Raw genomic sequence first — 143,119 nt, forward strand, 5'->3', positions numbered from 1 at the left:
TCGCTTTAAAATTACCAGATATTGTTCGAACATGCAACTCTGCTCACTGCTAACTTCATTAGGTACACCTGTTTAGCTGCTTGTTGATGCAAATACCTACACAGCCACTCGTGCGAACATGGTCCAGATGATCCTCTGTTCAAACAGATCATCAGAGTGAGGGAAAAAGGTCATTTAAATAACTTTCAATGTAGAATGCTTGTGATGCCAGGGTGGTCTGATGACCTGGGATAACTATTTCTACAGTCTGCAGAGAATGGTTAGAAAAAGAGGAAAGCAGCAGCTATCTGGGTTACAATTTCTTGTTGATTCTAGAGGTCGTAGGAGAATAGTCAGACTTGTTTGAACCGATAGGAAGGCAACAGTACCTCTAGTAATCACTTGTTACAACCAAGGTATGCAGAAGAACATCTCTGAAAGCACAACACATCAAATTTTGAACCTTGGGCTACAGACCACAATGGGTGCGTGGCCACGCCTGTCAGCTAAGAACAGGAAACTGAGGAAGTTATTACATGTAATGTAACTGTAGTGTAGTTTGCTTAAAGGCTACTGCTAGCGTTTTGATTCTTAAACGATTGAATATTTTATTTCCTTATTGCATTTACACTTCAAAAATTCTAAAAGTTGGAATAACTTCTGACACATTTTCAGCTGGAATCCAAAAACCTAGTTGCTGGCTTTTTGTCACATGAAGCAGAGTGATCATTTACTTCTGGGTTTACATGGGGCGATCGTGGCTCAAGAGTTGGGAGTTCGCCTTGTAATCGGAAGGTTGCTGGTTCGAGCCCCGGCTCGGACAGTCTCGGTCGTTGTGTCCTTGGGCAAGACACTTCACCCGTTGCCTACTGGTGGTGGTCAGAGGGCCTGGTGGCGCCAGTGTCCGGCAGCCTTGCCTCTGTCAGTGAGCCCCAGGGTGGCTGTGGCTACAATGTAGCTGCCATCACCAGTATGTGAATGTGTGTGTGAATGGGTGGATGACTGGATGTGTAAAGCGCTTTGGGGTCTTTAGGGACTAGTAAAGCGCTATATAAATACAGACCATTTGTCCTAAAAAAAAAAAATCTCCATGGGACAAAACAACAGATCCCCCAAAAACTTCCTGTAACGTATGATCTTTTTATCAAAGATCAACTTTTAATGCTTCACAGAGCATGCACACCCTTTGATATAAAAAAAACTCTTTATTTTGTTCCAAATAGCTTCAGGAGATTAAAGTTCTGCAGAATTTTAAAATAATAAATAGAAAATTTTCTTGTTAAACTTTTTGAACTTGTTGATTTTTTGTTTATTTCCTTGTTTTTGCTCACATGTTTATTGAATAGGCGACCATATTTAACTAATCTAGAATACAATCATGCACATGTGACTGAGATTTCATACCATATTGATACTTTGGTATTGTTATAGATTTTCTGTGCATTGGGTAAACTAGATGAATTGCATGATGTTAGTGTTCTTTTTCATTTATTTATGCAACGTATACCTTAACTTATAACCTACACCTGTTTTGCATCAGTTAAAAGTATGAATAATTCATTTAAGTGTCATCATAAATCAGATTAAGAAGCACTCTGAGAACACAAACCTCCACCATGGCAGCTCACTCTCTGCACACTATTTGCTTTTATGCAAATAGTTTTGTATTTTCTGTATATTCATTTTGCCTTCTTTGTTCTTTTTAAAAGTAACTTAATAAGTTTAAGACGTGAAACAAATGCATTTGAGCATAAATGTTTATTATTATTTTTTATTTATGTGTTTAGACAAATTTAAATGTTTAGCAATAGATACATAGTAGGGAAAATGGATTTGCTAAGTAAATAGTATACGTTTATTTTGTTTTCCAAAAGAAATTAGTACTTTGTACATGTCTTCAAATTTTTATGCATTTAAATCGTGATGAAACCTGTTTCTGTAATGTACACAAAAAGTATCCAATACCAACATGTTTGCGTCAGTCTGAAAGCCTGTTTTCATTTTAAATAGTTCTCTATCCCTTTGACCTTGAGGTAAGTTTATTGACCTTGAAGGAGAGGTCAGAGGTTAAATCTAAGATGAATCATAGTTCCTAAGTTTCTAAAAGGTTTTCTGTCCATTTTCAACCAATAAGTCATCAAGCTGGCCGTGACGACCTTAGTGGATGTAAGGCAAGTTGTAATGGATTATTACAGTAACATGACCCCACTCTACACAATAAACTTTTATCAGAATCAATTCAAAACTTTTTTAGCTATTGTGTTCATGGGACAAAATGACATACATGCAAATGTGGCCAAAAACATGGTGGTGGTAAGAAATTAGCTGTGGAGTTGTGAGATGTGATACATGTTTGTGTCACCTTATTCATAAAGGAATTAAAAGAAAATTAAAAGAATTTAACTAAAAAGACAACTTCAAGCATAATTACACTCTTTTCCACTTTTGGTGCTTTGTCATTACTCACCCAACAAGCAGTTGTTTTCCTAAATTTTCTCACACAGAAAGTCGACTAATGTGAGGTCATCACAGTTTACCAAGTAAAAGTGATCACCTCACGTTAGCCTCTAGAGAAACAAGGATTTCTTCTTAGCTTGAAAAAGGAGATGTATATATTTAAGAAAAAGAAGAATATCTCTAAAGTGTCAAATTATATGTAGACATATGAAGAAGAGAAAATAATTAAAATGAAAAAAATCAAGACACTGATGCAGAAAATTTAAATTGAATTCCTGTATAGTCAATATTTGAGAAGGTATAAAAACTAGATAGGTGTTATTAGTGGTCCGTATAATGAATGCAGGCCTATTTAAAACTGTAAAATGAACCAATAAACTCTCAGAGACTCAATGATGAAATGCAGAAAGAGTACAGGCAAACATTTACTTCCTATCATCATCTCCTCTCCTCCTCTTTAAATTGTGTCTGTATGTGTGGCTGTGTGTGAACTGCATATTGGTGTGTATCCATTTTGGAGTGTTTTGGATGCATCACACCTCTGCTATCTCTTAGCTAATGGGAACAACGATAACATACCTTCCATTAAAAGAACACACGCACACAGAAAAATGATGTTAACACTCTGGCTGACTGCTCCTAACTATTTTTAAGAAGCACTCCAGTGGTGTGGCAGCGCACACCGGGAGGTTGGGTTTATCTGAACCTCAGCACCTCCTCTGACAAACAGCTGACTGTCACACCCGAGAGAGAGAGGAAGCTCCAAGAGGGATGACAAAGTCGAGCAAAATGTTAACACAGTGCTGGAGCTACAGAGTTTTGTTATTGGAAAGGTCACACTGTGAACAGAAGCCTACAACAATCATTTCCAGAATCAAATATTTAAAAAAACTAAGTGCAATTCAACTAAAAATAGTTTTTTTTCTAATATGGCCAAACTTTTCAGATGAATTAATATTTATTTTCAAACGCTTATCCACTAAAACAGCTGCTGCCTACTGTCTAACCTTGTGTCCTTATCTTAGTCTAGAAACACATGTGACTGTTAAGCTGCTTGCTGCTGTTATATGGGCTGATCAGACCAAGATGATCCAAGTTTGTTCCAGTGTTGTTCACATGATACTGTTCTTAGCTAAAAGCACACACTAAATATCTTATCTTTATCTTGAAGATTGTTTATGACATGATTGATATTTTGTGATTAACATTTGGAACTAATGATGACACCTACTACATAAAGAAGAATGGATCCATCTATGGTCTCATGACTCTCCCCCAGTTACAGTTCTGGCCCCTGGGCACAGTTTTTCTGCATGTAGACAGTTTGTGTTTATGTTTAAGATTAAATATTAGCACATCTACCTCCCGAATCCCATTCATTATTGTTCAGTGTGCTGGTAAGAGTATAAATTTAGTCGTAGGGTTTACACTTATCTATGAGGGCAGGTTGGTAGAAATAGTCTGTGTGGGACTGTTTGTTTCATTCACCATCCTGTTTTTTATGTAATATGTGGATGCCTAGTGTACTGCTTCACACATTTGCCTGACAAGTGAAAGACACACAGCCTGCCCTCTGCTGGTCACAATGTGGTACTACCTCATCACGCACAAGCTACATTTTATGTGTTCCTGTTGTGTTATAAACATTTTTGTCTGTTGTAAAAGTGAGGGCAGAGGTGTTACTAATGTAACTACTGATAGTGGTTTGAAAAGCTAAGCCAGCATGCAGTACCTGTGTTGTTATTGATGGCATTTAGATATAGAAGCACTAAAAAATGCAAATGCTTTACTTCACTTGGTGGTCTCAGTGCTACAGCACTGAGAAACTGAAGGGTACAGAGGCCAAACAGGGCAGAAAAGTCAGTGATAGTAAAAACTAACAGCTGGAGAATTTTTTCTTTATTAATTAGGATAATTAGAATCGAGATTGTACACAAAGACCTTGTATCTTAAGTCCAGAGAAATTGTTTAATTATCTAATAATAAATAACTAAATAAAATATAATAAAGAATATAAATACATAAAAATATAATAAATATAAATAAACATTTAAAAATAGATTATATAAAACAAATCTATATTCATAAATACATATAAATATAATTTGTGAAAAAAACAGTGGCACTTTTTTTTTACTGAAATTTGTCAGCAGTGACTCTTTTTTTCCTGCATCTGTCAGTCACTGTTTAAAGTTGTCTGAACATGTTGCGTGCCTTTAACTCATCATTCCTACCACAGAAGACAAGTGGGTTTTTATGTGTTTCTGAGGCTTGGGGGGGTAGAAGGGTGGGGGTGACTCTGGACAGCTGGTCTTCTTTCTGTTCCTGCATCACTCCTCCTCCTCTTCTCTCCCTCTCTCTCTCTCTCCTCATACCATGCTGTCATTTTTCAGCAGAACAAAGCAGGAGTCTTCACCGATCACTGCTGGATATAAACTCATCATCTATGCAGGTACATGAGGACATTTTGGAAGTTTGGGTGTTTAGCTTTGAACAGACTCGCTATAAAGTGAAATTTGGGTACAGGCAAGTTGGTTCTTACAGGCTGATTGCAGCAATTACTGAACAAAGTATGATCAGACTCAGTCTTCACTGCTATTTTATTTTTCACAGTAGCATTACTGATGGTATCATGCATTAGAGTGCCGCTTTACCTCTGTTATTGTTGGACAGCATCATGATTGTTCCACTCCTGTCCACTTCAGATGTTGACCATCTCTGTGCTCCTGCTGCAGTTCCTCCTCTTCCTTCATCTTGTGTCCTCCTCTCCCCTTTCCAAGGTAAACTCACTGCTGAAGATATGTCGTTTTGTTTTTATTTTGATAAAATGGAAATTGAGAGGTGTGCGGAATAATTATAGTGCTCTATTATGTTTAAGTACTAATGAGAATATGTTTAATATTACACTAAAAAAAGCTTTTGTTGTTACTGTTGTTGTTGCTAATACTCACTAGTTAGTAGCTGATGTTTACGGGCAGGTGTGTGCTTGCATATGTTGAGGTAATCATGATTTAGGAAATCACACTCTGCTATGAGTAAGCTTGTTTCAAAACAAGTTTCAATGGAAACTTTTTTTAAGTTACCTTTGAAAGAAGATTAAAAACATATGGTGACACACATTAAAATTTACTTTACTTCAAAGGTTTCAACAATCATGAGATAAAAACACTTTTTGAAAAATGTGAATAGAGTAACTCCAACATGTCTTTTTAAATGTATATGTCGTACACAACAGCCAATTAATAAAAATACATCGGGATAAAAAATGAAAAAATACAATAAATCAGAAATGTTACAAAAAAGACAGAACAGAATCCAAAAGGACTTTTAAGGGAAAAGTGGATTACTGCAGAATTGAAAATCTACACAATGTTCATGCAGAAGAAGCACAGGATTGTTAGAGAAGAGAATAATGAGGTTGACTAAGGGAAGGAAAGAGAAGAGAAAATATAAAAGAGAGAACGAGAGAACAAATCCAGAAACTTGGTTTGCAGCCAAACAAAGTAAATAAGACATATACTCATAATTACACCGAAAACATTACTGCGGTGTGTGTGTGTGTGTGTGTGTGTGTGTGTGTGTGTGTGTGTGTTCCGTACCGTCAGCTGGTTGCTAACAGCAGGTTTTCAGTGCAGCAGGTGTCAGCTGGACAGCCACAGGCGACAGATGTACCTATTGTGTGTGTGTGTGTGTGTGTGTGTGTGTGTGTGTGTGTGTGTGTGTGTGTGTGTGTGTGTGTGCACCCTTCTGTGTCTTTGTGTAGAACAATCTGGGAGTGAAGACATTTCACTAAAGTGAGAACATTTCTTTAAAGTGACGAGTTTGTGCAGTCCTCTGTCATTTAAAAAACTGTCCTGAGATCAAAGTGAAGATTACTGCTGGAGCCTGAGTTAAGATGTCCTTATGGTAGAGCTTTGGGAATACATGATTTCAAAAATGTTTTTCATTTTCAGGTTTTCCATCCTGTTAATAAAGAGGAATGTCAGGAATCAGAGTGTAATTTTGTTCTTCTGTGTATTGAGTATTTATTGCTGCTTCATATAATTCACTGTCTCTTTAAGAACACTTTGAAAAGGAAATCTTGGCTTGTCATATCATAAACATGATGAACTTACTGAGAATTATCATCTGAATCTCGTCTGTTTTTCAGCTGTTTTAGTGAGTTTATGTTGCACTGATTACCTGCTGTCAGGTAATCAGTACAGGGATGGAAATAAATACAACACAAGACTCTGAATATAATAAAGAAAACAAAATATTTCACAGGTAATCATTATTATTTTTATTTTTTTTATCATTATAATCATTTTTGTTCAGCATTTCTCATTTGCCTCCAAAATGTTGGCTTTTGAATAAGTTTATTAAAATTGCCTAAAATAATATTTATATAATATTTATATAAATATTTAATAATATTACAATATATTATAACAGTGCTTTGCCCATATTTACATTGGTTATAACAACATTTTACTTATCAACTGCATCTTAATTTGGTGTTTAATATATTATTTTCTATACATTCACATTTAATTCTTTCAGTTCCTTTAATATGTAACTGGGTTTAAATGGACATTTGTTGATAAATCAGTTTTTGTCTCAGTCAGAAATGGAGGTGGTGAAATTAAATTTTAAATTATAAACAATGAAAAAGTCCTGAAGAAGACAGAATTTAAAATGAGATGCATCGCTTCGCAGCTGCTCCAATACATTTTGTCTGTGTGTGTTTGTGTGTGCGAGAGAGGGAGAAAGTCATGGTCATTCAACGTGGCCTTTCAGACGAAGGTCAAAGGTCACCATCTGGAATGTGGAGCACACCCATCCCAAATTATTCCTCCACTCTTCCCAATTCTCTTCACTGTGATGACAATGTCTTTGTCCCTGCGTGTTCTTCTGTGTTAGGATGAGTCGGTGTGTGCCAGGACTTTCTGCGGTGCAGGTAGAGCGTGTGTATCGACTGACCGAGGAGAACCAGTCTGTCGCTGTTTACAGGTAAAGGTACTGATAACTAGCAAACATGTGTACTTGTAAATGTGTACGTCTGTATTAGTTTAGGGAAAGGCTGCAGGTAATATTTCTGCAGCTACCATTTTTTGGTAATCTTCTATTGACGAGCCTGTTTCCTTTGCAGCAGTGTGACATGTCAGAGCACTGGGTGTGTGGCAGCAACGGAAAATCCTACAGGAATCACTGTGAACTGCACAGAGACGCCTGCATCACCCAGACCAAGATACACGTGGAGCACAGAGGACACTGTCTGGGTCAGTTTCCACAAACACAAACTCTTTAAGCTTTGAGTGAAGCTTGTGCAGTCATGAAGGATTTGTGTGTGTTTCTATTTGCAGAGAAACCAACAAAGGCCAATGTGAGCCCCAGTAAGTCACGAAATATTTCACATTTTTACACAATTCAGCAAATTTGAGTGGCTGTCTAAAGCCGGTCTCTTTTTCATGCTTCACGCTTGCAGTCGTGTGTTTCCTATCTGATCGTGACTGGATGAGAGAGAGAGTGATCCAGTGGATTCAGAAAGAAGCTGAAGATCTGGCCTCAAACACATCAGCCGGTGACATCCTTCAGACATATTTTCAGGTGTGAATACTTCATACACTGTATAATAATTACAAATGTATCTGTTAGTCACTTGTAGGAAGAAATGATACATTTTAGCTTATTATCTTGCATAGCTTCAGCCTTATGATATACCATTATTGTAACCATTTATTAACTTACATGGATTCTGACACTGACTGCTTGCATAGTCATTCTTAATATATTCACTTCCTAGTTAGAGAAGGAGTAATATATGAGAATATCTGTGAATAAGAGGTAAAAGATTTTGAATGCAGTTGTTGATGGTGTTTTTGTGTCACAGGCGTATGATGATGGGGATTCACAGCTTGATTCGAATGAATTTCTGCGATTCCTGAAGCACAATGAGACGGCACTCAACATCACATACTCAGACACTCTGCAGACTAACCTGCTGCTGAGGTATTCGTTTTTTCATCGCTGAGAGTTTGTTCTTCTAATTGTTTCGCGTTTTGTTTTGTTGTTTTGTTTGTATATTGCAGCACACATTTTGCACATCATTTTAGAAATTAAATGGCTGTTAAAACTCCATATCCAGACTTCTCCAGTCATTTGTCTCTTACTTCTTTCTTTTTCTTAGATCTCTGTGTGTCGATGCTTTGATAGAGCTGTCGGATGAAAATGCTGACTGGAAGCTGAGTTTGACTGAGTTTATCAACTGTCTTACGCCCACCTACCACCCAACTGAGAGAAGTAAACATGCATACACACAAGCAGCAAAATAAGAGTATGAAACTGAACAAACACTTTTTGTGTTTGTGTGATTGACATTTTTATAAGATTTCTATTTGCTTTTCTCCATTGTATTCAGCTTTGGATTTATCCTAACACTGTTTATCATTTGAAGACTATTATTTACTGCACTTTACAATCAAGAACAAAGAGTTTACTACTTGGGGATGTATGTATAAACAAACAAAAAAGGAACATATAATTACACAAACACATACTTAGTGGCAAAGTATGTTTAACTCAATGTATGATCTACATCAGGAGTGTCGAACACAAGACTCACGGGCTAGAATCAGCCAAGCAAAGTTTTGGATAATGTGAAGAAGAGCACATATTTTGGACTATTTCAATGTATTTTCACACATTTTACAGCATCTGTTCCTTTTACAAGAATTTTTATTAAAAACTGAAAACTGAAACTTTTTATATTTTTAAGGACAAGAAAGTTAGCTGTTCTTGTGTTTATTACATTGTGTTTTATGTGTGTAGAGTGTGCTCTGGAAGACGAGGTCTTTGAGGATGGAGCTGAAACTCAGATGGAGTGCAACAAGTGTGTGTGCGCCTGTGGAAACTGGGTGTGCACCACTCTGACCTGCAATGGTGCGAGTTCACTTAAAAACAGTAGTCGTATTGTATGACTGCTGCATTTGTTCTGTTTCTGCCCGCTGCTGTGTTTATCTTTGCAACATGTGTTTCAGGAGAGCATCAGGTTGATGAAGATACTGATGAAGGAGGAGAAGATGAAGAAATGACCGAAGAAGAGTGGAGCAGGAGGGTGGCTGAACTCAATGCTTTACAGGTCGACAGTCTCTCCTGAAACAATATTATTAACCTTTAAATTGTTATTCACAGAGACGTTTAATCTCAACATAAAAGTTACTCAAATTTAGACCAGAGTGGCAAAAATACATTTATTTCTTCTGAATAAATAAATGCATTAAACTGCAGAGTAAGGGAGTTTAACAGAAAGGCACAACCAGAAAGAGTTCCACTTCCAGGTTTTCAATAATTTTTGATTGAATATTTTTTATTAATTAAAACTATTCACTTAAATAAGTCATTTAAATGTACAACTACAAAATTCTTCTGTAGCAATGTGATGCACACATGATTGGTATAAGTTTAAACACTACCTACAGGTCAATGAACGTCTCTTTTACCTGTTTCAGGCATCTGTCACCATGGAGAACTGAGGTCGCAACAGCCAGTTATCAACTGAGTGGCCTTCCGCTCCAAACATGAGGAACAGGTTTAGTTTAAATAGCTGTTGTTATTATTCTTATAAATGATTCAACACATTTTATTTGTGTGAACTGTTAAATCACTTCTAAACATTATTCTACCTCTTATTTTACTTCCTGAATTTAATGCACTGAAGTTGGTTGCTAATTCACAACCAGTTTTTAAAAAATGTTTTTAATTTGTTATTGACTGCTTTATACTTTTAAAGAATGGAATTATATTTTCTGGCTTTTGAAGAACACATGAGCACGTTTTTGTTTTTTTCAATTTTTGATTGATAACTCTGTCTAAACTTTGATTTCCCTCTGTATTAATGAACAAGTATTTATGACATCTAATTTCTTATGATCAGTGAAACAAACAAACAGCCCCCAATGCTGTTTGTTTTCTTGAGGTTTGTAATGAGATACTACTTAAACTGTTTTGATAGTGAAAGCTATTTTTGTATCATTTTTTATCTAATAAAAATGAGCGTGAGAAGCAACTATCGAATTCTTTTTTTTATTATTCATTGTTCAACACAATATATACAAATGTTGTTTTAATAAATAACAGTTTACAAAATATCAAGAATGTAGGTTTAAGGATTTATTCTGAGAAAAAAAGAAAGAAAAAAGATAGAAAAACATTAAAATGGGTTAAATGCTTACATTATGCTAAAATAATAAATCCAATCATCAATAAGGTCTCCAAACAGGCTCCTCCCCTCTCATGGAAAGACATGCCCCTTCAATGTAATTGGTCAGTGCTGTGACAACATTGCGGTCCTCCCCTGTGGTTTGGAATGGTTGGTTGGGCCCGTAGTGGAAGCTGCCGGCCTGGAATGGACCACTGTGGCTGAGCGGAGCGGGGGGAGGAGGAGGAGAAGACAGATAGGAACTGTATGGAGGAGGTTGGGTAGAGTAAGGGAGAGCAGGCAGGTGGTGCATTCTGGGAGTAGGAGCGAATGAAGATGCCAAAGAGGTCATTGGGCCCAGAAAGGACTCATTCATCCACAGAGAGGTGGAAGGAAAGGATCTGCATTCTGAAGCGAGACAAGAAGCATCAACATCAGTGTTTCTCCAGAACTCGTTGTCTTCTTTTGTTGTTTGCTCAGCTGTCATGTGACATGAGCATGACCACGCCCCACTACTGTTTCATAAGAGAAAGTTTTCTTTCTAAAAACTAAAATTACAAATGAACAACATAGTTTTTAATTTTCAGTGGCCTTGCTGTGTCATTCTTGCTGTGACATTTTATGTCTTACCTGATGAAGCTGTGCTGCTACTGATGCTGCTGGTGGGCCTAAAAACTCCAGCCTTCATCTCCTTCTGCCTCTGACCTGAGATCAGAAGAAATAATGTTAAAACCTCATCACCTCAGAATTGATCCAATCATACTGTTTTCACTCGTATTTACTAACGTCTGGGCAGCCGTGGTCCGTCCACGGTAATCTTGATGGCCCTGTGTAGGGTGGCGATCTGAGGAGGTGATGTCAGCACGTTTATCGTCAAGGTGAAGCTCTTACCTTTAAAACGATAATAAAACATATGTACACATGAAACTAGTTGAGTATACTTTATATACATTTGCCTACTTTGTTTTTATTTACTTAACTGAATCAAATTTTTTGTCTTATTCACTGTTTTGCTTTGACTGCTCAAAACTTTTCACTTGTTAATGTACTTTATCCAGCGTTATTTCTATTATATTTAAATGTATTTTTAATACTCTTAATTGTATTTAGTGTGTTCTTTATTTCTTTTAAATCTTATGGCTTTTTAATTTATTTAAATGTGCTCATGATTACACATGATTTGCTTTCTTTTACTCAGTTTTGCTCTGATGTTATTGATTAAGAAACTAATTAATTAACTAGAGTTAATTAATTCTGGCTCCATAGCTTGATTATTGATCTAACTTTACAGGTATTCAAATATTTAAAAGAAACATATAACAACAACTAAATGTTTTAACTGTGTGATTGCAGGGCACTGCAATTGCAAATAGTGTAAGCAGTGTAGACAGAGGTGGTAAAGATGGCAGGCTGCAGTCTTTCCTCTTGTTTATTGACAAACAAGTATGAATAACTTGTAACAGTGCTGCATGTATCTGTTTGTATACCTCTGCCGCTGCGGCCGATGAAGCGGAGGTCGTTGAAGTGGGCACAGCCTTGCTTCATGGTGGCTGTGGCATTACGTAGCTCGGCGCTAACATTTTCATCATTGCCAGCCATCACTGTCACAACCACGCCATCAGGCACATCGTTCCCCAGGGCAACAACCTGAGAAATGAAAAAACATTGTAACAGGTCTTTTATCTTTGTGAACAGAGGATTTTTACTCTTTCAGTATGAATAAACTGTATTTTGGTTTAAAAAGACCACCAGTGTATATGTAGATTACTCACAGTAAAGGCTCTTGGTAGTGTCTTATTACACCTCCAGTGCTGAGGCAGGCTGCTGCAGAGGAAATTTGGGCTGTCGGTCGGGACCAGTCCTCTGGGTGGAGCTGTACTGCACTGGTGGAGACACCTCAGCTCCTGTTCATCCAGTTGACGAGTGCTGGCTGATGGTGACAGGCGGCACTTCACCACAGGATCTTAACGATAGGAATAAAGAAGTCCATTTTTATCCCATTTTGTCTTTCATTTTTTGTTCTTTTCTCTGAGATTACATGCATTTTAGACTTGAATATATTTTTATTTCCTGAAGTCAGTCTTAGATTCAGACTTTATTAAGAGTCATATTAGATGGCAATTTAAATAAAGGGTTAGCTATTGTAGCTACTGCCTCAATCTAAAGCACTCCAACACCAGTTATATTTGTATACATAAATGTGTATTGTAAAATCATTACTAATTATATACATTTATTTTCTTTTTAATTTTGGACCGTTTGGTCCTCCATACAGGTGAGATTGCCGCAGGAGAGCGCTCAAAGATATACAGCATATTTTGTTAAAGCTGTGTCGCTATGGTGGATATGTTAAAATTCTGAGTACTGATTAGAGTATAAACACTTCCCCCTTAAGCTGTGTATCTTCTTCAACTGTAATCTCAGCTGCTAACCTTGTATTTAACAGCTCATAGCTGGAGTGTAGCGCCTTTCGACCAGGACATGTAGAAAACTACAACTACCACACCCTCGCGGTCCCTTGCGTCATCAAATCGCGCCGAAAACAGAAGAAAACCAGAACATTAACAGTAATAGCGTCTCTCTGACAGACTCTGGTGAGAGTTTTTACTTGTTTTATGCTTTTCTATGTGTCTTTGGTTCTCCTCTTCGCCTCCCCTCCTCTTTCCCTCCTTTGTTTCTTTTCTGCATTGTGTTTCAGCCGCCGCAGTGTTTGAATATGAGGGAACTGCGCTGTATTATTATTCATATTTTACTGCCGGAGGGGAAGTTACTGCGGTCACACCACCTGTCCAACTGTAGGAGTGTGTATGTGTGTTTTTATATTTATGTATGTGTGTGAACGTGTGTTAGGACGTTGTGTTTATTCTCCCGAGCTCTGTTCTGCTATTTTGTTGTTTTAGGCTCTTGGCTCGGCTTCTGTTGTGCTCTGATTTGTTTAGATGAAGTGATCCCAAAATACTAAAACCACATGAAAGTGAACTACAAGTGCAGCATTGTGATTTATTTCATTTGAAACACACACACACACACACACACACACACACACACACACACACACACACACACACACACTGTATAAAGAAGACACACATACACATCTGTCAAAGTAGAGACTAAGTGCAACAAAGCCGTAACATGAACCAGCAGGTTCCTTCACATAGATAAAAACATGATGCAGGAGGATCAATCTCAGATGCAGCAACGATCAGGATAAAAAAAGAAGCTAAAAAAGCTGCAGTATTTCTAATTGGAGCTGCTTTAGCTGTTCTATACTGAGGGTACCTGAGTTTCTGTCTCTATTCAGACAGTGAAAAGGACGGCACATAACATCCACATGCGTGAATGAAGTTATGGTCGTTGCCACTAAACTTGAAGATGAAACTTTTCAGAAGTTTCAAGCAGATGAGATGAATGTTACTTTGTTCAGCTTGGGACTTTATTGGCATTAACTTGGCCGATGTTCCAGATCTACTGGCGTTTAGATCAACTGGCGTTGGTCGAACAGATGTGTGTCAGTCTTGCGTTTCAGGAGCTGCTACCGACAAACCAGCAAAAAAACGCCAAATGTGTCATCTGTGACATTTGTGAGGTTGTCTCAAACACACTCCGTCAGTCTTGATGCTGTTGAACAACAAAATGCTTAAAAATGTGGCGAGTTTACCTGGTGATATCCTCATGCGCGACGCGATCGCGAAAACAGCAAACAAGTAACACCACGCCGTTGTTGTTCACAGGACACAAAGAGTAAACGATCGGGAGACTCTTGTCGTCGTTATCGTTCCCCTCGCACGGTTTATTTCTCCGAATTCAGCGTTTTTGCTTCACAACGTGCTGTTTACTTTGTGCACTAACATGGAGTCGAGTCAACCAGCGCCACCTCTGGCCAAGTGCCACAGCCTACAGCCAGATCAACCTGTGACACACATCTGCACCACGTTTGAATTCGTGTCATGCACATTTGTACCTTTCAATTGTGTCTGTTTGTGCGTCATGCAAATAAACCTTTGAAATGAATGAAATGATATCATATATTTATTATCAGCCTACATTTGTACAAAATTCCAAATTATATACACAAAGTCATAGAAATCACCACTCCAATTGGTCATCATGATTTTAATATTCTCTTTTTCCATAACAATGAAATACGCCTTGGACAAATATGACACATCAATATTTCATTAGTGTTGTAACATCACATGTCGCTAGCATAGTCTGTCTGTGTCTTTTCCCTGAAAATGAATATTTCCAGCCAATATAGGCAATTCATCAACATGGCTGGAGTTATATACAGTCTGTATAAGTGTGGTTAATCTAATGAACATTTGTAAGGAGACGGCAGTTACTGTGAATTCACAGCAGTTACACAGTGATTAGTAATAAACAGCCAGTGAGAGTGAGTGGATATGACTGTTCCCACCACTAACACATGACCATAGCCCACTACTAGATTAACTTGTGACACATCTGCACCTGCTGCTATGATCACAGTGAGTAGAGGCTGAGTGGCTGCACTTACCCCTGGTACATCCAAATCTGCCCACAAACATGTTGAAAGATGCAATGCCAGCAATGTGGATTGTCAACACTAAAAACAATCAGTAAGCAAAGACAACAGGGATCACTTTTGTCTGTTTATTTAGCACCCACAACATTTGTAGTCGCCTTCTGCACAAGGGAAGTCCACACACACCGTGTGGTACCACTTTCCACAGAAGGTGCAATCTGCAAGATTGAATGAGATTGTCAGAGTCATTGTCTGGCTGTTTATTACTAATCACCTGCTGTACATTCACAGTAACTGCCATCTCCTTACAAATGTTCATTAGATTGACCACACTTATGCAGACTGTATATCACAACCAACTCTAACATGTTTGTTTGCAGAGGGCAGACACAGACAGACTACGCTAACGACATGTGATGTTACAACACTGGTGAAATATTAGTGTGTTCACGACATTTTTCGTATGGGCAAAAGTATTGATATCAGGATGGTGATTCTTATGTGTATGTCATTTGGCATTTTGTACAAATGTAGGCTGATAATAAATATATGATATCATTTCATTCATTTCAAAGGTTTATTTGCATGACGCACAAACAGACACAAAGGTACAAATGTGCATGACACGAATTCAAACGTGGTGCAGATGTGTGTCACAGGTTGATCTGGCTGTAGGCTGTGGCACTTGGCCAGAGGTGGCGCTGGTTGACTCGACTCCATGTTAGTGCACAAAGTAAACAGCACGCTGTAGTTGTGAAGCAAAAACGCTGAATTCGGAGGAATAAACCGTGCGAGGGGAACGATAACGACGACAAGAGTCTCCCGATCGTTTACTCTTTGTGTCCTGTGAACAACAACGGCGTGGTGTTACTTGTTTGCTGTTTTCGCGATCGCGTCGCGCATGAGGATATCACCAGGTAAACTCGCCACATTTTTAAACATTTTGTTGTTCAACAGCATCAAGACTGACGGAGTGTGTTTGAGACAACCTCACAAGTGTCACAGGTGACACATTTGGCGTTTTTTTGCTGGTTTGTCGGTAGCAGCTCCTGAAACGCAAGTCTGCCACACATCTGTTCGACCAACGCCAGTTGATCTAAACGCCAGTAGATCTGGAACATCGGCATTAACAGACAGAGTGTTTGGAGCTGCATGAATGTTAGCATGCCTGTGGATACACCAGAACACTAGCTTACAGAATGACTTTTCAGTCTGCAGTAATGACCCAAAGCAGGCTTTCAGAATTAACCGAGATTCCTTATTTCATTCCTTATTAAGGAGGGGGGAAAAGAAGAAAACTATAACACGCTCTGATTTTAGTAGAATATTCAACACTGCTATCAGAAATCATTCAGGAGGCTGAGAGGCGAAACTGCTTTTAAATCCTAAAGAGGTCCAGCTGCCTTTTATGATGACATTGATGACTGAGAACCTACACAGACATTTATATTGGGGGTGTTCTCTTCTTGTACAGTCAATAGATGATATAAGAAGATATAGTATATTTTGACTATATATAGTCAAAGTATACCTTATAGTCAATAAAGTATATTTAAAGAGAGAACAAAAGTTAAAATATTGTTAGATCTTTTCTTCACTCAAAAGATTGTAAATTAATTTTGCTCTCTAGTTTAATGTGGTTCTGTCTTGGTTTTCTCATCAGGTGGGTGTGGTTATGAGCAGTCCCATGGCTGGCTCCGCCCCCTCCAGCTCTAAAGACCGTCCAGCTTCCAGGATCAATTTTATCCCAGAGCTACAGAGCATGATGTAAGACACACACACACGCACACACACACACGCAAACAAACAAAGAGAAGGAGTCTCACCCCAGTACAGCATTGGGCTGGGGCTGCTGAACAGACTGTTTGAAGCCATGGAAACCTGTTTTTTAAAGGAGAGAGCCACAATATTAGCATTGTGGTTAATGACACTTTGCAAATCCAAAACAGATGCCTGAAAACAGCACATAGCCCTTCATTTCAATATTTTATATAACACATTTGTACAAAGAGTTCAGAAGAATTTCAAGAAATTAATTTTTTAAATTGCTAAAGTATAACTTTAAGTAACATTTGGTTTTATGTCAAGCAAAACAAACGAAAAACAAAAACATAAAAGTATGAAATTAAATGGCTCATATCCAGAGACATGAGCCACGAGTGATAATCAGTTCAGACTTGAAGTCTCTAGACATTTAGTTAACCTTTACATTCACAACCAGTCAATATGACTGATGGAAAAAAGTACTGCTCTGCACAAAAGAAAAAAAAAAAGAAATCTAATTAACATTCCTACAAATTCACAGTAAGTGACAGTAGGTCAGTATATACAGAATGTAATGTTTTATCAGTTTTTATTAGCAACTCTTTCATTATTAGTTTATTTTTAGGTTAAAATAATCACATTTTCTTGTATTAAGTGACAAGAAACTCCATATATTTAGATTTTGGACCTTTTAGTTAGAAAAGAAGAAATAATCAGGAAGGTTCAGCATTAATAAATAATCGGCATTTTTCACCATTTTCTGAAATCATCCTGTCGAGGAAATAATTAGTGGATAAATCAGTGAAAGTGGAAAAAGATCTTTAAAAATAAAAATGTAGTTAAAAACAACTGTTAAAAGCAACTGTTAGTTAAAACTGTTAGTTAAAGTTAAAAACAACTGGACAACTCCGGTACCATAACAAATTACTTTTTGACTTAGTTTCTAATATGAAGTCACTTTTTCTGCTTAGGTTTTTTAGAAGTACTACACGTAAAACTGTCATATTTAAATTCTTACTGAAGGATTTTTTTTCTAAAGAAGCCACATGCCTGCTGCAGCCTCCTTTGTGTTGTGTGTCTTTTGCTGTACTCACCTTGTGTGGGCTGCAGAGAGGTGATGCTGGTGGTCAGAGAGGCTAAAACCAGACTAAACCCCAAAACCTAAAATCAACCTAAAGTCTGAAGCCAACCTCCGAACCTGAGGCCAACCTGCCCACAACCCCAAACCAAAACCTCTCTCACCTGTATGACAGAGCAACAAACAACCAATCAGGGAGCAGGTTAAAGGGCCGGGGGGCAGAGATTAAGCAAGGGGAATGGTGGGGGTGGCGATCAGGTGTTTGTATTTCATAGAGAAATAAAAGGAGAGAGTGGGAAAGAGAAGAAATGAGAGAAGGAAAGCGCTCCAGGATGTGGGTTTACGTTAGTCTGCCATCATGGAAGTGGCTTTCTGGATGCAAATTGAGGTTTTGACCAAATTGTGGTCAAGGTGTATGTGTGGCCTGTTGACCTTAGTGTGTGTGTGTGTGTGTGTGTGTGTGTGTGTGTGAGAGAGAGAGAAACAGAGACATACACAGACACATTTACTGGCTGCATGTTTATTTGGAAAGTAACCAAAACTTCAGCTCTGCCTTGTTTTTAGACAATAAATCATGTTTTTGTTTAGTTTAGTAACAGTTAATAGTTAAAAATTTTAAAACTTTAATACCGTACAGATTAAGAACTGCTTTTCATCTTATGAAGATTCCTTTACTTATGTAAAATGTTTATAAACAAGCAGTCACACCAGATTTTTAACAAATCTGAGCTGAACTGAATCTCACTACCAACTTAAAGTATCTGCTAATTTTTCTCCTGCTATGTTTCAGTTAGTACCAAAACAAGTTTTAATATCCAGCTACATTTAATTTGGATGCAATTAAAGGTATTTAAAGTAATGTGTGAGACGCATCCTTTAAAGGACTAAAGTCATCTGAGACAGCGCGTTTTACAGTACCTGTAAAAAAGTAAGTACGCCCCACTTTTAGCAGCAATAACTTGATTTAATTGATTTCTGTATGACTTCCTCCGTCTGTCATATTCTTCACAGCATTTCACTTGAGTTGAGGTCTGATCCATTACAGCAGTTTGATTCTCGTCTCTTTCAGCCATTGTGCTGTAGTTTTGCTGCTGTGCTTGGAATCATTGTCCTGTTGCATGACCCAGTTTCAGTCGGGTTTTAGCCATCTGACATGACCTTACACTTAACCCCAGAATACTTTGAAATAGTTCACAGTCAACTCAATGGCTGCAAGGTGCCCAGGTACCCCCGTACTTGATTTGTTTGGCTTTCTCCAAACGTGGTGCTGTGCGTCATTGCCAAACATCTTCACTTTGGTCTTGTCTGTCCAAACGGGATTGTTCCAGTCTTGTGGTTTGACTGCCATGTTCTCTTTTTTGAGAAGGGGCTTTCTCCTGGTAACCCTTCCAAACAAGCCAGTCTGTTTCTAATTATTTGCAAGTGTTAGTGGTTTATGGTGAGAATAAAAATGAAGGTAATGTCCTGTAATGACAGTGTTGAATGTGAGCATCTTTGTATGCCTCTTTAAATTACTAATAAAATATCTCACCATTCACAGGTTTTAGCTGTTGTATAGTTAGTAACGATGTGTTATTCATAATTTATTTATTTTGGGTAAATTTCTGTGTTTTTATAAGGCATTTCTTTCTTGTTTGGTAAATAAAGTACTTTGCTTCTTGTCCAACTGGAAGAGGCTTCAGCCTCCCTGAAACCTTTGGTGAATAAATGGTTTTTAAAAAGGGATGGATGATAGAATAAATATAACTGCTGTAAAACTATTCTTATAGCTGTTATAATGTACAAAATATATACTTAGAATATATAAGTATGTTTCTCTGCAGGAAATCCACTCTTTAAAAAAATCCATACCATATATTTAGCTTTTTTGTTACTTATTATGATTAATTATGTAATATATTTACCTTTTAAATAACAGTGTATAAATACAGTAATTTTAATTTTGTGAAGGTGGTAAGAGGCAGGCTTCATTAATGGAAAATGATAGAAGTAACCCGTTAGAAGTGATCTTTCAGAGCAGCAGTTTAAAATGAGTGCTGTTAGCACAACCGGCGCTATGTTTAAGAAACGTTAATGAGTTATGACTTTAGACTTTAACAATTAGCAGCTCTTTAGCACGTGGCAGTGTAATTAGATTCGACTGACGCACTGGAAGCTCTGCAAGGCTCTGCACAACTATGATTATAGTTGTGTTTGATTTTCAGGTTTGCTCTGGGAGACGCTCGCAGGCCTTTGCAAGAGACTGCAGCGCTGGTGGAGGATATTGTACACACACAACTCATTACTATGGTAACATACAACATAACAAATATAACGCTGTAACAGTTATCTGTTCAAACTTCAAGATCAAAGCCTAAACCACCTGAAGAGGTAATTACAGGCTGAACAATAGTAAAGCACATCAGACAAATAAAACCCTTACATGTATAACTGATGTGGCTGTAAAAATCCACGATTCTGTCTCATTTCGGAGCCTCTGAATAGCAAAAAAACCTAAATGTAATTATATTAAAGCATAAGTGCAATTCATTTCTGACTTTACTGAAGCAATTGGTTTATTTCTCAGCTGCATCAGGCCTGCGAGGGAGCGGCTCTGCGTGGCTCGAGGGTTATTTCACCTGAGGACATTTTATTCCTGATGAGGCGAGACAAGGTACAAAATGCACACGTGAACAAAAAAACATTAAATATTCAAAACTGTATGTCCATGAATCTTTTCTTCCTTTATTGTTTTTTAAGGTTTGAAATAACTAATTCCTCTCCCCTTTTTCTGTTCTTTATCTTCATGCCTCAAAATCTACTGACCAGAGGAAGTTGGCGAGATTATTAAAATATCTCCAGTTTAGAGATTATAAATCCAAAATACTCAAGACTCTTGAGGATGAAGACACACAGGCAGAATCAGGTATACACAGAGCCTCACACACACACAGTGACCTTTTAAATGTTATTATAAAACCCCTGTGACCCTGTTTTGGAGTGGAAATCAATGCGTGGGCTCAAGAGCACTTCTGAGTCATTCAGCTTGTTGTTGCATCCACAAATAGAATTTAAAACTCTTGAAAAGAGCATTTAAATAGTTTAAATAAGAAAAAACTTGTTTGTTTTTTTTCCTTGGCTCACACTTCTTTCACATGGACTGATGCAGAATTGTGCTGTGGCCTGATTGGTTAAAATTTAAAGCTCATTATGAATGTGGTCGCTCTCCTCTTACACAGGCTGAGTGATATATGTGATGGTTTGGCTTCACATCTGTAATGGCACCATTGATGCTTAACATTTGCTACTACTAACATTTGCAAGGCGATGTCAAATCGTATCAGCATTGTACTATAGTTAAAAAGTCCGGGTGTTAAGCTTGTGTACACTTGTGTCACATTATGGAACAAAAAAAAAAAGCCAATTTTAAGTTGAAGAACTTCAATTATGTGTCAGACATAAGGGTCTCGTCAGCTCCCAAACGTTTCTGTTTAAAAAAGTGATGCAACACACTGGAAAACATGGTCTTGTCCCGTCTTGTTGGCTTAAATGGTAAATGGTCTGTATTTATATAGCGCTTTTACTAGTCCCTAAGGACCCCAAAGCGCTTTACACAACCAGTCATCCACCCATTCACACACACATTCACACACTGGTGATGGCAAGCTACATTGTAGCCACAGCCGCCCTGGGGCGCACTGACAGAGGCGAAATTTAACATTATCATATTGCACATTGCACAATACAAAATTCACCTTAGTTCCCACATTTGATATGTTGTTTTTGCAATACCTTAAATTAGATATAGGTTTTAAATAATTTGCAGATCTTTAAAAATATATATTTTTACAGCATCCAAACGTTTTCAGAAACCACTGTACAAAAAAAAGCTTCAAATGCTACAGTCAAAACCCAAGTGAATACTGAGCTCTGGTTTTCATCTTAAGTGTTTCTTTCTTTTTTTGTCTTTTGTGAACAAATGGGGTGCTGTAGGTCCTGCTGGTGCTAACCAGCGGAGGCAGCGACTGGCCCAGGACTTCCTGGTGTGGATGGATCAGACCGGTGAACTCCTGTCATTAGCAGAACGTCAGGAAATAGACCCCATCAAACAGGAGAGGATGGAGGTCAGAGCCCATCGATGTCTGCATGAAAATGATTGATTAGTAGGGCTGTTTTGAAAGTAAATGACACATATATGAACTTATAGATTTAAAACGCCTTGACGCATGCTCAATCATCCGGATAAAGATTTCCCAAAAAGTTGATTCTGCTCATCTGGATGTTTTCAGTGGGAGAAACTTTTTGGGATTATAGATTTAACTTTAAGTGTTTTTATGTGTATTTGAATCTTCAGCGTTTGGAGCGTCAGACTCGGAATATGGACCCGGCTCAGTACGCCGAGTTCTGTGAGAGTCGACAGCTCAGCTTTGGTAAGATTTTAAACGGCCCACTTAGTATCTGTCTCAGGAAGTTGATTCTGTCATAGGTACAAAAGGAGTAAAGGATTACATTTTATTGCTAATGTTTGCTTTCATGTCGGTTTGATGTTGCGTATATTTTTTTAATGCGGACTCTACCTGTGCTCTAAATCATGGTTTATGGGCATCTTATAAATAAGCAAATAAAGCTGTGGACTGTGTTTTTATCCTGTTAGTTCACCAATTGAATAATCAGCTGATTATTTCACTTCTAAATTTAAAAACGTAAGGTACGTACGGTAAAAACCTGATTCAGGATCAGTTTCAGCATTTTAAGCCCGTCTGACCTCTTGTCGTGTGTGCTTACTTGTGCTCACTCCAAGCTAAGAAAGCTTCAAAGTTTCGGGACTGGCTCGACTGCAGCAGCCTGGAGCTGAAACCCAACAGCATGGCCATGGAGATCCTGTCATACCTCGCTTATGAGACTGTTGCCCAGGTAACTAACTCATTACTTCACATATGTGCGTGTAATTTAAAAGCTTTCCCCTGTTTTAAAATGCTTTTCCTTCATTCAGATCGTGGATTTGTCGCTCTTGGTGAAGCAGGAAATGACAGCAAAGACTAATCCAGTCAGTCATGTGATCTCTGCCAGCTACATCCACTACAACACACATGCTGAGGTGCATACACACACTTCATCACACATTGAGACCTATCAATCGCTAAAGCTACCGTCATAATATTACTGAGTAAATATCATCTGTCTTTCGTCTTCCTCCCCAGCAGGTGAAGAAGGATCCAGACTCACCTGAAGCCACCCCTCCCTCCACCCCAGGGTCCTCACACTCGTCAAAGCCCGTCCTACAAGGTAACGGCAGTGTGGATGGCAGGGCGAGGCAGAGGAAACGTAAAAAGGTGAGTCCCAGCTGCAGTTTCCTATGAGTTTAATGTCTGTGTGTATCATGAAGGCACAGGAGAAATTACAAAGGCAGTTTAATTATGGCGGCAGGTTTCAGCAAAGGCGTTTGTCTGCCTCTGGATAGGTTTTGTCAACAGAATGGAATCACAACCTTACATGAGATCTATATAAAGTGTGCTTAACAAAAGATCGTCATCGACACGACCGTGGAATAAAGGATGCCGCAGAGTAGGGGGATTAAGGGGCTTTTGGCTGCACAAATACACCCTGTAAAACATCCTTTTTAACTTGTAAATTATTATTAAGTATCTGGTGCATAAATGTTTGTTTTGTATGATGAATGTTGTCAGAGAAGTCACTGCAGGTATGATTCCAAACCAGTGGTTTTCATTTTAAATGAAACGCACTGAGATTCAGTATAACTCTAGAGATCAAAACACATGTTAATAGTCCTGAATCTAAGCAGGAGTGTCTGGGTTAAATGGGTCTAAAGTTTGGACCCCAGGTACAACTAAAGTAGCCAATAATTGTTGTGATTTATTGTACATTTATTTGCTTGATCATATTTTTAGAAGGACTTATGATAAATAATGAATAAATGCTCTGACAATAACAAACATTTTGCTGTATTAATCTCTTGATTGTACTAATTTTTGACGAGTCAGACTTTAATGTGTCTTTTTAGGAGAAAGTCTTCTGTGCAGATGTAGAGTATGAACTCCTCTGTTAATTTTCTTAATGTACATAATAACTGATGTTATTGCTAATTGCTAAATGTAAGTCTCTGACCACACAAGACAAGGTGACCATTTTCAGCTCATGGAAAACTCCACGTTCCTAAAGGAAACATCCAAAACATTCCATTGCGTCCTCTGTTGTATTTGTGTTAATACTTATTACTCATGATTGTGCTTCAGAGCTGTCCGGCTACAGTGGAGCCTCCCAGCGGAGCGATCCAGCCCTGTCACATCCGAGAGGCTATTAGAAGATACAACTACAGACACACAGTATGTACACAAAGAGAAACTTACACAACTTTTCCACAGCTGATTATTTTCTTTTTCTTTTTTTTAAATTCATGGGTTAAAAGTCGTATAACTAATGCATAAAATACTCTTAATTTAAAGTGTTGGTTTAGATGTTTTACTTTTTCTGTACATGTCTTAACCTGTAAGATTAAAGTTAGTGATTGCTGAATCAATAACTTTAATTTGTCCTTCATGCTCACCGATCCAGATCGGAGTCAAAACGAGCATTCCTTGCTTTTTGTGAAATAGGATTCAAAGTTCAGTTGAATGCAAATGTGACATTTAAAAAAAAGTTAACAAAGGTAGGATTTTCCCACAGCCGTCGTTTTTTTGTGCACAAATGTGGGTTGTGGGGAGGTATTTTTATATTATTTTAAACAAACCATTAGGTCTTTTTTGGTACTGAGTAACTAGTCATGTTTGTGATTTTGGTTGTCACAAGAAAGCGTCTGTGAATCGCTGTTTTGTTGCAGGAAAAGAACAATTACTCTGCTACCAAACCAGTTATTACCAGACCCCCCCAGAAAAAAAAAAAGTTATTTGAAGCAAATCTCTCTGTACCTTGTGTCAGAAATACACTCTGGACAGGAATTTAAATGTGTTTTTTCCTACTGAACAACATGCCGTCCATCTTCTCTCTCTGGCAGAGTGCCTATTCCAGGAGTGGGATGACCTTCCTCACCTGCTGAGGACGCATCAATTATTTTAGGCACATTCTTGGATTTTGTTCTATACATTTTTTTTTCAATTTCTATTGTAATAAAAACTTTTCAGTAAGCCGGTGTCAGATTCATGGTTTATTGATTTTTACAGACCCAAGGTAGTTTTCTTAAAATACATTAAACTTTACTGTTTGCTGCACTTGATAAAAATCTACCCCAGTGATACTAAGTTATGTTGAAAAGAAACTTTATTGGTCACGAATACAGAAACACAAAGGACCACTGAGCATGTTGAAAACTCAGCCTGTGACATCTTAACAACATGAGCACATGGAGGGCTTATCTGTAGGATTTGCTGCGGGAAATTAAAAGGTTCAACACTCGCGGCAGCGGTCAGTTCGACGTCGATGTCTCTGTGATGAGTTTGCTCAGTATTTCTGAGCACTGTTGAGCAGCGACTCCCTCTCCATCAGCAGCTCTCCATATCTCTGCTGAAGTTCTTTCTCTCTCTCCATCTGCCTCTCCACGTCCTCCCGCAGAGCCTGAAACACAAGTTGAACACTTGTAAACACCAGCGAGATGTGTTAACTAGCTTTTTTTAATAACCTCAGTTACACCGCTGCTTTTAAACTGGATAATTTTAACCCCACTTTTTATTTGGGTGGGCGTGTAGTGCTGTAAGTGGTCTGTGATTGAATTTCTAACATTCAAAGTGTTAAAGTTACTAACTTTGTGTGACCAATGGAACAAAAGCAAGGAGACACCTTGCAATGTGATACACAGGTTTGTGTGTGTAATGTCTTACCTCTTGGCGCCTGGGAATGGCTGTGTCTTCTTGTTTCTTCAGTTGAGTGAAGGTCTGGAGCTCTGTGGCTGCCTGCTCCACCTGGTGGACACATTATGAATAACATGATTGTTATAGAAACTATGACACTGACTTGCACACTGTTTCAGGCGCCATAATAATTTACAGCCTGTGACAACACAACCTGTCAGTCCAATGAAAATGTGTTCAGTACCTGTTCCCAGAGTTCGCTGTGCTGCTTCAGGAGACCCAGCGCTCTGGACTGAAATCCTCCAAGCAGGATTTTCAGTTTCTTCTCCAGTTTAGCTGCTCTCCTGGCCTCTGCTGTCATGTGACCACGGTTCACCTATAGGGTCCACAAATACAGAGATGTCAGTGTTTAGACCAGAGCTCAAAAAGATGAAAGAGTCAAGTTTGAGAGCTTTTTTTTGTGTGCATTCTCACATCTAGCTTTTTCTCCAGGCTTTCAATACGGTCTTTCTTTGATGCCAGGTTTGCTCTGGTGTACCTGTTCTGAGTAGGCAGATACAGCACCTGTGCAGACGCAGATAATATGAACAGTTTCAACAACAGACAAAAATTTAATTGGTACCAATATCGTGAGATCACGAGTACAACAGTTTCCCCACATACCGTAAAGAAGTGTATGTAATGCATATTGTTAAAGGTGGCACACAGCAAGCCTACTCTGCTTTAGATGCATCCTCACTAGAGCAGGGCGATATGGCCAAAAATATTTATCACGATATATATTTGAAAATTTGCGATAACGATATAACCGACGATATAATTGATGCGAGACAAAATACAACTCCACAACATTACTAGCGCAAAAAGACAACCTTCCATTTATTTTCACTTAAACAAGAAGCTGGTTTTTATGTACATTAAAGCTTTATAAAAATGTAACAGTGCAAATGCAAATTCCTTGCTGAAAGTTTAACCAAAAGGCATTTCCAGTAGAAATGGGCTGACATATCCTGAGCATAACCATGTATAATATCCACTGAAGTTAAAAAGAGGTGCTTTGCAACATTAAACTGCAGTGTGCAGTACGCATTTTTCGGACCATAAGGTGCACGGGATTATAAGGCACATTAAGCGAAACAAAGCAGTCAGATAAATCAAACTTTATTAAACTCATTCTTCTTGCTTCCTCCACTTCTGTACCATTGATTCATTAATGTTGAATTCTCTGGCAGCTGCTCTATTCCCATGTTGTTGCAGTATATTAATGACTAACTTCGTATTGTGGATGGATTATCTCAGTTGTTCTCCTGACTGAAGTTTGGTCCGTTTACAGCATCCTGCCATGCGATTGCATTTGTTTCTAACCATGAAGAACCTTCACGTTAACTTTTATAAGTGGAAAAGTGTTAGTGTTCGTCCTCCAGCTTCACTGTTTATGTTATGCTAACATAGCTGTGTCGCTAGCGATCACGTAGCACATCATTATATACCAGCTAGCCCAACTTCAGTAACCCTACAAACGTCACTGCTGTTTAGTTTCCTGTCTTCATTTATGTTGGAAGTGATAGCAGAGCTGTACGTTTGATTTTTTTCAGAAATCTCTCCGTCAGAACATGCTATATCATGCTTAGGTAACTAGCGAAACTAGCGAGCTAACTTCCGCTAGCTTCCTGCTAACTTCTAACTCCGTTAAATGTAATAACTTTTGTTTTCATGGATGCCTGGAAGTTAAACTTTATAGTTACACCTGGTAAAGCAGCAATGCTGATCGTTTTATTAAAGATGAAAGAATTTAGACAGTTTTTAACTCTAAGTGATGCTGCAGTGTTGTTTGACCTGAAGTATACGGAGTTTAGGACCCAGATTACTCCCAGATTTAAGAGCATCTTAGTCCGACAAATACGACAATAACGGCCGCTTGCATGTTCTGCAAAAAAATGTGCTTTGTTGTGTATCTGACGGACAAACACCAAACCAGTTCCACATCACGGAAGTTGCACCATTTTTACAAACCAATTCTGGTTCATCTGTTTCACTCAACAATCGGCCATGTGCGTATGAAAACAAAGGCACTGCGCATGCGCGTTTTACTCCCATTCTATCGCGATATTTCATTTTCCTATCGTTGCCTAACATTATACCGGTATTACCGTGAACGGTATAATATGGCCCAGCCCTAATCCTCACTGCTGTATATTCTTCCTTTGGTTTAGGTGAGGTTGTTACTTTAGTAGAGCTTGGACTGCTCAAGTATAGCATGAAAACAAATTGTTATTACCCCAATTTGCTGAAACGCAAATTCCAGTGGGGAGGTGGGGGGGTGAAAAACAGAAGATACAGAATCACACAAGGCCCAGACTAGTGTTTTAGATCACAGTGAACTTGCACACCTCAGGAAACTCACTTCAAAACACTTAAGCTTCGGGGAGAATGATCGAGAGTCAACACCTCAGCTGTGTGCCATCAAAGGCAGACTGGGTGTGTAATAACTAGTTGGGTTAGACTGCACTACACTCCATCCATGTGTATTTCTACACACTAGAAGCTTCTAATTTAGAAATATGACAAATATACTGACCAAAAGGTGGTAACAAATCTCTACACCTGTTTATGCTTCTCTGACTTCTCATTTTTGGTCCATGGGTGCTCACCTGTCCGTAGCATTCCTCCCACACCTGGCTGTAAGCCTCCATGCTGAGGTCACCGTGACCCATACCTCCCTTCACCACCTCCATTTCTGCTGCCAGGACTAACTTTGCCTGTTTGTTGACACACAGGTAAACAGAATTACTGAGTGTAAACAGTGTAAGGGACTTCTTTTTTTAAAGCAGAGACATCAGTGCTGCCGGGTTACCTGTTCCATCTCCTCTGTGCTAATTGGCTTGTAGGAGGTTTTTTCCAGGTAAGCAATATGTGACGCGTTGTTAGACGTAGACGTGGGGCCTCGGATTTTGCCGCGCTGCAGCTGATTGGCAGCATTGGCTGAAGGGTGATGCAAGCAGTCAAAATGCAGCATGGTGATCATTTCCTGTTTGATGAGCTCTTCGGCCTGCTGGAGGTCAGAGAGTGGCTCCATGGAGGCGGGACGGAGAACAGACTCGTTTACCTGCAGACACGGAGGATCATAAGCACAACTGGATCCTTTTAATGCCAGCTAAAGTAGACGAAATTAGTTTTTTCTTTGCTCGCTTTGATTTCTGAAAGATTTGGTGATTACATTCAAATACACATTTTCCTGCATTTTATTTAAATTATTTTAATGTTGTAATTTTACCTCAGTAGGTCTGGGGAGACTCCTCTGAACAGGAGTGTGCCGCAATTTCAACTCCTTCTCTCTTTCAGCGTCTCGTTGAGCCTGGAAAATGGCATAATGTAAACCTGTTGGATATATCTTATTCAAACTACGTGTGTGTGTGTGTGTGTGTGTGTGTGTGTGTGTGTGTGTGTGTACACGCACCTGCTTGCGTGCTTCTACATCTGCAGAGTCTTCTATGAATCCCGTCTCAGCCTCGGTTTCTTCGAGTTCTTTCTCAGCGTTTTCAGGAAGAACGATCTCAAAGTCGTTCTTAGGAACAGGAAGTGACATCAGACCTTGTCGCAGGTGCTGCAAGCTTTCCCTTTGCTGTGAAGAGAAGAACAGCAGGTAATTCATTCTGTGGTGTGTTGTTTGTTTCTTAACACACAAACTGTGCATCTGCTGCCAAAACATAAAACTAATTGTTTAAAGTTGTGATTTTTTTCATTGTATTTCATTTTTATTCAAGACACAAAAACAGAAAACTTGGAACTTTTCTGCAACATTCAGGATTTGTGGCACGTTACACAGATTCTTAACCGATCATTACAAATCTGTTTGTTGTGCATTCACATATGTATTAGTGTTTTTTATTTTACCGTGTGTTTAGCATATGCAGGGTCAGCCAGTTGTTCCTCTGTGTTAATATTCAGTTTGTCTCTCAGTGGTGTACGGCCGGGAGTTAAACCTGGAGTCCCTCCCACACGTGGAGTCATCGCACCTCCGACTTGAGGTGTCATGCCATCTGACCCCTGACCTGGACCAGGAGTTCTGTTGTAGTTGAAATACACAAAATTATTGGAATTAGTAAACTGTATAGGAACAAGTATAGAAACAAGTCTAGGAAATCCTTTCTCTTTGGTGAAAATGGTTGAGTTGTGACATGGAATAGTGCACCACACATTCAACAAATGCAGCTCAACAAATCTGACACAGCATTTGAGGCTTGAGTACTAAATGGTAACACATGTCTCTTTAAGATTCTTTGTTCACACTGTTTACAAAATGTAAAAGGATAATAGCATCTGGTTTTTTGTTAGAGCCTTGACAAAGACCACTTTTGTGTTTATTACATCTTAACTTGATGCAGAGAGTAAATTTAAAAAAAGAATTCAGAACTCTATTTACGTGACAGAGAGTAAACCTTATGCTATGTGACGGATTAAAGGTTTCTTACCTGAATGGTGTACTGAGAACAGTGTTGGGCGTTTGTATCTGTTGGCGCTGAGGCGTCACTCCACTGAAATCGCTCTCATGCAGCGGGGTGTTGAGGCCTCCCTTCAGAGGGGTGTCGATGTTAGTCAGAGCCATCAGGTTCTGAGCTTCCTGAAAATACAGACACACACACACAGATGGTAAAAATTAATTTACAGATAAATACTAAAAACAAAAAGAAAGGAATTTAGTATAATTTCAATTTAATTTAATTTTACATTAGTATAGGAGAAACATGCTCTCTCTTTCTAGTCAGTACTTTTGCTGCAGCATTTGGGATTAACTGAAGGCTTTTCAGGGAGTTTTTAGGACATCCTGATAATAATGAATCACAGCAGTCCAGCCTGGAAGTAATAAATGCATTACCTAGTTATTCAGCGTCACTCTGAGACAGGATATTTCTAAATACATTAAGACATTAGGCAAGTGGACGAAAGGAGTCCTACATATTTGTGTTATATGTGCATTGAAGGACATTTCCTGGTCAAAAATGACTTCAAGGTTCCTCACAGTGTTGCTGGAGGACAAAGTTATGCCATCCAGAGTAAGAATCTAGTTACCCACCATATTTCTAGATTTTTAGAGCCAAGTACAATTTCCTCTTTCATCTGAATTTAGAAGCAGGAAATTGGTATCAACTTTGTAAAGTTACATTTTTACTGACAACGATATTCCTTAATGTATACATAAATGCAAATACATAAATGATGCAAAAAGATTGGTGGCCAAGTGATCAACACATAATATGTAGATGCATTTTTAAGCACTATCCTGTCTCTACTAACTTAAGTTTATTATTATCTGGATTGGCAATAACTGATCAAACAGCAGACTATAAGGTATTTTTCTGATGTAACTTGTATGACATTCAAATGTGCAGACAGGACTGTGATTTCACATTGGCCCTCTAATTTTGATTGACTTTATTCTTTATTCATGAGGGACAATTTAGCTTAGCATCGCTGTAATTACATGGATCAATTAATATAAAATATCACAGATATGCAGAAATCACACATATGAGATTAAACAAAACATATGTGAGACATTTTGCTTTTGAGTGTCTTTATTACCTGCATGATTCTGTCCTGAGCAGCAGGGGTTCGTGGGGTCCGTAGCCCTGTTGCCATGGTATTGGTGACACTGTATTCTGAGAGGAGGGTGGAGGAGGCGGAGTTAGCGCTTTCACTCTCCTCGGCAGCTTGACGGGCGACCTCACTGGCGACACCCAATTTGACAACTTCCTCCAACTCAGCATCACTGATCTGTGAAGAAAGGCAAATTAAAAAAATGAATGTACTACCTGTTATCAATATAACAAGTACATTATATTGATATATAAAATCAAGAAGTAATAACAAAAGAAACAAAACAAAGTGGTTACCTGTGGTGCGGGTAACACTAGTTTGGAACGTTTTTTGGTAAACTCAGCTACTCCGCTGGTCTGCAGGATGGCAGATGGCAAGTCACTCTCCTTCTTCTTCTTTATCTTCTGTTTATCTTTCTTCCTCTCCCTCTCTTCAGTCTCACTATAAAAAAAAAAAAAAAAAAAAAAAAAAAAAAAAAAAAAAAACACAATAGGGCTTATGAATGGATGAAGACAAAAAAAAAATGTCGAACACATTTTGATCCTTATTATTTATATTATATAACATTAGCGTGACAATCTCACGCCTTCGCTGGGAGAAGCCAAGAACCAAGGAAAATATTCAAGTGACATAAACAAGGAGCTTGTTAGCATACAGAAAAGCACCAGAAGTTTAAAGTTATACTAACTTGCGTAATTCTCCATCCAAATGCTGCTGTCTGAGCCTCTTGAAATTAGGCTCCTGAGCATCATACTGCTCCATGCTGGTGTCATAGAAACCCTTAAAGTAAACAAAAGACAACAATTAGTACTGTAAGATTAAGTTAATCTCACTGCTGATGTTGTGGGTTATTTTTAAGGATACAACACATAAAGCTGTGGTTACCGGTGCAGGTTTCTTTTCAAAAGGGATTTCAGCATTATAGTCTACTCCTCTCTTCTTCTTTCTCTTCTTCTGAACATCGATTCCTGCTGCTCTCAGCTCTCTGCGTTTCTGCAGAGCAGCCAGCCGTCTACAGTATGACATCAGGAAAAAAATAGTCAAATATGATCATTTTATTATTACATGTCAACTGCTCTGTAAGAGGTCCAGTTATGGACCTCTAAGATAGCTTGTCTTAGAGCAATTGTAAAAACATTATTAGCTGAACCTGGCTTCCTCCAGCTGTTTCTCTCTGGCCTTCCTCTTGGCTTTCTTGCCCTGAGTGTTGGCCAAACGAGCCCTGGCCTCTGAAAGCATCTCCAACTCATCTAGAGACCGATGAAGAGAGACAGACACACACATACAACACATTGGTTAGTTACCACATGTGACTGTGTTATGATTAAACTTATTTTTAAACTCTCACATGACTCGACTGAAAGTACAAAGTAGAAAGGAAATTTTTTAAATAATTAAATATAAAAATGTACAAGACAACTAGGAAGCAAATCCATTCTTAATATCAGGATACATTCTTTTGTTGGCTCAAATAAATCTGACAGCATCTGACAGTGTGTTTTTGTACCTTCATCCATATCCACAGGGTCAGGTCTGGCAGGTTTTGTTTCAGGATTGGGATCAATTTCTCCTGGTTTCAACTTTCTGGGGTCATCTCCCACTTCCTCCTCATTGTCTCTTTGAGCTGCTTTGTCCCTGAATAAAACACAAAATACATCTCAATTACAAATCGACAGTGATTAGCAACAATGAATGCTCCTGAACATACAAGGTGAAAAGCCACAGAATTACAAATCATAGTGAATAAATGTGTCCTTAGAGATAAACATACAGCAGGTATTCGTAGTGTTCCAGACACTGAGCAGCAGTCCTTCCTATGATAGGAGCAATGGTCCTCCACTGGGTGGGCATCAGCTTGGCCAAGTGAAGCAGCTTCTCCTCCTCTTCTCTGGACCATTCTGTTTTCTTGATACTGGGGTCCAACCACTCGTACCTACAGACAGAAACAAAGCCAGAGGAGAAGGTCTTTATTTCACTCTTCATAAAGAGAGATTTGAAAGCTAAAAAAAAAAAAAATCACAGACAGAAGAAACAACCATCAATGTATATAGACGTTTAATTAATCTCATGTTTTTGACACATCACACATCTCTGACTCAAAACTCACCATCGGGCTTTACACTGTTTGGCAGACTTTCGGTGCAGCAGGGAGGCGATACGGGACCACTGGTTTTTCCCATATTTCATTACAGCTGCCTTGAGGATCTCATCCTGAATAAAAATTTTTTAAAAAGGAACAGACGTCCATAAATTAAATGGATGTACTGAATGACAAATGATTTATAAAGACTAAACATGTCAAAATCTTTTATCCTCAATCCGCAGCGGGCTGATTAATTTTCATCCCAGTGCTGAACTACAATTATATTATCCCCTATCTTTTGCTCACTTATAAACTTTTATGAAGTCTTGTGGTTTATTATTTTGGCCATCTAGACTGCCAAATATTCGCTAACTGTAAACATATATGTTTAAGTGCAAATTAAAAAGCTGCGTTCATGCAACTCAACACAAGCACGAAATAAAGTATTAAACACAGCTGGTGATAATTTAAATGAACTTAAAATGTCACACGGGATAAATTTGTTAAGTGAGTAGCTAGCTTTATGCTAACTCGAGACCACAGGTTTGCTTTCGGAGGTTAGCATCATGCTAACCAAGCTAGCCATGTAAACACGTACCTCAGTGTTGCGCCAGACGCCTCCTTTAATCATAATTCGCGGCATCTTGGCGGCTTCGTTGTATCTCCTCCTTCAGTGAAATGCTATAAGTGATTCTTATCCAGTTGTGGTGTTTTGTAGCTTAAGATTCAAACAAAACAAAAATCCAACTACAGAACAAGCGCTGCGAGGGAAAAGGCGACATGCACCATACCGGAAACTCAGAACGGGTCCACCAACTGAATTGTGGGTAATGTCGTCGACGAGTAATGACGAAAATCGATGACAGTTTCCTTTACCCCTCCTACCCCGTCCCCCTCTTTCGGAACTTGATTAAACAGACAAAGTCTATGAAAAGCACACACCATAGCATTAATACATGTTAAAAAATAACATGAGATACATCTGAACATTTAAACATAAATAACTTGTCGGAAAAAATAATTCATTTTAAAAAACACCGTTGGAAAACACATCCTCTGTGTATACACATTTTCATTTAACGAGAGCATATCTATTATTCCATATTGGCGTTACATGTAGCGTGAAAATATGTTTCTCAACCAGTTTCGAATAGATAGGAACCATCCATCCATCCATCCATCCATTTGCTTCCGCTTATCCTTTTCAGGGTCGCGGGGGGCGCTGGAGCCCATCCCAGCTGTCATAGGGCGAGAGGCGGGGTACACCCTGGACAGGTCGCTAGTCTGTCGCAGGGCTAGATAGGAACCATTGATATGTAAGTTCCTGAATTAAATCAGAATAAAAAGTCTATTCCTCCTAAATTTTGAAATAAAAAAACAAATAAAGTTTGTTAAACCAAAAATAATGATCTACTATTAAGGAAGGGTTTTAACCATTTTAACTTTAAAACACCAACACTAGATGACATCTGTCATTATGTCATTCAAGGTTATCAGGCAATCAAAAGAAATGTGCAGGATGGTCAGCAGAGTACAGCTGAGACACAAGGTCTGATGCAGTGTCCTGCTGACTAGGTGAGTGGATGAATAAATACAGAGCTGCTTGCTGTCTGGAACTCAAAGTCCCACAGGACTTTACCTCTGTTGTTGTCAGTCACCTGTGGTGGTGTCTCCCATAGTCACAAAGGCACAGATGTTCCTCACCACTTGGTTGTGCCTCTCAGTGCATGCGGTCTCAGTTTGCATCTTACAGTCTGGCAACATGTGTTTGATAGTCTGCAGGGCACACTTTGCACAGTTTGCAACTTGGGTCCTGTCATGTATGGTAGACTCATGCCTCTTTGGAAGCAGTACTTATGGCCTCTTCTTCTGCTGCCATGATCAGAATTTCTGTGCTGTGCTTTAAGCAGGCCTTTTCAAGCCACTTCTTGGCTTCAGGCATTTCCTCTATCAGTCAACAGCACATCACATGTAAAAGCTTGGTCTTCTATGGCAGTTCCTTTTCCTGTTCTGTATATATACATGAAACAAATATTCTCTGAACACAAAAGCTAAATATGAACCTCCTCACCATTCCTTGCTGAGCTGTGTTGAGTGTTGCAGAATTCATCTTGGTGTATCCACCTGCCTTTGGGAAAAACCTGATTGACTCACTCTCACCTATGACTAAAATCCATTTCAGATCCTAGCTTCCAAAATCTGTAACTGCAGCAATAACTACCACAGAGACACCAGTTCTATTTAGGAATGCGTCTACGTTATGTTATTAAAGTGAATGTAGTGTATTTATTTTCCTTTATTTATATTTCTTTTCATGAGATATTCTACTTTCTCAGTGTTCTCATCTTCTGGCCTGTGGTCTGTTTCCATATTCTAAATAAACACCCAGATACTTGGAGCGCTGATGTTTTTATTCAACTCGGTCTCTGAAGTACATATTTACCGATTTCACACAAATGATACGAGGCTACATGTATGTTCTTCACACATTAGCACAACACGGAAAACACTTACAACAACATGACAGTAGACATGCACAAAACAAGGCAGTGACAGGAGTCACCACTGGTGGCTTACTGTGCCGAACCACCACTGGCCTGAACACAAAGAGCCAACCAATCACAATGGGTGATTTCTCTGATTTGACAGGGTGTGGGGATGCGGAGAGGACAGTGAGAAAGAGGAGGAGGAAGAGAAGAAGTAAAGGAGAAAGGAGAAGGAGAGAGAGCTGAGGGGCTAATACCTAAAATAGTAAGACAAATCATAACACTGAGCACCTTAATAAACAATACATATGTTCAGTATTGACAATAAATATCAGAAATCTCATAAATAATATTTCTCAATATTTTTTTTTAATAACATATTTCCTTAAATCTCATGTAAGCTGCAAACTTTCCCATCAGACAGTTTCATTTACCTTTCTGGTGTGGACACACACTCTTTCTCACACACACTCTCACTCTTTCACACACACACTCTCACTCTTTCACACACACACTCTCACTCTTTCACACACACACTCTCACTCTTTCACACTCACACTCTCACTCTTTCACACTCACACACACGTTTTCTTTCCACTCTTACTTTTTAAGTACAATTCTGTCCAGTGTTACGAGAGCAATACTGCAGGACCGGGAGACACAGGGTGATCTTAAGGTGATTTAAAGGTGATGCTTAGCTCATTGGGGGGCAGGTCACATGCAGACTGATATGTACAACTGTAAACTCCTTCACCTCCCACCCTCTTTCATCTTTCTGCCTTTACTTTATTCTACTTTTGCACATCCATTAAGATACATGCCTGTCTCTTGTCCCATCATTTAATCCCCTCCACTCTCATCTTCCTTCTCTCTTCAATGGCCCCTTTCCCTATTCCCCCCCTTTGTTCTCTCCCCCTTCTAAGTGTGTCTATTTCAGGTCCCCAGCGTCCCCCTGGATGGTTTTCTTGATGCGTAGCAACATCGTGGTCAGCCACTGGTCCAGGCGAGACACAGAATCAAACTCCTTCACGGCCTCCGTGAACGCCTCGCTGTTCTGCTCCTCGTGGGCTTCTAGCAGTTTCTGTTGCACAGAGGAGTGGCGAATAGGCAAAAATGTTCATGGGAAAAAACACACAAATGGCACAATTAAGCTCTGATTAGTAGCAGCAGTGTTTTAATGATCATATTCTGTGGGCTTTCCTTTACATCATAATGTTCTTATGACTATTTACATTAAATACTATTGAAAGAAATCTACATGTTTGATTTCAGTATCTAAACTTAACTAAAGGTGCAATATCTGAAGACATATCAACTGAAGTTGGGGTAAGGCTGGGCTGTACCTTTGTGTAATGCCAGTTTGAACCACAAGATGGTGCACTAAGTCAATGCAATTGTTATTTAATCACGTAAGTCAAAGATGGAGAGCTACAAAAATATACAACAAACATTTGAAAACATTTCAATGCATCCACTAATAAACAGCTCCTCACTTTCGGTGAAAAGTTTAGTCTAAACCTTTGCAGAGGTTAAAAACACAAATTACATTTAAATTTTCCAGGAATTTCTTTCATAAATCACTGCCTGCTTGTTGTAAAGAGTGTTTATATTATTTTTCATAAAATTATTGTTTCAGCGTAACAGATTTTATAAACCGTTAAAACCTTTAATAAAATATTTATGCAAACTTAGAAAGTTACGTTGAAAAAAAACAAGAAAAGGTAATTTACCTTTAACAGTTTGAGCTCTCTGGAGTCTGAGAAGGCTGGAAACATCTCTTCATACTTCTCGATGGCCAACTGAAACACACAGGCGTTAGTGTTAACGGTACGTGTAAACTGATTTCTGCAATGAACAATTAAGCATGAAACCCGACCCACAAATACATCAGATTCAGTGTGCATGTGTCTGTGCGGACTCAGTGGCTGGCTATAGTTGTTGTTTGTTGTGTTACCTTGGCATTGAGCTCATCCACAATGAAATGACAGAGCGATGCCTTAAAGAAATACTCTTTTGCGTTGTACTTGAGTAGGGGATTGTCCATGGTGCTCATTGCAACCTAAAACACACATGGAGGCACAAACATTAACCGAAGTGGGCAAATGTCATAAACGACCAGTTTTTAAAACCCTCTCTTTAACTTGATACATTTTTACATTTTTGGTCACTTATAAACCAATAAATTTTGAAATGGGATGAAACATTATAAAAAAGGGTTCTTTTCAAATACAATAAAAACTTAACATTATTGCATTTATAAAAGCAAAATGGGTATAACAATCAGTTGTTACCTGCTCATAGATTTCAATCGCTTTCTGGTACTGTTCCAGCTGAGCGCTGTAGTGTCCGACCTTCAGAAGACATTTGTTAGCTGAGCTGAAAAGACGCAAACAAGAAATTTTACTTTAACATCTGCTGTTTCTTTCATACTGAATCTTCCTACAGATGACTGACAGTTTTTTTACCCACAGACTGTATACAAAGCGTATTATCCAGCTGTAAAGACCATCAGGCTTGGCTGAGTGAGCATCACTCAATGACCACTTCATCATATTGTACGAGTGGCAGCTTTATCATGAAACACTCCACCAGTGTCAATATCACAGTCACATTTATACATGTATAGTTATACATTTTCCCCTACAAGGGCTAGAACCACTGCTTATATTTTAATTACAGATCAGGTTCTCAGTTTTTTCTCACTAATCAGACTAAAGAGTGATCCATCAAACTCCAAGAAACACAACTTTCCCCAAATCAAAAGAAATAAGAGAGTCCATAACACAAAAATACCAAATAAGCAATAAAATCAGCAACCCCACTTCCAGATTAACCCTCTGTGTAAACTCTTATGTTTTCCTTTGTTCAGTTGTCTGTAATCATAATCTGGTTGGTTCCTTCCAAGTTTTCACAAAATGATATACTGTCACGGCTGCTGAGACGAGCCGTGTGGTATCGAAGGGGAAAAAGGACCCAAAACGCAGGCAGTAGATGATAACGCTGGTGATGATTTATTTACACAGTGGTGAGAAGGCAAAACAGGCAAGAGGGAAGACAAAACTAAAGACCTGAACTGGGAAAGCTAAATGACAAACCTGAGAAGATACAAAAAGGGATGAGAGGCAGCGAGACGAGCAGGACACCGAGTAACACAGACAAACCAGCAACAGGCAGGAAAACACACAGGGCTTAAATACACACACCAGTAATCAGGGGATGACAGACAGGAGGGCAACACAGCTGGGAGGAATCTGGGCTGACGGGACAGGGGAAACGTAAACTGATCACACTCACATACGACACGGACCTTCACAATAAAACAGGAAACTCAGACACATGGAACCAGACAAGACATTGAACTAAACAGACAGATTCACAAACAGATGGGGTGACACCATAGACAGACAGATACAGACGCAGACACAGAGGCAGACCGAATATAACACAGAACCTAAACAATCAGCATCTAGAAAATGATAACAAACTAAAAGCGCTGGGTCACCGACCCAGGACCATGACATATACTAGTCTCATAAGTATGCTGATGAATATGGGGTAAATTTAGTAGTTGAACACAATAGGTCTGCAAAAAAATGTATAAAGATAGCATTAACATCCACAGTTAGTTTAAGAGAGAGCACCTCCAGGAGACAACAAACAGGGGTAGAGAAGACAGAAACTGTCATGGTCCCCGTGTCTCCCTGGCTGGCTCTGTGTTAGGCAACATGTTTTTTTGTTGTTTTATGCGCTCTGTCTTTCGCTCTCTCTCCTCTATCTGCGGTGAGCTCATCACAGGCTCCTGCCTCTGGCCCACGCACCTGTCTCCAATCACAACACCTGCTGCTCATCTCCTGCAATCCTACGCACTATTTAAGGTTGTCACTGGGTTGTTGAGTATTCTATGTTAGTCTGGCTGGCAATTTCTGATCTGAACCTGTGTATTTATCTTAGTCTGTTTCTAACCGAGTCCTTTGTGTGAATAGATCTTCCTGGACCCGTCCCTGTAAACCCAAGGGACCTGAGAGCGTTTGAGTGGCAAAGTGCTTAGAAGCGCGAGTGCCTACAGAAGAGAGTGGAGTGGAATTCCGAACAGTGTGGCGTGTGTGTGGATCTCTCCCTTTCCCACGGACCCTGGAGCCCTGGTCCCCGCGCCCCCCCCAACCCCTGCAAGTTGTACATATTTGCAGTTGGTGTTTACTGTAAATAAAATCACTGCTTTGCAAAGGATTCCTGGTCTGCGCCTGAGTCCATTTGAGTAACCTGAAAAAAATGGTCTTTCTACTTTTAGTAATAGAAATAATTGTTTATTAGAACAGTTTTTTTTATTAATATTCTAATTTATCAACCTGCAAATGGTAATGTGTTGTTTTTAACCCATTATTATGTCAAAAATTCCAGTAATTGTGATCTACCAAGTCAGAAGATTTGTGTAATCCCACACAGAGACTTTCTGCTGTTTCTGTGTACTCCCTCGATCATTTACTGTGATCACATCAGCTTTAAATCACATCTTGATTTTACTTAAAACAAAAAAAATATTTTGTGCATTGTTTAGTTTCTCAAATATGTTTAAAATTGACTTGAGTTCATGAAAAATGTGTCTAAGATTGAAAGATGTGAGACAAATCTGTAGTGGCCATTTTCAATGCTGAGTCACAGCTCAGCAACATCCAATAATCGTAAATGTTTTGCTCTTATATCTGTTTTTTAAATTGCCCCACTGCTTGATTGCAAAAATAATAAACAAACCTGACTCTATAAATAAATGTCGGTTTTAGCATTATGTATGTACTATATAGTTATTTAGCTTTTAGCTAAACAGCTCATTTACCTGTTAGATTCTTCTCCCTTGTAGTAGTCTGCTGCCTGCTCGTAGTGGGCAATGGCCTGAAAACACACACACAGACGAGGACATTCAGAGCGTCGCACATAGATCCAAAATCTTTTCATCCCAAAGAAAGGGAGGAAGTCCTTTTACTCCCCACTTTACCTTCTCAATGTCCACCAGCTCTGACTCATAAATCTCTGCTATAGTGATGTGATGTTTGGCTGCAATGGTAAACCGACCCTGTAGTCAGCACACACACACACATAGATAGAAGAGGCAGTACAGGACATTAATCAAAGGAAAGACTGAGATCATTGTCAGAGAGTGAGATCTAATGGCTGGCAGAGGTCTTACCATGTCAGTGTAGATGTCAATGGCCTGATTTAAACAGTTGATAGCCTCTGGAAAGAGACAGATGAGAGGGTAAGGAGGGCTTTTATAAATACAAAGAAAATGGAAAGTGTGCTGAAGCCCCGAAGTCAAATTAATAATCTCCAATTTCAGTTTCCTCCCTATGTGACTGTTAACCTGATAACCCGCTGTATTTTATTAAGCTCATCACCAGGAAGCAGGAAGTCTGTCACAACACAACCCAGATATTAATTTTCCTAGAGCAAACCAGGGACCCATTTTAATCTTCCAACAATCCCACCCCTGGGCCCGAACCAGTCGGAGAAATGCAGTGATGCAGAGGCTTCCCCTTTCACCGTGTAGCTTTACACTTTTTTGTAGTTGTTCTGAGGAAACTGAGGAAGTGTAAACACAGCACATTCATTTAGCACATCTGTGGAGTCAGCTTTAACCTCTTTAATATCTCAGTTAAAACTGTTGCAATTTGATAAAACTGTTACTGCATTTTGGGGGGAATGGGAAGCAGCAACCACCAGAAACAGGATTTTCCTGCTTTGAACATCTTACATAGAGGCAAAGAAATGAACCAGTGCTGTCAAATAGTAACTGTTTAACCAGTTTTTACATGTATTTTTCTTTACCTAAACACAGCAAACACTATTCTTTTGGTTAAATTGTCAAGACATTTTATGCATCCTGCCTCATTGAGCTCCATTGTAGAGCCCTTTCAGCTACAGTGTTCAGAGGCTCCTGTTTTTCCTGTTTCTTTAAATTCTTTAAAATCTTCTTTTTACTACTTTAAAAAGTGTTGAATGAATGTTTTTATGGAGCCAGGCTGGTTTAAATGGACCCTGTGCTATGTTTAAACAGCAGAATTTGCTGCCCAATGTTCAGAGAAGCTTTAAACATGTAAACCCACAAACAAGTAAGAAAAAATGGATAAAGAAGGACAGTAAACAGTTAGGGCAGCTCAGCTAATCCAATCTTAATCTAATTACCATTATGGCTTCCACTGATTATAAAAACAAGCATATCTTGTTGTAATGTCACTGCAATGTCTTTCCATTACAATGATGCACTTTCAACCTTCTCTAAAACTCCAAACTCACTCCTCTGACGGGATGTGGAAAGTTTTTTCTGCATGGGCCACAACAACAGAGCACCGGCATTCATATAATGCTTTTCTAATCTAATCAAATGTTGGTTTCCAGCACAAACGCTACGAAGACTGATTACCACATATTCTACAACCAGCTTAAGAAAATCAGCATAATGAACGTAGATTAAAGTTCTGACACACCCATATTCAGTCCTGTCTGCCTAAGCCTGCTTCTACTGGAACTTTCTTCCATCTAAAAGGGAGTTTTTCCTCCCCACTGTCACCAAGTGTTTGCTCATAGGGGGTCATGTGATTGTTAGGGTTTTCTCTGTATTACTGTAGGGCAGGGCTGCCCAATCCCAGTCCTCGAGAGCTACTATCCTGCAGCTTTTAGATGCATCCCTACTCCAACACAGCTGAATCAAATGGTTTGATTACCTCTTCAGCATGCCATCATGTTTGGCAAAGGCCTGATAACAAGCCATTCATTTGATTCGGGTGTGTGGGAACAAGGATGCATCTAAAAGCTGCAGGACTGTAGCTCTCGAGGACCGGGATTGGGCACCCCTACTGTAGGGTCTTTACCTCACAAACATAAAGCACCTTGAGGCACATTTGGATACTTCTCATTAAACATTTTACTTATGTTGCACTTTGTGAATAAAGGGTGAAGAAATCCAAGAAAATTGACAAATTTGGGTATAATTGTGGCTAGAGGGGGACAGTTTAGATGGTCAGTTTAATTCTAGTGCCTTTTCTGTTGCTCCTCCCTTCTCCACTTGTTAAAGCGACAGGTTTGAAGTACAGAAATCTGAATAAAGCCAGATCTGGGCCCTGTTTCAGGAAGCCGGTTTGGAAAACTCAGAGTGAAAAACGACACTCACGGTTGAGTAACCCCGAACTGTCCAACTCGGAATATTCGGTTTCAGAAAGGCTGATAACAATTAGTTCAGTCAACGCGGAGTTGCTTTAACCCCAAGTGAAGCGCGCGGACGAGGATACATAAAGCCCTGATAAGCGGAGCACAGATTAAGCGAGTCACCATGGAGACGGAGGGAAAGAAGGCGCGGTCAATGTATTTCACAGCGCTTGAGGCCGAAATTCTGATGGCAGTATATGCCGATAACATGCAAATTCCGCGTAAAAAAGTAACACAGCCACAGCTGCAAAAGAAAGGGAGCATGCATGGCAAAACATAGCCGACAGAGTCAATGCGTGAGTGTTAATATAAACATTGATCGAGGGATTTCCACCCATTTAACACGTTATTTTATCATATGTTATTTTATTTGTTATTTTATACATTTTATTTTGTGATGTGATGTGAGCGCAGGTGCAACCCAACAGGCCCCAAACGTGCCTGGCAGCAAGTAAAAATGAAATATAAAAATATAGTCCAAACAGGTAAGGTGTAATTGTATTATGAGCCATAGTGCTTGGTCTGTTTGTCCTATGTAAATCAATTGCAGTTAGAGGCTACATTAATTTTCTTTCTGTAAGCACTTATTGAAATTATCTGAGCACATTACAAGTACATATTTGCTTACTCTGTATGCTCAAATGTGACCCGTTATAGCCAACAGAAAAAAAGCGGAGGCCCGAAAAACAGGTGGGGGTCCTCCACCACCACTCACAGAGGCTGAGCAGTTGGCCCTCAGCCAAAACAGTGGGCGCCCTGTGGCCGAAGGCATCTCTGCGGGGACATCCTCTGAGTCAATAACCCCGCAAGACACAAGTGCCTACATAGGGGGTAAATTCAAAATAATACATGATGTGCGTACATCCTTTCTTCACAGTCACCTTTGCAGTGCTACTCATTCATCTGATAAACTCTTTACCATAATGGATTATTTTGTAGTGAAGTTATTTTCCTACTGATTTTGCCTTGCCTCAGTCTTGGTTGTCTTTGAGAGCATAATGACAATGAAGTGTAAGGTGCTTGGTATGTTTGTTAATTGCCATTTGGTCCCTTGTAAGTTATAAGTGACCTGTATAAACCTCATATTCTATCAGTTGATGGTGATGGTGTACTGCATCTGGTGCAGCCTCCTGTTGAGCCAGACCAACATGCAGTTGTGAGTAATACTCCACAGATTATATGAGTTTACAGTAGAACAGCAATGTTGTTTATTTCTTTACTACAGGAAAATAATGAAGAAACATTGACAGCTGTTACAGAGGAGGAAGCAACAGAGACACTTTATGAGGTTTACATCTTTTAATACTTTGTGTACAGGAAACACAGGCGACCAATAAAGCCAGTTGAACAAAAAATCTGTTTATTCTTCTTTCAACATGTTGAGGTGATGGGTCAAAAGAAATGATTGTGACATATGGTGTCTCTGACTGCGCTTCCATCTTGTATGTCCGTGGGAGGGTCAGGATGTTCATGGTTTGGATCACTGCTGATGTTTGGTTCAGAAGGACAGTGTTCTCCTCTAATTGTGGCAATGTTGTGAAGAATCACACATGCCACAATAATGTCACATGCCCTTTCTGGGGTGACCCTGAGTCTTTGCAGGCACTGGAACCGGGCCTTAAGCATTCCGATAGTCATTTCAATTCTGTCTCTTGTCCTGCAATTAGCCAGATTATATCGCTGCTGTGGGCCCGGTTCAGGGTCAGGGTAAGGGGTAAGCAAATAGGGTAAACATGGATACCCCCTATCACCAAGCAAGTAGCCAGTGAACTCTCCTAAGACAGAAGGGTACACTTCAGTTCAAATGTCCCTGAAGCAATTGGTCTTTATATATTTTAAAGTATTCTCAACTCACCATGTCCAAATTTTGTGCTCAGTGTACATTCACGGAATATTTGTGAGTCATGGACAGAGCCTGGCCACTTGGCTTCCACATTTGTGATAATGTTGGCAGCATCACATATGATCTTCACAGTGCAGAGAACACAAATTAGCATCCATTACTATAATGAAATAATTTGTTAGTTTGAAATGCTACAGGGAACTATGTACCTGCACATTAATGCTGTGGAAAGACTTCCTGTTCACATAGTCTCCTTCATTTACTGAAGGAGCAATGATTGGAATGTGAGTGCCATCTATACAGCCAATCACGCCTGGGAACCCTGAAAATAAATGTGCAATTTAAGTAGTAGTCCAAGTATCACCACATCATACATTAAGTTTTGGTCATCCTGATACCTGCAATTTTGTGGCATCCCTCTTTGATAAATCTTGTGGGTCTGTGACCGGGGAACACAAACGAGTACAGGAGACGTTTCAGTGCAACTGTAACATTCCTGACTGCCCGACAGACGGTAGCCTTGGAAACGTGCTCAGCGTCACCAATATTATACAGAAAGCTCCCGTTTGCAAAAAACCGAAGTGCAATACAAATAATATGTACAGAACTGAGAGAATGTCCGCGATGTGTCACATGCGTAATATATGGCCTGAGGATGTTATCCAAATAAATTATAGATTGTGCTGAGAAACGGTAACGTTCGCACAGAAAATCATCAGGAAATGATAAAATGTCCAAACGCGCTCTGATCACTCTCTCCCGGCGGAGAGCTCTGCGGAGAATTTGGGCTTCACGATCTACTGGCTCTTCAAGGAAGTGGCACGCCATGTCCGACACTTCCTACTGTCAGGTTTCCGACAAAGGGGCGGAGACAGTCAGGGTTAGTTGTAGTAAACCTGCTAGGGGGCAGGTTAGCTTCACGGAGTGTGTCGTCATAGTGACTCACTCAGGCTGCAGCTGAACTCGCTTTGTGAAACCGAAAACCCAGAGTTTTCGTTAACTCAGGGTATACTTACTCAGTTTTTCCACTAAACCGGCTTCCTGAAACAGGGCCCAGGAGGTAAATGATAAGAGTCCTTGAACAAAAAAAACAACAACACACCGATTTTATCTCCGGGCTGACATAAATGGATGGTTTTATCTCCTGAACGTCAACAGCACCTATTAAAATTGGATCTCACTCGGCTCATCTCAGAGGAGTGAGTTTGGTCTGATTAAAATCAAGGCAATTATCTGCGTATCAACCAAGCAGCTTCTAGCCAAACATCGGTGCACCACAATGTTGTTCTTACATAACAAAAGTCATGTTTTATGTCAGCAGACCTTTCCGACACAGCCCCAAACAGACCTGTGTCTCCTCTCAGCAACCAACCATCGTCCTGTTATTAGGCAAATGTGTAAATCTGTGGTGCAACACTTAAAGGAGACATAATGCACGGCCTAAATGTAAGTTTGTAGTGGTCACTCAGCCAGATGTGTGTGTCTGTGTGACAGAAGCACTCACCCTGTGGGTCGGCCTTCTTGTAGGCGTTTCCTGCATCGACGAAGCTGGTGGCAGAATCCAGTTTGTTCTGAAGCTGCATGTGGAGCCGAGCGGCCTGACAGAACGCGTTCCCAGCAGCTAAAAACACACACACACGCACACAAACCACACGCACACAAACCACACACACGCACACAAACCACACACACACACACACACACACACACACACACACACACACACACAGTGTCACATCTTGAATGAGAAAAACTTCATCCAGGTTTCATTTTTTTACTCCTGCTGCATTACACGACCATGCTCACGACTGACTGTGTGGACGGACACACATCAGGCTGCATCAAAACACACATCCAAACAGCTAAATTCTGCACAGCGTGAGCTATTATTGGCACATCTGGCATATGTAGAGCACAGGGTGGCTCCTGCAGACAAAATCTCACTGATCAGTCCATGTTTAAAGATCTCATTGCTGTATGTGGTAACATGATGTTTTCTACAGGCTGTTGAATCATTCATATGTTACTAAAATGCAGAGGGTAAAAGCATTCAGATACATGTGCGTGTCTGCATGTGGGTGTTTGTGTGGGAGTTTATCTTTTTTTTGTAAAGCATTTTTTTTTTTACTGTCTAATGAATGTGACGCATGTACTTGTGTGTAGATAGTGTGTTTGTGTGTGTGTAGATAAGTGTGTGTCACCCACCACTCCAGTTCTTTGCCATCTTAAACATATTGGCTGCTCTGGCGTACATTTCGCAGGCGTCCTCCACCTTATGGTTCCCCCTAAAACACACAACAAGGATGCACATAAAAAGCAAAGTCAAACAAAATGTATAATTTCTTTTGTCTGTTTTCATCAACCTCATTTTTGAACCTGACATAAATGTTATTTTTTAATGTAAATTTACTTCAACACTACAAGTTATTACTACAGCTCTTCCAGTTTAAGGACATACGTGCTGAGAGGACAGAAACCCCTCCAGCTGACACACTCTCAAGTCTCAAATCAAATCCTTTTTCTCTTGCATATTGTATTGCTGTGCACACAGATACTTGCTGCACAACTCAAACTATATTTTTCGTTCCTGTTCGATAACCGTGCTCATCTGTGCATCATATTTCTTTCTGGTTTACTACATGAAGCCTGAACTAGATCACAAAGTATTTACGTCACACTCCACAGGACAGAGGACTGGTTTGCATCTAGAAAAAAAGGAGGACAATAAACCAAGCAACCATAAAAACGAGAGAGGCAGGCTGCTAATTTGCTGATTAGATATGGATAAAAGATGCGTATTTCTCTTGCAATGAGAAATGTAATCTGTTAAATGTGATTTAAATAAGGACCATTTCCTCAATTTTGCAAACATTTTTATCTTAAAAAACAACTCAATGATTTATTTTCTGTAAAAAAATGCAAAAACAAATGTGGAAAACAGTGTTAGGGAGCAAAAATGAAAGCGATATCGCACGGTGTTCTTTGCGTGCAAACCACAACAAACAGACAAAGTTAAAACCCAACAAGGATCCTTCTCAAGCTCAATGATAAATAAAAACTGTAGATTTTGTTCAGCATTTGACATTTCGTGGCTTTGCTACTTCCCTCAATATTTATACAAGAGTCTTGAAGAAAATCTTTCACAAAAGATTTCAAATAAAAGGCAAGTAGCTCTAAATCATGAAAAAAAAGAAGGGGCTTTGTTCAGCAACAACATCTGCACCTTTCTGTAGGAAAATAAATGCGGCTTTTAAATTATACATCAACACTAATTAGATGTATGATATGATATGGCATCACAAATCTACAACCTACCTCTGGTCACAAAACAGCCACAGCTTAACTCGTCTCATCTTTCAACGCAGGGGAGAAACTCATCAAATAATCATGGTATAGCTTATTGAGTGACCTAGCTCTCAATTTTAGCACACCAAATAAGTAGCTCTGTGTCAAGTCCTCAGTTTTTTGTCAGCAATGTAATTTTTGACATTTTGTCACTGTACAATACCAAAATGAATTTGAAATGAAGCAATCTGTATGTGTCTGAAGTGTTAGTGCATTAACTATCTAGAAATTGCTCAAATTTTTATATGGTTTCTTCATTTTAATGACTCAAAAACTATTAGGTTCAAAAAGGACTGATGGGTTTAACTGTTACTACATGACAAATCAAACTCAATCAGAGACACTATTCGAGAGGTACATGACACTCAAAGTATCCTGAAGCAGAAACTATGGGAAACTTTTTTAAAAGTAAAGATGGTGCCAGAAAAAAACACACATTTTAAAAACCTTATTTTGGGAGAGATGAGAAAACTTTGATCTCTGACATGCAGTTTTTAATGTCCTAGTGGTCAATAAAATGAAAGTTAATTAGGATAATGCTTCAAAATATTTGCCAGAAAAAGTGTTTTTATGCATTATCAGGATGATTTGCTTTTAGAAGAGCTTTGTCTCAGTTTATAGTCCAATGAGGTGTGGACACAACTGTTGTAGAGTTAGAAGGAAAATTATTAACACTGTGTCACAATCACTATCTATCTATCTATCTATCTATCTATCTATCTATCTATCTATCTATCTATCTATCTATCTATCTATCTATCTATCTATCTATCTATCTATCTATCTATCCATTCTTTTATAAATATGCATATATAAACAAAGATTTAGGACCTATAATATAACTGTATTTTCTGATACTGTATGCCAGACTTGGTACTCTGGTATTAACCATAAAAGACTATATGGGATTTAGTGTCTGATCGTGGCTACTCCTCCTTATTCTTTCATGGTTATTTAATAATAACCAGTTCTGCTTTGTTGGACAGCCCACTTATTGTTCTGTGTGATCTATTTTATTGGCTTCTAGGTTCATATTACTTGCTTAATCTTATGTTTGATTTTAGTTAATTAGATGTTCCTTAAAAAATGGCTGATCATAAATCATAAAATCCTAAAACCCCATGTTATATCTCTAAATATGCAAGCTGTCAGTTGAATGGACCAAAAATTGAAATATTCAGAGTAGTCCATTAGTTGAAAAAACAAAAAAACCCAAACAAATAAAATTATTATCCGTCTCCGTTGTGTAGTAAGAAAGGTTTTTCATTGATCCTGTTCAAAACAACTCAGATGATTTCTCTTTTAAGTTAGTTATATTAAGTTATATTAGCCAGCATTATTTTTCTTTTCTTATTTCTTAAATAACGATAAATTCCTAAAAATCACTTGAAAATACACTTTATGTATAACTTTATAAAACCGACATGACTCTAACAGATACTCAGGACATGCAGATTAATTGATTTTAGAATCTAAACCTTAAAGATAATTAGGGTAAATGCACATGTTCACAGTGTTTCCTTATACCAACCTCAAACATATCTGTTTGAGTTGAAGCTGGCTGCAATCATCTGACCCAAATTTATCAGATTCAGATAGTAAACAGTCAGATTTGGAGAGACTAATCTCAGAGGCCATCGGGTCAGTTTGAATTTGGAGAGGCCTGCTTTGCACAGAATACATGTTTTTCTATTTTTTTTTTCTTTATTACACAAAGAGCCCTCAGTTAATAAGTTGCCTCAAGCAAACCGGCTGTTTGTTATCAATGGTTACATCATATCAAAAATGATGGCTAAACATCCGCCCCTCCCACACGCGTGAAATAAGCTAACTCACTCCCATTCCCACACACACACACACACACACACACACACACACACACACACACACACACACACACACACACACAGAGCAAATAAAAAACCAAAAAGAAAACCATCCCCCGCAAACACCGCATCACCACCGGCCTGCCTGCGCTGCTCTCCCCGCCTCCCTGCATCTTTGCCTCGGTCTCACGCTTCATCCAAACTCGCTCACCTCCAGCATCCTCAGCATCAGCACCATCCAGAGATGTGCCACATTTACATTTGCCAAGATGCACAATCTGCGGTGCCAGCCAGTGTTTCTGGCATGAAGCCGACTCCATGATTCGTTTATAAACGTTTAAAAAAGGACACAATGTCATAGTGAAAGTTAGGCGCACCCGGTGGGATTTATAAGGAATAAATTAAAGGGTGATGATAAAATACAAAAGCGTGCAATGCAGGCTCATGTGCCGCTCGCTTCTGAGCGTCAGGCGCGTTATTTGTATATCACAGGCTTAATATAGACATAATAAAGCGGCCTGTCCGTGGAGAAGATGGGCCCTGTGTGCAGAGAGCCCCCTCCCCTCCCCACCACCACCACGACGAGCTGGTAAACAGAGGCAGAGAATCAGAGCATCCTTTACCCGAACATCCCTCCGAGGAAGGATCCGGACGCTTTGACCTTCTTGTCGGCTTCAGCCATCAGCTGCATGGCCTCCTTCTCTTTCCCGGAGTTGTCCATGACGAGCTGGGTGTCTGCCGCTGGAGGAGGGACGGGAGGAAAACAGGCCGATGTTCCGCAGTGGATGGAGAAGAGGAGAGCTGAGCAGAGGAGAGGAGAGAGGAGAGAGAGACGTCTCTGCTGGTTGCTGAGAGGCTGCAGCTCTTCTTCGACGTCGAGAGTGGAGCGTTAGTTGTGAGTCAATGGCACCATCTGCTGGAAGGAAGCGGAAGTGCAACTAACTGGCGCAAGGTTGAAACTAAACTAAAAACTAAAAAGTTAGGAGAAGTGTGGGTTGACCCCTAGTAATCTAATGGTGCCCAACACCTTTGATGAGCATGAATAGCACCTGTTGAGCAATTAATTATTAGAGTTAATCAAGTAATTACTGAAGGTGTTTATCTGCCTCTAACCTGTTATTTCTTTATGCCAGCATTGTACTTTGTACTCCATACTGTTTTATTTGAAAACTTTACTCTTTATTTTGTGGACTTTAAAACATAAACCTTCTTATACTGCCACTTCATTGGAAAACTGCTCATCAATGCAAATATCTAATTATCCAGTAAATGGCAGAACCTTGGTGTATTTAGATTTGAAAGATTGTAAAGACAACCTGCTGGTGACCTTCAAAGTGAAAATCAGAATAGTGTTAGTTTAGAGACTGATGATTTGCTGGGATTTTCCTGCACAACTACCTCAGGTTTGTAGAGAGTGGTACAAAAAGACAAAATATCCAGCGAGCTTTGCGTGAAAAGGTCTTGTTCATGCCAGCGCAGAATAGCCAGACTGCATGGAGCTGAAGGCAACAGTAACTCAAATAAACACAACTGAGTTATGTAGAACAGCACCACTCAGTGCACAACATGTTGGACCTTGAAGCAGAAGAATCAGAAGAAAACCACACGGTGTGCTACGTTCCTCAGCTAAGAATACAAACGGAGGATACAGTTACTGCTTATCAAAACTGGAAAAGACAAGATTGTAAAACTGATTCTGATGCAACATTCAGATAGTCACAATGTGGTATAAACAACATTATTCAGGCCGGCGGTAGTGTCATGGTGTGGGGATATTTTCTTGGCACTCGTTGGACACCTTAGTATCAATTTAGCATCATGTAAGCTTCGCAGCTGACTTGACTACTGTTGCTGACCATGTCCATCCTTTTGTGACCAGAGTACCCATCTTCTGATGGCTGCTTCCTACAGGGAAATGTGTCATATCATCTTATACTGTTTTCTTGAACGTGACAATGAGTTAACTGTGCTCAGATGGCCTCCACAGTTACCAGATTTCAATGATAGAGCACTTCTGGGATCTGGTAGAGCAGGAGTGTCTCATCATGAATGTGCAGCTGACAAATCTCCAGCAAGTATGTCATGCCATCCTGTTAACATGGACCAAAAATATCTGAAGTATGCTCGCAGAACCTTTTTTAATCTGCGACATGAAGAATTAAGGCAGTTCTTAAGGCAAAAAGGGGTCCAACACAGTATTAGCAAGATGTACACAATAAAATGGCCATATACTATACTTTATCACTACTGACAAAGCTTAATTAAGCTAAATAATAAATTCATATCGAGCTGTGAGATTAAAAAATTCAGCAATTATGATCCAATAATAAAATATGTTCACAAATGTTCCATTCTGCATATTGAGTATTTCAACTTAAATACTTTAAGGATGATTTTAGGATACAACTGTTGCTCGATTGCTACAGGGAGATTATGACTTTTACTTAAGACAGTAATGTAAAATAAAACAAGTTAAGGGCACCAGTTAAGAGACTATTGTAAATATTTGTGTTCGGTATAGCATTTCAAAAGTTGCAAATTTGGTTAACTGATAAATTTGGCGATAAATGTCTTATTACAGATCTCACAAAATTCAGTGCAACAACAAATATAAAGACACAAACAGCAACAACAACAAAAAAAAAAGATTTGAATTCTGGTCTGAGTTTAAATTTTATCATTACACCTGCGTTATTGTTCTTGCTCACTAGAGGGCAGCAAAGTCATGCAGAAAACATCTGTCAGAAAATCATCTTATACGGTTAAAAAACAACGCAAATGACATCAGGGCAAATGAAAACATACAAGAGGAAAGTTCTATTGACAAATATGTTGCGTATATTAAGGAAACATAATTAAAAATATTTTCGGAATATATGTTGTGTTTAATTAACAGTTCATGTACGGCTTGATTCAGTTCACTACATGTTTTGTTATTTAGGAAGCAGAAAGGTCATCATAGTCACATTAATCTCCTGTGACAGACTGCCGCTCAGCTCCTCCACTTTCCTCCCCCACACCTTCAGTACGGCGCCCGAAAGCTCACGTTATCCCGGCTGTGCACGCAATTACAGCAACAGCAAAGTTTTGTGAACAGGCACGATTCAGTGGGCTTGCCTTTGACGAGGCTGACAACAGCAATTACCTCCTCTCACACAGTGCCTGAACAGTGCATCTTCTCGCAACACTGTAAGTCTTCAACTGTAATGGTAGAAAAAACATTCCAAGAACACTTTGTTTTTTAGATCAAATATTTAATAGTCTGGTCTTAAAATAGCATTCAATTAACCCAAGAAACAATTCAACTGGTGGAGAAATCTAATACGATAAAGCATGCTCAGTATATGTGCTAAAGCATGAGGCATGTTCAACAACACATTTTTGCAGTAGAACCTCAGCCACTTTGCAAACATGAACATCCTTAATAGACAATTTAGTGAATGATGAGGCACTCTGATGTTAGTGTGAAAAGTTAATGACTGAGTCTCTATATTGCCATGAAGACTGCAAGTGTAAGCTACCTTTATGAGGTCAGGAACAGACAGTGACCCCAGATTGTTCAGCTCAATTATGTGTGGCTTAAATTTGAAGTAAAGGTTCACGGCAAAAAAAAAGTTGTTGAAAGCAGCTGAGGCCTTAGAGGAAAAAAAAAAACATCATGGAAAATGTTCCAACAAATATTGTTCTGGAAGATCACTATACAAAGAGGAACAAGCTCCAATCATTTTACATTTTTACAGCAAAGTAAAACTTTACAAATTATGCTGTTAAGTATCAGGAAAATAGCAACCGATAAATCCATACGTCATCAGAATGAGGACTACGTTATGTACATCTTTCACATTAGAACAAATAAATCATGCAGTGGCAGCAGACTTTCACATTTAACAAAGACGCCTGGCCACCAAATCAGCTCTGCAGCAGCATCTGGGGCAAGTCGAGGGGGTGATTGCTGCAACTACAGTAGTCAGAAAAAATCCAAAATAGGCCGATAATAAAACCTTTGTACTTTATCTTTCAGTGCAAATCCTTCTCACTCGTATAAACATGTCTTCTACTAACAGTCTTTAAAAAAAAACAAACAATGAAAAAACATATCAGTTTTACATTTCCTTCCAAAATCTCATGAATAAATACACAAAGCAGATAATGATACACACTTACTGGGAACTAGCATAATTTCTTCTAAAATAAAACACAGAGTTCTGCCATTAAAAAATCCTTAAAACAGTTGTGTCAAAATCCTTATTAATGTTCAGATAATGCAGTATATGGATGAGTGATACACACCCACACACATACAAAGAGCTGGATATTAACTTCTTGAAATATAACACATAACAATATGTTTATATAACAGAATCCTGAAACCACAAATATGAAATTAGATGTTTATGCAACTGCATGAGGCAAAGGTTTAGGATAAGAATTACTGACAGAGGACCTACTATGCTCATATTTTTGTTCTTGGGCAAAGCTAAAGTAGCTTTGCACAACTCACAGGTGAAAATAAGCCTTATTTATCTTATACTGGGCACTGTTGAAGCACTGTTGATTCATTCATCATCCTTTAAGACTTCTCTTGCTTTAAGCCTTCTGATTGTCTGGCCTTCCTAACCAAAGGATGGAAAAGCAGTTGGGACTTGCCTGAAACGGAGCGAAGAGTACAAAAAAATTATCTGAAGTCCCATTGTGACCCCTTGCACCTTTGGTCTGTGATTTCCCTACTCACTCCAAGCTTGTACAGAGAGAAAACATCAACCTCTGCTTCAAACTGACCTGAGTTTTGTGTGGATGGTCATTAATTGTAATGTGAGCAGGGTCTCTTTCCAGTTGAAGACTTCACCGTTTCCACTTGTAAAGGCATCTCTTCAGACGAGAAGTGGCAGTGAGAGAATGCTTGTCATTTTCTTTCAAACTACATATGGCTTTAAATTATAAATTCACCTCTCAGTGAGAGACTGTCAAGACTGAATATAATTGTAGCAACTTGAGTCAGTGGAAGGATATTTAAAGGAGAACATTCAGAACAGAACTGAAAATGCAGGACTTAAGCCACTAAAACAACCTTTGCATACTGCTTTAGACCAGTCACCAGATTTGTCTCCCTGCAACAATTATAGAAATGAAAATCAAATTGAAAGATCGCAGTTGTGACACATAAGAGGAGATCCAGCATCTGTCACAGAGGCACAAGTGCAAGAGGACAAAGAGGGACTTCCACTGGGAGATCTAAAAAAAAAAAAGCATCTCTATTAAAAATTGTCCAGATGTGCACCAGAAGATGACTTTTTAAGGGAGATCAGACAAACTTACAGCAGGTAAAGGTTTTTTATATTATGGAGTTATTGTCAGCTCCTTTAAAAAAAATCACACCTCATCTGTATGACAGTAAACAGGAGAAAAAAATCCTATTTAAAATCAAAAAAAGAAACGGAATGCATTATTATCAGGATGTAGGCAGAAAAAAGAAAACATTTGCCTCTCTTGCATTTCCACCACTGAGGTGTCCCTGACAAAATCACCAACATCCCAGCTGCAAAGCTGCTCGGAAGTCAGGCATGTAGCCTGTGGCTATATCAGTGATGCTAGCCAAAAAAAAAGAAAGAAAAGAAAGCATTTATAATAACAGTGATAAATAAATGTATAAAAAAATACAGCATTAACTGTTGTCATGTATTAACCCCTTAAATTCTAATCTTTCTGTCTTTCTGAATAAAAGAGTTTCATCCAGATTTAGTGAGCAACAGCTTCCAACTGTGAGTTCAGCCAGCCTTGGAGTGGAGATACTTGGGAGAATTGTGAATTGCAAAATGTCTTTTTCTGTCCTTGAGAGATTTAACAAAACCCAGACATTAGTGGTTCTGTTTTAAAAACTCTCAGCTCAAACAAATGCTACAGTGCATTTTATTCTTGGCAGCACCAGACCAAGTGTGCTGATTGTGTTTGTAAAAGCATGGCGCCGAGTGCTCCAGGATGGAATTGTTCTAGCTTTGTAGTTTTTTTAATTTTTTGACATTGTTATAGCAGACTGGACAAGTAAAAAGGGCAAACAGCTGCTTAGAATTTGTTGAAACTCTGTTGAAAACTCTATATTTGTAAAGATTTCTCTCCAATAAGACAGAGCCTGATGTATGTTCAGTGATCTTCAAATGATCGATCGATCGATAGATAGATAGATAGATAGATAGATAGATAGATAGATAGATAGATAGATAGATAGATAGATAGATAGATAGATAGATAGATAGATAGATAGATATGCAGTCATGCAGTACAAACTGTTGAGGTCTAAAATAACAGATGACAGAATAGAAGACTTAATGCAAGACTAAACGGGGTCTGATTAAACACTTGTATTAAACACACAAAGTTCATGCTAGAATGGAATAAAAAATAAATTGTTAAAGCATTCTTCCATTAAAAAGAAGTAACAGTCTATATAAACTTGATTATTTACTCTTTCGCGCCCTCTTCATCAATACTTCTTGTTATCTTTTATTCTCATGCTTTGCATTTCATTGATCTACTCCACGCTGCTTCCATTGATCCAATTGTTCTCGTTCCTCATTCCCCCTTGGTCCTTCATCCTTTTTTCCCCTCTTCAGTCCTCCTCTGAAAGAGCTTCGTGTGGGGTGGAAGGTCGTGACTTGCTGTGGCCTCGAACCTCCAACTTCCTGTCCTGCAGGAAGTCGTGAATCTCTCCAGGCAAACGCTGGAACTTCTCTTGAAACTCTGCCTCCACAGAGCCCTGCAGCTGGAAAACACCACACACATTCGCTTGCTCACTGAGGATAGATTGCTTTTAAAGATTTTTTGTGGCTAAGGTGGGATTACATAACGGCAGATGTAGCGAAATATAACCATGATGAGTCAGGTCCCAGTCAGAAACACCACACAAATTTGTTTAGTTATCTCCTACAGTTGAGACAGATGGGTTGTACATTCAGAAACGCAACCAGCTGTTGTCAGCCGTTTCTGCCAACACTCGAACAGCTCCAATATGGCTGCCAGAGGCCACATTGCATCCTTTAAATGCCCCACGTTGACGTCAGCGCTGCCTCTAAAGTGCGTGGGTGTGGGCAGACAGCAGCACCAGTTTGGAGCCTCGTGTACAAGAAATGTTCTTGCCAAGCAGTGCATTTGAGCATGAAGCTTGCAAAGTGGTCGGTGGCAGATTTCACTGACTTTGGCTAAAAATAAATGAACTTAATTGTGGACAGAAAGAGAAACTTGTATTTACCTTTGGCTTCTGGTCTTGTATCTCCTGCAGGAGATCATTGTGTTGCTCCACCAGCTGCTCGTGGCGCTTTGCCTGAGTCTCCTCAAGCTGAGGATAAACAAACAGACATACAGACAGAGTTGCACTAAATGGAGAGAGTGTTACAGCCATAACATTTTCATAATTGTCTCTTTGGAATTCACTTTATGGAAAGGCCCATAAAAATTCCTTTAACCTCATCTGCTGCTCACCCTTTTAATGTTCTGGACGACTTCATTGACGTAGGACTTATTGATCTCAATCTTCTCCCTGGGAACATAGAGACAAATGGATTGACATTGATTGGATCTGAGATAAATATTTTTCTCTTCTAATGAGACTAGATCAGTGGATCAGTGCATGAAGCAGATGAGCAAGCTACAGCAGCTAGATAAATAGTGAAATGTGTGTGCGTGTGCTTATAGATCATACTCCTCAGCCAGATGTTTCTCTTTGGTCTTTGCTTGGTTGATCTTCTCTGTTCTCCTTCGATCCATCTGCTTCTTCAGCTCTTTTTTCTCCCTATAGAAGCAGAAAGAAAGATTAGGGCAAATGCTTGGTGAAAAACATGGTATCAAGTTTTTAGAAGTGCACTGGGTAAAAGTCTGGCTCATAGTATCTTTTGAAGAACAGCTGAAATAAGATAGGGTACATATAAAGTATCACGTACTTTAAAAAGACATCTTTAGCAAGGCTAAAAATCCAGAGCCATCTTGGTAACTCTTCCTGGCAATTATTTGGGCCGGTATTTGAAGAATTGCCCAGATGATGCCCTCTAATCTGTCCCTTTCTATTGTTAACCTTATTTTAATTGTTACTACAATGTAAAAACTGAAAGCATAGAATTACCACTTGAATCTGATTCAAACTAAAAGCTTTTTTTAATTTATATTTTTTATATAACAGAAGCCATGGTTTTACCATCATGGCTTCTGTTGTGGAATTCACATCTAATTTTTGCTTCCAGTGGAGTTGCTCCCTCTGGGGCCAATAGAAAATATGGAGGTCAAAACGAGCTTTCATGCCTCACACTGCAGGCTTACTTGTTGCTCCCAGAGTATTCAAAAGTAGAATGGGAGGGAGAGCCTTCATTTTCCCTCCTCAGTGGAACCAGCTTCTAATTTGGATTTGGGAGACAGACACTATCTCTACTTTTAAGATTAGGCTTAATCTTAACTAGATAAATACCTAAGATTAAGCCTTAGCTAATCTTAGCTAGGTTTTCTTTTTTGATAAAGCACGTAGTTAGGGCTGGATCAGGAGACCCTGAATCCCCCCTTTGTAATGCTGCAATAGGTGTAGGCTGCTGAGGGATTCCTATGCTGTATTGTGTTTCTTCTTCAGTCACCTTTCTCACTCACTGTGTGTTAATAGACCTCTCTGCATTGAATCATACTTCTTATAAATCTCTGGCTCTCTTCCACAGCATGTCTTTATCCTGTCTTCCTTCTCTCACCCCAACCGGTCGCAGCAGATGGCCCCGCCCCTCCCTGAGCCTGGTTTCTTCCTGTTAAAAGGGAGTTTTTCCTTCCCACTTATAATCTAAAGTGCCTTGAGGCGACTGTTGTTGTAATTGGTGCTGTATAAATAAAACTCAATTGAACTGAATTATTAAATCACCTTCAATTAGCTCTAGGAGCCATTTAAGCATTTCAAGGTAACTGCCTATAATTTTAAGCTGTTAAATGCATGCTTTGTCTGTTTTTCCTTCCACCATTTAATATGATAATACTAGGAGAATCTCTACATTACTTTCAATATAAAAAATTAATAATATTGCAGATCATTAGTTTCATGTTCTACAATATAAATATTTCTCAAAATGCTGGCAGTAGATATATTATGTTGTCATAATTAGGTGTCAAAACAGTGATTATGATTTCATTTGAAAAAGAAAATATGCTTATGTGAAAATGTGTCTGATAAATAAATAAATGACATGTTTTATTTACTAGAATATGCAAATACATCCAAACAGGAACACTTCCAGAAATCAGTGTCTGTGAACACTGTGGATTTGCTGTGCCATTCACAAATGCAGGTTAAAGCTCTATCACACAACGGAGAATCCATATGTGAACATAATCCAGAAATGTTGCTGCCAAAACTCAAACTGGAAACCTGTTTGAGAACAATTTGATATTTTCTTTTGGAAAACATGGAAACTACATCCTTTGGACTAAAGAGGAGTGGAACCATCTGGCTTGTTATCAGCACTCATTTAGAAGTCTGGACTTGGCAGTTTGCACATCTGGAAGGGCACCATCAGTATCAATATACATTCACATTCAGATGATGCTGTTTTTCAGGGAAAGCCTTGCTGATTTCAGCAAGATAATTCAAATGCAACTATTGTGACAGCCTGGCTTTGTACTGGAAGAATCCGAAGCTGAACTGCAGTCCAGACCTTGCTTTAAAAAATAAGAAAACAGACCATTGTTAAAAAATGAGGGGATGCTACACAGTAGTAAACACACCCTGTTTTTTTTAGTTGTATTGCTAGGATCAAATTCAAAATTAACTCTTAGCCCCCTGAAAGCCTACTAGTAGTTATCCATGCAGCTCTTTTCTGAGCCAAGTTGTTTGCATCAGAAGTAGGGAGGACGGTTTCTAGTGGTTGTCAAACCACATCTTTATTCGTATATACTGTTACGACCCGGCTCAAAAGCCGCAACATAAAAAAGGAGACGAATACCAGAGTGTAGGTAAAAAGAGGTTTATCTTAAAATGGACTATCAGGTTGGCTAAAATTGCTGGTGCCACCAAGGCAAAGACTAGTGAGCTCCCTGGGAAGCTTGCCTCAGGTATGCTTTTATCCACACCTGATTAGGTGTGGCCAATTAGCACCAGCTGAACACACTGAGCAGATTCGAGGCTGCAGAGGGACGTAACAATACCGACACATCCAAACTTGTCATTAAGTGTAAAGGGGAGGTTGTCAAATTTTGTCTTTATGGTATAAAGACCATAAAGAATGGCACCATGCCCTGCAAATATCCAACCTGCTGTTGCCTGAAGCAGCTCAGAGGGAATGCTCTGCAAGCTACTGCTGTTATGAAAATAACTCTAACACCATGTGGAATTCCTCTGAGCTTAAAGACCCGTGAGACTTCAGTCACAGATTTTTATCTCACTTGTCACAGATGTCTTTGAGCTTCTTTATCTGGGTGTTGTGACTCTCCTCAGCCAGACTGGTCAGCCGCTCCGTCAGCTGGAGGGAACAAAGACAATGTTTCACACAAATACATTTTACAGACATGCTCAAAACTGAAGGCGCTAACTTAACACAGAGCCTGTCAAACATCATTCTTATTGCTATACCTGGCGGGGAGAGACTTTCTGTCATGCCAATCATAGCGTGATACTTATTAGCAATTTGTCTTTTGGGGAAGATGTTATTATGAGTTTCCCTTGTCAATAATACTTCAATCAAAAGTGAAGAAACTATTTTTTTTGTTTTAAAAGTTCGTTTTGTTAGATTTTACCGTTTTAATGTGTTCTCTCTGCAGATATTTCTGACTATAGTACTGTTCCTGCCTCAGAGCCAGAAGCTGCTGATGCTGCTCTTCTCTCAGCTGCTGCAGACGGTCGTCCTTCTCACTGTCCGAGTTCGAACTCCTGACAAGGGCAAATTGAAGATTTTAAAATGAAACACTTTCCCCTCTCTTTCACAGTAAAATAACAGGTGTTATTTCAATATGATAAGAGAAAAAAATGTTATAATTAAAAAAACACAAACATAACGTGTCTGTGTGCGTCAGAGTTATTACAGCTTTAAAAAGTATAATTATTTTTCTCTTTTTTTTCATTTTGACTTTGTAATTTTCAATTCAGTTTAGTTTTAGTTAGTTTTATTTCATTCACTATAATAACGTTGGTGTGCGTACCTGTTCTTGCTGCATTGTCTTGCTGTCTTCTTGTACTTATTGTTGAACTCTCGGAGGAGTTCTGACGTTTTCTTCTGGTGTCTCCTCACTAACTCCTTCAGCTCTTTAAACTGGCGTCTCTGCTCCTTCTGGTAAACTTTGGACTGCTGCAGATTCTCCAAAGTGCACACTGGGACATCTGTTACCATATGTGATCACAGATCATACAGTGTATTAGTTTGTGTTAAAACTCCGGAATCACCTTAAAGTACACCACACTTTATAAATAAAATGAATAAATAAATAAACAAAATAAAAAATGATGCCATTCATGTTAATGACTGTGATCATATACTTAGTAGGAATGTATTTCCTGAGATCATAAATCAATAAAGTTAATTTTCCCTGCTTCTATGAAAACAGACTTCTTCTGCAAGCCTTTAGAAAAATCACAGGTTTAAGACATGCATGGATTGGCTTCACTTTTCAGACCTAGTCCTAGACTCACCTTTATATAAACATATATAATACACGATATATTTAAGATACACTCAGTGCTAATTTTGCTCTTAATTATTTTTTAAATTTGCTATCATTGAATCACACTTTCAGACCAATCCAGAGAATTAAAATAAGAAATCTTAATGTGTAATTATGTAAATACTGACCTATCAAAACACTTAAAACCAGGTCTTCAGTCTTGGCTGCTGGTTTGGCTGCATCTAAAATGTAGAAAAGAGAAAATCCATACCAAAAAAGTAAATTTAGTATTTGTACATATTACCATTAGAATATCTGCAGTTCACTTTTATCAGTCATTTAATATTTGTATTAGTGTGTGCATCTTCACTTGCAGTTGCTAACTACCTGTCGTGGCTGCCTGTTGATTGGCTGCAGAAGCTTTGGGTGTGGTGGCGATGGGGGTGTGGCCCGGTGGGCCAGAGACCGGGCTAAGCCCGTTTTCTAGTGGAGCTGATTTCAGATCAGTCTTACGCTCTGCACAGCTTTCAGTCTCCTCCTGGAAATCAATACCAAGACCTTTTACAGCCAAACTTTTAGCTCACGAGACAAAGAATGAATAGAATCGAAGCAGGTCTGACCTCAGTCTGCGTGTCCTCCTCGCCATCCTCCAGAGTCAGGGCTGCCAGCTGTTTAGATCTTTGCTCCAGAAGGTTGACATAGCGAATAGGGTTCGATAGAGCCTCGATTACATCTAGAAGAAATATGAACAAACACATACAGAGCTGATGGCATTGCATTGAGGACTATGTGGACATCATGAATATGGTTATGTGTATGTGACCATATCAGTTTGACTAACATGTAGCAATTATTTAAAACAGGAAGAAGTCATAGTTTTTGTGTACACATATGAAGATAAAAATTGAAATGCTAAAACCAAAATCAAGACCAAAATCAAGACCAAAATAAATAAATACATTTTCCACTGAATGCACCAGAAATATTAAAAATACACGCAAACATTTTTAATTTTAATTGGAGGGACATCGGTTGACTGGTTACAGTGGCGTAAGGCAGGCATCCTTTATGTATCAGATTTATTTGACTGTGGGACTAAATGTTTTTTAAGCTTTGATAAAATTGTGGAATTATATAAGTTGCAGCGTAATCAATTCTGGAGATATGTCCAAATACATAGTTCATTATCGAAGTGGCTGGGAACCCCTTTGAGTTGTCCTGTGGACAGCCCTGTGGAAGTCCTGCTCTCAAGATCATCCTTGGGTAAAGGCATCACCGCAAAGATTTATCACTTATTGCAAGAACGGTCAGCTGACCCTCTCCTTAAAATTAAGGGCTACTTGGCCCAGGACATGGCATTGGACATATCTTCAGTTGAATGGGATTCATGTTTTCAAAATGTTAATACTATGTATAAAGAAACAGGCAGTAGATTTATTCAACTTAAGATAATCCATAAGTGGCATCGAACACTGCAACAATTGTATAAATGGAACGTGGTCTCTATGGACAAATGTTGGAGATGTGATGGTCAAAATGCTTTGATTTTACATATCTTATGGAGCTGTTCGGCACTTTGGGATTGGTAGGAAAACATAATGGAGGTCATTTTCAGTGTTTTGAAAAGGAGATTTGGTATCTCACCAAAACTGTCCATACTTGGTATAACCACACAACTTTCTGATGGAGATTTTTCCAGTTATACAAAAAGATGGATGATTCTGGCTCTTACTACGGCCAAATGGGTCCTGCTAAGACATTGGCGGAAAAAGAACCCCCCCCTCCCTATGAAGAGTGGCAAAATGGCAATGGCTAAGTTGGCATCTTACAAAAAAGTGACTTATGGCTTATTAGACAAATTGCATCAATATGATTGTATTTGGTCCCCTTTACAAAATGGTTTTCTGTAACTTGAAGAACAGAGGAGTAATGACAGAGTGGTGGTGTGGGGATTGGTGTGTTTTTTGGGGTTATTTTTTTGTTTGTTTTGTTTTGTTTTTTAAATTATTTATTTATGTATTTATCTTTAAGTTCTGTTATTGAAGTTTAAATGAAATAAATAAAAATTGTTTATGATAAAAAAATACACGCAAACATGAATTAATTTATAAAAATATTTAACTTTGTATTAATTCCCCTATTTATTTACATCCTTATGTAATTTTCATTTTTTTCACCATTTTTATTTAATAATTTTAGCAATTTACATGGATTTATGTTGATTTTTTGTTACTGTATTTCTTTCCATTTGCCGAATTATGCAAATTATGAGTAAGTGGATGAAGAGCATATGTAATGGGGTCCTTTCTTTCTTTACTGTATCAGAAGAATAGCAGTACTGATGTTTATTTATGTGATTTGTATTTATGTGATGTGATTTGTGATTTTGTCAGTTTTGGTCATTCATTAAACAAACAAACAAACAAAGGCGCCCCACTGCACTCTGGACTTTAAATGCATAAACAATGTTCTGAAAGCTCTTCGGCTGATGATCAAATAAAATATTTTAGCCGTTTAAGACACTTGTGCTCAATCATGTGGGTGAGACATTAAAATGATAAAACCTTTATTCTATTGAGCCAATGAATATGTTCAAGAGATTTACTGCAAGGAGTGGGTTTCTGCTAATGGATGAGCCAAATAGACGCAAAAACAGGAGCCCACTTCGGCCATGATTGGTCACAATATGTCCTGTAGGTGGCACTACAGAGCTTGGGATCCTACATGTGTTGAAAAACTGTCACAACAGTGGATACCTTTCGCTGTAAGCCACCTTGCATAAATAAAGACACTGCCCTTTCCCCCATGTTCTTTTATGTGATGCTTGGTTTTGTTATGAAAACAAAAAACATGAAATAAATCAGTCAGTGTAGATATTTGGTTCTGTGATGCCATTAAACAGTCCAAAAGTTTGTACCAGCAAATGTATCTGGGACATAGTCTTTGACTTCAATGTAGACGAACACAGCTGGCAGAATCAGAGACTGGTTTTTCTCATTCCTCAAGCCGATGTAACGATAACCTGCAGAGTAACAGATGCAACAGTCATCTGGTTCATGTAGACAGATAAATATTTAATGCAATGCACAAAACCCCGGCAATAAAGTTAGTTGGCAGTAAGAAATGCTAAGTGTTTTCAGACCAAGCATGAGTGAAGTCAAACTACACAGAAAAAAACTTATTTAGTTCACATTGTTTGTGCCTCTGCAACCTGATCACACGACATAAAGTCTGAACATAAAAGTCAGGATGCTTCCCGGGAGGTAAGGTAAGTAGAAAAATCAAGAGCCCCAAAATATGGTCAATGACACAAATATCAACGTCTGTACAGTCTCCACAAGCATGAAAAGCCAAAGAAATATTTATGTATGAATCTTTCATGATAGGTGCCATAAAACATCTACACATATAAAAAATGCTGATTTTTATTCTCTGTGACTTTTTATTTTATTATTTTATCATCAGTTCATTTCCTGGGAGTTTGGACAGTTATTGTCTGCTAAGCTTTATGACATATTGCTGTCTTTGTACAAGGAAAACACAATAAACTCCATAAGAAACATGGAGAAGAAAAACTGCAATACAAACTAGTGAACCCATAGAAACTCAAGCACACTCAAAGAAATCTCTAAGAGGTGTAGTTAGTAATAGCAGTCAGCACTAAAGATACAAAAAGGTCAGTATCTGATAGATAAATACTTTAACATTTAACACCAGGGTGAGAATCAAAGGTTGAAATGAATGAATACCTGGCCTAATGGCAGACACCGGAATAATTCGATGACCAATAAACTTCCCTCCTTCTTCAAAGGCAGCAATTCTTAGTGAGGCCAGGGTAGGAAGAATCACCTGTGAAAAGATTTGTCACAGTCACACTGTTAATAGGCTAATTAGTATGCACAGGTAAGACATCTGACTCCCTGTAACGCACCTTTTTGAACACAATCGGCTCTTCGTCCCACACTGGATTGATGGCATTGTTGTTCTGAGACGTTTTGGTCTTCAGAGCTTTCCGCCGAGTGTCTGCAGGGAGTCCGAACATCTCCACCTCCACATACACCCCCACTCTCCGCTCAGTCAGGAACTGGCCTGAAATAACCTGAAACACAGAGGATTCACTTGCATTTGTTTAAACACATACAGGAAGATACTACAAGAGTTATACCAATAGAGACTGTTTAAAAAAAAAAAAAGCACTGTGAATATACCTTCACAGAGAGGGTGTTAGCTACAATGCCATCTACTGTGTTTTCCGTAAAAGGGTCAAAGTGTTTGTCCGGGCGCCTCATGAACTCAGGCTTCAACCTGTAGCCGCTCCGACCGTTGTACTCAAACATAAAGAGATTCAGCTGCATGGACAAATCTGCAACAGAAAATTGAAGTTTAGCATCACAAAGGCTTAAAGCACCAGTTTGAGTTTGAGCTGTACAGCTGCACTCTGGTTGTTGCACAAAAGAGCAGCAAAGTGGAATGTGTTATTTTGGGGAATCAGTGGCTTCTGAAGTACATTTTCAGCTGATCTGACTCTAAACAAGGGTAAGTGGTTAACAAATGAGTACATGCAAAGCCTAGATAGCCTTGGAAAGACTATCTCCCTTAATTTAAAATGCACTTAAAAGGGGGGGAAATCTTGAATGCTTTCTTTTACCGAGGCAAAAGCATTATAAGGCAGAGACATGGCACTCAAAAGAAACCTAAATGGGAGAATTCTGCAATTCCAAAAATGGCATTCCCTTTAAAATGTCAATAAGGATATTTCTTCATGACAGTCAACGGTGGCACATAAAAGTCGCAATCTTCCAGTTGAGGTCCAGAACAGTTTCAACTGTGTCAAATGTTTTTCTTGGTTTAATGTGGATTAGCACAGCAATTGTTCAAGATCTCTGTAGGGATGAGTCAGAGATGAACTGTTATGTTCGTGGCTCCATTAATTCAGATTAGTCTTTTAACCTGGAATTGGCCAATGGGCTTTCCATGATAGGATACTTGCTTGTGGGAGGACTTTTATTAAAGGTCCTTGAAGGCACCTTTTACAAAAAAAAAAAGAAAAAGAAAAAATAGTTTACCAATAGTTTGGTAGTTTAGAGCCACCAGTTGACATCCTGCGTTCCAGAAGAGTTGAGGCATAAAATTTGATGAATCCACTCTGGTTCCTTTTGGGTAGATTCGACTCAGCTGAGATTTATTATATCTGGTTAACAGAAGGTTAAGAACCATTATTTCATTAGTGCTAACATATAGATTCATGTAAAATGTATTGTACTGAAACTGCTGGTATAGAAACTGATGAAATGAAAACTTAATCAGAACTTACTGAGTTACAAAGATTTCTGAAGGTTAACAGAAAAAAAGCAAGCAAAAGTGAGAAGTCAATGAAAAATAAAGTGATGGTGCCTTGGTGTGATGTAACTGTGGTAACTGTTGCCAAGGATACTCTACAAACTCCACTGGTGACTTTGTGAGATGCTCCAACGCTTTGGTCTCCACAAAAGACGACATGTGGTAACAGCGGGCTGCCTCTACACAAACACACACAAAAATGAGAACACACGCATTTCTGAGCAATTAGTTTGGTTTCAAACTTCCTGCATCTACAGAAAGTTAACAAATTGAAGGAATTGGATGAACCCATTGGTCTCTATGTGGGGTGGCTCAGTTATTTTGTGGGGGCCACTTTACTGACACGTTTTTGCTCTTTTAGAGGGACATGTCAGTGTAAGTGTCTGAGTAATTACCTTTATCCTACAATTAAAGGTGCCTCTTCCAAGAGGACAAAGTGTTCACTGAATGGTTTGATGAGAATTAATATGATGTAAATCCTGTGCTATGATCTTCACAGTCACCAGATCTTAACCAAACTGATAAATTATGGGAGGACTGAGGTGTTAAGTGTTCAACATGACTGTGTATAGATGCGATTGCAGAGCTTTGCAGATATGAGCTGCAGGTCTGTAGCAACCACAGGGCAGTGTCAAAATATGTGGTACAACCATAAAAATTGCCTACTTTTGCTTATGACTGGCTGGCTATAGTTCACTGAGAGAAAGAAGTCTTGTTTGATTTTTTAAAAAGTTTTTATATTATATTATGGCAATGTTTTTCTCCCTTTGAGGGACTGTTTTCAACAGATTCATCCATGTGTTTTATTACTGGCATCAAGCTACGCACTGGTAGCTCAGTTTTATTCACACAGCAGTTACATTTTATATTGTAAAGAAAAACATCAGTATCTAAAAGAAAAGCCTACAATTAGATGGTCCCCTGTGAGCAAGCACCTGGCAACAGTGGGGGGGGAAAAGTCCTTTTTAACAGGAAGAAACCTGTGGCAGAACCCAGCTCAGGGAGGCGAGAAAAGAGAATAGATAAAATAGAAAGAATGAAAAGAGGAGACAGACAAAGAGAAGAGAAGGAAGAATTCCCACAATCACTCTCTCTGCACAGCCACAGACCCACACGCATAAACAACAACATGGGACAGTGAATCCTGATTTACACAACTCTCTCCACCACCATCGCCTAAACACCAAATGAAGATCTATCTTCTGGGAATTATGTTGTTCCATTCTTCCAGTAGAGTTTCAGAGACTTGAAAGATTCATCCCAACCCTGAAATTTTCTAGACATGTCTTTTGAACGTAAAAACACAGATCTACAACCCAGTTGGATCAGATATTTAGGGGTTTTCAATTTACTAGCTCCCTATGCCAAACTCACAACATGAGCATAGTGCAGGTAACTATGGGCTGGGATCATGTGACCTGCCTATTGAAAGCTCTACTTAGGTTGAATTCCAGCAGTCAAAACACATTTGGCCCTGAATAGCTCCTGCTGTGTGTAAAACATTGACCTGATCCCCTCTTCACACATTATCATCTATTAAAACTGATTAAGTCACTTTGTGTTGAGTTATCCTTTCATTTGTCACCTGACTTTACTTTAGATAACAATTTTAATAAAAAAAAAATCTCTCTTAGTTAATTTCACACCCTATTTCGTGAACACAGTGAAGGCCAAACTTATGCATTATATCATTTATATTGAGTTACAGTGGATATCACTACAAAATAACATATCTATAGTGAGCTTTTCTTACTCTTGGAGGCTTCGAAGGAGTTGAACTTGGTAGGCTGGACGTAGTTAACCAGAGTTGACATTTCCTCTGTTGCCACTGCTTCCCGCTCAGCTGAGCCCTGCAATAAACGACAGAAGGAATAAAGTATAAGCGTCACACATCCAAAGCATAGTTTCAATGAGATGAGACACATCTTTTTCCATAACATCTGGAGGGAACAGCAGCTGTCATTTGAAGCAGACATTTTCATTGTTTGCAGTCCTGCATTTCTCTGCACAGCACTTAGTAACAAAAAGAATGGCAGCAGCAACAGAATCTGACAGCAAACACTAATACCAAGACAACAATAAAAATATACAGCAAAATGAAATCCATCGACTTTTTAAACACAAATACACAAACACTTGTGCACACACTCTATGTCCGACCTGCTTTTCATTTCATTTTTTGTTTATTATCCTGCTACTTTTTGTTGTGCTTATTTATTTTTTTCAACCTTTCACTTTCGTCGGTGTAATGAATTCTGTCTTTCTGTCTCAACACCTAACACACTTGTCTGGTCTGTTTGATATCTCTTGCCACATTATGTCTCTTCTACTTTTATTCATTTACAGTCAGCATCATCTGAAACTTAAAGGGGAACTCTGACATCAAATGCATATCAAAGACTGTTTACAGCTCCTGGGGAGTGCTTTAAAACAAAGTGAAAAAACACGCACGTTATATAAAACCTCTGGTGGCTCTAAACAGAGTTGCATAAAATCTGATAAATGGCCTTAGGTGATTTCACTCAAGACAGCGAGTTTAAAAGTTAGAAAGAAGGGAGCTTACCAGACCTTTGAAGCCAGCTGATCACTTTTGCTCAAGGCTACATTAGCTTTTGATACATGCAGTGCAATAAATTCCCCAGTAGCAAAGATAGAGGTAGAACAAAGTATATTTAGATGCATATATTTAGATATATGTTATAATCTATAACATATATAGAGGTGTCAAAGCTCCTCATTAATGGTACTAAAGGGTACATTAGGCGTACTAAAACAATATCAAACAGGTGATTTTGTATTTTCTTTTGCAGTGAGGTGCTGTGTGTGCACAGCACGATCTCATCTTCTATAAAAATTAATAATTACTGCAACAAAACTTTTTTGTGATGCCAAAGCTTGGAAGAAAGCACAATTAAAAAGGCTTTTAAATACATATTTAATGCCGTTAAATGGTTTATTTTACTGGAAAGCAGGATGTTTTCCTAAATCTATTTCCTCTGTGCTGTACTTTGTTATAATTTAATGCAGATACACAGAAAGAATAAAGGCTGAGAGAGCAGCACTAAGAACTCATCACAGAGTGGGCATTAACAGCAACAGATATGAATCTGTCTGGGATGAAAGTGGGTTGCAAAGGGGCTTGCAGATATGCAGAAATTGTCGACAGGCTGAAGCAACTTCAGTTGCACTATGATATCGCAATACAATGGCTGGTCAACTGCAGTGATTTTGTGGGAACAACATTAGTATGATGCTCTAGCAAAACCAACATCCTGGTTTCAGACACACTGTATAACCCCCAGTCAGATAAAATGATAGTAAAGTAATGCTACATAAGTGCAGTCACCTTATTAACAAAAACTGTGAAAACAGAGGAAAATGCACAAATGGTACAGATACGGAATAAACCACAAGAACCACTGGAGAGACAACAGAAAAAATAAAGCACAAGCAACAGCAAAAAAAAAAAAGAAAAAAAAAAAAAGCAAGTGTTCACAACAACCCACAACAACAACAATATTCAGGGTTCAGAACAAGATTAACAATGACAATGGCTTAAAGAATAAACAGCAAAACCATGAAAATAAACAGCACTTGTAAACATTAACGAATGGTGACAGCAGTGAGGGTGACCCTCTGTCAGCTCTGTTCGATGTCACCACTGACCTTTTTACCATCATCATCTTCATCATCATCATCTTCCTCACTCTCAGCTTCCATCTCTGTTAAAATTAAACAAGTCTTCATCATCTCTTCATCTCTTTGTCTTTTTTTTTTCAGATATAAACGGCCAGAATAACACAGTTATTCAGCTGACACAAGAACAGGATTTGCATTCTGCTTTTCAAGCAGAATGCAAATAAAATACCCTCACATAAATACTTCAGTTTAATGAGATGTGTCCTAAAGCTGGTGAAAAGAGCTAGAGACTGATAAAAGTATTCACTGGAGGAAACTTAGCCTGTGAACTGCTAATCAGGTGTGATTGATATAATCATCCAGGAATTATCCATTAACATGACTGTTTGGTAACAATTTAGCATATGCCTGAGAGCAAGGACAACAGATTTTCTCCTGAGCTGTACAATAAAATCTGTGCACAAATAAACTAATAATAGATAATCATGCACAGCATCTGAGAAACACATGACAATGGCAAATTTGTGCACCAAAGAGCAGAATATAAATCAAGCAGATAGTGGAAGGAGTTTAAACAGCCCTGTGCTTTAACTTCTCTGGTGCTGATTATTCAGCCCACTCAGGCAGTCGTTGTCTAAAGGGTCACGGCCACTGTATGAGCATGGACTTCAGTAAAGATGCTGGTCTGATCTTCATTCACGGTTGTGCTCTCAATTACTGTCCTGTTTTCAGAATCTGCATGTCAAACATGTCAATAAGGCTCCCTCATTTCCCTCTGCTCTGCTATTTAATTGCTGAAAAGAGCTTCAGACCTCATCTGGGATGTCCTGCTCATTAAGCATCCCTGATGAGGTGGAGTAGATAATACTTTGGGCCAAAGGATTTTACAAAAAGTCATGATGGAAATTGTGGTTTAAAGAAATGTGCTGTCCTCTGATAGTGACCTTTCAGAAAACTAAACACTACAAAATGATTTGGGGCAGTAATCACATTATTTTTCCTGGGTCTTTAAAACAAATTTCTCAGGGACAGTGCTGAAGCTCCAGCCACTGCGCCTTTTCCCAATGATGCTGATTACCCGATGACTCATGTTTGTGAGGACATACGCCTGCTGAATGTGAAAACACTTTGAAAGACACACAGTGAAAGCGTTTTTTGGACATCTGATGCCCTTAAGTTACAGCCAAAATATGCCTGTGTTTTTAACATTTCTCCAGCCCCGTGCAGCTGTTGAAACCACAGAAGAATTTACTGTCTGTCGTATTTTTTTATACAAAGGCTGTCGCAGTTGAATACATTTCACTTGGATTTCTGGGCTGAAAAAAAGTCCTTTTGTCTTTGTGTCTTACCTCCTGTGTTGTTGCTAGGAGACACTGGTTCATTGCTCTGATTGGCAGGTTGGTCCGTCAGTCTCTTTGTGTCTGTGTTATTGGAAGGTTTGTGGGATTTCTTGTTCTTGATGAGAATTTTGCCCATCAGCTCCTGAGGACTGGGCAGAGGGACACCTGGCTCCAGCTGCAAATACACACAATAGAAGAGAAAAAAAAGACAGAAAAGAGAGAAATTAATTTAAACTGCAGTCTGATCACAAAATAGACACTTTGAACACTTTCACGTGTCAGTATTTCTTACAGGGTATTTGTCCAGAGGGTCAATCAGAAGAGCTTCTCCAAAAATGGATCGACAGTATTCAGCCATTTTAGCCTGCTGCTTCAACCTGATAGATGGGTAAATGGAAAATTACAGATATAAACAAAAAGATCTTATGATTCAATCAGGATATTAAAAAACATAAATAATGAGATTCTCACGAGTCCACGTGGTTTTCAAAAGACAGGATCACAGGGAAGGGTGAGGTCTTGAAGGCGCATTCTGCAATAGCTTCAATCACCTCCTAGAAAATGAAAGACAAAAACACATTGCAAAGTGGCTTGCAGATATTCAGAAACTCAAGGCAGGTTTTTTAGGGAAGACCTTACATATTTAAGTAAGATAGTGTGATGAATCTATTACAACAGCATGGCTTCGTAGTAGAAGAGCCCTGTTAAACTGGCCATCCCACAGTCCAGACCGTGAACGGCTGAAATCATTTGGCACATCATGAAACAAAAATTACAGAGTCAGGACTGTTGAACATCTAGAATCCTATGTGAGACAAAAGTCCAGCAACGGTCTGGACGTGCAGATTACCACTTTATTGAGACATGATTCTGCCTCTTCTTACAATAGTACATTTTGTCAGTTTCATTTGACAAGTTTTCTATGTAGTATTGTGAATAAAATATGGGGTGTCTGCAATGCTATAGTTATTGTGAATTCTTAGGGCCATGATAATCATGCACACCAATAGTACAACAATCCCTCAGAGAAAATGAATGTTTTTAGCCTGCTTTTAAAAGTTAATGGTTGACACATTTGATGTATTCTAGCAAACAGGACCATTCAAAACAAACACAAGTTGGCCTCTTTAACAAGCAGAAGATCTAAGCCAGATGACTAAGAGGTTGCAATTAGCTCTTAAACAGTCCAGAATCATTGCAGATGGCTTGGCATTTTCATTCAGCCACAAAAACAATGTGAGCAATCAAATTCAGAAGGTTTAATCCAAATCTATTTATATTTATATTTCAACAGCACCGAGACAATTATTGTACACGTTACAACATTATACACAAAAAACCCCAATAACTGCCCTATGAGCAAATGCTTGGCGAGAGTGTGGAGAAAAAAAAATCCTTTAAACAGGAAGATGTCCAGCAGAAACTGCTTGAGGGAGGGGCAGCCATCTGCTATGACCGCTTTGGGTGACTGGGAAGCAAAGAGAGAAAAGAAGAGCATATAGACCAAACAACCAAGAGGATTAAGACGAACCTTCTGGAGAGAAAACACAAAATTGTACCAAACATTTGCTTAAATGGCTTCCTAAATGTGCACTCTTAACTTGCATGATTTAATTCCCACTTAGACACACCTTAAAGGAGATTTCTGAAGTCATGGTGAATCCATGAGTGATGACAGGTTCCTCCTCAGCAGTCCGTCCTTTCCACACATCCAATTCCACACAGCGGCACCCGGCCAACAGAACTTGCCTGTACATTTCTACTGAGGAGCTCCCGGCCAGCTGGCCCGCTGAAACACAAGGACAAGAACAAATGATGCAAAACAAGGCTATAGATTTAAATACAAAGCTACTTCCTGGAAGTAAGTCTGTGTAGGCTCTCAGTCACTGAGGTCATGGTAGACTTGAGGACTTGAAAAGAAGGAAATTACTTCTTTTTGCTTTGTTAGAATGTTTCATCTCTCATCCAAGAGTCTTCTTTGGTTCTAAAACAACTCATGAAGAGTCCCAGGTATTTAAAACATAGCAGGATTGCCCCTTAGGATGTGATCCCGAAGGTTGTTCGTCCATTTATCGTATGAATAGTCACATAAGCCAAGATGTGAAAGAATGCATGGATTATTAGTGTCACACCTTGTCTCCTTGTGTAATAGATAACCAGTTCCGTCAAATATTTTTTCTAACTGTTGGACAAGCAGGGAGTTTGCATGCTTATAGAAGCAGAAGAAGCAGGAGACACTTGAATCCCACCAGGCCACGATTCCAAGCTCTCTTTTTAGGCCATCTCGTTTTAGACTCAGGTGCAACAGGCCTCAGGTCTGTGCATAATTTTGATGAAACTGAAAAATGTTATGTGCGTGTTAAGTCGTTTTGTGTCCCATATCCTTTATGTCTTCATTAATGCTCAGCCTATTTGGAAAAATCTGGATGAGATCTGCATTTGGCTCGTTTACATGCCATTAAAGTGCTTTTGTTGCTGCAAATGCATACTTTTTGTTTAGCAGAGGTATTTTTGTGGGATGTTGTTTAGCTCAGTGTCACTCTGAAAAACCATAATGGCTCTCTTAGTAGAGCTGTGTGTTCCCCCGATACACTGCTTTGTTGGCAGAATTAAACTGTCAACTTGAAGAAGACTTTGGACGTATTTGAGTCGCAACTAATAAAAAAGTTTGGTAATTCACCTTTTCTCCTGTTTGCATCAGTTGTTAATTGAACAGACAAATATTTTATTTTCTTCACGCTCACACATTTAAATCAACTCATTTGTTCTCTCCCAAGAAGTTGCCAATGCCTATCAAAGAGAATGTATTTGGATCAGACCGGTGATGGAAAGTAATGGATTTATTGCTGAGCTTTTAGGACTTGTGCATGCGTACCTGTCAGGTAGGTATTATGCGATGAGTTGATGAAATAGTGAGATATCGGGAAGCTCATGTCTTCAGACTGATCCAGCTTTTCTGGTGGAATGACTCCATTCTCATCACTAGACAGATAACTGGAGAACGCCTGGAGGGAGATCTTGCCTAAAAATATTGTTCACACAAACACAAAAGACAAAAAGTGAGAACCCTATTCCAACAAAAATCAGTTCAGGACAATAAAAACTGGTCACTTTGACTCTTACTTCATTTAGGCGTGATCAAGACAATCTAATGAAGTTGCGAAAGTGAATTTGAAAGTGCCGTAGAGTTTGGTGGCACACAGGCTGGTATTTCAGAAGCTGCTACTCTTTTTTCCCACACAACCATCTCTAGTATTTACAGACAGAAAAGGAGAAAATAGCCAGTGAGCGTCAGCCCTCTATGAAAAAAAAAAATGCTTTGTACATGCCAGAGGTCAAAGGAGAATGACCAGACTGCTTTGAGCTGAAAGGAAAACAGCAGAACTCAAATAACAGCTCGATACAACTACGGTACATCTCTGAATGCACAACATGTTGAACCTTGAAGCACATTGGCTACTGCAACAGAAAACCACACCACATCAAAAAAACAGGAAAGGATGCTACAGTTCATACAGGCTCACCAAAAGTGGACAACAGAATATTGGAAAAACTTTGCCAGGTCTGGGAAGTCTCAATTTCTACTGTAATATTCCGATGATTGGGTTTGGAAAAAAAAAACATTAAAAGATGGAATCATCCTGCTTTGTATCAACAGCTGCTGTCGGTGGTGTAATTGCGTGTGGGATATTTTCTTGGCACACTTTAATCCCGTTACTACTAAGTTATCAACATTTAAATGCCAGACGAGTTTTGTTGCTGAACATGTCCATCCCTTTATGACCACAATGTGTCCATCTTCTGATAGCTCACAAAGCTCTAATCATCTCAAACTGGTTTCGCCAACAAGACAATGAGTTTACTGTAATCAAGTGGCCTCACATCTGACCTCCCTTGCTGCCTTTTTATTGAGAGACAGTTCACACAAAAAACATCAGAACAAAGCCACGCCCACATGGTTCTAAGACAAGGCATTGTATGTATATGTGTGAACTTCTGTAAGAATGTGTGTGTGTGTGTGTGTGTGTGTGTGTGTGTGTGCTAAATGTTAGCGTCATAGCATCATTGTCATACTCATTAAACCCCTTTAGTGACTTGTCACCATCCTAGAATAAAGCTTCAGGTTTTTCCTTTTTAATTTCTCAACCCTCCTCTATAATGAATTTTTAATTTCTGATAAGGAAATATAATATAATACGAACATAATCATTTTATTTCTTAGATAGCAGCACTGTTATCTTATGGGTGAAAAACAATCTGTAGTTTATGTTTGATGCAAAGTAGACACCTAAATTTCTTCTAGTAGGATCTACACAAATTACAGAGTAAGTATATAGGTGGGTTAGAAAGGTATTTTTGGATCAACTTGTGTGGGTTTTTATTTTTAACCTCCTAAGACCCGAACTCTTCCATAGCATGCATTTTTAATTTCTCTTTGATATTTGAGCATATTGGGGCCCGATGAATGTAAAAAGAAAGAATTACCAGATTTTTTTTTTTACCTTATTTTCGTTTTTATGAAAAATAAGAGCCACATATGAGGATATTTGTTTAAAATTTTGATAGAACAGTAGCAGTATAATGTCCTCGTAAGTGGATATCAGGCTCTTGTAGAGCAAAATTGAGTATTTTGGTCTAAATAACCCAAAATGTGATGTCCACATATGTGGACGCCAGGTCCTAGGAGGTTAAAGTAAAAAAAAACAACAACAACAAACAAACACATAAAACCTCCAGCAAAATCTGCTTGTCTAAGTGTGTACCTTGCTTTAGTTGTGTCTGGTCATGTTGATACCTCTCCATCGCAGTGTGCGTCTGTGCAGGACGAAGAGGTGGGTAGAGGATTTCATTGAGCCTTGGGTCTCTCTGCTTATTGTTGATGAACTCTGTCATCTGATCGACTGACAGCATCCTATCATTGGCTCCTCTGCAGAGCAGAGAAGAGTCAGGTTGAAAGTCAGAGCATTAGAGGATAAACCTTCTCAGAAATTTGTATGCTGTTTGGGTATTTTTGTGGAACCACTGCTGGAGTGCTGCTTAACCTCATACTCTTGAAAAACAGTTTTTAAAATGGGAAGAGTGCTATTGTATTGGTTTTATCAATTGATTAAATCAATTAAGTTAAATCAATTTGCAAGGGTTTAGAACGTTTGTAGAAACTGGAATACGTCAACATGTTTTTATGTGTGATGAGAAACCACTAGAACAAATGTACAAGTGGTATGCTGCATAAATCTGCCAGTTTTCACATTGTACAGATTTATCTACTGCTTTCCAATGCTAGAAAAAAAAAAACAGATACAGAGAATTACTACTACAAGTACAAGTGTAGTACAAGTACTACAAAAATTATAGCTAAACATTTAAATTATTTTATTATTATCATCCTTTATTGATTCCAGTTTCTTCGATGCAGAAATGCCCTGTGATAATATTTGAGAACAACTAGATGATACGCTTCTTTTTTTTAAAATATCAAGTTGTCATTCTAAGTGTGAAGATACGATGTGAAATTTCAGATTGGGCCCATCTCACAGTGGTTCAGGTCTCAGTCACACAGACCTAGAGACCTGTTGGCACTTATCTAGCTACCACCAGTCATGCGGGAAAAGTGTGTATTCTGTGACTAGTAAGCGAGTGGTTGCTGGAGGTTCCTGACAGTCTCGTGCATAACAAACTGGTAGTAAAGAGGTATATGATGAAGCACTGAAAAGCTCCTTGTGATTGCTGTGGTCATTACTAGGCTACAAGTAGTTTGCATAGTTTACATTAAAAAAAACTCCAGGATCAGGATTTAGATCGGCTTCAGAAAGCTAATTACTTCTAACAAACTGGTCCAGTTGCATAACATCGTTGGAAGAGGGGATAGATTAGTTTTAAGAATATGATTACTGCTGCAAAGCTAAAGATCAACCAGTTTGTTCAATCCCTGTCTGTCTGTACAAGTGGGACAGGCGATGAATCACGATTTTTCTGATATCAAAAAAATTGGCCTGAAGCAAATAACAACTTTTCATTTTGTAGAGTAGCTTCTTCATCTTTAATACATCTTTTAGCAGAGTAGAGGTCAGTAGCTGCAGCAAGAGCTCCAGCTCAAGTTATTTTCTGTTTACTTACTGCAGTTTGAAGATGTTCCCAAGCTCAGGACGAGGGCACAGACTATCCAAGAAGTTCCGGTAAACTTCAAGTGTTAAGTCTTCCAGTTTGATGCTGTCACCCTGTCAAATACAAAGAACATGGGCATTAATTATTGATAATGCCAACTGCAAAATATAGTTCAAAACCCTTTTTAAAATGCAACTTTTCCTCCAACATGTCTTCTTCAAAAACAATCTTTCTGTGCTCACAGGAATATTCAATGTGTGATTCATGTAAAATCAACACCACTTTGTTTTGAATTGGAAGTGGCTGCTTGAAAACTTGATGACCCAGATATCTGAGCTTATTTCACCCATCCATGCACTATGAGTCATTCTGGACAAAACCAACAGACAAAAGCTTCAACAGAAAACAGAAAACTGAGAAGAAAGAATAAAGAGAAAAAGAGAGAAAAAAACTAAATACTTTGTGAGTCTAATATGTAGTTATCCATGAAAAGAGAACAGCTTTTCATGTGTGTCTTTCATTCCCTGCCACCTATAATAATCCAAACTAACTGAAGTATTTACCCGTCCATAGGGCAGTTTGCAGCTCTCCAGGGCATTCTCGACTCTTTTTCTGTCCGATGAAAACAGCCGAACAATACTGAAACAGACAGTGGTGCAACAATATTATGATCATTCCACCAACCCAAAACTCACTTTTTTACTTTCCGTAAGAACCTCTACATATTCTTCTCTCCAACTAATGGGCCGACATTTACGGTGCTAATCCTCCATAACGGTTCTTGAAATGCAACTATTCCCCGTGTACGCAATTTCACTTTGGCAAATCTCACCCTCTTCACTTGAGCCCAAAGCTTCGACTGTGCAAACTGTCAAACCGTGCGGGCTTTCTTAAAACTCTACTCCCTCGGCTTCTTAGATATCAGCTGACCTTAATTCGGCTCTCAGTTTGCTTCTAAAATACAGCTTCCTGTCATAACTGTATTATCCATCTCATGCTCTGGCAGTGGTTGATTACCAGGTCAGTGCTGAATTAAGCACCTTCATGAATCCTGTCCCTGTTTTTGCTTCCCCAAGTGCACATGGAATTAAGTTTATTTTTGGAAGCAAGGGACAGGAAAGAGCAAAGTTAAAGTTTGTGCGTGTCTCTGAAGATTTCTTCAGGCTAATTCCTCACGTTCCCAACCATATACTGTAACATGTGCCTCAAAGCAAATGCTTGGGTAAAACCACTGAGTGAGGCTTGGGGACCTAATAATCATCGGGAACTCACTTCTTGACAGGAATTCTCCCCTCTGCATTCGGCTGAAGAGTTAACTTGATGTACCTGAAGCAGAAAAATTAGAGGGTGTCAGTTTCAAAGGGTGAAGTAGCAAAAGTGGTCGGGCAAATGGGTCAATGGTGTGTGTGAATGAAGCATTTTGTAAAACCATTAAGATTAAAAGATGTGCAGAAAATAGGTTTCAAAAAGGTGTCAGGAAGCAGCAGGGATGATTAAGTTTATCACAAAAGACTCAGTATTTTTTTTATTAACCTCCAAACTCCACAAATCCACATCTGTGCTTCCCTTTAAGCCATATACTGTTTAATAAAACAAACAAGTGCGTGCAGTGATGAATGTGTGCGTACTCACGCTTTCAGCAGACTCTGGTCTCGGTTGAGATTGTGGCTCAGCAGGTTGGAAGACAGAGAAAACAGTTCCTCACACCACACCTACAAAAAAACGAAACACAAAAACAGTCACACACTGCATCATCATTATCATCACAATTAGTCATGGTCACGGTCGCTTTAATGAGCTCAGCACCTTGGCTTCGTCCTCCTGCGAAGCGATGAAGTTAAGCTGGTTGACGTTTACAAGGTCTGAAGCCGTAACCACGGTAACCATGCGGTTCTCCAGCCTACCAACCAGGTTTCCCACATCGAGCAGCTCCCGCAGCTTAGCCTCCTATTGGATGACACAGAGTGAAAGCTGTCAGTGGAATCAGAGCCACGAGGGAGGCATGCACTGTAGAGAGGAGACGGATGAAAGTGAGGGGACCTGGAGGGATGCGGGGACGGCTGAGACCATTTGAGGCAGTTTATTTGCATCTATTTTTACCCAGTGTGACATGTTGTTTGCAACATACAGTGTGTTATATGTGTAAAGAGAGTGCAGGCTGAACTTGATAGTAAATCAGGCGATCAAACAGAGAAAGATGTTTTTGTGGAAAGTAAGGAAATAAAAATTATTTAATGTTTGTCACCTTCCTCAAGAGGGGCTCCACATTTTCTCCAGTTTTTCTGACTGAAGAGGGTCTCATCATCGCTCATGCAAGTCTTGAGTTTCCACTTATTTTTTTATTTTCTAGTAAAATGGGAAATAGGCACAGCGACTCATTGAAACTTGTGCAAATATACAGGGAGTGCAGAATTATTAGGCAAATGAGTATTTTGTCCACATCATCCTCTTCATGCATGTTGTCTTACTCCAAGCTTTATAGGCTCGAAAGCCTACTACCAATTAAGCATATTAGGTGATGTGCATCTCTGTAATGAGAAGGGGTGTGGTCTAATGACATCAACACCCTATATCAGGTGTGCATAATTATTAGGCAACGTCCTTTCCTTTGGCAAAACGGGTCAAAAGAAGGACTTGACAGGCTCAGAAAAGTCAAAAATAGTGAGATATCTTGCAGAGGGATGCAGCAGTCTCAAAATTGCAAAGCTTCTGAAGCGTGATCAGCGAACAATCAAGCGTTTCATTCAAAATAGTCAACAGGGTCGCAAGAAGCGTGTGGAAAAACCAAGGCGCAAAATAACTGCCCATGAACTGAGAAAAGTCGAGCGTGCAGCTGCCAAGATGCCACTTGCCACCAGTTTGGCCATATTTCAGAGCTGCAACATCACTGGAGTGCCCAAAAGCACAAGGTGTGCAATACTCAGAGACATGGCCAAGGTAAGAAAGGCTGAAAGACGACCACCACTGAACAAGACACACAAGCTGAAACGTCAAGACTGGGCCAAGAAATATCTCAAGACTGGTTTTTCTAAGGTTTTATGGACTGATGAAATGAGAGTGAGTCTTGATGGGCCAGATGGATGGGCCCGTGGCTGGATTGGTAAAGGGCAGAGAGCTCCAGTCCGACTCAGACGCCAGCAAGGTGGAGGTGGAGTACTGGTTTGGGCTGGTATCATCAAAGATGAGCTTGTGGGGCCTTTTCGGGTTGAGGATGGAGTCAAGCTCAACTCCCAGTCCTACTGCCAGTTTCTGGATGACACCTTCTTCAAGCAGTGGTACAGGAAGAAGTCTGCATCCTTCAAGAAAAACATGATTTTCATGCAGGACAATGCTCCATCACACGCGTCCAAGTACTCCACAGCGTGGCTGGCAAGAAAGGGTATAAAAGAAGAAAAACTAATGACATGGCCTCCTTGTTCACCTGATCTGAACCCCATTGAGAACCTGTGGTCCATCATCAAATGTGAGATTTACAAGGAGGGAAAACAGTACACCTCTCTGAACAGTGTCTGGGAGGCTGTGGTTGCTGCTGCAGGCAATGTTGATGGTGAACAGATCAAAACACTGACAGAATCCATGGATGGCAGGCTTTTGAGTGTCCTTGCAAAGAAAGGTGGCTATATTGGTCGCTGATTTGTTGTTGTTTTGTTTTTGAATGTCAGAAATGTATATTTGTGAATGTGGAGATGTTATATTGGTGTTACTGGTAAAAATAAAGAATTGAAATGGGTATATATTTGTTTTTTGTTGCCTAATAATTATGCACAGTAATAGTCACCTGCACACACAGATATCCCCCTAAAATAGCTAAAACTAAAAACAAACTAAAAACTACTTCCAAAAACATTCAGCTTTGATATTAATGAGTTTTTTGGGTTCATTGAGAACATGGTTGTTGTTCAATAATAAAATTATTCCTGAAAAATACAACTTGCCTAATAATTCTGCACTCTCTGTATATGGAAATACAGTATATAAGGGAAAATCAGAGTCTGTACAATTCTAACAAGGCTGAAAGCCAACACTGGGTATACACAGCAACCTCTATTCTTCAGCGCAGCCTGAATTCTCCTAGGCAAGCTTTCAAGTAGTCTTCAGGAATAGTTCTCCGGGCTTCTTGAGGGAGATTCCTCTTGTTCCAGTCAAGATGATACACGGTGTTTCAATGATGTTGAGGTGCGGGCTCTGGAGAGGCCATTCCTACTATATGCCATCTTACTGATAGTGTTATGTTGTATGTTTTTCTGTCTAAGACTGAAAGTGTGTTTGTGAACACTGCTGCCAGATGCTTTTTAGATGCTACTGTCTGGTTTGTGACTGAAATGCAGTCCCAGGACATGATGGATTCTCCACTGGTTCCATGATCCTCTTGGGGAAACTCCCATAGGGCTTAAAATCTGGGACTCTCCACCAGTTACTCTTAGAACTGAAGAAGCTTCTCTGATGAGAGGTGAAACATCTTCAAGGAAACTTAAAGAAGTCCAGACACTTTTCTTTCCAAGCTCCTTAGACTACCATGACCTGGGTGACTGAGAACCTTCACAGACATTTCAAATTTGGTTTGTGTAATTTGGCACATCTCAGACTTTTCTCCTGGTTCCTTTCTTTGGTTTTTTCTTGACAGCCACCCTTCAATTAATACTATTTCTATGAGACTTTGGGGAACCAATCAACTGTCAGGTGTCAAGTCTTCTACATTTTTATTTTAATTTCTTAAGGACAATACTTTCAGATACTGTTTATCTGTTGTAAATAGTTTTTTGACCTGACGTTTTTTCTTTTGCCCTCCATTTGTTCACTTTCCTCAAATATTTTACGGATACACTATGTACACCAGTCAATAGCTGGAGAATTATTGCTCAAGACCATTTTAAAAAGTACTAAAAAGTCTGGTGCCTTGGAAGCAAAATGTAAGAAATGAGAGGCCAGTTTGGGAGATCAGTATAGTCTTGCATTCTGTTAGTACCATGGTCTGGTGGGTTAAACGTTATGCTTAAATAGTGCTGCCGCATGTGTAGATTTCAGGAAAGTTGAGTTTACATGTCTACCAGTGATTTAAAGCACATCATTCACATTTCCTTAAAGAAGTTTGTTGCCTGATGGCAAAGAGGTCCTGGGTTCAAATCCATCAACCAGACTGGTGCTTTTCTGTGTGCCTGTGTGGGTTCTCTCTGGGTATTCTGGCACCCCACTACATGCATTTTAGGTTAACTGAATCAACATTGCTTGTAGGCTTCAAAGTAATTGTGAATGGCTGTCTGTCTCTTAGCCCTGATGGCAGGTGATCTGCCCAGTGTGTGTATGCCACGAGGTGATGGCACACCAGCCATGTCTCCTTTTGCGTACTTATTGAGGAAAGATGTGAAATCACTGATTTTTAAAAAAAGGTTTTCCAGGGGTTCGGTTTGTTAAATGTTTTTGCGTTTTCCTTTTGTTGCTTCGGTTTAATGTTCAATCTTGTGATTATTCCGTTAAATTCCCTCCTCACATGGTGGCACATCATTTTCAGGATGACAAAGTAAAAGCAGGGGTAGAGGAGGACCAGAGGGAGGAGATTATTAGAGACTTATGAGGCAGTCACAGTAACAATCAAGGATTAAAATCATTAAGAAACCCAGTCAGGCAAATATTATGGCTGCCCTCGAACAAAATACATCAGATGCTTTGCTATTTATGAAAGCAAAGCACAAGTCTTCTATTGAAGTAGGAAGCAAAGCAATAAATATAACATAAACGATAGTAGGTAACAGAAATAAAATCTAAAGTACTTCATGGTAGTACAGAAAGAAAAAAGAGGCAATAAAAAACATCAACTTATTATTAAAGCACGAATGCCGTAATGTCAGCTACAAAAAGTAATGCAAACGTTAAGTCAAATATTAAAAATTTCATGAATAAAACATCACATTCTGCTGCATAAGAGGAGCAACTGTTAGGTGAGAGGTCACTGGCTACAGAGATGCAGTAGGAGGATTGAAAATTGCAATGCAGGAAGGACACAGCATACATTTCACACGTGCAGAGTCAAGTAGAGGTGAATATAAGCAGAGAGATGACAGTACCTTGGGTGTTTTCGTGCTTCTGCCTGTTCTGACATCTTTTACCAGGGTCAGGTCCAACAGCTCTGTGTCCTAATGAAAACACACCCACACATAGAGCACACACACACTCACGCAGTCAGCTGTTATCTGGGAGCTAAAGGCCTCCTGCTGTTTCCTGTTAAGGATTTAAGCCGACCTGGAAAGAAAGTGTGCATGTATGTATGTGTGTGCAATGGTATGCTGTCTTATATGCTTGCTTTTTTCATACCTTTTAAAGGTATCCACCCAGCCTTTGACTATACATTGTATCTCTACAGTTCTTGTGTATGAATACATAACCTTAACATTGGCAAGCCTCTTGATTAACAAAGCTAAAAAAAAAAAAAAAAATTTCAACATTCTTGGAATTGTGTGTAAAAAAATAAAAACAGCTAATTCCTGAATAGCACACAGTTTGTGCTTCTCATGTATTTTCATACTTTCAGGTGACAAAGCTAACCCCTGGGTTTTTGAACGTCTGGGTGGCCACTTATGATCGCAAGGCGATTGCACAAGTCACCTGATGGGAAGCAATCTGTCTCCAAATAATCACGGTCCAACTCAGACTGACTCACTCTCAAACAGGTTGGGGAGGCTTTGCAAGTAATTGATGTCTAATTTATGAACACTGACAGTTTGCCAATGTGTTGCAACCAATCTGAATCAGTCTGTGCTGCTGAGTGCAACTTGTCTGCTGTTCATGTCTTTGCAGCAGCTGACTCGACTCAGCTGGTTGACAAACTAGCTGTATTTTGGTTATATCCTGAAATAAAAGCTGGAATGCTGAGTGTTTATGCCATTCTGCAGTTAAATCACCATCTTGCAGCAACTACCTCATTATTTGTGGAGGCCTTTATTAATATTTGTTTCAAATCTATGTGGTTCTGATTTGACTGACTTTGAATGTAAGTATTTACTGTACTTTTCTGTTTAATGCAAATTTCTCTGTATGTAGATGGCAACAGAGTTGCTATTTTCACTGCTTTATCACAATAAATCATCATATTATCACAAAAAGTTTGCATGTAATTACCAACCTGTTGCTATTTAACTGTAAGCTAACTCAGACTGATATCTGACCAAGTCAGTGTAACTATCATTTGAAGACAGGAACTGGCTGTGAGTGGTCACAAACTTCAAAGCAACAATTTCAAAGGTAAGAAAACTGTAAAATCATTACACATGGTGGGAATCATTTTGGCTCTGCTATGATCTCCAACTGCAGCATTTAGTATATCTTTTTCTCTGCATTCCAAAAACATAACTGGTTATTGTTAGCACAGTGAACCTGAATGTTGTAAATATGTATGCAGTTTCTGTAGTAGATAAAGGTCACAGACAAGATTATGTGGAAGCAAGATATTTAGCATCTTATAGCAAAACATAACATAGCATAGCAAAAACAGATCAGACTAACAGCTAGACTGTATTGGTTATATTTTTGTGTATAAAAAAATAATAAAATTGCTTCACAGGTGCACAAAAAATGATTCAGACAACATTTAATCAAACTTAAAATGGAAAATTAATTTAAAAAACCAATCTTCATTAGCAAATTAATTTAGTCAAATGTGCATAAAATAAGAAGGTAATGAAACATTTAATGATTCATCTTTGATTCAGAATCTAGTCTGAAAAAAGTTCCAGTTTTAATGACTGAAATACTGAATATTGATGAGTCACCAAATCAATTAATGTCACTTTTTGAGGTTTCAAGCTTAATTTGTTCCTCATCATTTAATATCTACAGCCAGTCTAAGAGAATTATATCTAAGACAGCTGATTTTTGTGCTTAACCTTGTTTTGGTCGGTCCAGTAGAGGTAAAATCCATGTGGATCCACATGCAGAGTCACTGGAGTGACAGTGGACAAATCCTAGGGAGACAGGTGGAGAGAATGAAAATAACCGTAAAACATCATAAAAACTCAAGCGAAAAATCATTTACGTAGCTAATGCACTCATAAAAATGTTCTACTTTCTACTTGGTAGGGCGAGAAAATTATGTAAGAATACACTTGTCTGTGGTGGCATGAAGTGATAGTGATTCATACTGTAAGTGTCCAGAATCTTATTTTACTACTCACTACAGCGTGACCTCTTTTAACCAGGGAACACTAAGCGATTTCATTTTCATGTTACAGAAGTTCTTTTCAGCTGTCATAACACTAACTATCTATCCATATTAACCCACCATGATAGTTCCTAATTGGCTCCAGGTGGATTCAGACAGAGCAGCTCTTCTGATGTTTTGCTGTTTGAAAAGTCATAGCATTTTATACACAGCAGGTGTCTCAGAGGACCGGTTTCTGTGGCTAATTACTGGTTAAAAATAAAAGCACCTTGAAGCCTGGTGTAAATATCTGGTATTGAATGGACAAAAATAATACTTACTAAGTATTTTTTATATGGGGTTAAGCAGTTTGAATCCCCCAAATTATTTGATAAACTGATGTTTTGAAGCTTGCAGCCAAATTGAATATGCTTCAAGGGAGTGCAAAGATTTGTGACTATGTAAAGCTTTGAATCTATACAGTTTAGTAAAAGTTTAATCAGAGTGGTTTCAGTTGCTTTTCTGCAAAACAGAGATAGGGTTGGAGTGACTTTATTACAGGTACTGATGGAATCTTTTAACAGTTTCAGTTGCCATGAATCAAACAAAAAGGTTCAAAAGATTTAATGTGACAGATCAAAAATAAGTTAATAATCAAAAATAAAGCAACTTAAGCTGTACAAAATCAATAATAACAGCAAAAAAGTCTAAATATCGAACAACACAAATTTGCCAGTGACGCCAGAAGAAGACAGCATAGCATCAAAAATTAAAGCTGAAATTTGTCATTTTTGCAAAGTTGGTGAAGCAAACTTAAGACTTCTTTATAAAGTTGATTAACCTGCAGCTTTTGTAACCGGGGAGCTGTGACTTATAGTTATAGTTACAACAAGACAATTCAACCAAAAGGTTTTAGACATCATATCATATTGACAGTATATGTTAAATTGAATCCAATATTTTTGCTGGTTCAGTAATAGGAGATTCAATGAAATAATGAAGGCTACTAAAGGATTATTGTATAATAAAATAATAATAATATTGTTAAGTTGACTAATGCTGTTAAAGATTATAGTTGTAACATTGGTTGCTTTCGACCTCTCGAGTTATAAATATCAACATGTCAGAAATGAGAGAGATGGGAAACTTTGCTGCTTAAATAAACCACCAAACTGCATGTCATTAATGTATGATCTGAGCAGAGTGAAGCATGATACCATGCAGCTCAACTCATCTGCTTAAACTAGCTCACCGGCTTTGCTTCTTCCTATTCCATACCAGCACGGATTGGACTGATTTCTCTCCACTTTCAAATCTTTTGTTCTCATTGTCCTAGAACACTGAATCTTCCTAAAAGGGCACACACTAACAAAGACTATGGCATGCCAGTGCCTTCTCATCCCGGGGCTTGTAATGCTACATTTTACTGGATGCCTCCATGCTATGCGTAATGTGTCCTTTGTTGTTGGTACCTTGACACGGACTTGAAAACAATCTTGTCTGAGGCACAGGAATAAGATGTTCCAATACAATTTAATGTTACATCTAATTAATATAGTGCTGTCCACCTTCTTATAAGCTAAACCTTAATTGATTTGATGCTCAAACCCAACAGCTGTATTATCTGTGTGCAGAACAAGAGCAGGGAGGTGTGAAACAGTGACAGTTTCCCACTTCCAACATGAATCTTTTGCATCTTTCACAGCTGCACACAGTAGTGAAGGCTTTAGCCTAACAAGGTTCTGGACTCAGTTACTGTGAATGGATATCAGTTTTGTACTTCTACAAAACTGCTCAAACTGTTTTGTTAATATGTAAAAATTATTAACAGGAACAGAGATCTATTTAGGTATTAGTTAAATGAAAACCATAAAAAATGCCTGGCACATAGGTTAATTGGGCTGCTGCTTTATACTATACACTGCCAGAAAACCAGTACATGGTTAGGGTTAGGAAAAGAGTATAGGTAAAACACACCCACTTGAAAAAAGTAGCTCATACTATTGACATGTGGGCTAACTTGCGTATAATCGACCCATACACCCGCATGAAATGATGCCCCAGGGACAACTGGAAAGGTTAATGTAGTTTGGCAGCTTGTAGCCATGACAGGCAAAATATCCGTTAGCAAAGTAAAAGGGTATAGGCTACTGAAATAAACTAATCCCCTCTTTGAGGAAAGCAGCTGAAATCAATACCAACAGAAGCTAAGGGCACTGATGACCAATTCAGATTCCTTTATTGTCATTCAGTCAATACATCACAAGTGCATTGCTGAACAAACTTACAAGCACAGAAAAATCACAATAAAACAGAACCAGGTTTAAAAAATCTGTCTATTAACCACTGAATAATGGACAAAAAAAATTAAATAATATGAAAAGGTATGAAATATATTTTAGGGATACAAATGCAAAAAAGAGCCTGGAATATCCACTAGTGGCCAAAAGTCCACCACAAGGAAGGAATACCACCTAATAAACCAACTATTATCACCTATCACAGTAACTAAATACAGTAACTGAACAACACTAAATTAGTCACTGAATTCTAAAATTTCCCATATTTCTTCAGAATCTTTAGAAAAGAACATATGTTCTCCTCATACGTAAAAAGCTGTGAATTGTGAGTGAGAATAATGGAATTTATTGATTTAAGATTTAAGCTGGACTATTCCAGATGTCACAGGGAGAAAAGAAAGGTATCCTCGTCAGTTCTATCATTATAACTTGTCTTTAGTCCCAGCTCAGAATGTTGCACCTTAATTTAATGGTGCAAAATTATATACAGGGGTACACAATAATTTAAATAATTAATTGTTTGCATGCATGGAAAATGACTAGCATTAAAACTCTTACTAAGGCTCTTACTAAGACGGTTTGTCTGTCACACATCAGCATCTGCTTTTCATGTGGCACAATTGCTAACCTCGGCAACACTATATTTCTATGGTACTTCTTTTTCTCTTTGTTTTCCTGATCGTACACAAACTGTTTCATAATGCTAGTCAATAAAATCTGGCAAAGCTATACCTCTTACCTGCTGTGCTATAATTAATATAGCTATTCAAAAGGGCATATATTTAACCCTTGGAGGGACTTTTTACTCCATCCCTATTTCTCAGAAGGCACAGGAACCAGCTTGAGCTCAGTCCTCTAAACATTAGATGTCCATACTTATAAAGTTCTTCACATTCTTTTGCAGGATTTTTGTTTTCTTGAAAGTGTTAACACAGCCTACATTTGGAAGAAGAAAAACCAGAAGAAGAAGAAGCTCAGAAGCTGGTTAACTAGCTCCCTGGTTGTCACCTGTTGCCATAGCAACTGATTCTATTTTTCATAAAACCCGGCTCTACATGTTTGAGAGATTCAAATATCAAAACACACACACACACACGCACGCACGCACGCACGCACGCACGCACGCACGCACGCACACACACACACAAGTTTAAGCTATTGTGAATGGATTCAGCTCTGCATTGGATTAGTTCTTAAGTACTTCTCCATAAGTATGATCCATGACATTATAAAGCTCAAGGCAGTGATAATAAACACACACACACACACACCTGATCTGTTTAGGTGCTGGTAACCATGTCAGTTACCATGGCAACCGGACAGCATTTTTTTTTCCTCCTCATTGTCAGCGCTCTGTACTTCAGCATACCAACACACACACATGCACACAGAGGAACACACACAGCTCTGCAAATACCTTGTGTTTGACTGTGCTCATGAAGGGCACAGGAGTAAGTATGTGTGGGCTTTATACACACACAGTACATGAATACTGGTGGATAGAAGACTGATCAGAAACACATTTCAGACACACACCTACATACACACACACACTATCTGCCTCACTGGTAAGATCCACAGGTACTTACTGCCAAAGCTCAATCAGCAAATGAATAGTAAACACATCTGACAACATGGCACATTTCCTCCTCTTCCTCCTCAATTTCTCACGCTCCACATTAATTCAGCTAGTTTCAATTCTTTGACTGTTTCCTCAGCCTCCTTATTTTTTTCAAGTAGTAGAATTAAATAAAACTATTTGCTTGTGCTTGAGGAAAATCAGTCCTTACCTCATCCCATTTAATGAAGTTGCTTCCGTTCCTCAGCGTGTGAGAGACGGAAGGAGGTTGGAGTTTCAACGCGTGGACCCCCGGCTGAGCACTCGCCATGGCTTCACACACACATTAACCCTCACTTTCTCTCTCTCACACACATGCACGGACTAGAGATGCTCAGATGCAGGAATGCTGCATGTCAGTCATGTCCGAGCTGAGAACTCCTCAGAAGTCAGGCATAGATGCTCAGCTGCAGCAGCATCCTCTCCTCTTCTGAAGAAGAGTCTTGTATTTTGTATTTTGTCTTTGCTTTATCTTTGTTCACTCTTAATTTTTTTTTATTTGAGCCCTTCTTCTCTTTCTCCTTTCTTTCTGCTCTGTGCCTCTGTTCTCACACCTCTTTTTTCTTATTCTTCCCTCCTCTCTTCTTTCTCCCTCCCTCTTCTTGTCTCCCCCTCTCTCTGTTGGTGCTGCATCTCACAGAGAGACAGACTGAAACAGATGCCTTCGTGGGAGACAGGATATGTGTGTGTGTGTATGTGTGTGTGCATGCACTGCCTCCACAATTTGACTCATCGGCGACATGCGCACAACGGCAGCTTCCCACAGATGGGGGAGGGGTAAGAGAGGGAGAGCCGGAGCGACAGGGAGAGCGAGGGAGATAGAAAGAAAGAAAGAGAGTGGGAGAGATGGAGAGAAATGAGGAGAGAAGAAGAGGAAGGAGGGAGAAAGAAGAGGAGAGAGAGAATAAAGAGCTAGAGGGAGAAAAGAAAAAGAGAGTGGGCGTTTTAGTGGAGGGTGAATCAAACCAAACCAGGATTATAGTCAAATGAGGCCAGTTTTGAATACACACTATATTAACAGCTATATTATGTGCTTCCTATACCAAAGGCATTAAATCTATTATAACAGCCTCTGCTCGTATGGGTAGGTTCGTCATCATGCTGTGAAGCTACGGTGCAGGGATTTGAACATCAGTCAGGTTTGGTGCTGATACTGTGTCATGAGGCTTTTACTTAGACTTTTTACTTAGGTTTGGTTGAAGATTTGGCGACGTGCTGGTAACGAGTCAGCTTGTTTACAGCCAGCTTTAAATTTTTGGTTTCTTTTGTTAGTTTGATTACTCAACTGCTTAAATTTTATTCAGGCTTACACAACAGAAAAGAGTAGGAGTAGGATCAGCCCTCCCGAGCTATGATCCCCCCCCCCCCTCCCCCCAAGCGCCACCCCACCAAAGACATTGAAGTACAGTACTGTTCATCTTACAGTCCACATTGGATGAGAGCACAGATCAGTACCAATGGGAATGTAACTGAGTACATTTACTTCAGTGCTTGTACTAGTATTGTGCTTAATATACTTATTGCACTTGCTACTAATTGCACATACTTATTAGTATTGCTGTAGTTACTTGGGTATTTTTCAGATTCATTGGATCATTTTAGATAAAGCTATAGTGCTATACATAGCTAATTAAAAACATCAACAGCTGTAACATTAAATATATACACACATCAATAAACTGCTAATTTTAATCCAATAATATCATAAATAGGATTCTGAAAAGTGTAATTTTGAGTGAACTATTAGCTACTTAAGTAGAATTATAATTTGTACATAACTGAAAAAGTAAAAAGTCTAAATACTTTTTTCCACTTTGCTTTAATAAATCTAATAAAAACAGGGTTGCAGATGAGCTTTATAATTTTAGTGTGTACACCAGTTTTCTACACATACACCCACCCCCTCTGCATTCTGGGTTCAAGCATATCACCCCATTTAAAAATTGCATATCTTTTAAATGTAGTCTTCGGTATAAACAAACATTTCCAATGTGATTTATAGAATTTTAAAAATTACATTTTACACATTTAATACATTTAATACAAGCCAGCTTTGTGCTCAGGGGAACGGTGAAGGTAAAAGCAGAAACAGAAATCCCCAAGCTGTTGTCACGAAGCTGGGAAAAGCTATATTATATCACTGTGTGCTGTAGAATTTAGGTTTTCCTTAACAGAGACCATAGGATTGTGGCCAAAACAGTTAAGCAGCAAAAGTATCTAGAATGTAGGAGTTTCCACAGACACAAAATACACAGCATTACTTTCTTTGTATTTTTATGGCTGTGATTTTTATGTTTACAAACACAGCTAATTATAACAGAGGAAGAAAGAGAGTGGGCGAGATGGTGAATGTTGAATAACTGAATATTGGATGATATGAAGGAAAAAACAGAACAATTGAAGACAAACAAGCACAAATCACCGACAATGCGTTCCTTCCTCTAAATGCAAAATCTGAAATTGGCAGGTTTGATGCAGTCAAAAAATAATTACCAAAGTGTTAGTGGGAGTGTAATCATTCAGTGGAACAAGAAGCCTATAAGGACATTTAAGGACATAACCTTGTGAATGTCTGCAATATCTGCTCCTGCGTGCTGTGTTTAACAATAAGCGGTAGATCTAAATCCAGTTCTGTTTTCTGAAAAGCAATCTCAGTAAAACATGTCACTAAGTGCTTACAGAGAGGGACACAAAAGAGATACATAAATACAATAAAATGCTCATAAAAATGCATCTCCGGTGATTTCACTGGGAAAGCGGTGGCACAAAAAGGTGAGCTCACACATTTATGTGTCTTTGGAGGGATGAAAAAAATAATTATTCACACAGTGCCATTTTACAATAAGTAGCTGCGTACAGTGCTTACTCTGAGGATTGATTTCCCATTTCAGTAAGAAACAAACAAAAATAATAAAAAGGAGAAGAATGTTATCCCTGATGCTCTATAACTTACAATTCTTATTTTAGGCAGAGCGATTTGGCTGTCGTTTTTATTGCAGAATTAACAAATAAATTAACTTCCACCATATTAATATGGATCCAAGAATCTCCCAGATGGAAACTGGGTAAATAAAACCAAAACTAAACAACACAGTACGTATGGTTAAATATCATGTATCTAAATACGTTTTTGATGAATTGATCACATAGACTGTATGTAAAAGATGGCTATGGCTTTATTAGTTTTGAAATGTGAATCAGTCATATGTAACTACAAAACAGCTATAGAGCAACAAAACTAAAAGCATTCAGAATAGTTTGTGTGTTGTATCTGTAAGCTGTATATAAAAGAGTTAAGGCTTTGGCTTTGCTTTTCTCTTCTCCAAGGAAAGAGAAAAGTGACCCCAATAAAGTGACTTAAACCTGCATTATTTGTAATTGCCAGCAGGGGGCAACAACTCTGGTGGCAAGAAGGAGACTGAATGTATGCAAGTCTGTGGGAAAATGACTCTATTTCTCCCTTACTTTATAACCTTGATAAACACTTCTTAATGGGTTTATAATCTCAGTCCCTAGCTTCAGGTATTTTTCAGATCATTTTAAGGTATTTTAAGGTATTTTTCAGATCAAATAGAGAAAAGAAAGGAGTATAAAATAAGGTGGACCTTCTGATCTGAGTAAATCACTTCCACTTAAACGTTTTTTGTGCCCTAGATTGTCAGTCAGATCTACCCCTCACTTGCAATAGCCATGTTCAAAGCAACAAGATGCTGACGACATCATATTTTAATGACATTCATATTTTGAGATTGTTGTAGTATTTTCAAGTGTCATTAATGACGTGGATTTAAGATAGCAAGACAGGGAACACTGCCCACCCATTGCTGTTTACCTTAACACATGTACCTCCTATGCACACTTATATATGAAAATATTTATTTCCATATGCCATTACATAAGTCACAAAAACACAGAGCTTGTTGCAATGCAGCAGTGTGACCCCATAACCTCCACAGGGTCTTACACACTCATGATATGCACTATTTCAGGGCCCACTTTACCAGCTATGCAGCCTCCTACACACTCACACTTCAGTGCATGAAAAGACACGTGCAGAGACTCATGTTGCCATGATACTGTGTGATACTGTTCGTCAGCGCCAGAGCCAAAATTATCTGTAAATATACAAAATTAACATTTTGTTGACAAGCTTGGCTGAAAAAACAAAAACATGACTGTATTGAAACGATGAGCTACATAAATTTAACATGAATTTAACTTTTACCAAAAATGCCATTTAGTCTTGTTTAGTGAAAAGAAAAGATGTGAGAGAACACATCTGAAGTCTGTGCTCGCTCATCAAATATCTAAGCAAGGCATTTTTGAACACACAGACACCGAGCTCTAAGAGCCGACAGATTTTTAGATGAAATCAAAACCAACACTGATGAAAATGAGGATTAAAGAGGCATTGTGTAACTATATTTGAGCCAGCAGCAGAAATGTCTGAAATGGTTAAAGCATCTATCTTTGTGGCTTTACCTACGAAATTTAACCTCAAAGTTAAAGTTTGTTAAAATCTTCCTTCGAGATTCAGAATAACCAAATAATCTAAATGCGTTGACATTAAAAGGCAGAAAATTATATCAACATGACAAGAATTCTATATACTGATTGAAGTTAATTTACAGTGGAGACTGACCAGGACAATCATGCAGAGAATTGCAGCCTAAGAAGAGAGTTATGCACATCTGCATATATTAAGGCAACTTTTCACACTTGAGCACAGCAGATGATATAGATACATAAATATGGCCAATTGCTCATCAAATAACCTTTTCACTTATGTCCCAGGGACAATGTTTTTAACAAGTATTAGCTGATGAGAGTGTCTATGTTTGTCAAGATGCCATAAATGATTATTTTGACTCTCCAGTTTCCTCTCTGAACCTTTTTGTGGAAACTAGCTCTGATGTCTGCAATAATATATGCTTGTTGTTTAAAATAAAAGACACACTTACAAATAATGTGGATGTATCTGTATATTTTAGCAGCTTTGCAGTAAAATCTTCTGGCTTCTTGAGCTCTGAGATGTGACAAAAAACAGCAGGAAAAGAAATTGAAATAAGTCAAAAGTGCAAAAGAGCAGGTAGGTTTTGCACTATGGTGAGATGACACAGAGCAACTGAGAAACTCCCACAGCCAGGTTCTGAGTTTTTGTCACGGATGGCTTCAGTTCAGAATCTTCCTGTTAAATTTTCATATAGCGAGTGCAGCGAACACAGACTGTAATCGGTAGCTAAGTGCTGCCTTTTAGTAGCATTTCTGGGGGTGCAGAGTTCTCCAGTGAATTTCTTTTCTGCATTTATAATTCAAGCAACATGAAACACGTTGCAAGTCTTTGAGGATTAGATAAAAAAAAAAAACACATAAAAAAACTAAGACCCATTTAAATTATAAAATTATGATCAACTGAAGTTTTTGGCAGTTTTAAAAATGTCTGTTAAAAACAGACTTGTCTGTTAAAACAGGTTTTTATTAGAATTTACAATGACAGGCAGGAACATCAAACCCACTCTCTGATATTGTTTAGTTCCCTCTTATGGCTACAAAACACTCGTTCCCGAATGGCTTCTACAACACCCCTGATGATGTCTTGTCACAATAAGATTTTGGCAGCAATGTATTCCTTCTTTATTAGATTCTTGATTAGATTCAGATATGGGAACTGAGGTGTCCAAAATCAAGCTGAAATCTTCGTTTTGTCCCTCAAACCGTTCTTGAACCATTTCTGGAGGGTGGCAGGGTGTATTTTCCTGTTGAAAATTGGCCCTTTCAATCAGGGAATACCGTTGCCAGGCTTAAGTAGGGGGTTATGTTTGAAACTAACACCTACTTCAATGCTTCTCAGCAAAACGTTGCTCTGAGCTTCACGCCACCTCCACAGGCTTGCCTTGTTCTCACAGTGTATCCTGCTGCCACGTCTTCCCAGGTAATTGCACATGTTGCTGCCAACATAAAAGAAAAGGAGATACATTAAACCAGGTCCCCCCAGTTCATCTTCTGCCAAACCATGTGCCTACTGTAGACCCCTTCAGGGATGAACAGGCATCAGCAGGAGCAAAGCCCTTCTAGAAGAAAATCAGAATGAATGTGGGCAGTTTTCTGATATACCCTATACACCAAAGTGGGCTATAAAAATATTCCATACACCATTATATTACAGTACCAGCACCTGCCTGAACCACTGATAGGATGGATCCATGCTTTGATGTTATTTAAGTCAAATTCTGACACTTTCGAATGTTGCAATAGAATTTTTCCCCTAACATTTTTCCAGTCTTTGTGAATACTAGTCTCAGTGTCAGTCCTTCAGTTCAAGGTTCAACGTATTGTGCATTCAGACATGTTCTGCACACCTGTAGCAAGTGGTTATTTGAGTTTCTGTTGCCTATCAGGCTGAAGCAGTCTGGCCATTCTCCTCTGTCCTCTGACATCAACAAAGTCTTTTCACCCAAAAAGCTGCCACTCACTGGATATTTTCTTTAGATTAGTAGTTTCTAAATGCTCTAGCACAAAAAATCACACCATGTTCAAAATCACTTAATTTCCCATTCTGTTGCTCTGAATTTCAGCAGGTCATCTTCACCACATCCACATAATTTATTTAGCTGCTGCAATGTGAATGGCTGATATCTAATTAGTTAACAAGCAGTTAACAAAGTAGCCAGTGAGTCTGTTGTTCCCATTTTAGCCACAGACTGGCTCTTGATTTTCCCATAGATTTCTATTCTAGATTCTTTACTTTTCATATCTCCACCTTATATAGTATATCTACAATGGCTACAGCTCCAGAAAGCTGCAGTTCAAATTTGTTGTGACACTTTTATCTTAAGCAACATCAAGAGTTTCAGTAATATGTGCTGCAGAAGCGCTTCAGTGAGTCATGCCCCCCCCCCCCCCCCCCCCTTCATTGGATCACTTCTGCATACCAGGAACACCTGATAAGACTTGACATTCTGAAGATGTCCAAGCCACTAAAATAGACAACACAGCTGCTCACAGCCTTACTTTTGCCCATTTTTCTTAATCCCAACACATCAAATCTGAAGCAAATTGCTGTGCTAAATGCAGTCCATCATGCCATAAGATAACCTTAAGATAAGATAAGATAAGATAACCTTTATTAGTCCCACACGTGGGAAATTTGTTAGGTGCTATTTGTAACAAGATAATCAATGTTACTCATGCCACCTGTCAATGGTTATAATGTCGTGGCTGATCGGCGTATTACACTCAGTCACCCACTCGTGCAAAATGTGTCCTGCCTCAGTGTCCAGATAGAAGGAAACATTGCTTACAGAATACAAAGCCATTTCAAAACAGAGACTGCTCAGAGTTTCTGGTAATGGGACTCCTTGTTATGCACCAGAATCCCTCTGCAGAAGCAAAAGTAGCAAACAGATAATAATGATGCAAACACTTTTTTGTTGTTGTCTGGATTTCTAATACTGAGTCACATTTTACTGTATCTGGCTCACAGGTTATTAAAAAATTATTAAGTATACATAAAAACCTTTGTTAAAATAACATTTTAGAGTAATACTTTTAAATTAAATTTTCCACTATGAAGGACAATTACAGTGCTACGGTATTGAAATTCTTTCCTTTTGAATCCTAAATGCTACAGTTTGTATACTATGCTGTCTTACTAAATGTGTTCTTTGCCCTTGCCCAGATCTTTTATAACCAAATGATGGCCAAAAACTACAGAAAAAAGGCAGCGATTATGAATTTAAGAACATTTCTTTCCTTCAAGAAATTGCTTGTACTTTGCTGCGCACCGCATTATCAACAGGAATCTCAAATCATAAACGCTGTACAAAAACACACAACTTAAGACACTCCTACTGCCCACACACTGGCACTCACACAGACACAAGTGCACATGTGCACACACATCAACAGACAGATGCATTAACACACACACATTTGCACACACCCCAATCTTCACCAGCAGATCTCCGTGCTGGGAGCTTATATAAGGGAGAGTGGGAGGCTGAGAGCTATTTCAGGACCAGAAAAGATGTAAGTGTGCAGGAGCATGTGTGTTTGTGTGTGTGCGGAGCTATAGTACCCATATGGATTTGTGTTGGTACGGCTTTGTGAGTGTAGGCCTGGTGTAAGCACTATAAGGACTCTGATTCAGTGGGTTTCATAAGCAGTCAAGTTTGAAGTGAAGTTTGGCTCAGAACCTCTGACAGCTCAAAGTCTCTGTGCCTACGACGTGTCCAGTCACACCACGGAGCTTCATGAACACACACACTTGAAAGGCAGCACTCCCACGGAGCTGTGCAACTGGAAAATGCCTGTTTACTTGTCGTAGCCACAGACAAATCAAGTGCACCCGGATGTTGTGGCAGCCACATCCTTGCCTTCGCAGCTCTGATAAGAGCCTTTTGAAAACCTTTTAATTGCAGTCTTCTCCCTGAAAATCCTCTCTAAATTGCCTCAAGTCTCTAAAAAGGATTATAAAAGAGTCTGTTCACAACTTTGTACTTAAGAAAGAGTGCCAGCAAAACTGACTGCAACATGTTCTGTGGATTATACAGAATAACGGGAAACACATTGCTGCCGTCTTGTAACTGTAATTATTTATGGCCGTGAGCGCCACAAATTAAATGCAGTTCAACTGAACCTGATCCAGTGAAACGATATGACTACCGTGAGAAAATATGTTCATGCTGGCAGAGTGGTTACGGGGACGGACTGTGATGTCAGCAGTTCAGTCCACCACATTGCTCCAGACTGAAATGTCTTGTCAGATTTTGCATGGACTCGCATGAAATTTCACACAAGCACAGAAACAGGCTCAGGAATGGCAACAACCATGGTGTCAGACTCTTCAGAGGATGCTGTTGATAACCTACACAGCAAAGGCCAGATAGTACACACAGGTGGTGGCTTGTGTCAAAAAACACTGAAGTGGAATAGCAGTGACCAGGGAGGAGTGGTGTCAAATACAATCTTCTACTTAATTACTGTTAGCCATTTGAAAGGAGACTTATTCAATTCAGAGTACATCTTCATACCACATGTCCTTGGATTTTATTAGAGCTGCTTTAATAAAACAAGGCTATTTAGTTCCTCTCCCTGGAACACCCTGCCCTCTGTTTATGCCCCCAAGTTTTTCCTTGCATGGTGTAAATTATTTTAATTCTTTAAAAAAAATCAATTACAGGATTAAAGTTGAATTTTACTTTAATAAATGTGAGCATGATAGCATCAATAAACTTGTCTTTGCTTTCTCTTTGACAGTCCTATTCACTCAGCTAGTTTCATCCCTGTCCTACAGTTTGAAAAGCAGTGCTTTAAGCCTACTAGTTTCTAATTGGCTTCACCTTAAAAACAAAATGACCAGATAGGCAATGGTTGGGGCTTCTATGCTCACAACCACAGATGTGTGACCAATATGTAGCTATTAGGGATATTTTCTCTCGCTAATATCATATATCAATAGTTGAAAAAATACTAGAAAATCAGCATCTAGCGGAGTCTGAATCCTATGTTTTTGACTCAGAGGACAAAAACTGACCTGATCATGTGAAACTTTAGCCATGTTTAATATGAGCATCCACCACTATAACATTACCTGACAGACAAATGTAAAAGCAAAGCAGGCAAAACAAGATTTCAAAGACATGTCTGTATAGGATATGTCTGTATAAGTTCTCAGTCATCCAGGTCATGGTAGTCTAAGGAGCTTGGAAAGAAAGCAACTGGATTTCTTTAAATTTCCTAAAGATGTTACATTTACACTGAAAAAAATAAAGGTCACTCTTTTGAGGATGCCAGTGTTCACATTTTGGATCGAGAGCACAGATGGTTTGAAAGAGCAGCAAAAGAGGGGCTGTGAATGACCGTCATTGAACAGAGGGTGGCTTATGACAGCAGCTGTCAGCCACCTACAGAGCAGTCCTGAGATCCCTTTGCAGGCACCTCAACCCCCACTCAACTCATGCAAAGTCTCACAGTGGTTTTACCCACAACCTCTAGTAGTAATTACTCATGCCTTTCTTCACAGCTTGGCTCATGGGATGGGATGATTAATAGTGGGTCACCGGCCCTCCTCCACTTGGGTTTAAATACCTAGACTCGGCACGATTTGGTTTATGTATGTATCCATCCATTTCACCAGTTTTGAAACTAATCTAATAAAATCATCAGGAAACAAGGAGTCTCTGTTGAGATGTTGTTGGGCAGAGCTAAAGCTTTCTTTAGCTCTGGAGGACAGAGGATACCTCTCACTTCTCACTTGATGCAGGGCTGACTGAAACAGTGAGCGGTAGCCGCAGGGCCGTGCTGACACAAGCATACAGATCCAAAGTTTGTCCTTGTTAGTGTGATTCAGCCTGTCTGTGGGTTTTGGAGAGCTGGGCTGTGAAGTGTGAAGGCACATTTGGCTTTTTTCGCCTCCATCACTAAATCATCTGTATGAGTGTTGGAGGGATTCTTTAACTGGTTTTTCCAGCAGGTTTTGAACCTGGCTTCACTAAGCATGGATAGTCCCAGGTGACAGTTTCTCAAATGTGTCCTGTTAAGTTTTGAAGAACAGGTTTGTTTTGGCATCAACTAAAAGATGAGCAGTAAGGAGAAAATGAGAGTGGCACCAGGTAGAAAATAAAGAAAATAACACACCATTCCTAACTAGCAATCACCGTCAGGTTCTGCTCTATTGTTTAGAAAACTGAGTAATCTGGTTAATCTAACATAATTTACATAATTTAACATATTTCTACTTTTAGCTGACCCTCTTTTCTCTTGAGTCTCACAGTGGAAAAGTCTGTCTGTTACACTAGAGCTCATAGCTGTAGTGCAACAAACTGTGCACCAGTTTCTACTTTTGCTATAGAAAAAAATTGTTTATTTTTTGTCCTTCCATTTTTTAAATCCTTTCTGTGACTTTAAACAATTCCTGTTTAAAGTCACTAGTTAAGGAATATGACTTTAAACAGGAATTGTTAAATATATAACATATAAACACCTAAATTGTCAACTTATTTTTGAACCTTATCTTAAATCCTTTAATTATAAATGCTTATCTGTTCAAATAATCACATCACTGTACAGTTGATTGCTGAGGTCTTTAAATATTTATTGACTGCACATTAATGATACAAACAAGGCCTCTACTGACACTAATGTAAAATCACCGTCGGCGTTTCTTTGCCATTTCTCCATCTAGTGGCTGAGAAAGGCCTTACAGTGGCTTACTTAAACTATTCTCGTTCAAGGTGAATGAGTTGAGTAGCCAGACTAAAGTTTTGTTTATTAGTGGTGTCAGCCATTGTATATAAAGAAAAATAATCCCCACTGTGTGTTTTCTTTATATAATTTGGTTTGTGTTCTTGCAGAAGATGACCTCCTGATAGTTCTTAAATAATCTCATTATTTTCACTTTATTTAAAAACTTGTTTTTGCATAAAATGTAAATGGAAGATCCTTTACTCAAAGCCAGAAAATACAAATCCGTGAATTCTACTTTAATAAGTGAGAAAGTCATTTTCTGAGACAAGAGCACTGATTTCTTTGTAAGTGTGTAGACAAGAAGATTAATTGCAACAGACCAGGAGTCATTTAGACTCCAGTAACCATGAATGAATGAGATGGAAGAATTTGAAGGGATAAGAGATGGATTTCCAAAGGGAAGATCATATTTGAAAAAGAGAAAGAAAGAAAGACAGACAGACAAGCCTTGGGTAAAAGCACTAAATAATTGCTGGATGGAAGATTTTGCCTTTTAACCTGAGAAATGTTTTAAAGGCATCTCGGAGGTGCTGTTATACTGAGAATAAATCCTGAAGACAGTTTTCATCTTTAGCTCTTTGTAATCTAAATTCTGACGCACTTTACTGACAGAACCATCACCGTGTAAATAACAGCTGTCAATATCTGTCAGTCACGATGACACGCATCTCACTGAAGTCCATCACAGAGGGCTTGAAGGTGTGTTTTCCCCATCTTTAATCTCAAAGGCATAACTAATTAAAGCTTCTCCCAAACACTATATGAAAAGACTGTGGGGCACCAAACAACTTCCAAATTATACTGTACACATCCAATTAGTCTTATCAAATATAGACTTTGGGGGAAAAAAATATAAAGCAGCAGAACTTCTTTAAGCAGTGTTTTAATAAGCGTAGGTATCAATTTGTTCTCGGTGACGGATGTCTCATATTAAAATGGGATCGTTTAAATTTATTCACTGAAGATATAATGAGGAGACATCCTACTCAAGGCCATGAAAACAACTTGCAAAAGCCTGGCAGTCATCAGCACATGCTCGGCGAGGAAGCTGCATTACCCAAGTGGTGCAGAAAATTGCTGGGAAATAAATGGTGGAGATGAAAAGGTTATGCTTTCTCGTTTCCCCTCATCACACTAGTTTTCTTCTTGAGGGAAAAAAATGCACAGTGGAGTAAGATACGACCGCCTGAGGAGTTCATCCGCAATGGCTTGCGTTCTCCCCGGGCCTCTGCATAACCTCTGGCTTATCAGGCATATTGATCCCAAGACTGGAAGCACTTGAAAACAGCACTGCAGTTGTTGTGGTTTTTAATGATACACATACATAAAAGCAAAGGAAATGTGTGCAATCAGTCCCTATTATTTATTTTCTTGTCTACAATACATGAGGAAAATAATAAAATGGGATCCTCACCTTTCCCAAAGCTGAGGTGTTTTGTTCTCACAACAGCTGATAATTTGAAGGTTTGGATTAATAGCAGCAATTTAAAAGTTGATGCTTTTTATTAATTATTCAAGTAATAATAGGATCATTGACTCCACATTCCTTAATAAGGATACTAATCTGCAGCTTGGCATTGGCCTTGACAAATTTAAGCTCAAAGCAGCACTAAATGAATCAGGACTGAGAATCTGCTGGGCCTGTGGAGCCCAGCTAGGATGTCATTTCACCGCGCACCCAAATTTTAATCCCCCAATTGTTGGTTTTAAATAGATCAGCTGTCACATGTGTCCCATAAGATTACCCCTCCCTGAGGAAAAAAAAAAATCCCCTGCATCCGAAAGATTCTCGCGGACAAACACGAAAGCGATTTCCTTTTTAATCATAAATCACAGTTGTGTAAAAATGACAATCATGTGACAATAATTAGGTTCACATTGCAACCCCTTGATTGAAAACCTAAGAAAAAATAAACAGAAGCTCTTGTTTCGTGTTGTGGGTGGACGGTCTATATTTGCGTTTGCTGTTTTTATCCTGTCTCTGAATGCTGTCTGCAGGCTCCACTGCTGTTAGGCGTTTCTGTAGTGTTGCAGTAAACCATCTGCGGCCTCAGTTGGTTTCCATGTGTCATTTCCATGGTGACATGTGTATGGTTGTCACATCCACTTGGTCTTAGAGCTCCTGGCGATCGTCCATCCGTCTGTCCATCCTTTTACTGGGGCTCAGTGTCTCTGGGGCGACTGCTTTTGTTCTGCTTTCGGTGCGTTTATGACGGTGATCTGGTGTTCAACACCTGAACAGTCTTGCGGCCGTAGTGCCAGTAGCTATAACCTGATGCAGTTGTAGTCACTGCTGTAATATACCTGCAACATGATAAATGACATGTGCTGTAATACACACCAAACTTTGCACTTAAAAATAATTTGACCAAATACTTTCAAAGTTAGAAAAAAGATGAAGGAGAGGTAAATCATTTTTATATTAATATTAAAAGAATAATAGAATTTGTTATCTTATTGTGGTGAGGAATGAATTAATCTCCAGTTTGTTATAAACATTAAATGTGTTGAATTTGAAAGTGTGACTATGCTGCCCCCAGTGGTCTTATGAAGAAAGACACATTGGCTAAAGAAAGAGTATGATGAGCTTTAACTGTAATTTACCCTCATTCATTTCTTAACCTGTTGTTTAACTTAAAACTCGATTTAATTGGAAAAATTTATTATAACTGTATATACTATCTTTAGATATTCGATATAGTCTGTTTAATCAACCACAGCAAACAAAAGCATTTACGATTTGTCTTACAACTCTAAAATCTAACTAAATAAAAGCCCATAGTTTCATATCAGTAATCCAAACTGTAAGGCTTGTAAATCAATTACGATGCTCAGTTCAACAGTCCACTGAAGTAGATTTGTAAAAATGTAGGTTACTATGGCACAACATGTTTGTCATTGGTCTGATTTCTACTCAAGCTCACTCTGAGGTGCGGACTGAAATGAGTCAGTACACTTAACCTGAACAACGTGCTGCAACAAACAGCATTTATGTGCTTGACTGAGATGAGACCATTTGCATCCCTTGTACAATTTTTTTTTTTTTTGGTTGTACCACCAGACTGAAAGGAAAAGGACATTTTGGATATGAAAGCTAAGTGGATGAAACTGCGATTGCATAAATAATGTGGAGCGTGTGGTTTACCATAAGCACTGCAGCAGGATGCTGTCTGTATACTGGAAGACCGGAGCGGCCAAAGAAGCTGCAACCAGACAGAGCTGAATGGCCGTGTTAATCTATTGAAAAAGAACATGAATCATGAATAAAATAAAAGTCAGAAAAGAAAGATGAAGCAAGATGCACAACAGGCTGTGTAAAGGTGCTGATGAGTAGCCTAAAGGCATTAATCATTTATTGTTTAGTAACTTTTGCTTATTGAGTGTAAAGATTAGTAAACTCTGTAAAACTACATCAGCGGTGCTCCTAACACGTGTAGAGGTAAAACTACATTACAAACACTTCATGGTGAAAGGTCTTCTACAGTTTTTCCAATCGGTAAAGAGCAGAGTGCATGGTTGTACATCTCACCTTGCTGATGAGTGTGGGCTTGAGCTGGGCAGTAGTATAGCAGGGGTTAAAAAACTTGGTGAGGGTCACCTGCAGAAATAAGAGGAGGAAACTGTAGATTCAGTATTACAGATACACACAATGCAGTCCAGAATCACTGTGGCCCCAAAATAGTAAAGAGCAGTTAAGATTTACTTTAGTAATATTCATCACGTTTTTGGTAGAAGACAACATAAATTGTTATATAGATTTATTTATTCATGTTTTTCAACTTACAAATCAATACATATTTTCTATTCTTACATAATATCTGAGTAATCAAAGTAAACCTCTGTTTACTGCACTATAAACCTCTTAAAGTATGCTTAAAAAGAACAAAGAAACCAAAATAAATATATACAAAATAAAATATTATTGTTTGAACGTAAATATACTCAGCAAGCGCGCTGCCTTGACAGAGGGTTGCACTCTCGAAGTGCTTCCTTTCAATTAAAATGCATTATAAATACAGGGATGGATGGGTATAAATAATATAATTACTAAAATCAACTGTGCCATTTTTGGCAGTGAGGACTACATTGCAAGCACCCTCTGCTGCACCCACAGTTTAGCTGCAGCAAACTTCTGTACAGTGCACATGAAAATATCTTGAAATTTGAGTGTCTACATGGCATTTAAATAGAAGATCCTCAGTTAAAGTTTAGTTTTTTAGAATGATATGTCTCACCGGTGGAGGTACCGTCTTGTATCTGACCCAGAAGACAGCAGCTATCAAACCAATGTCTCTGAAAATCACTAGAGCTGTCAGTGGAGCTGAAACAGAAGTCCACAGTTAAAAATCTTATATCCTTGTTTGAGACAGGAAGAAAACACAGAAATACACTGAGTATTATACCTGGTATAAGTTCAGCATAGGTGAGACTGACATATAAAATACTGATGAGAATCTTGTCAGCCAGTGGGTCGAGAGCACTGCCCAGTGCCGACTTTTGAGTGGGCCACGTTCTGGCAATGTAACCATCCAACTGAGTAAGAGAGAATGAGACAGAAAAATGAATAAATAAAGATGTAAATTCATTGTGGTACAAGTTTCTAAGCTGAGCTAAGTAAGACAACTAAAAGGTTCGGGGCAGATCAGAATGCAGTGAGTCCCAATTTAAAAGCCTAATTAACTTTATTTGCATCTCATGCATCTTGATCTTGACTTGATACACAAATAGTAAATATTTCAACTACCACGTTTTTAAAAATATTTTTACAGGTGCATCATTGACATGTGTTAAATGTCCAAAACTGTTTGCAATCCTCAGAAGCTGAAAATGAGTTTACAAGATTTCCTTGTACAGGTATGCAACTCCAGACTGGAACCACACACCTGTGCAGGAAGTGCTTTAGTGTAAATGTCCGTTTATGTGTAGATTACCAGGTCAGTAGCTCCGGCCAGCGCAAACAGAGCCAAACTGAGGTGAAATTTCTGCTGGATGATCAGATGACCAAGGAATGGAGCCAGCAAAATCCGACACACACATAACAGGTTGGGGATTGTCCATGGATTCTCATACTGAAGAAAAAAAATAAGTAAATATTACGACAGAGTTTACAGCTAGAGCTATTAAGAAAAAAAAAATCATCACAGAACTTGCTTCAGATCAGTCAGCCTAAATCTTTTCTAGCAGCTGTTCTCAGTAATGTGTGCAATATATATCGATTCTGCATTGGCCTTATAAACAAATAAGATGACATTTACCAATGGCAGGAATTTATATTTTCTCTAATGACTCAAATCAATTTTATGTTGGCAAATGCAATAGTTAGCTTTAAAACAGTTTTTTAAATAATGATTTATTTGTTTCCCTTATGAGTAGAGGACCTACAACAGGATACAAGATGGTGACAGTTAAATAAAAATAAGAGACTCCATTTTTTATCAGGTCCAAGGAATATGAACGTGTACCAATGTGACTTATCACTACGATTCATCTAAAACAGTAGGGGAGAAAATAGTTGGTGATATTGTTGTTCTACAGTCACAGAACTTAAATTTTCCTAGAGGACAAAAAAACCCAATAGTGACCAAGTAAAGCTCGATTTAAGACTGCAGGAGATCTACTTCATAACTGAAAACTCCTTTTATCCCTACACCACAACCTTCCACACCATTCAAGTCACAGTGGTATTTAGTAATTAAAAGCTTATGTTAAGCTGGGTCATATGGCGGTTAACACTGCTGTGTCATAGGACGAAGGTTCTGGGTTTAAATCCAGTCTGCAGAGTTTATGTGTGGAGTTTGCATGTTGTTTGTCTGCATGGGATTTCTCCAGGTACTCTGGCTTCAAAAACGTTGTTCATTGGTGATTCTATAAACTGGCTCTAGGTGTGAGTATCAATGGTTAACATTCTTTTTGTGTTATCCCCGCAACAATCTTGTGACCATAAACCTCTATGACCGCTGACATGGGCTCCAGCCCACCGCAACAAGTGGAAGAAAATGGACTGATGGGTATTTTAAACATGCCATTTTTATGTACAGGAAAAACTATTTACTTGTGGACTTGTATTCATTAAACCTAATAAGGCTGTTTTACGAGGAAACGTACTGTAAAAAATCTTGACATTTAAACCTCTGGGTTCACAGAGTCCATTGGGCCAGTAAATGACCCAGGGTTTGGGATAGCTCACAAACACAAAAATCCAGTTTCTCTTTTCTGGAACAAAGCCCAGTGCTCCCTCTTCAGTGGAAAATTACCCACAAAGCTCTTCTAGTGTGACCAATGATTACACTATTGTAAATTCTACTTAAGCAACTGTGTGTTTCTTCATGTTTTGGTCATGTTATGGTCATTGTTCCTTTTAAAAGTATAAACCATTGCACCGTTTTGGCCAGCAACTGATGAACACACGAGTTACACTTTATTAATTGTTGTACAACATGCATCTACGGTGCCTACCCCCTTCTGTGAAGTTCATACTCCTGTCACCTCTGTACTCACCAGCTCTTTGAACTTGAACAGTCCGTGTCCCGGTACCGTGCCGGCGTCACCCCTCTCCTCTCCGGTAGAACTGTCCGGCTTCTCGTCGGTCTTTCCACTGCACAGTCCTCGAGCGCTCGGGGACAGCAGAGAACGGAAACTGGCCGCATACCGCTCGTGACCTCCCTGGGTCATGGGTATAGGTCCTTGCACGTGCCATGGAGTCTGCTTTCCCTGCTGGAGGACCCCACTCCAACACGCGACACGGCTGTCTGTCCCTTTGAGTCTCGCGAGGTACGAGCCGCTCACCTGAGGTCGTTTCAACCTAGCGAACTCCGTGACAGGTGTGTATCTGAGCCGCCATGATACGGGCTCCAGTAGGCACACGGGCGCACTCCGCGCGGACACCAGACAACGAACGTTTGTGTTGCGGCACAGCGGTGCAGAAATCCCCCGAAAACACAGCGTCATCATCTTCACGAGACTTACGTTACCGACCTGCTGGCCTCGTGCCGTTTCCCCGCGAGTTCATCGTGAAGTTAAAGACCCTGATGGTCAGAGCCGACGGGTACCCTCATCGAGCCAGCAGGCTGCCATGTTGCCGTAAATCGATACGGTACATGATGTCGTAAAACTTACTTTCCTTCAGCGTTTTTAATTTAAAAAGAGAGTCTCTTATTTAAATAAGTGGTGTATCAAGAGATAGAAAAATCAGATAATAGTCGGACTTGTCGTTAATAAATTGTAACAATTTCTTAAATAATAAGTAAATATTTAGCGTATTAGTCTTTTGAATTACAAATTAAAAGCATTTTCACTACCTCCCTTTTTGTAAAAACAAAACAAAAAACAACAACAAACAAAAGGCTGATTGTTCCACATCATTTAATAAAGTGCACCGCAGAGAGACAGAACGTAACCATGAACGTATGTTTAAGACAAAAATGAAAAGCAAATACTATACATCCAACAGGACACCCAATACTGAAGTCAATCTTTCAGAAAAATAAGAAATTTTATAATACAAGGGCAGCTTATTATGACACTATTATGGGTTGACGGGGTTATATTAGTGCCTTCTCTAAAATATAACCACAGACAAGCTTACATAAACATCATATACATATTATGTTCATTCTTCTGAAGTATTCTTTAAGTATTTGTAGAAAAAAATGGTAAGTAATCAGTTTTCTTTCATATTCAGTTTAGACAAAGTTGTGTAACTTAAAGGCAAAATTTGCAACTTTGCTTAAACTAAGGGTTGCCCGGTTCTGAAAATCTATCTTTATCTGGATTATGAATGAAATGTTAAGACAATATATCAATCTCAAGTCTAACATTTCTCTGGTTAGTGGGATATTGTCTTTACAAGAAGCTGTGGTAGCGGTAAAGATCAAGTTTCAGTATTTCCTTTTTTTTTTCAGCCTTGTTTTTGTTGTTCGTGGTTTTTTCTATCTCTTCTAATGGTCAAACTGCAGTCTCCATTTCTTTTGCTTTTTACAGAACATGGTCCAATGATCGACCTTTTGATAAAGTCTGCAGGTTTGAGCCTGTGAAAGCTGTAAGAAGTTAGATTGTTTGCAGTTGGTACAGCTTGGGCCCTTTCTTCAGCAGAAAACCTTGTTCATTCAGGGAACTCAAAAGGCCTTCGAAATCCATCACCTAGAAAGAATTAATGATTGACTTAATATAATTAAGAATTATACATTTAATGCAATTGAGCATATCGTTTTCATTCATGTTTAAGTATGAAATCACTAAGGTTTGTGGTGAGGAGGGGGAAGCCAACCTGTGTATAGTTACAAAAGGCAAAATATAAAGGTTTTGGAAAATCTTCTCTATATTAGGTACAAAGCTTTGTGTAAAAATCAAAAGTATTGTACACAATATCTGACCGATTTCAGTCAGTAAGGCACCATTAAAGATGTGCTGTGTTTGATAAAACATTTAGAGTTGGAGTTTTATTTCATTTTGGGATAATCAAGAGTTCTAACCCTTGCTGATGTGGTCTACATATTGGCTAAAGCAGTGTCTGTATATCTTTAAATCTTCCACATGCTTTTCTAATGTTTGTTTTTGCATTTTTATTCACAAAGAGCTTAAACAAGTCGATACCTTTTTCCTATTTTCCTTTAATAAAGTTTTTGTATCATGATGACATCCAAAGTAATTGCTCACAAATGGTGAGAGAACACTATTAATGTTTGTGTCTTTGCTTTATACTGTAAATCAGACACAGTATTTTTATTATTTATTATTTTATATTTCAGTGCTTTCACCTTAACGTTCACTCTGTCGGCAATGGATCGAAGCGTCTGTACGTCGAACTGCTTCTGACCGGTCCTCTGAGCGTGCTGGTGCAGTGCATTGACCAGTCGTTTTGCAGCACTGCGCTGACTCATACCAGACCCGAGCTGAGAGCGCTCAAAGTCCAGATTGCCGAGACCATCTGAATACGTGTTGGCCAGACTGAAAAACAAGACCCACAAAACGAAGGAGAGAGAAATTTACATGCAGGTGTGAGCAATTCAGACGTATTAATATTGTGAATATTATTTAACAAAAATATTAACACTTATCATCTTAGAGTTGGCTTTGGCCTATCATACTGTGCACATTATTACTAGTATGTATTTTCTGTGATATTAAAGTGTTGTATACCGTATCCCTGCAATAGCAACACCATGTATTTATGTTCCCCAGTGAAACAAGTCCAAGCATGTCTGACTGTAAGAGCTGTTTCAGTCTTCTATTACAATTTAGTTCCTAGAAAGGGAGCTACTTCAACAACCTCCAACAAAGCACAGTACTTTGCAAAATATGCAAGAAAACTGGTGGAAACAACAAATGTGTTTGAGGCAAAAACACCATTGAGAACAACCAGACTGCAAAGGAGGAGGAGCAGCTGGCGATGTGGAACTCAAGAGCAAACAGATGACTCAACTGAGCATTGCTAGCTCCGCTCCACATGACACTATTATGGATGGAGAGGGTTACATTAGTCCAATATTGTCCATATGACAATAAGCAAATGGTGGATGCAAATTACTGATGCAGTAACATGGTGGAAAGGCTTGGCTTTAATCAGCTAGTTAACAAGCACAAACCACGACATAAGAGGTACAAGTGTTGAGCAATGATTTTTATTTTTACTTTTATGCTTAGAGCCCTCACAACTATTGCGCTATAATGGTGTTGCTCCTGGCACCTTGGAGCAATTGATCAATACTTCAAATGAGGTAATGTGTCATCAAAGGCAGCAGCTAACTGAAAGGACAGAAAACGCATTTCATTTTCCTACATTTATAAATGCTATTGCCTACAAGCTGTGAGCATCGATTGTTCGGCTTACCTGTGTTTCATGATCTCAACAACATCCTCAGCATCACTCTTAGTGGCTGTTTCTCTCAGCTCCAACTTGACTCTTGCCTACACAAAAACAGCTACCATGAGACACCAGCAGGAAACTGATCCCTTCTGTTCCCCAAAACTGTATTTTTACTTTGTGTATTCATCCATCACATTTTGCCAGGTGTGTTGAGAGAATGCACCGCTATCCAAACCTACCTCAGTTAGTCTAATTAATGACTCCAGCTGTCGTGTGGTGATTGGTGTGGCATCAGTAGGGTTTGCCTGAGCTCTCAGTGACAGGTAGAACTCCTGAAGGATTTGTGCTGCTTCAGGAGAGAGTTTGGGACGGACATACTGACGAGCGTAGCTGATGTACTTTCTTAAAAGGCACGTTGGAATGGGGTCTATACTTTCACCTGCAGGGATCTAGAAAAATATACACTTAATGCCTGAAAACAATTGCTTTTGTGTGATATCATTGTGATCCGTGTGCGCTGAGAGCAGACAGCGCATCTTTACCTGCAAACGTTCGGACAGTGGCATGTCAGAGTGCTCTAATAGGATTGAGGTCTGTAATTCAGTGTTATTTCTGGTAACTGTGGCACTGCTGGTTCTGCCTCTCCCGGACCTATTCGCCATGACATGCTCCGACAGCTGGCGGTCATGTGACTCGTCTGGGATGTCCAGGAGCAGGAAAACAACATCAAAACGAGAGAGGAGAGCTGATCCCATTCTATACAGAAAAAGAGTACACAAATGTAAATACAAGTCACATACTATACAATCTGCTGTATCCTCCATCTTTAACTTACTTCAGATTTTCAGAGACTGTTTTGCCTCTGTTGTAATGTCCTCCAACTGGGTTTGCAGCAGCCACAACTGAGGTTCTAGCAGGCAGAGAGGAAACTATACCAGCCTTCGCCAGACTCACAGATTGTTGCTCCATTGCTTCTAGCAGAGCCTGCTGCTGGTTGCCCATCTTGTCAAACTCATCAATGCAGCAAAGACCTAAATAAACAAGTAAAAAAGAAACGCAAGCAACTAACTGTGACACATGTGAAGCAAAAAGATTCCCCTGCAGGCTGAAAGGCTTGTCTGATAATTTGAGCCTGGCAAACTAAGTGAAAGTGGTCAAAGCAGTGGAGGAATACTTTGTGGAAGATGCTGTGAAGTTAAAAGAAATATAAATAATACTTTATACATGTTTTTTTAAGAAATATGGCTAGATACCAAAGTGCAATTACCTCAAAGCCACTAGAACAGGTCGCAATGTTTTATGTTCACAGCACATTAAAATATGCTTAAAAACAAATTTCCCACCTTGGTCTGCCAAAACCAAAGCACCGGCCTCCAGAGCATAATCCCCTGTTCCTGCATCTCGAGATAAACTTACTGTGAGTCCTAAAGAAAAACAGAAAAACTGTAAAGATCACATTGCTAATTTGACTATATTTAACCAAATACTTAATGACTACTGTATAACAAATTAGTTAAGAAGTTTTCTACTTTAACACATTGTACCTGTGGTGCTGGTACTGTTGCCACAAACATAGATACCCCTGGGAGCCACGTTACACACTGCCTATGCAGAGTAAAAGACAAACGTAGAGCATAGTACTAGGTCGAAGAAGAACATATCAAAGTTTCAAAAAGGAAATACACAGCACAATACACAGTCTCAGCTTATGAGTCATCAACATAGCGCTGTTGACATGACATTAGTATTCATTTCTCTACGCAAAGTCCTCTAAGTTACCTGTAACATCTGACTCTTTCCCAGTCCGGGGTCTCCCACTATTAGGATGTGGGGGTCTGCTCTCACTGGAATGCTATTCTTGCCTGTTTGTTTCTGTCTGCCTCCAAACAAAACCAAAGCAAGGGCAGCTTTCACCAGCTGCAGATACACAAAGACACAAGAATTACACGAGACATAAGATGTTAGACTAAACTTTAGCATTGCAAGTAAGACCTCATTAGCAGCAGTGAAACTGATAAAAGTAGAGGTAGTTAAAGCAGATGAGTTTAAATACCTCGGGTCAACTATCCGAAGCAATGGACAGAGTACAAGAGAGGTGAAGAAGAGAGTGCAGGCAGGGTGGAGTGGATGGAGTCAGGGCTGATTTGTGACAGAAGGACAGCAGCAAGAGTGAAAGGCAAGGTTTACAAGTTGTAGTGAAAACTACTTTGAACTATAATGTATGGTTTGGAGACCATGACAGAGAAAGGCAGAGCCAAAGGGGTTTGGGTTTTCATTGGGAGTGATCAGTATGGACAGGAGTAGAAATGAATATATCAGTGACACATCTCAGGTCAAACACTTTGGAGATAAAGTTAGAGGGGTAAGGTTGAGATCTTTTGGACAGGGAAGAGAGAGTAGATACACTGGATGGATACCGAATATGGAGCTGCCAGGCAGGAGCAAAGGAGGAAGATCATGGAGATAGATCATGAATATAGCAAAGGAGGACAAACAGATGGGATGACAGAGGATGATATTAGTGATAGGATGAGATGGAGTTAGACGATCCGCTGATGTGAGCCCTGACGGGAAAGAAGTAGTAATTTCTAATGAAAAGCTTGTTAGTGTACTCAGTCTTGCGGAACTCACCAGATGGCCGTAGATGACAGGACACAAAGAGCTGTAAAAACAAGTGGACGCAATTAGTTAAAATATGTTGATGTGCAGTAGTAGCATGCCATCATCATCAAAAAGTACATTTTTGGATGACTGAAGAATTTTATAGTTCTAAATCCTGACAAAAATAAAATAAATAATCAAGCTAACTAGATAACTTGAGATTAAATTGTTAAAATTGACTCATCGCCATACCATTCAAACACCATTGTTTGGACAAAAATTTAATAAATAGATGCTGCGATAACTCTTAGAACAATACTACATGAAACTAGGTAGCTGCATTAAATGCAGTAAGTAATCATCTTACTGCACTATAAGTCGCAGCAAGTCAGGCTGTGACTGGATCTCCTGAATAGCATACAGTTCCTTCAGACTGAACTCTTCCCCACCACAGCGATCTTCAACTGTCCCGCTTGAACCTTGACCTCCCATCTTGGACTGCTTGCCTAAATATTTAGAAAAAGTTCCAGTTCATTAAATACTTAAAAGACTAAAGCCTATTAATATAAATGTGAAGGTCTCAAAGAGAATACCTTTTGTATTGCTGACAGAAGTAGCTTCAATGTAGAGGAGGAACATACACTGATCCTTATTTCCTCTAGAACTGCCTGGACCTAAAAAGCACAGTCAAACTATATTTGATGTCTAAGTAGGAGGGCACTTCTTCCAGCAAACTCCAACTTCAAAGGCTTAGAGTTTTTGTTGAATAAATGCTTGATTTAGTTGAGACATTTTTTATAATTCACTACACATTTAGAATTAGAGACTGCACCGGTATTTCTTTGGCTTAACTTTTCACAATGATCAGAATGTGTGTTTTTGTACCATCATTGCTAACTCTCACTATCCCTGTCACAGTAACAGTGTCTCCAGGTACACAGCTGTCACAGAGGTCAGAGGTCAGGTGACACTCCACTGTCCGTGGGATTCGTCCAGTCTCCCTCTGCTCTCCACTTATCAACTCCTGCACCCTGAAGTGGCACAAAATAATTCAAATTCAATTGATCAGGGATTCATGACAAAGGTTATTTACACGAGATGTGACCTTTAAGGACAATACTTCATATCTGTGAACTGCTGATAAAGCACAATGTCCAGAGTGACACATGAAAACTACACACATATGCACAGTAAAGGGTACACACTAAATAATACAAGCAAAAAAACAAAAGGTAAAGTCCCTTAATATAAATGACTGATAACTTACATACAAAGATTCTTCATGAATCAACTTAAAATTAAATGTAAGTGACCTGGGGTTAGGGTGATTATAATATGGACCGGCAACAGAGTAGTTTACGGACATGCTGTATATACCTCAAAAATACATGCAACAGAAAGGCTTTTCTTTGGAGGAGCTTTCATGCATTTTTACATGTACATTTAGATAAGATAACCTTTATTAGTCCCACAGGTGGGAAATTTGTTAAATATCAGTAGATATCAGTACATGGCATCCTTTCCCGCTCTCAAATAACAACTGCAACAACCATTTTTGTTAGCTATGTCTTACTGTAGTTTTTCACTGTACATGATATACTCACTTGATGATCTGCCAGTCTACAGTCTGTGTAAGAGGAGAATTGCGGATGGGGATGAAGATATGACTGCGACAGTCTGGCTTTCCGCACTAGGTGATAAAACACAAACAAGAGATGTGTGAATGCTGACAAGAACGCCATATGCATGCATACAATTTAACTTACAGCCTTTATGTACAGGAAGAAAGTTGCAGAAAAAAGTTAGCGTATAAGTGTGCGTGTACATACTTTGGTAGGTGTAGTGTATTTCCCATGCTGCAGAGCTAGAGACAGTGTGGTCGAGCAGGTCCGACACCTGAAGGCCAACCTGGTGCATAGCGGTCTAATACTGCTCACTCTCACCACTGTTCCCTTCACACAAACTAGCCGGCCAAACACACTGGCACGTAACATTCGCAGTGGAGTCAGTGGCTCATAGTTATAGAGCCTGCAGGTAATTTACACAAATGCAGTCATCCGTATTTATTGTCATTCAAAGTGGCTGTCAAGAAAACAACTCATTCTTCACCGAATGAAATACCTCGCACTAATATGGGGAATATTGATGACTGGTGTAGCAACAGGAAACTCTTCCTCTTGCAGCTCAGCAGCTTGCTTCTCCAAATCCAGAGTCAACACCTGAATGATGTGCAGACAGTTTTCAGTCAGGGTTTGGGGTTTTTAGATTGAGAGAGACTGAGAATTTGAGCATTTGTTATAATATGAACATCATTAAGACTGTAACATCCCGCTAGCATAAAATGTGTGGTAGGGTCTTTTGTGCGTGTACCTGGTGAATAGCCAGTCCCAAACAGTTCAGCATCACCTCTGGTTGTTGTTTCAGTTGTGTGACTATGTCAGGAAGTGCCTGACGCACAGTTTTGTCTGCAATCAAGTCAGCATAATCAACCAGGACACTTCCCTGACGCTCAATTTCATCCTGTACACAAAAACAAAGTTCACTTTAAGTGACATGGAAACAGACAAAGAAAATAATATAGATGGATGAGAAATTAAAGGAACAAAAACATATTAAGTCTCTTAGTAGGATGCCACCAAGTAGTGCCATTGCTGTGACAAATGATAACTTAAAGAGCCAGTGTGTTGTGCACTGAGCTCATCTGACGAACCTTGTCAAACAGATGAATCCTGGAAGTGAAATATTTCTCAAACACTTTGATTTTCTCCACATTAGGTCCACTCTCTATAAATCCTGGACATAAAAAGACATGGAGATTACGGGCACAGACAAAGACAGATAATCCTGACTATTAAATGTGACGTCTTTCTAAAGTTTCCATTGTAACAGTGTGACAGGGACCCATTAATGCACACATACCATCTGTGAAGTAGAGTGTCCATCCTTTGTACGGACACAATGCATCAAGAGTAGTTTGACAAAGGACTGAAGAGACAGTTGAGCAGTTGGTTATTTTGTTGCAGCTGTTCATTCATTGCACAACCACAAATGTGTGGTTTTTTTTAGACAAAGCAGTAACTCTAATATGTAGCATGTATTCACCTCGTCTTTTTTCAATAGAAAAAGAAAAATATAGTTCTACTAATGGTTTCTTACAAAAAAAACACTGTCAGAAACTCACCTCTCTGCGCTCTGTAGGTATGGTTTCCTGCTCCACCTCTCCAACCTCCTCCGGATCCTCCTCTCCATGGTCTACCTCTCCATCCTCCACCACTACCTCGTCCTCTCCATCCACCACCACCACCACCACTACCTCCTCCTCTCCATCCACCGCCACCACTTCCACTCCCTCCTCTCCATCCACCGCCGCCACCACCACTTCCACTCCCTCCTCTCCATCCTCCCCTGCCTCCTCTAGAAGAGCCTCTCCTGGAATCCTGTCCACTCATTACTTTCCTAAGACAATGAAAGGAGGAACAAAAATAAGTGACAGTATTAACGAAACACAAAACACTGTAAATATGCACTACAGCAAATGTTGATATATGTTGTGTTGATTGGCTCTACTTTTCCAAGTCAACACTGCAGATTTAAGATCAACTTTAACATTTTAAAATACTGTTGGGTAACTTAACTGCCCTTCCGTTTTAAAAACCGTGAAATCCCTACAGATCTAACTACACATTTCAGGTTACAAAGCTGCGGGCTAATGTTTCATGTCTAATTTCTTTCTCTCCAACAGTTAGTAACGTTATCCTTATTAGCCAACTTACAACTACAATCATCGACTTTTCCCTACATGTTCCGTTCAAAAAGTGCCAACAGGTAAAAACACACCGCCTGCCTTTTCTTGAACAGAATGAGTAAAAAATCTTACAGTTTAAGAAAGTGCACAATATATTACTCCATAAACCAAAACTGCGTGTTTCGGTGTCTCAAAATTCACGCAGACTGATATTACCAAACAAAAATTCCCTCCAGGAAGAAGCTTCTTCTTTTAATGTTATTTTGTCAGATGTGCCTTTAAAGCGCTTTACTGCCCCCCAGAGGATAGCGAAACTACTACAGAATTCTTATTCGCCTGCCGCCCCCATACTCTGCATACTCTGAGCAGGAATTCAAACCCTGTCAGTTGCTCCAAAGATGTTTGATTTTACCCCGACACTTTCCTGCTGCTAAAACGAGCAGATTTACGAGGTAAGGATGATGATGATAATGATGATGCAAAGTGCAAACTGATTTCAGTATAAATAGAAGCATTAGAACTTGTAACCTCAAAACTGGAAGACTGACTCCAACATCAGAGGTCTATGTCCAGATTTTTCATTTCTCATCTTTTCCATAGAGCTCATTTCCACTGAAAACCTAAACATCTTCAGCTTTGGGGATTTGATACCTCCAGCTTAGCTTCCTGTTTTTATTTTGGTTAATGCTGCTGTATCCAAGCCATACATCTTAGCAGCTCTCCCTACCATCTTCCAGGCTTTCCCTTTCTCTTTTTTTGCAGTCATTCTGTCTCAAATGAGCCCTGACACTCACCTCCACCTACTCCACCTGCACTTCTTCTTCACCTTTCTTGTGGTGCACTGTCTGGTGCTTTGGATGGTTGAGTCCAGGTTTTTAAACTCATCCACCTTCATTGTCTCTACTACTTGTAGCTTTACCTTTCACCATTCATACACATGTATTCTGTGTTGCTGCTACTGGCTTTCATTCACCTTCTCTCCTGAGCACATCTCGACCTCTCCAGGGCCCTTCAACCTGCTCGCTACTCTCATTACAGATCACATTGTCGTTTGTGACCTGCCTGACCTCAACTTTCAGCCTGTCGATCACCACCATGAAAAAAAAAAGAGAGCAGATAAGAACCTTGATGTAAACCCACCCTCTCCTTCAACCCATGACTCACGCCTACCACATAACACAAAACAAAGCCCTCTGCCTCCATCTTCTGGACATTTTATGTCATTACATGAAATAGTAACTCATTTCAAGTTCAATTCAACATTATTGTACAAACAATCCATGTATACGTATTTTAGCTAGTTATTATAAAATTGGAAAAAAAGTCTTGAGTCACCTTTTATTCAGACTTCCTTGTACATATTGTAGTCTTTTTGTAACCTGTACAGTCATTGGTCGAGACCGGCAGATTTTGCAGAGTCAGAATCAGGATTTGAATGCATCATTGTGCTAAGCATATTTGCTCTTCAAAGATGAGCTCCATAGATTCTCTGTAGGCTCCTCTTGTTGTGTTTGTCCTTTTCTTTTCTTTCTTTCTTTATTGATTTCTATTATTATTATTCACATGAGTGCACTTGTAACACGGCAACGTCAGAGTTGAAGAAAAATAGCAAGGAAAAAGGGGTAAAATAGGTAAAAATATAATAACAAGAGGACCTGTAAGAAAACACATCAAAAGAAAAGCACCTGAAAAGTGAAAAAAAAATACATGCACTAACCAACAGTCTTGCTGTGTGTGTGTGTGTGTGTTTGTGATGAAATACTTGATAATAAGGGTGTGAAGGCGCAACAAAGCCCACCAGGAGCCAGAGACATGGAGAAAGACCCAGGGGGCTCAGGCCATCTGCAGCCCAAGACAGTACTGAAGACCCAAGGATACACATCTCAATGACAACTGTGTGCCCACACCAGAAGAAGGAGGGATGCCCCAGTCAGAACCCTCGCGGCCAAAGGGCAAGATCCCCAGAGAGTATACCGGATTACACAAGAACTGAACTGAAAATCAGCAGCAACAGGTTTTTGGTTCGGTTTTGATGGTTGTGGTTCAGAAAAGTACCATCAGATTTTGATCCGCAATGCAATGCCATCTGGAAAGTGTCTGATTACCAGTGGCCACGTTTTTCAACATTACAATGATCCCAAACACACTGCCAATGCACTACAAGCATACTCGGACAGAAAAACACACAATAAAACACTCAGTCATGGATTGGCCAACATTATTAAAACAGTGTGGAATCATCTTGACAACTGACAACAAAAATCAGCCAACATCCGAAGAACCTTGTGATGTCCTTCACGAAGTCTGGAGAACTATTCCTGAAGCCACTTAAATTAGCTTTGCTTAAAGGAGTTCAGGCTGTGTCAAATGTGTTAAAGAATAAAGGTGGACATACCAAATATTGACTGCCAAGCTTGTTTTTGTCATTTATGCTGCATTTGTATGTCTGATTACAGCTGTATATTTCAGTAAACATCTGAATCTATCTCTTATTTTCCTAGAAAAATATAAAGAAATGAGAGTGGTTCAAGCCTTTTTGCACACTTATTTTTTTTTACCAAAAGTAAAATAAACATGTTTGCTTTAAGTGTGTCTTCACACATACACAGCAAATTCAAACTCAGATGGTTTGAATAATTGTACCATTTAACCCAAAGAAAGATGTTTTTATGTATGTGATTTTCCATGTACCTTCATAAAATCACATATTTGCATTTCAAAACCTGCGAGGACCTCTGCGAATGGAAATTTATTCAAGATTAGTGAGATTTCACAGCTGAACTAGAAAAATACACATCCATCCAAACATCCATGTCAAAAAGAGGGGCAGATGCTTGGCCAAAAACAAGAAGCCAAATGTAGTTTAGAAAGTGACCAGAAAGTGTGTTCTTAAACTAAAAGTGGTCCACACAACAAAACCTGTTTGAAAGCACACGTTTTCTCTCTCTCACACACACACACCATCTCAAGGGAGTGGTTTTAAGGGGATAGAGAGATAGAATGAACAAGGGGAAAAATCAATACCTGAAGTACTGTGGCCTGGAGTAGTTAGCGGTAATAGCAGAGGGCTGAGAGGGATGGAGACACACACTCACTCACACACACAAACACACACACATACAGTAAAGGGAGACAGATTGTGAAACAGGTTGCTGCAGGTTGTTGCTAAGGTCAGAAACAACTCTTGTCAGGGAAGCAGACAAAGAAATAAAGACAGAGGGGGAGATATGTCCTCTAATTCTCTCCTATCATTATCCTCAAGGCACTGATAAATGAAATAAGGCTTTTTCCTTCGTGTGTGTGCCTTTGTGATGATAACAGGTCTTTTGTGGAGAGAGATGTAGAAACTGAAGTGCCGGGAGAGAGCTGAACCACCAGCAGTCGCCTCAGAGAGATGAATGCGTGGACTGCGCCTCTCGGCAAGGTATTTAATCTCTACTTGATCAATCAACAGCAAATCAGTGCGAATTCACAGCTATTTGGCAAACAAGGTGAAATCATTTTTCAGCAAAGTTTGTTTTTCAGCCAGACTCTAGAGTTAAGTAGACGATGAGTCACCCCCGCTGGGTTGTGACATGACAACAATATCTACAGCCTATGTCTAAAATGAGTCTGGGTGTCAGGAGAGACAGATTTCATTACTTATGGATGTGTTAGGGACGGGACAAGATGGCATAAAGTCAAACTGAGTTATTTTCACAGCAGCAATCCCCTATTTGGATGCTCTGCTGCTATGCGCAGCCATTTGCAGACTCTTCCTCTCGATGATTCAATCCGTTTCTCACCTGGAGTTTGAGTTTGCCACAGTGCTAACCCACAGAGTAACCATAATTTATTTTTTCCCCCCAATACAATGTCCCCATTGACATATAGGGCAATGATTTATATCAGATATACAATTTTGTTATGTTCCAAATGTCTTGTTTGCTGCGTCTGCAGCCATCAGCTCAGCAATAGATCAGCACCAAAGTGTTCAGGTTTACAAGCACCTTAATCTCTGGTGGCCACAAGCTAGCAGAGAAAGACAAATAAAAAGGTGCAAAGATTGAAATAGACATTAAATGTATGCTTTGTTAACATTGGATGCTTTGTCCTTTTGGATCACACATGCATTTTCCTTTGTCTTCTTTACAAGACACTTGATATTAGCTGCTTATAAATGTTTAGATGATATAATTTTCGTTTTTGCTGCTTTTTTTCACAGTAGAAAAGGCTTTCACTCGTTTTGATGTTTGGCGATAAGTCATACTTTATGGTGAGAAAACTCTCCTAAGTATAATATCCCAGGTTCAGGGTGCAATATGGCTCCCCTCGAGGACTGTATTACACACGGATCAATCGTGGCTCTAGGAGAACAGCATGACTCAATGAGTACAGGCAGGTGGCCATCACCTTTTTGCTGCAAAGAAAAATTGGGCTGTCAAACCATCATGCTCCCTATTTTGCAGAAAGTACTGGGTGTAGAAACTCACTGGGAGAAATGGTTGGAGGTTTCACAGAAAAGACAGTTGCACATAGTTTAACACTGATAAAAAAAAAAGTAACGGTTTTAGTGAAACAACGGTAGTATTGTTAAAATAGTGAAAGCCAAGAAAAGTTTGTTCTTAAACTTTTAGCTCTAAAATGAGGATGTGCTGCAGTGAAAACAGAACATTACTGTTCCTGTGAAATATTCCTCAGTACTTGCATATAGCTTAGCAGTTAGCAGAGCAGAGCAGTAACGAAAGAAAAACCCTGAAAACTCTGGCACACATGGCATAAATTATTCTGAGATGTTAGTGGTTTCATTGAAACAGCAGACTTATTTCCAGTTTTATGCTTATTAGGACTTCAATTTGGCTTTAAATTAAATTATTAAAAGATTTTAAAAAATCACCCTTATTCATGCCATACTATATCAGCTCCACAGCCCTTCAGTTTAGCCCCTGCTTGAAATAGACAGCATTAGCTTCCAGCTCTCTAAGGGCCACCTTTGTAAAAGGCAACTTTCTTTGAACTGGCAGGAGTTGTGGAAGCCTGCAGAGGAAAAGTACCCCAAATATGTTTAGCCAACAGTGCAGGAGAGCAGCACATGCACTGGGCAAAAACAAAGATCAGAGTAGGATGTTTTTGTTTGACAGCATCTTCATTATTTTCTTAATGCGTTACACAACACAGTTTTACTCTGTAAATCACATCAACTTTTGTTTTTCTTAATGTCTACATGGCCCTGTCAGTAAAGTGTATGCATGTTAATTGGACATTATTAAGCCACCGATAATCAAAGGATTTGAACCGAAGTTTGATGGGACTCCTGTGCCTCTTATTGATATATCAAAGAGCATGAAAACCTGAGGCTGAGAACACTGTCTGAAGTCTGAGCCTATAACTCACAGCAAATATTTGCAAATATAGTGACCTTATTTTCTCCCATCTTTAGCCATGACCTCTTGTAGGTACAGAATCAACTCTTTTCCACAAGGTTTAAGTGTGTTTTGGGGAATTTTGGAGGTCAGAAACTAATGTTGGACAAGAGATTCTGGTTTGCAGTCTCTGTTCTAATTCAGCCCAAAGTGTTCTATCAGGTTGAGCTTTGAGCATTAAGAGTTTTTTTTCACTGGAACTAAGGAGCCGAGCCCAATTCCTGAATATCAACCCCCTCCACCCCTCTCCACCCTCTCCACTACACTTGGCACAAAGCAGTCAGATAAGTACCTTACTCCTGGCAACCTCCAAACCAACTCACCAGACAGAAAATTGTGATTCATCACTCCAGAGAACCTGAATCCACTGCTCTTGGGTCCAAGGGCTGCATTCTTTACACCACTGCATCCAATGCTTTGCATTGTGCTTGGTGATGTAAGGCTTGGATGGGGTTGCTCCACTGTGAAAACCCATTCCATGAAGCTCAGATCTTACCCAATCTGAAGGCCACATGAAGTTTGGAGGTCTGTAGTGATTGATTCTGCAGAAAGTTGATGACCTCTGTGCACTTTGGCCCTGGGCACCCACTAATAATACCACTAACAGTTGACTGTGGAATATTTAATAGCAAGGAAATTACACAACTGGATAGCATCCTATCACGGTGCCACGCTGGAGCTTTAGTCTTGGTAGCCAAACTTTAACACTTCTATTTGTCACATAAACAGTGAGAAAGCATTACAGTCATGTGGAAAAGAAAGAACGTTTTCACAGGACTCTACGCAGTCCAGTGAAAAACCTAAACACACCCTTACTGCTTCCATGGGAATAAAATGGGTAAGTAGTAGCCAGGTGTTGCTAATCACATTCACTTGGTTAATTGAGCAAATTGAGCAAATGCAAGCATATCAATAAATGCAGAAGTTTTATGAGTGTACTGGTCTAGAGCATTCAGCTGTGTATTAAACGAATGTCACAATCTTCCCAGTTGTGGCTGTCCCAGCAATTTCACCCCAAGGTCAGACCGTGCAATGCTCAGGGAAATACCCAAGAGCTACACCTCACACTCTCAGGCTTCAGTTAGCATGTTAAACACTAAAGCTCATGACAGCACAACTGGAAAAAGACTGAACAAAATTGGCTTGTGTGAAAGTGTTTCCAGGAGAAAGATTCTTTTTTCTAAGAAGAACATGGCAGCATGACTTCGGTTTGCAAATTTGAATCTGAATAAAACCTCAAGACTTCTGGAAAAAAGCACTTTGAAAAAACAAAAGCAAAGTGGAGATGTTTCTCATAATGCATATCATATTGATGGCACAAAGACCTCATACCTGCTGCCAAGTGGTGGAGGTGTGATGTTTTGAGCTTGTTTTGCAGCGACGGGATCTGGGCACGTTGCAGTTATTGAGTTTATGATAAACTCTGCATGGCAAACTAATTAGAGTCAACTGTAAGGACATTAGTCTGAAAGCTAAAGTTTGTCAAAACTAGATCATGCAATAGGACAATGATCCCAGGTTCTGTCATGGCACTGGGTCTGCGACTCAGTGTTTTGTGGTTGTGGATTAATTTATATTCCTTGATTATTGTTATTCATGGTTTTGATTCTCATTATTGTTTTCTGCTTATGTTATATTCTTAGTTCCTACAATTTAGGTTTCTGTTACTTTGTCTTCCACATGTTCCACATCTAGTAACTTTTCTCCATGTTCCTTCTGTCTCCCTGTCAGTCATGTCTCTGTGCCTCCCCCTGTGTCCTGCAAGTCCTGCATATGGGTCCAATCTCTTGCCTGCCACATGGCAAACATGACAGGTATGTTAGAAAATCTATAACAGAATCAAGAAACTGATTGAAATGCTCTGATGACCTTAAGAGTGTTGTGCATAAACAAATACACACAAATTTTAATGACTTACAGCAATGCTGTAAAGAAGATGGGTCAAAATTCCCCTACAAAGGTATGAGAGACTTTTAAAGTCTTATACAAAACAATTGTTTCTACAAGTTTATGATGGGATGCACTTGGTTTTTCATAGGGCTGTATATTCCCACTAATCAAAGTCTATAATGCAGCATAAACCCAGCTGACAAGGTAACATCAGCTCAGTGCAAAAGTAGAATTGGAGTTCAGAGCAGTGTGAGGACATATACACAAGATTTTAATGACTGTGTTTACTGGGCTTCCTTGCAGTGATGAACCCACAGAGAATTGTCACTTATTGCAGTTTCCCACAGCCTCTCGTCTAAGTGTGTTTTTACAGCCCACAGCTTAAGTGTTTTATTTGATCAGTGTTGTTTCCAAAATGGAACAAAAGGGGTAAAAACCAGACCATACCAGCACACCAAATGATATGCACAAAAGATTAGCAAACAGAAAAAACCTACTTGTATTAGGAGCCAGCTATGAGCATAAAAAGCCCCCCAAAAAGCAGACTTCTAGATACAGGTAGTTATGCAAAAACTCTTCTTGCTCTCTGCTTGCTGAATGTGTTAATAGGGCACTGTGAGCATCAGCGATGACTCCTGGGCCAGGCAGAGCCCTCTGGTATTACCAATAGGAGGTGAGAACTAAGAAATAGGGATGGAGGATGAGGCACAGAGATGACAATTATCTGACACGTTCAGCAGGAAGCCATTCATAGATGTGCAGCCAGAAAGGGGGTGGGGGTGGGGGGGGTGTCTTTCAAGGTGTGGTCCAGCACCTGAAAATGTTTTACTGCTCCACGAGTTTTCATTTATGCTTTAGCATCCATATAGAAAAAAATACACTTGTAAATAAGACACATTTAAGTTGTTGAGTGTCCTTTCCATATATTCTTTCTGTTTTTAAAATTAAACTTGGTGAGTAGTTTAATCGTTCCTGTTCTAATATTAATTTTCTGAACTGTTACTTGGATGATGGGTAATCATCATGAACACTGCACAAAAACAAAACTGAAGACAAGTCAAAGAGCTATCCCAAGTAAACAGAAGAAGAGAAATCACTCCATGCCACCAAAATAAACACATTTACAATTAAATGTCAAATAACCACCAAACAAACACATATCCACAAGCACACACTAAAACAGAAACCCACTCACAAAAAGTCTGGAAAAAGCCACTCTGGCAATTTGCTGGCATGCCCTGCTGACACTTCTGTCTTCTCTGCAGGCCACCAGACTACAATTACAGATGGCGGGCATTTCAGCTGTTATCTGAGAGTAACATATGCATGAAGACACCAGCAGAGACTCTGAAACACAGAAAATGAAATTTGTCTCTCAAGGTCTCTTCAGAGAAAAGAGCAACACCTCTTTTCTGAGCTTCGGTCTGATGAGAATGTCAAGGATTGCACAAACTGCTTTTTTTTTTTTTTTGCTTTCCCCACAGACCTCTGCAATTTGAAAACAAAATTACTCTGATGACACTTCTTTGCTCTCTACTTTTCTTCCCATGCTTGTGTTTGAAAAAGAGGCACATAATAATTGCTGCTTTTTACTCTAAGGAGCAAAAAATAAAAAGAGCAATTAATGACCTCAGTGACCTTGCTCCAACTCCTGTCTGTCTTTTTGTCTCTCACAGGCCAAAGAATATATGTCACTTCTCTCCAGCCTCTCCTACTTTGCATTTTTCCTTTTACCATTCATCCATTTCATTACTCTCAGACACACAAACTGTGCATGTGCAGGCTTACACCAATGCACATGCATAAAATACTCTACAAGGCACCCATCTAAAAGCATAAACAGAAAAAGAAGCGCTTTTGAAGACAATTGGATGCATAACATGGCTATGAAAAGACAGTAATATTCCAGTTAAACCTCTTTATTGACAAGCTCAGTGAAACTGTGTGTGCCTGTGTGTTTTATGGCTTCATATTAGCTCTAAACCCCATTGGGTCTGTTTCTTCATCTCAACTAATTTGTGTTTTTAGTGGAGGCTAATGGACTATTATGAAGTGCAGACACATAAACTGCATACAGTTGCAGTGTGCGTATATGTGGGTGGTTCAGAGGATGTGTGTTTACATGTGCCAACTTAGCAAGAGAGTTTCTCTCAGATGATCAGTTTCAAGTAGTGAGGATTGGATTTAACTATATACGTGAACCTTGCTTCTGTTAATCTCATTCAATTAGATTTTTACATTTCCCAAGACACAGTAATTAGCTCACAATAAAGTGCCACTTTACAAGACCCTGATTACAACTGTGGAGCTGGAATTAAATGTTCAATTAACATTACGCTGCACTGATTTCATAGGGAAATGTAAACATGTTACTCATGGTAATGGTTGTCTATTAAAAAGTTTGAAATTTGGTAATGATTTCACTTCATTGCAAGGTTTGAACAATGCCAATCGTTACCTCTCATGGTCACTAATTAAGAGCTTAATAAGTACAAACAGTAATGGAAAAAATACAATTTGCGGTTCAAAGGTTTACGTGTCTCATTAGTTTAAGGAGACTTATTTGCTCTGTAGAGACATTCGCTGTCATGAGACTACAGGAATGCAAGGTTTTTGATCAAGGAAGAGAACATAAGAATTGTATTTGTATTCTTGTTTGCATAAGCCTTGGCACGGTGCTTTTTTAAACACAATATAACAAGGCTCTGACACTTTTTCTCCAAGTGGTTAGGCAAGAATAAGTTTACTGGGGCCCCTACACATCACACACAGGAACTGCCATTGAAACTCATGTCATGAAAGTCCTGGCAGATTGTTTTTGTGCTGATGTTAATGCCAGAGGAGATTTGAAACTCTGCAGTTACTGAGTCAGGAGAATGTTGGCATTTCCTGCCTGAGCTGCTGTCGCTTCTAAATGTAACAAGAGCACTTCCAGTTGATCATACTTTTTTTTTTAACATGAGTTAAAACATTTAGTATCATCAGTCACAAAAGCATATGTGATCCAGGAGAGCCCACTATATTAAATATTATTTAGCATTGGAATATCACAAACAGACAATCAATTGTGTGTTAAGTACACATCAAAAGAAAACCCAGACTGTCACCCTCAGATGAGAAGGACTTTGCTGAGAAACAACCCAGTAACAACCAACTAATGCTAAGTAAGAAAGAAGCCCCTGCTTTAAAATATAAACTTTCAAGCTCAACTGAAATTTGGAACTTTCCACGCGGACAAACCAAATGCTTTCTGGAGAGGTATTTTTTTCTGACGAGACAAAGATTGAGGTATTTGGCCAGAACAAAAAAAAAGCCAAATACCTCAATCTTTGTCTCTTTCAAAGAACACTCGAGCAGCTCTCCAACATGATACAGGTAACATCATGCCCTTATACTGGTACATTGCACAAAATGGAAGGACTAATGAATAAGGAGGACCGCTTCCAAAGTTTTCAATTTAAACCTACAGCTAAATAGTTGGAACTTGGACACAACTGGGTATTGCAACAGGGCAATGATGGGTTCCAAACACATCAAAGTTGGTTTTGGAATAAATAAAGGAGGCTAAGAGCTTCTGGTATGGCCTTCACAAGGCACTAGCCTCAACTATATTGAAAAATTTGTTGAAACTTTGAGATTAGTGTTTTCACATCCACCATTTTAATAAACAAAACAAAACAAACCCAAACTGATGTCACACTGCTCATTGGCTAACAACTTGAATTCAGTGTCAGAGGCAGACACCCTCTCCACTTTTAGGATTAGATTCAGAACTTTCCTTTTAGTTAGCACTGATGCTAACTAAAAGGACCCTGAATCCTCTCTTAGTTACACTGCAATAGAGCTAGGCTGCTGGGGGATTCTCATGATGTGTCAAGTATTTCTTTTTCACTCTTTAGGTGTTATATAACTCTCTGCATTTAATCATTAGTTATTATAAATCTCTGGCTCTCTTCCACATTGTGTCTTTGTCCTGTCTTCGTCCCCTTGTCCCCAAATGGTGGGGATAGACAGCTGCCCCTCCCTGTCCCACGCTCTGCCAGAGGTTTCTTCCTACTAAAAGGGTTTTTCCTTCCCACTGTCACCAAACAGCTTGCTCATAGGGGGGTCATCTGTTTTACCTGTTTGACCTTACATTATATAGCTGTTGTTGTGATATGGTGCTATAAAAATTGAATTGATTCGAATTAAATTGTCATTTATAAATCATTAACCAATAAGTATACTGCAGATAATATTTTATTTAGTAATTATATATGTATTTTTATTTAATATGACACAAAATGAGTAACTGCGCACTCATGAAAGTGTTTCACGCAATCAAGTCAGAAAGCTGTTTCCCCATAGACTTCTTATTGCAACCAAAGTTATTGCCCTCTGGTGGCCTTCAGATATAAAGCATGTTTAAGGCACTTCTGTATTGGCTTAATTTTTCCAACCCATAAGCTGCATCTATCTTTGATCACTTTTATGATCACATAGTGAAAAAATAGCACTTATTGTAACCTAAATACATTATCACTATGACAAAAACTTCAAGTTTCAGTGTCTTTATTTCAAGGGTAACAAACTAAGGATGTCAAACTAAGAATATTCAAACAAGGAAACAGTGCTGCTTGGTCCATGTAGAAGCAGAAGCATGATGAATATGCAAAGCCTCTATCTCAAAGCCATTACAGGGAAGGTCTAAGGTATCTCTGTGTCCTCGGTGCTGGAGACAGACAATGAATCATAGCTACCGGTGAATGAGGTCACTTGAATTGAAATTGAGACTGCACTTATTGTGCAAATGACCTCTGAAACACCACCCAAAGAAAGTTCCTTAACAATATATATTGTTTATTAGCCTAACTGAGAGTAAAACTTTGAAACTCCTGCTTAATGATCAGTGAGATGTGTGTACTGCCTTTTCATTTTTTTCTCTGTTTGTCTCTAAGATCCAAAAAAAGTTTCTCCATGATTCCCTCAGACATCAGCTGCCAACAGCTGTCGTGCGTGCACTGTGAACGTTATGGGCTATAGCACCCACTTACTGTCTGAAAACACCTTTAAAGGTACTAAACATGAAAAAACTGCTAGTAAGGAGTGAAGAAAAATCACAATAGTTCCAACAAGTTTATACTTATTTTCAATAATAAAAGTGCCATGGTTTGAATGATTTTGAGAGATTATTTCCTCTCATTTCTCCCTGTGGGTGTCAAGTGATTGACTTTAAGCAAAGTGTTGCATATTAATCCACACATAGATATGAAAATGTGCAGTTTGGGACAAAGAAACAAGAACAAAAGAGAGAATTTGCCAAGAAATTTGCTAAAAAAATAAATTAGGTTTGTTGTGATGGATTTTTGAGCCGAGGCAATTTGAAACTTTTGAACTTCTTCACATTATAAATGAAATTATGCTCCAGTGTTAAAGCAACAAACAGCAGCGATGGTGAAAATGTAGAAGAAATAGATCCAAAGAAGTGAATTAAAGAGGACAAAATGTCAATTGTCTGTTCATCCAATCTCTGGGTCCATTGCACTGTACAGACCATCAGTCAAACCTCTCACTCTTTACCAAATGACCCGTTGAGTCTCTTCACTCAGTATGTGACAGCGATCATCTTTTCAGACTCAGCCAGAAATATCTATACAGTAAATTTCTGACTGTGTCAGTGACACAACATATATTTAAAAGTAATATAAAGAATAAATAAAAAAACACCCCTATGTATTATAGATATTATACAAAAAGGGATAATGGTATTATTTATCATTTATATCTAACCAAATATAATGCCCTCTTTTATCTCCCATGTCTTTAGACACTTTAATTGGTTGCAGAAAAAACTGCACAACATGTGAAAAAAAACATGTCAATAAACAATTATTGTTCACCAAAGATGTTCAGCGTGTGGTTTCCTACATTGATTGCCCATGCTGAGAAAAAAGCTGAGATGTCATGTGTATAATGACACCAACATGAAACCTTGCAGCCAATGTTCCCTCTAATTTTTCATGTGTCTGGGCGAACACACAAACTCCCTGAGCGGTCCCTTGGACCACTGTGAGCAACAGCAAACGTGTGAACGGTGGTCACGCCAGCATCGAATCCATCCAAGTTACATGGTTTATTAAAATAATCAAATTACAGCATTTACATTTATGTTAGACTACTTTTAATTAACTGCTTTAGCCCACTTACAATGCAAATTTAAAAAATCTTGTTCATGACCTGTGTAGTATGTTAACACTATTGGAAGTATAAATAACTTGAACTCCAAATTTGAAAACACAACTTTCTTTTTTTTTTTTGTAATAAAGCTCTGACTTGCATTGTGAGTCTGTGGTCTGGGAGAGAGTCCTGTAACTCTCTGTCTGCAAAATACAGTATATAATGACCAATGTTGGGCAATTAATTATATAGTTACTTTTTTGAAGAAGTAACTAACTGAGTTATGCAAAGTTTTTTGCAGCTGTTTACCTAAAAATGCAGCCAAGGCGTTTTTTTAAATAAACATTTCAAACTATTTACAGAACAATCAGCTGTTCTGCATCAAATTTGATGCCACACAAATTATTTTTGCCCACTAACTACACAAGATTTGCGCTCTCAAAACACCGCTGTCACTCCTAAAACTTCCCTCCTTCCTAAACAACTAAATGCCATGTTGCCATATCATTTTTTTGATTGGTCGACATGGTACATTTTTCCACCAATAGGAAAGGGTGGGGGTTTTTTTTGGTGTTGTTTTTGCTCACACGCGGAGAGCGCTTTCGAGCGTTTTCCTTATAAAAGGCCGTTTTTACAGTTTCTTCCTGCAGTAAATATAAACAACGACAGTATTCAGGAAGAAAAACAAACATTGCATATATTTTTTTATCATAACTCTGGTTTTACGTGACCTATCAACACAATTTAAAAACTGGTATAAAGTCCACACTTTGTACACATTGTCATTAACATGGCTTCGCTCCACATCAGCCACGCCGCTTTGCTCGCTAAAACACCGGTGTTGGCATGTAAGGACGCTGTCATAGCCTGTCAACGCTGTCAACGACGTTGATTAGCTATATGAATGTGAATTGCATTATTGGCTGGAATATGGGATAAGGTGGCATCGTTCTAATCCCATACGGGAGCAGCCAGTCACTTACTGACTCACACTGCAAAACAGAATTGTTAAAGTTTTCATTTTAATTTCAATTCAAGGTTAGATATTTTTTCTGTGCACAAGGCAGATTTTCTGTGTGCAGAGACCGTGCCAGCAGTGCGCAATTGCGCACGTGCGCAGCTTAGAGGGAATATTGCCTCACAGGTATTGTCCTTTGTACAAATGTAGTGTTTTTCTACTACAGCACCTCTCTTGCTTGCAGTCTTCTCTGTGTCCATACATCTGTCAAAATCACCACAACACTAACTTTAGCCTTAACAGCATTCAATTGCATGCACTAAAAAAATAATAAATATATATATATATATATATATATATATATATATATATATATATATATATATATATATATATATATATATATGCTATGAAGTTGAAGCCATAAAAAAAACTTTTCTACTGACTTACAACTGAGCATTCTCACACAGAGTTCTATGAGGACTGACTTACTTTTGGAGGCAGCTTCGAATTTCAATTTTTGTCACTTACACTTTGGTTTCATTTCTGATTTTCATTTTTTTGGAGATGACTGCTTGATCTAAGGGTTCTGAGGCTGCATCACCAGGCCAAATGTCTTCCATTCACTGACAGCGACCTGGCACATTCCCTGAAATCCAAATCCACTCTCTCCATTAACAGTCTTACAGGGATACTAAGGCGAGCATCCAGCTATTTCTTTGGATCAAAGAAATGTCATAGCTGTACTCCTTTGTGTGTGTGTGTGTGTGTGTGTGTGTGTGTGTGTGTTTCGCTGAAGTATCATTTTACATGTTTTTGCCAATAACGGAGTAGCATGAAAAAAATGAAGTACATTAAATTGATACCCTGTCCTGCTCTAGGGAGAACAGCAGGAGACTGTTCTTTGACACCCACCACCACTTCACACTGACTGATTTTTCTCCCAGTGCCTCTGCAGGTGATGCAAGACTCAAAATATCCAAATAATCTTCTTTTCTAAGAAAAATCCTTTAGGAATGATTTTCATATGGTCTTGAATGGTTTTCATATTTATGTTTTGTTTATGCTTCCCTCTCTGTAATACATTGCACACACATGGTACCCTCCTTGCAGAGCCCAAAACATTACAGGTGACATGTGATGAACTGTGTACTGTGTGCATATAGTTTTTGTTTTGAGCGTGTGAGAGAAACAAGCTGTACAGGTCCCGATAAAGCTCTCATCTTTCCAAGGACCTGTTCGCGTGTCTAAACGAGCACTGAATGCATTGTCTGTGAGCGCGTTTCTGTTCTCGAGGCCCTCTCTTGTCTCCCTCTTGACGGGTTAAACTTGTCAGCTTCTGCACTTTTGCGATGAAAGCCTTTGTTAAAACAAACACCAACTGCAAACTATGCCTGCCTCTGGAAACCATGCTGCCTTCTATTTGAATGTAAACACATTGTGGGTGTTTTGTACCAGGAACAAATAGCAGATTTCTCTGCTCAGGGTCTTGAAAACAGCAGGGTATTTTTTTTTTTATCCTTGTGACAGAGAAGCAGACATCTTCTTTGTTTGTTTGTCTGGGGAAACAGCAAGCACGAGCATTGTCACACTCTGTGACTATTTCTGATAACCTGTTTCCATTAAAAACGTTAGTGGCTAATAGTCTCCATCTGTGCAGGCTAAACCGGAAAGGGAGCCCTCAAGGGATCAGTATGTGTGTAAGTGTGAAAATAGTTGCCTTTTTGTCTCTGGGACTAGAAAGTAACAGGACCGCCACCTTAAGGGACCCTTTCCATTACAGCTAATAGGGCAGGATAGATGCTGGTTAATGAGCCTGTGGACCGGCGCAGATCCCGGCCTTTACCCAGAGACTTCCTTGTTTTCGTCAATACTAACTGTTGAGGAAAGTGACACTGTGGCTCACTTCACTTCTACTGCAAATTTCACTTAAAGCAACAAGCCATTAGTTTGGTTACATGCTGTGAAGAGACAATGATCCTATAAATTGATGCATCTGTTGTGAAGTTTCATGGTGGATGGTAAAATGAGGGCAAGCGTGCTTTTCACTTTCAGTTTAAGTCTAATAGTTTAATAATAGGCACTGCAACTAATACAAAACCGTTTAGCTTCAGATATAAATGACTTCATGTTATTTCTCTCGATACTAGCACGTTAAATACTTACACTTGAGATGACCTTGTGTTACTGTCGTGAGGCTGAGTTCTTTATCTGGCGAGGACTGTTTGTGCCAATGGTCTTAAAAAACATTTCCTTTACATGTTTTTTTTTTTTTTTTCTAGTGAGTCACATAAATATTTGTATCGGGACATGGCCTTTGTGTTTGGAAGAAACATCGCCGAGGGCCAGGAGCTGAAACATTTCCAAAATGCATTGTTTTCTGAATTCTGTTGTGCGTTGGAAAGATTTGGTATTGATTTCTGTGTTTATACTCCCTCTGTCCTTGAGTCTGGCTTTCACCCAGTGCCAACCTCCTTTGGCTTTAATTATAAAAACTTGAACTAGTTTGCTCTTTTATCATCTTTGATGATGAAAAAAGATTCAGACATGCACCCTGGGTGACTAACTGGGTCACTGTCGTGGCCAGATATATTTGTAGATGATAAAGTGCACAAGTTAATTGTACATCTACTGCAGTAATAGCAACACTTATAATGCTCTTCATCAAATCTGGATTATGCTAATGAAAGAGAACCACAGCTCTCAATTTGTCAGTTGTTTCTGCATAATTAAACCCTACACAAAACCTTGTCTAGTAGATAATGACTCAGTTACTTCCTTAAACAAAGAAAAAATCAATCAATATATTTATCACAGCACTCACTTAAAGACACGGCTCTGTTTGTCTTATCAGTTGTTTTATAGCCCCCCTTTTTCCCAGCTCACTGCTGTGTTTTAAAAATGCCAAGAGTGATTTCTGCGTGACAGCTGGGATTTGGGTGGTGCTATATGGTGACAGAGCAAAACTCAGTGAGTGAAATATCAGGAAAACATTTGTTTTTTTTAAATAATTAATAAAACTGGAAATGTAACTAAAAACCTGTAGATTCATAAAATATTTTAAAATGTTCCACTCAATTAAAATAAATTAAATGCAGCAATGTAAGGGTAGTGGATGGGCAGGTACTCCTTGATTAAACCCTTCCAATCCAATCAGACAACATCTATCTACTGCCAGTCTGAGTTTCAACAGATTCTAGGGAGGCGATGGCTGATGTATTTCACGACACATTCAGACTACGTGATATGTCTGATTATGGCCCATCACAGATAATGTATAGCCTTGCTTCAGGTCAGGAATGAAAATAGATGTCTGCACTAGAGTTGATTGGCTTATCCGCACTGGGTGTCATAAAATTAATACTGCATCTACGAGCTCTTATGACGTCCAAACAGAAAGAATAACATGTTAGAATTTATTTTTACGCTCCGATGTCGCTTCTACCACTTCTGTAAGGCAGAGCAACGTGAGAAAACAGCGCTGCTCCAACTGTTTACAGATTTTTCTACTGCTCTACTACTGTAAACATAACAAAATTAAAAGAGGAGTAATGTTGCCAGTGTAGTTATAGACAGAAGTGTGAAATGAAGTTGCCAACCAGTGTCACAGATGGCAGTCGCCACTTCTGTTTACATTTATTTCCTGGCTATCCCTAGCTAGAGCCTTCTTACTCAGTGACATCACACAAGTCAAGAAAGAATGCAAGCATGACTGAATCTGCAGGAATGTGTGGGCTAGTTCTCATGAGATTTAAGCAACCGAAATAAACTGTTTTAACGTGTCCTTTGGAATTATGAGGAGGGTACTGTGTTGGACAATGGAGATCTGTTCTGTTCTGCTTTTGTCTGGTGCTATTTTGATAGCCACAAGCATTTCCATTGGCTTTTTGTATAAACAACAAATATCAACAGTTTCATCCCGTGACTCCACTGACGAGGTGTCTTCACATCGATATTTGGTTTATTTCCAGTCAAAATCAACAAAACAACAACAGCAAAAAAAGACAGTAAGAGACTGTGCAGCCACATTTTTGATCACTGAAACAAATATGTGCAATAAATAAGAAGCTGCAGACATTTCAAACTCATTTTCATGCAGCATCTGTGAGCAGAAAAATGCCATCAGACATCTCGCTACTTGGATTCCCGTTTCCCCGTATTAACATCAGAGCATTAAAATTCACGGCGCTGTAATCCTCCACCCCTCATCTCTCCTGGCTTTTGTTCTGCAGGATTCCCTCACTCCTCTTGTGCTGGAGCACAGGCACAGCAGCTTGTTTCTGTTGCGCAGTGAATCATGAATGCTGACTATGTCTCTTCTTGTTCTGCGTTAAGAGTGTCTGATAAATGCATGCGCTAAACGCTCCTTCAGTGTGATTCTAAGTGGTGCGAAGCAGAGGAACTGGCAACAGAGGGGGGATAGCAGTATGAATTATCCGAAATAAGTTGTGTGGTTCCATTCTGTTTGTTTGTGGTTATAGCTTTGAACTGTGCCGGTCTCCTATGGGCGCTTTCAGATACCACCAGTAATGTATTGTTTATGGCACAGGGCCTCAGGCAGACAGAATGATGGATTGAGCCGTTCTGTTTTCTTCTCACAATCAGTCTTCAAAGAAACAAATCGATCTGGAACAGAGAAGTAGGGGGAATGGGAAAAATCACAAAAATAGACTTTCTTTATAGTCTTTTGATGCTGTGATATGTTATTTTGTTGGGAGCATTGTGGAATCAAAGTTTACCCTTCGGAGCAGAAAAAAGCAGAAGCTTACGTATGAATTTTTAAATCTGTGTGTGTGCATGAGTGAGTCACGTTGGCTTGGTGTGTGTGTGTGTGTGTGTCTGTGTGTATCATGGTGGGTGAGCAGCAGTAGGGAGCCATTAGTTACAGGAGCAGTGCTGCATTCAGGGTTCTTCCACAAAGCTTAAAATCTATCAAGGAAAAAAAAAAGCTGTGAAATATTTTATCCAGTCACCTGTAAACAAAATATTAGAGACATTAGAAACAGCCTGAAAGGACATTTAATACTGTTTAGCCCAGTTTTGGCACATTAACACTGATGTATGTTTTGTCTTGTTGTGCCTTTTCTTGTGCAACAAATTCCTGAACAGTTAAAGTTCAAGGCTGCTCTGTTTAACCCAACAGCAAAAGAAATTAAAAGTGTTTTCTCATAATAAATGTATTCATGTGCTGTAGATTTAAACATGATTGACAGATGCAAAATATCTTTGCATCTGTCAAACTTTACATCACATTTCAGTGCATGCAATGTATTCTCTGTGCAGACTTGTACACTCACACACACAAAAGAAACTGTTTCTGTTTGAAAAGTTTTTCTTCATACTGTTTATGTAGATGTTGCTAGCATCTCTTCAGCCACAGTGGTCTTAGGTCCCTATGCAGAAAGCTTGTTCTTCAGTTTATTTCGAACCTACTGGTGACAGATAATGCACATAATTCCCTGTGTGACAAAAAACAACATACCAGAGAAGCTGTGGCGTATAATGTGGAAAATGTCTCTTTCTAATGTGTAGAAATCCCCAATCCCACATGCTCAGCAGCATTAACAACCTGTGGTAGTCAGCTTATGTTTGTCAGCTCAATAAGCAGGCATTTGCAGACACTGTGGTTAAGCTGCTGCAACATTTATGACCTCTTGAGGGCAGAATAACTCCACAGTAAAAGAGAAAAATCAACATTTCAATCTCTTTCTAACTCACTTCTCTTTTTTACCCCTCTGCCTTCAACTGGCATCTTTCTTTCTTTCTTTCTTTCTTTCTTTCTTTCTTTCTTTCTTTCTTTCTTTCTTTCTTTCTTTCTTTCTTTCTTTCTTTCTTTCTTTTAACCTCTGCATTGCTCTCTCTCCCTCCCTCTCTGGTGTGCCAGCTAACAGTGTCACAAGCTTCACTGCTTTACCAATTCCATCAAAAAGCTATTTAACAAACCGCAGACCTGGGCAGCCGTGCCTGCGATGCCCCCGCTATACCTTTACACACACGCCTCCCCCCCAAGCACACACACCTCTTCCTCTTAGTGCCTTTAAATTTGTCAGCCTCTCGTTTTTCTATCGTTTCCATCCCAGTGCTCCTTTCCTTAGTATTCTCACTCTGTCTTTGTTTCTTGATTTCTCCTGCTGTGTTTTTTTTCCTTTCCTTTGCTCCTCGATCTTAATCTCTTTCTGGTCTCTCTTTTCACATCCCCTGTGTAACTCCATCTCTGTCGATTCACTCAATTTGAAACTGTTATCTGGAGAGGAATGAAACCTATGTTCTCCAGTTTTCTGTTAGTGGTCATATATAGATACTAATATGAATGCACAAGTTGAAAACAAAGGTGCAGCTCTTTATATACACAACTTTACTGACCACTCTGGTGGTCAGTAAGACATGGCCAATTTAAGATAACCAATTTACCTAATATGCATGTCTGGAAAAAGAACATTTGAACCTATTACTCTGGTTCTGGCCTCTTACACTGGCTTTTAATTGAATTTAGAATCTATTTTAAAATCCTTTTACTGGTTTTTAAATTCTTAAATGCTCTGGCACCTGTGTATTTGTCCAATTTACTGAAGCCCTGCATCCCCCCAGTTCACTCTGGTCAGCTGAGCAGCTGTTGCTCTCAGTCACTAAATCAAGGCTGAAACTTAGAGGAGACCGAGCGTTCTCTAAAGTGGACCCGAAGCTTTGGAATGATCTTCCTCTTCACATTAGGCAATCTACATCAGTGGTGGCTTTTAAATCCAGATTAAAAACTGATTTTTATTCGTAACTGAAAGTGTTATTTTATTGTTATTTATTTATTGTATCTATTATTCTTATTGTATTTTTATATTTCTGCTGTACAGCACTTTGGTCGGCCATGTGTTGTTTTTAAAGTGCTATATAAATAAATCATGGTATGGTATGGTTTTTGTACTTTTTGTGGAAGGAAACCAGAGCACCCATGTAGACACAGAGAGGATATCCAAACACCATAAAAATGGCCCAATGACCAGGAGATGTTAACCATTAAATATCACGTACAGCACTACAACAAGCTGTGTGTGTACATGGGTGGCTGTCCCATATTCCACTGAATGTTTGGCCCATTTCTGAGTTTTTCTATGGGCAACATCTGGACTTCATTGAGAGCCTTGAGTCATGAGGAGTCTGGCTGCCTCAATTCAGCTACAGATCCACCTTTTATGTGTCAAATATAAGGTGTATGTTGCATTCTTTGACACGTCTGGCACATGCAACACTTACCCTAACCCAGGGCTAGCCTACTTCATGGCTTTTCAGCATGACTGAAAACCTGCAGTTCCTGGAGTGGCCTTTTGAGGATGGCATCCATAGTTTCCCATGTTCCATATTTTTAACAGCATTAAAAAATATGGAATAAAAACCAGGTTTGGGGCAAATGGACATTTTCCTAATTCATTACAGTGCTTGTAATTTATATTTACTTTTAAATTGGATTACTTGATGAAAGCTCTGACCTACTGTGTAATCTAGACAAGAAGTCTGTGTGACAAAAGGTTTTTGTGACATTTTTGATGAGTGAAGCGAGTATTTTATTGTTAATTACTTAGGACTAATTAGCAACCTGACAATAAGGGGTTTCTCTTTTATATATAGTCTGTGCTTTGGCTTCACTATAGTAGGATTCTTGTAAAAATAAATTACTTTTATGAAAATAATATTTTTATTTTTACATATTCATTTAATTTTCATGTCAAGTCGGTCTACCCAACCCATGGGCACAAAATGTCAACCCATCCAGCCACAGACTGTTGCCCAATTTCACATGAAAACCGTGGACCTGGCAACCCTGTCCTGTGCCAACATTCACCTGGAAGCACAATTAAATGGTGCCGCAGTTTGACTCTCAAGGCAGCCAGGTCATGTTGGCCTGGCTGATCATTATCTCTCTTTCTTTTAGTCACTGAAGTCAGGATGAATGTCTCTGTTTGTTAAAAGCGCGCGCGCGTGCACACACACACACACACACACACACACACAGACACCGACAACAGACAGGTACAGAGACTCCTGAAAAACACAATAAAGGATTAAAAACATATTGATTAGAGAAAAGATGCTTTAAAAATAAAACATCAGTATAAAACAATATAATATAATGATTTTATAGTAATAGTACAATATTATGGTTCTCATTCTGCTGGCCTGAATGACCAGTGGAAAACATGGAGTGAAAACACACTTCATAGGATGAATATGATTTATTTGGGCAAAATAAGAATAAAATACAAACAAGAGTTTGCTGATCCTAATACGCTAACCCTTTTTGTCACTAATTTTAAACTTGGATACTTTTTATTGTTAATGCTTGGTAGAAATTGTTGGGCTTGGGTACTAAATGCTTCTTGGCAGCAGAAGAGGTGCATGAGAGAAAAGGTTTGACAACTACTGCCTTAAAGGAACAAACTGTTTCTCCCCTGTGTCTCCAATTCATCTTCCACCAACCGCCCCTAGATTGGGTTTTATGTGTGTGTGTATATATATATATATATATATATATATATATATATATATATAAAAAATCCACAACACTTTTTCCAGTTTAAAAAAATGAAATATAAAGTTCACAGATTAAAAAAACAAAACAAAAACTAACTGCATGTATATATATATATATTTTTTTTCTTCATTGTATTTGTTGATTTATTTTTTTTCTTGACATGTGAGCTCTGCTTTTTCTCTTACTGAAGCTGCATGGTGCTAACATGCAGCCAGCAGTATGAGCCTCAGGCGCTTCTGTCGTTTGTTTTCGAATCCATTTTTTTCACTCAAGAGGTTACAAAGGTGGCCAGAATCAGCTGGTCAATCTGGTCAGCAATACACTTTCCATGTCACTTATCAAATGAAGAGAAATGACAGAAAATCATAAAACATGAGATGTAAAGAGGAATCATTTTCTTCCATCAAAACCTTAATTTCAGTAGCATTTCCCAACTACTCTGAAATATTTCTGGCTGTAGAAGATTGTGCAGCATGCCCTCCTGCAGACTTTTTGTTTTATTTCCAACTTTTTACCCATTTTCTTATAGCTTTGGGTGCAGTTTAAGTTCACATTAATCTTAAAGGGATCCAATTGTTGGGGTGACTCTTTGGGTACCAGTCATTACTCAGCAGTGCTCTGTGCTGCGAACATTTTGCTCCTGATAGCGTTGGGTGACACCACAACCAGCAAATCTTTTCGTGATCACAGTGAGCGGTGACAAGCCATTTGGGGCACCTGGGGGACGGCCACACCTGCTGGAACAAGGGAAAAAGTGTTGAAGTGTTGAAATTAATATATGTCTGGATAAATGTGCATCATAAAATACTTGGCTACTGTTGACATTTTGTACTATTTCATCACTTAAGGCCAGTGAATGGTAGAATATTAAAAAAAGCCTAAATTTTGCAGTAGATTGTTTAATTACTTTCATCTTGGGAAGATTTAACTATTTGTTGAACCACCCCAGGTTGTAGAGCTGGCTCTGCTCTGGAGTTGTAGCAGGGTGTCAACTTGTCAGCCAACTGCTCATTGCCATTGTAGAAGCATTGCAGAATCATACCAGCTAAATGCAAATTAAAAATGAAATTAGATGACAAACCTGTTATCTTTTATCCAAACCTCTTTTTTTGATAGAAAAACTCAGAAGTAGTCAAATTCAATGATCTGACACCTAAAATCTCCTGCTGTGCATTATACACCACCATCAAAGTTTGTGTTTTAGTTTTGGTGAGTGAAACATTTGAATCTTATTAGTGTCTTACTTAACACTGACTATCAGATAACTTACCGCTCCACTGTGGCCACTTCTGGCTCCAAAAAAACAACAACTTGGTGATGGCTCCACCCACATGGGAAACAACTTGAGCTAAGAAGAAAGTAAATGATATTTAGCGACTTCAAATTAGTGCTGGCAACACACAATGTTAAACTCTTCTCAGTGGAAACACTTAAAATGAGCCAGGTTATTACTTAGAGATGCCTCTAAGTTTGCAATGTGCTCTTTGTGCAGAAAACAGTACCATATTATAAACAGCACTGGATTATAAGGCGCATTAAGTGAAACAAAATCAGATAAGTCAAACTTTACTCAAATCATTCTTCTTGCTTCCTCCACTTCAATACCATTGATTCATTAATGCTGAATTCTCTCGCAGCGGCTCTATTCCTGTGTTGTTGCAGTATATTAATGACTAACCTCATATTGTGGATGGATTATCTCAGTTGTTCTCCTGACTGAAGTTTGGTCCGTTTGCAGCATCCTGCCATGCGATTTTTTTTGTCCATAACCATCGGGAACCCTCACATTAACTTTTATCAAGTGGAAAAAAGTTAGCGTTCATCTTCCAGCTTCACTGTTTATGTTAAGCTAACATATCTGTGTCGCTAGCGATCATGTAGCACATCGTTTTATACCAGCTAGTCCAACTTCAGTAACCCTACAGACATCACTGCTGTTTAGTTTTCTGTCTTCATTCATGTTGGAAGTGATAGCAGAGCTGTACGTTTTAATTTTTTCAGAAATCTCAGTCAGAACATGGTATATCATGTTTAGGTGGAAACTAGCGAGCTAACTTCCTGCTAACTGTTACATTTAATAAATTTTGTTTTCATGGATGCCTGGATGTTACACTTCATTGTTACGCTTGGTAAAGTAGCAACGCTGATCACTTTATTAGATGAAAGAATTTAGACAGTTTTTAACTCTCAGTGATGCTGTAGTGTTCGTTTGACTTTGAGGCCTGAAGTGGACGGAGTACCCAGGTTACTCCGCGAGGCTCCTGACTACGGTAAGCGTAATGTTCCAACAATCTATCAAGCAGTGCGGCTTTGTAGCTTACCAAAGTCGTACTAAAACATTTTTTGACACATTTTTGAGCGCTGTGTATCACATAAAATCTGTTCGAGGTCAGTAAGCACAACCCGAATTCATACATAAGGTGCAACGGATTATAAGGCGCACTGTCGATTTTTGAGAAAATTAAACGATTCTAAGTGCACCTGATAGTGCAGAAAAACAGTAGGTATCAGGTAGGGCTTATTGCATGTTTCCCTACTGCAACATGGCTTGACTGGCAGTTTGCCAAGCACTCTTGATGTCTTCTATTCAA

The 143,119-nt window shown here is 39.0% G+C and overlaps 8 protein-coding genes and 1 long non-coding RNA gene across 14 annotated transcripts; 2 read left to right on the forward strand and 7 right to left on the reverse strand.

The window, feature by feature from the left end:
• The first annotated feature begins 4,834 nt into the window (after positions 1-4,834).
• Positions 4,835-10,124, forward strand: LOC146695142 (follistatin-related protein 1-like). Its single transcript, XM_085476704.1, has 11 exons — positions 4,835-4,888; positions 5,142-5,216; positions 7,339-7,428; positions 7,568-7,697; positions 7,782-7,811; positions 7,904-8,025; positions 8,309-8,427; positions 8,606-8,718; positions 9,247-9,357; positions 9,456-9,556; positions 9,927-10,124. The coding sequence occupies exons 1-11, from the start codon at positions 4,883-4,885 to the stop codon at positions 9,948-9,950; spliced, it is 921 nt and encodes a 306-aa protein (XP_085332830.1). The 5' UTR covers positions 4,835-4,882; the 3' UTR covers positions 9,951-10,124.
• Positions 10,125-10,582: 458 nt separating this feature from the next.
• On the reverse strand, positions 10,583-17,090 carry runx2a (RUNX family transcription factor 2a). The gene is made up of 6 exons (XM_085477064.1): positions 16,949-17,090; positions 12,388-12,578; positions 12,103-12,262; positions 11,402-11,506; positions 11,246-11,320; positions 10,583-11,023 (listed from the first exon to the last, which is right to left on the reverse strand). Exons 1-6 carry the CDS (start codon positions 17,088-17,090, stop codon positions 10,677-10,679), a joined length of 1,020 nt encoding a protein of 339 aa, XP_085333190.1. The 3' UTR covers positions 10,583-10,676.
• Positions 13,131-25,091, forward strand: supt3h (SPT3 homolog, SAGA and STAGA complex component). Of its 2 annotated transcripts, none has more exons than XM_085477062.1 (12): positions 13,131-13,209; positions 16,786-16,889; positions 20,169-20,253; positions 20,531-20,617; positions 20,773-20,869; positions 21,937-22,067; positions 22,298-22,373; positions 22,745-22,857; positions 22,937-23,041; positions 23,145-23,276; positions 24,198-24,287; positions 24,956-25,091. In XM_085477062.1, exons 2-12 carry the CDS (start codon positions 16,798-16,800, stop codon positions 24,995-24,997), a joined length of 1,050 nt encoding a protein of 349 aa, XP_085333188.1. In that variant the 5' UTR covers positions 13,131-13,209; positions 16,786-16,797; the 3' UTR covers positions 24,998-25,091. The 2 variants fall into 2 exon arrangements, with proteins under 2 accessions (XP_085333188.1, XP_085333189.1); XM_085477063.1 differs by having other exon boundaries at positions 23,148-23,276.
• On the reverse strand, positions 14,076-14,437 carry LOC146695145 (uncharacterized). 2 transcript variants are annotated; one of them, XR_014923534.1, is made up of 2 exons: positions 14,277-14,437; positions 14,076-14,147 (listed from the first exon to the last, which is right to left on the reverse strand). It is a non-coding gene; the product is annotated as an uncharacterized LOC146695145 (long non-coding RNA). The 2 variants fall into 2 exon arrangements; XR_014923533.1 differs by having other exon boundaries at positions 14,076-14,150.
• Position 25,092: 1 nt separating the features above from the next.
• Positions 25,093-34,337, reverse strand: cdc5l (CDC5 cell division cycle 5-like (S. pombe)). Its single transcript, XM_085477059.1, has 19 exons — positions 34,025-34,337; positions 33,451-33,554; positions 33,115-33,276; positions 32,851-32,978; positions 32,494-32,593; positions 32,229-32,355; positions 32,032-32,123; positions 31,640-31,784; positions 31,329-31,520; positions 30,218-30,366; positions 29,640-29,811; positions 29,203-29,367; positions 29,020-29,100; positions 28,600-28,851; positions 28,397-28,504; positions 26,220-26,309; positions 25,990-26,121; positions 25,776-25,856; positions 25,093-25,512 (listed from the first exon to the last, which is right to left on the reverse strand). The coding sequence occupies exons 1-19, from the start codon at positions 34,067-34,069 to the stop codon at positions 25,399-25,401; spliced, it is 2,439 nt and encodes an 812-aa protein (XP_085333185.1). The 5' UTR covers positions 34,070-34,337; the 3' UTR covers positions 25,093-25,398.
• Positions 34,338-35,819: 1,482 nt separating this feature from the next.
• On the reverse strand, positions 35,820-50,996 carry napba (N-ethylmaleimide-sensitive factor attachment protein, beta a). Its single transcript, XM_085477051.1, has 10 exons — positions 50,747-50,996; positions 47,158-47,237; positions 46,457-46,573; positions 41,095-41,141; positions 40,903-40,980; positions 40,744-40,799; positions 38,204-38,288; positions 37,867-37,971; positions 37,643-37,711; positions 35,820-36,993 (listed from the first exon to the last, which is right to left on the reverse strand). The coding sequence occupies exons 1-10, from the start codon at positions 50,842-50,844 to the stop codon at positions 36,841-36,843; spliced, it is 888 nt and encodes a 295-aa protein (XP_085333177.1). The 5' UTR covers positions 50,845-50,996; the 3' UTR covers positions 35,820-36,840.
• A 4,086-nt stretch (positions 50,997-55,082) lies between these two features.
• On the reverse strand, positions 55,083-90,853 carry LOC146695148 (1-phosphatidylinositol 4,5-bisphosphate phosphodiesterase beta-1-like). Its single transcript, XM_085477052.1, has 32 exons — positions 90,376-90,853; positions 86,032-86,109; positions 84,217-84,285; positions 79,961-80,101; positions 79,787-79,866; positions 79,427-79,480; positions 78,718-78,793; positions 78,167-78,267; positions 76,813-76,976; positions 74,925-75,071; positions 73,681-73,838; positions 72,521-72,603; positions 72,342-72,426; positions 72,059-72,224; positions 70,737-70,792; positions 68,824-68,920; positions 67,165-67,249; positions 66,797-66,921; positions 65,939-66,093; positions 65,662-65,829; positions 65,480-65,579; positions 64,648-64,752; positions 62,351-62,463; positions 62,118-62,268; positions 61,919-61,972; positions 61,272-61,449; positions 60,870-61,002; positions 60,519-60,595; positions 57,817-57,906; positions 57,597-57,654; positions 57,367-57,453; positions 55,083-56,880 (listed from the first exon to the last, which is right to left on the reverse strand). The coding sequence occupies exons 1-32, from the start codon at positions 90,472-90,474 to the stop codon at positions 56,728-56,730; spliced, it is 3,486 nt and encodes a 1,161-aa protein (XP_085333178.1). The 5' UTR covers positions 90,475-90,853; the 3' UTR covers positions 55,083-56,727.
• An 11,888-nt stretch (positions 90,854-102,741) lies between these two features.
• On the reverse strand, positions 102,742-108,553 carry crls1 (cardiolipin synthase 1). Its single transcript, XM_085477053.1, has 7 exons — positions 107,949-108,553; positions 106,382-106,519; positions 105,854-105,983; positions 105,686-105,771; positions 104,980-105,048; positions 104,596-104,687; positions 102,742-103,754 (listed from the first exon to the last, which is right to left on the reverse strand). The coding sequence occupies exons 1-7, from the start codon at positions 108,399-108,401 to the stop codon at positions 103,658-103,660; spliced, it is 1,065 nt and encodes a 354-aa protein (XP_085333179.1). The 5' UTR covers positions 108,402-108,553; the 3' UTR covers positions 102,742-103,657.
• Positions 108,554-108,795: 242 nt separating this feature from the next.
• On the reverse strand, positions 108,796-118,991 carry mcm8 (minichromosome maintenance 8 homologous recombination repair factor). 4 transcript variants are annotated; one of them, XM_085477058.1, is made up of 22 exons: positions 118,937-118,991; positions 118,575-118,681; positions 117,038-117,312; positions 116,776-116,841; positions 116,567-116,649; positions 116,227-116,376; positions 115,978-116,075; positions 115,686-115,884; positions 115,461-115,546; positions 114,742-114,887; positions 114,450-114,530; positions 114,224-114,362; positions 113,887-113,917; positions 113,035-113,172; positions 112,800-112,860; positions 112,599-112,679; positions 112,091-112,286; positions 111,798-112,011; positions 111,495-111,704; positions 111,280-111,356; positions 110,207-110,396; positions 108,796-109,589 (listed from the first exon to the last, which is right to left on the reverse strand). In XM_085477058.1, exons 3-22 carry the CDS (start codon positions 117,303-117,305, stop codon positions 109,497-109,499), a joined length of 2,607 nt encoding a protein of 868 aa, XP_085333184.1. In that variant the 5' UTR covers positions 117,306-117,312; positions 118,575-118,681; positions 118,937-118,991; the 3' UTR covers positions 108,796-109,496. The 4 variants fall into 4 exon arrangements, with proteins under 4 accessions (XP_085333184.1, XP_085333183.1, XP_085333181.1 ...); XM_085477057.1 differs by lacking the exons at positions 118,575-118,681; positions 118,937-118,991 and adding an exon at positions 117,734-117,861; XM_085477055.1 differs by lacking the exons at positions 118,575-118,681; positions 118,937-118,991 and adding an exon at positions 117,656-117,861.
• Positions 118,992-143,119: the final 24,128 nt, after the last annotated feature.

The sequence above is a fragment of the Copadichromis virginalis genome, linkage group LG13 (assembly GCF_057382275.1).
Source record: "Copadichromis virginalis isolate Kocher_CV1m ecotype Utaka linkage group LG13, C_Virginalis_male_GT1.1, whole genome shotgun sequence".
In the NCBI taxonomy this organism is placed as follows: domain Eukaryota; kingdom Metazoa; phylum Chordata; class Actinopteri; order Cichliformes; family Cichlidae; genus Copadichromis; species Copadichromis virginalis.

Excerpts from the sequence above, each read along its gene's own strand:
- LOC146695142 (XM_085476704.1), top strand. Across the intron at positions 7,429-7,567 it reads CAGTCTGTCGCTGTTTACAG|CAGTGTGACATGTCAGAGCA; the intron begins GTAAAGGTACTG and ends TTTCCTTTGCAG. Across the intron at positions 8,719-9,246 it reads CTACCACCCAACTGAGAGAA|AGTGTGCTCTGGAAGACGAG; the intron begins GTAAACATGCAT and ends TTATGTGTGTAG.
- supt3h (XM_085477062.1), top strand. The coding sequence starts at position 16,798 with ATGAGCAGTCCCATGGCTGGCTCCGCCCCCTCCAGCTCTAAAGACCGT. Across the intron at positions 20,254-20,530 it reads ACACACAACTCATTACTATG|CTGCATCAGGCCTGCGAGGG; the intron begins GTAACATACAAC and ends TTTATTTCTCAG. Across the intron at positions 23,277-24,197 it reads GGCAGAGGAAACGTAAAAAG|AGCTGTCCGGCTACAGTGGA; the intron begins GTGAGTCCCAGC and ends ATTGTGCTTCAG.
- runx2a (XM_085477064.1), bottom strand. The coding sequence starts at position 17,090 with ATGTGCTGTTTTCAGGCATCTGTTTTGGATTTGCAAAGTGTCATTAAC. Across the intron at positions 12,263-12,387 it reads CACTACCAAGAGCCTTTACT|GTTGTTGCCCTGGGGAACGA; the intron begins GTGAGTAATCTA and ends TTCATTTCTCAG. Across the intron at positions 11,024-11,245 it reads TAGCAGCACAGCTTCATCAG|AATGCAGATCCTTTCCTTCC; the intron begins GTAAGACATAAA and ends GTCTCGCTTCAG.
- cdc5l (XM_085477059.1), bottom strand. The coding sequence starts at position 34,069 with ATGCCGCGAATTATGATTAAAGGAGGCGTCTGGCGCAACACTGAG. Across the intron at positions 29,812-30,217 it reads GTTCTCAGTACACCATTCAG|AACTCCTGGTCCAGGTCAGG; the intron begins GTAAGAAACCTT and ends CAACTACAACAG. Across the intron at positions 26,310-28,396 it reads GGGAGGAATGCTACGGACAG|GTGCTGTATCTGCCTACTCA; the intron begins GTGAGCACCCAT and ends GCGTCTGCACAG.
- napba (XM_085477051.1), bottom strand. The coding sequence starts at position 50,844 with ATGGACAACTCCGGGAAAGAGAAGGAGGCCATGCAGCTGATGGCTGAA. Across the intron at positions 41,142-46,456 it reads CAAGAAGGCCGACCCACAGG|AGGCTATCAACTGTTTAAAT; the intron begins GTGAGTGCTTCT and ends GTCTCTTTCCAG. Across the intron at positions 40,981-41,094 it reads TTGACATCTACACTGACATG|GGTCGGTTTACCATTGCAGC; the intron begins GTAAGACCTCTG and ends TGCTGACTACAG.
- LOC146695148 (XM_085477052.1), bottom strand. The coding sequence starts at position 90,474 with ATGGCGAGTGCTCAGCCGGGGGTCCACGCGTTGAAACTCCAACCTCCT. Across the intron at positions 66,094-66,796 it reads TCTAAACTACCAAACTATTG|ATTTGTCCATGCAGCTGAAT; the intron begins GTAAACTATTTT and ends TTTCTGTTGCAG. Across the intron at positions 61,003-61,271 it reads AGACAATGCAGCAAGAACAG|GAGTTCGAACTCGGACAGTG; the intron begins GTACGCACACCA and ends TGCCCTTGTCAG.
- crls1 (XM_085477053.1), bottom strand. The coding sequence starts at position 108,401 with ATGATGACGCTGTGTTTTCGGGGGATTTCTGCACCGCTGTGCCGCAAC. Across the intron at positions 105,984-106,381 it reads TGGCCGGAGCTACTGACCTG|TTGGATGGTTACATTGCCAG; the intron begins GTAATCTACACA and ends TCTCTTACTCAG. Across the intron at positions 105,049-105,685 it reads ACAAGACGGTACCTCCACCG|GTGACCCTCACCAAGTTTTT; the intron begins GTGAGACATATC and ends TTATTTCTGCAG.
- mcm8 (XM_085477055.1), bottom strand. Across the intron at positions 116,377-116,566 it reads GGATTCATCTGTTTGACAAG|GATGAAATTGAGCGTCAGGG; the intron begins GTTCGTCAGATG and ends TTTTGTGTACAG. Across the intron at positions 114,888-115,460 it reads GTAGACTGGCAGATCATCAA|GGTGCAGGAGTTGATAAGTG; the intron begins GTGAGTATATCA and ends GTGCCACTTCAG.